Source organism: Cheilinus undulatus, linkage group 18 (genome assembly GCF_018320785.1).
Source record: "Cheilinus undulatus linkage group 18, ASM1832078v1, whole genome shotgun sequence".
NCBI classification, from domain to species: Eukaryota; Metazoa; Chordata; class Actinopteri; order Labriformes; family Labridae; genus Cheilinus; species Cheilinus undulatus.
Window position 1 is genome coordinate 8,826,144 of NC_054882.1, and position 102,636 is coordinate 8,928,779.

At 38.5% G+C, this 102,636-nt stretch overlaps 2 protein-coding genes, 2 non-coding genes and 13 pseudogenes across 8 annotated transcripts; 10 read left to right on the forward strand and 7 right to left on the reverse strand.

Moving 5' to 3' along the window:
- The first annotated feature begins 31,655 nt into the window (after window positions 1-31,655).
- Window positions 31,656-75,788, forward strand: exoc3l4 (exocyst complex component 3-like 4). Of its 3 annotated transcripts, none has more exons than XM_041812959.1 (14): window positions 31,656-31,883; window positions 34,408-34,662; window positions 38,120-38,257; window positions 39,333-39,575; window positions 41,487-42,105; window positions 44,240-44,357; window positions 45,619-45,744; window positions 46,870-46,970; window positions 50,849-50,947; window positions 56,351-56,474; window positions 58,121-58,243; window positions 58,917-59,069; window positions 70,697-70,818; window positions 74,226-75,788. In XM_041812959.1, the coding sequence occupies exons 2-14, from the start codon at window positions 34,431-34,433 to the stop codon at window positions 74,443-74,445; spliced, it is 2,418 nt and encodes an 805-aa protein (XP_041668893.1). In that variant the 5' UTR covers window positions 31,656-31,883; window positions 34,408-34,430; the 3' UTR covers window positions 74,446-75,788. The 3 variants fall into 3 exon arrangements, with proteins under 3 accessions (XP_041668893.1, XP_041668894.1, XP_041668895.1); XM_041812960.1 differs by having other exon boundaries at window positions 70,700-70,818; XM_041812961.1 differs by having other exon boundaries at window positions 38,170-38,257.
- LOC121526812 lies at window positions 60,217-60,422 on the reverse strand. Its single transcript, XR_005993343.1, has one exon. It is a non-coding gene; the product is annotated as a small nucleolar RNA U3 (small nucleolar RNA).
- Window positions 61,393-61,599, forward strand: LOC121526815. Its single transcript, XR_005993344.1, has one exon. It is a non-coding gene; the product is annotated as a small nucleolar RNA U3 (small nucleolar RNA).
- LOC121526804 lies at window positions 62,914-63,117 on the reverse strand (annotated as a pseudogene).
- On the forward strand, window positions 64,733-64,936 carry LOC121526849 (annotated as a pseudogene).
- LOC121526814 lies at window positions 65,368-65,571 on the reverse strand (annotated as a pseudogene).
- Window positions 67,186-67,389, forward strand: LOC121526837 (annotated as a pseudogene).
- On the reverse strand, window positions 69,062-69,263 carry LOC121526826 (annotated as a pseudogene).
- On the forward strand, window positions 73,023-73,224 carry LOC121526806 (annotated as a pseudogene).
- LOC121526808 lies at window positions 73,820-74,023 on the reverse strand (annotated as a pseudogene).
- A 3,618-nt stretch (window positions 75,789-79,406) lies between the features above and the next one.
- LOC121526811 lies at window positions 79,407-79,610 on the forward strand (annotated as a pseudogene).
- A 734-nt stretch (window positions 79,611-80,344) lies between these two features.
- On the reverse strand, window positions 80,345-80,548 carry LOC121526803 (annotated as a pseudogene).
- Window positions 80,549-81,505: 957 nt separating this feature from the next.
- On the forward strand, window positions 81,506-81,705 carry LOC121526813 (annotated as a pseudogene).
- Window positions 81,706-82,733: 1,028 nt separating this feature from the next.
- On the reverse strand, window positions 82,734-82,932 carry LOC121526807 (annotated as a pseudogene).
- Window positions 82,933-86,073: 3,141 nt separating this feature from the next.
- LOC121526805 lies at window positions 86,074-86,273 on the forward strand (annotated as a pseudogene).
- Window positions 86,274-88,442: 2,169 nt separating this feature from the next.
- On the forward strand, window positions 88,443-88,644 carry LOC121526810 (annotated as a pseudogene).
- A 1,128-nt stretch (window positions 88,645-89,772) lies between these two features.
- Window positions 89,773-102,291, forward strand: LOC121526467 (tumor necrosis factor alpha-induced protein 2-like). 3 transcript variants are annotated; one of them, XM_041813078.1, is made up of 12 exons: window positions 89,773-89,861; window positions 91,960-92,202; window positions 93,610-94,261; window positions 95,893-96,004; window positions 96,955-97,077; window positions 97,527-97,621; window positions 97,710-97,802; window positions 97,916-98,042; window positions 98,469-98,591; window positions 99,943-100,098; window positions 100,228-100,349; window positions 101,651-102,291. In XM_041813078.1, the coding sequence occupies exons 1-12, from the start codon at window positions 89,819-89,821 to the stop codon at window positions 101,796-101,798; spliced, it is 2,037 nt and encodes a 678-aa protein (XP_041669012.1). In that variant the 5' UTR covers window positions 89,773-89,818; the 3' UTR covers window positions 101,799-102,291. The 3 variants fall into 3 exon arrangements, with proteins under 3 accessions (XP_041669012.1, XP_041669013.1, XP_041669011.1); XM_041813079.1 differs by lacking the exon at window positions 89,773-89,861 and adding an exon at window positions 91,109-91,213; XM_041813077.1 differs by lacking the exon at window positions 89,773-89,861 and adding an exon at window positions 91,291-91,423.
- The last annotated feature ends 345 nt before the right edge of the window (window positions 102,292-102,636 follow it).

The window sequence follows — 102,636 nt, forward strand, 5'->3', positions numbered from 1 at the left end:
CTTCAGTTCCAATTTATTTGGCTCGCTGCTTCACTGTCTGCTGTCTCTAACGCCCCAAAACCAAAGCAGAAATCCCAAGACCGCATTGATTTGGTGTTTCTCCGTTTCAAGGAGATGACTTTCCAGTTTCATCTCCTTTTCTTCTTCGCCGCTTTTCGTTTGGGACAACAGCACCACAGACTTGTGGTTTAGTCTGTTTCACCAAGGGCAATGTGAATGCGAACGAAACCATAGGACAGTGCAACAATGTTACAAATTCAGTTCCAAACCGAACCAAGTCCCCCGAACTCTCAGGTGTGAAAACGACCTCAGTGCTTCCATTAATGTCAGTGAAAGTTCAAAACTCTTCAGTAGAGCGTTGGTGACTTTTACACCAGCACCATGAGCCCAAGCAACCGTTGATACCGCTCTGTGATTTGACGTTGTCTTCCCATCATGGCTGAGTTGCTGTTGCTCCTGAATTCTTCTACTTTCTAATAATATCACTTACAGTTGACTGTGGAATATCCAGCATGGGTGAAATTTCACAAACTGTCTAATTGCAAAGGTGGCATCCATCATAGGACCACGCTTTAAGTCACTGAGCTCTTCAGAATGACCCATTTAGAATAGCAAATGTTTACAAATGGAGACTGCATGGCTAGGTGCTTGATTTGAAACACCTGTGGCAACAGGTCTGATTGAAACACCTGGATTCAGTAATCAGCACCTTTGTCCATCTAGTGTAGGTTGCATAAGAGAGGCTTGAACAGTTATATACTCACAATAAATAGCATCAAAATGGGTTTTCAAATTCTAAAATCTATAAAGATTATTTTTTCTGCTCATGTAAAAGTGTTTGGTGTGAACACTGGATTGGAAATGGACATAGTCGTAGGTTTCTCGTACCTCTGCTGTCACTCAAACTGCTCCACTCTCCACAACGATGAGACTTCTGGACCATCTCTAATTTATCTTCCTCTATTTTTCCTCTGCTAAATTCTAAAGAAATACATGGACAAGAAATGTGAAAATCATCAAGGTGAATTCTGACCTCACAAAGTGATCAGGTTTACACTTCAAATGAATATCAAACAGTTTAAAGTTGGCACAGACTTCCTCGAATTGCAGCGAAGAGGTGTTTTTGTCTGCTGAGTTCATGGTTTTCATAAGTGGGACACCTCAGAGCGATTTTAATCGTGCTTCTTACAGGAAGAGAAATGGAGGCTGAGGTCAGGTGGATTTCACAACTGAGAGTTCAGGTAACGTACTGTGAAACAGGGATATTGTTGCCATGGTTACATGAATGTTAATATCACCCCTTTGGTCCTGGAGAGGAGCAGTTTAACTGTTGAATTAAACTTTAATGTACAGTTTCTAAAAGACTTACTCTCAGAGGTCATGTCATGAAAGAGGACCTAATTACATTTAAATGATTTCTGCAGTTTAAAACAATGAGGGGACTGATCAATTATTTAGAAACTAGGATCAGGAGAAGTGAAATACTTTGTTTTGTGCATGCATAATCTATTAAAATATTGATCTTACAGCAACAGTTCAACCGTCTCTGTCTGCTTCTCATCTTCCTCACTTTTTCGAATCTAAACTAAGTGGTGATAAATCCGACCAAGTACCCAGCAGATAAGCTTATTATACATAATTACACAAGCAGTTTGTCATTCAGCTCTGGTGCACAGTTCAGTGAAGAGCGTCTCTTCATTTGTTTGGGAATAATGCTCCTCTCAAACATGCTGCACGGCGCAGGGTTACTCTAGTAACCTTTTCTATGAATAGTAAATGTCACCGTAATCAATTTTAGATGGGGCGGCTCTGCAGGTGGAGCCTGGGGCTGGTTGGGAGGAGGAAGAGAGGTGGATGTGAGCTACTGCTGCTGCTCCTGAGGAGAGCGTGCGTTCGCCTACTGTAGATGGTTTTATAAAGGAATCGTGAGGAAAAGCTAACCTGGGACTTAAAGAGAGAAAATATCTGCAGCATGAGAAGCCCTAAGAAGAGGGAGTATGAATATGTAAGACAGCGAATAAGAAGAATGCTGCAAATGTAAAAGTAGATACTCATGTGATGTCTGCAGAAACCTCATAGTCAGTACATATACATGCACTGTAAGTGAAGCTACGGTTATGTAAAGCTCAATTAAATCAATTTCATTTCATTTTCCTTGTGCCAGTACACTCTGGGGAGAATCCATTAACTGATGGAAGCATGTTGGACTCCACTGCTGTAGGTGGTCATACCTCCTTACTGCTAGTTACTATTGGGCATTCTTCAGTTTGATCTAGAGGGAATTAACGTGGTGCCTCAGTCAGACCAATCACTGCAGTTCTAAAGAAACACATAGGTGACAAGGCCTGTCCACATATTTCACTGGGCCCCTGATAAACCAAAAGAATGGGCCCTCTGGTCATGATTTACTGATAGTATCAGTGTATGTGTGCTGGATCAGTAGCAGTGATGCCAGTCTTGATGCCACTTGTGCAATTTTCTGCCCATTTTTGCCACTTCAAATCCACATTTTCAGTTTTAGCTCCTATTCACCAATTTTTATGCTGCCAGGCTGAACCCATTTTTGTCTCTATCCTCCAGTTGTTGCTTCTTTTAACCAATTTTTGCCACCATTAATGCCTTTTCACCACTTTTTTTTTTTTTTTGCCTATTTTTGCCTCTGTTGACCAACTTTTGCCACTTATATTTGACCCCCTTCTCTCCAAGTTTCATTACTTTAAATCTTTTTTGTCACTTGTAACACTATTCACTACTTTTTCAGCCAGTTTTTGCCTCTGTTAACCAGTTGTTGCCCCTGTAAAACCATTTAACCACTTTTCTGGCTGTTTTTACTACTTTCAACTAATTTGTGCCACTGTTAACTCACTTTGCCTCTTTTAAATCCTATTCCCACAGCTTTTCTGCCTATTTTTGTCACTTTAAACCAATTTTTTTGCCACTTCAAACACATTTTGCCAATATTAAATCTTATTTCACCACTTCTTCCCTATTTTTTGCTACTTTTTAACCCATTTCAACCTCCTTTTCTGCCTATTTTGTCACTTTAACCCATTTTTTTTTTACTTTAAACTCATTTTCCCACTTTTAAATCATATTGCACCACTTTTTTCCCCATTTTGCAACTCTTCACCCATTTTTTGCTTCTTTTTATCCATTTGCCTCTTATGATTCCTATTCCACCACATTTCCTACCCATTTTTTGCCACTTTGAAGTTTTAACTCATTTCAGTTCTGGTTTAAGAAAAGGTGTTACGTTTTTGAAGGGTATATACTAGGACATAAATTTTAAAAAACACAGATATTTGTTGCTTTGATGAGAGTGGTTACCATTAAAATACATATATATATACATACATAGCTTAACTTTACACTGGACGGTCATTTTCCTGACCTCCAGAACCCCCACCCCCTTTATGAGCAGCCTTGTTGGTGACAGAAACCAGCAGGGAGTAAGCAGTATACAGTTTTATTTTAAGTGAAAAGTGCCATCTTTTAATAATCAAACCTGGACAACTGAAGTATAGCTGAGGGATTAGATTGATAGAAATGTTCATAGCTGTAACGTTGCATTAATAAAGCAACAAGATGAAGACATGTTGTTTCAGCAGCTACCACGTACTGTACATCCCAGAGCCAACAAGCTTTCAGTTTGTGACTATACAATCTGGACCATGCTAACAGGTATTACATCTTCAGCCATTCTCTCCAACTGTTGATAGTTAAAGGGGAGGGGTCAGTCCTCCGTTTACTCTGTGGTGCTGAGGATTTTACCTCACAGTGCTGTGAGAGCCCAGCTGAGTGTAAAATAAATAATGAAAATAAATTATAGACAAGTAAAAGTAGCGACCAGTGCATGCCCAGTGTAACGGAGTAGAAGTATAGTTTTTTCATCACAAGTGTAACAGAGTAAGAGTAAAAGTACTCTGCACAAAAACTAGTCTCAAAGATAGGATTTTTTTAAAAACTACTCAAGTACATGTAACGGAGTAAACGTAATGCGTTACTACCCACCTTTGGCAATATGACCCCTTTAGGTAGTCAAAACTTGGCCTTTATCTAGTAAGCTGCTTAACAGTTGTATGTTGAAGTGTTAAAACATGGACAAACTTTATATGTTAAGAAATTTCTTACATTCTAGTTGACGTGTTTAAGGGGACATCAGAAAGCAGTCACTTTAGCAATGCATGGCATTTATGCTGTCGGACTTTTGGGTCAAAGCCTGATGTTGAACTGTGGATCATGTGCAGAATAGCAGATTGGGACCACGTGAAGAGTAAACCCATCTCCAGAAGCATTTGTAACACTGATGTGTTAGTCAGTGCAGATTTGGTCAGAGTTACACAATTATTTAACTTGTGAACATAAACTAACACTGAAATTAAGATTTTCTACCCATGCTCCTCATCTTTCCTGAACCTAAAATCCCTCTGAATGCAGAGCCAAAAGCGCTGAAGCTACACTTGAACATCCCCCCTCTGCTGCTCTAACCTGTCTCTGTAAGTAAAGAGAACATCCAGGTAAAGGGTGAGACGACATTTACAATCCTCTCGGTTTGATGTCTCACTTTGCTCTAGAGTAAATACCACCTAATTGAAATGGAATTGATCCATGTTTTGCTCGCTGGCACGCTCCAATCCTCAGAGATCTAGCGGGTCACAGAGAGTATCTCTGGTCCTCTCAGGCTGAGCAGAGTCTCTGCTTCGTCCACAGAGATGATGATGCTGCATGCATTATTTAGAGTCTATCCAGCTCCCAGTGTCATAGCATTTTAATCTGCAATCATCCCCCCTCTTCAGGGCTTAAGTTACCTTTCCCCCTGTGATACTGTCAGGCAGGGTTGAAACGAGGACAGAGATGTATTATAAAAAAAACTCTTGATACTGTTTTGCTTTTATCTTTATCAGTTCATTCCCCAAAGAGACCAACAATGAATTCATGCCTCATGGAAGTATTTGTAGCTTACTGAAAAATGCCTTGAAGAGATTGGTTAAAGCAAAAGACGCGTTAAGTGTTTTACCCAAGGGTTAATTGAGGTTATTTTTTAAACCTGGGCCCTTCTTAATTGATTTTTGGGCCTACACAACTGAGAAAAATAGGTTGCAAAATCCTTTGTAGTTAGTCCAAAGGATCACCTGCAAAATGGGCTGCAATGGCTCGGGGCAGCTGGGCCTTTTCAGTATGCATCCTGTAAAAATGATTGTTTTTTTAAACTCATAACTTGCTTGAGGCTGTTATAGCTGCAAAAGGGACCAACTCCATATGTCCATAGGTACTGTACATGTATTTGGATGCCATGTCCAGTCCCTTATGGTATAATGGTTTGGTGTCCGAATTCTATTGCTAGAATAATCACTGAAGACAGAAGTGAGTCCCATGGACAAATCTCATATGGGTAATCATAAGTTTGAACTGCAGAAGGGCAATAAATCTGAGTCATTCTGTTTTGGTTTGTCATGCTTTGGCTGTTCACGAAGCTGTGGTCCTCAGCCGGTCGGGCCTCAGGATCAACCACCACCTCCTTTATGAGAAACTGTAAACCAAATTTTAGGAAATTTCCCACCACTTAATTTTTTTTTCATGAAAATGTTCCAGGCTGGGCCTTGAGTAGAACTAAATATATTTTGGTCCCAAAAGACAGGATAAAAGGACATAAATACAGACGCTCTGTGAAGACCTGAATGCATTTTGCTCCATTTCCAATGGTAACCCAGAGGTGTCAAGTAACTAAGTACAAATACTTTGTTACCTTACTTAAGTAAAAATTTTGGGTATCTATACTTTATTGGAGTAATTATTTTTCAGCCTACTTTTTACTTCTCCTTAATTTTCAAGCAATTATCTGTACTTTCTACTTCTTATATTTTAAAAATAGCCTTGTTACTCCTATTTCATTTCAGCTTGTTTTCATTCTGGCTTGTCATTGTTAAAAAAAAACATGACTAAAGAACCCCAAAAACCTATCCAGATAAATCACGCCATCCAGATAGAGTGAATTTGATTGTGGTTGGATGAGAAGTATAAACATAATACCATTCTGACACCCTATTGGTTTGTATGCGAAACATCGCACCTGTGCACGACACAAATCACGTCACACTCCAGCAAGGAAATAGCAGACGTATGTAGCCGACTGTTAAGATGTCCATGGCAGAGACTCAAGAGAACTCGAGCGAAATATCCCAACCAAGCACCAGTGAGGAGGTTGGTAGTACACATATATGGTTCTTGAATGTATTTGCATTGTACTAAAATGTGTTCATTTTCAATGGGCATAAATGAAACAGGTGCATCCCAAATTTTTCAACATTAATATTTTAATATAACATCATAGTCATTATGGCCTTTATAAAAATGTTTTTTGAGGAGGTGGGGTAGTGCACTATGTGGCGTGGTGTAAAATTTTGTCCTTAATGTCATTTTTCCCCCTTTCATTACTTTTACTTTTATACTTTAAGTAGTTTTGAAACCAGTACTTTTACACTTTAACTTGAGTAAAAAGCTTGAGTTGATACTTCAACTTCTACAGAAGTCTCTTTAAACCCTAGTATCCATACTTCTACCTGAGTAATGAATGTGAATACTTTTGACACCTCTGTGGTAACCTGTACAGTTTGGTTGTTTTCTGGAGATTTACAGAAATGGAATCTCAGCTTTAATATCCCACGAGATAAATAAGTTGAGATCTATATGTCACCTAAGACCTAATAAATAAAAAATTAGTAAAATAGGACAAATGGATGTATGCTAACTTATGGCCTCTATGCCATAGATATTGTGCGATAACTTATTTTTTCCAGTCCCACATTACTGACCCACTTAAATACAGAACTCCGACCCACCTTTGGGCCCTGACCCCCCACTTGAGAACTAGTGATTAGAATAAATCATAACAGAAGTGTGATGAATCTTGAAATATTTTCTTCCCTAATCCTCCCGGCAACAAGGTGACCTGACATTTCATGAGGAAAATCGTTATTTCAGTTGTTTCTGTGGGTTCTGCGTTCCTCTGGGAGTTTGATGATATACAGTATCGCAGCGTGACCCGCTGCTTCTGATGCTTCCTCATTTATCACATGGTCTCTAAGGGAAACTATCTAAACCTGCTCTGGAAGGGATTTGTTTGGCTGAATGGTGCAAATTGTTGCAGAAATAATGAGTGTAGAGAGAAATTCTAAAGGACTGACAACTGATGTGACATTTACAGCTGATGCTGCTTAAAGTTTGATATTTCCCCTTTTTTCAGCTCTGACATATTTACAGAAAACATCATCAATATGTTTTCTCTTTACACTGCATGACAGGAAAAATTCAAGTAAGCAGCTAAATGCATGCCGGAGTGCAGAATACATCACCAACACCAGCCATTTCACTGCTCTAAGGTGCTTTTAGCAGAGGAGTACATCGAGGACGAGTGAACATAATATACCTGAAATTACAGGCTGCAGATGGAAGGTAAATATGTCTCTTCTCTTTCCTTCAGATGGCTTATGGGGATTTTTATCAACAGAGGGACTTCGAGCATATGTGGATGACAGATTTTAATTCAGAGCAGCAGGGACTCTTCTTCTCCTCCACATTCACAGTGTGAGCCGAGCAGATGCAAAGCTTGACACAGAAATGTGACCACCGTGTTTTAAGTAGAGCCTAGACGGTGTCTTTTAAAGAAAATCTGGATTTGACTTTTTATGTGTAGAAGACCTGAGCACAGACTATGATTTCACACAGCAGAGACCTACAAACTGCTTTTCTTAAATAGCTGAGATAGCAGCAGAGGAAGAATTTCTCCTGTATACATAAATGAGGCACGGCTGATGAATCCTAATGACTTTTGTTGATCCCTAGACTTTTTATCCTGCAAAACTACTGTAAGAAACTGTAGAACGTATTGTTGTTATTAACAAAAACTTGGGCTGTTGTTGAAACCATCTACTACATACTAAAGTCAGATGCAGTATGCAGTACTGTATACCATATACTGTACACTGTGTTTAGCTGTAGTATTTAACATAATGGCCAATCAGTCATGTTTTTGCAGAATGCTAGGCCTATCTTAATCTTCCAAAGCACATGGATTGGCCTTATTCAGACCTGCCTGGAGGCCTGAATATGGCCACACCATTAAGGATTTTTGTGGGTAGTAAATAATACTACTGTCAAATGTTTAAATTTGTGGTTTTCAACTGGTCGAGTCTTGGGACCAACTATCAACTCCTCAAAGAGAATTGCAACACAAATTTTAGATATTTTTCATCAGTCAGATTTATTTCGAACAAAATTGTCAAGCTTGGACCTCAAACAGATGAGACCAAACAAAGAAACAGGACAAAACAAGCATGTTTTTAGTGTTTCAAAGACAAATTAGCACCATTATTTTGCAGACACACATCTGCGACCCACTAGAAAGGGCTTCGAGACCCGCTTTTGGGTCCTGACCCTCCAGTTAAGAACCACTGGTTTAAATTATTCGTACACAATTTCAGTAAACCAGGGGTGTCCAAACTATGGCCTGGGGGCCAAATGCACCCACAGGCCACTTTTGTATAGACCACGTTAGAACATAAGCTTTTGCTTGATTGTACACTACTAAATTATTTCAGCACAAGGCAGTTCTACCATGCTAATTCTGTAAACAAACATTTTGACAAAAAGAAGTTAAGGTTGTATTTTTTTTTTTATTTGTGACCAAACACTGTAAATGGTAAACATATTGGCAAACAAAATAAAACCGATATCATGATTTATAATGCCCTAATTTACCACAGCAGATAGCAGCACCAATAATGTTCCAGGTGTGTAGTCAGTGGTAGCCAGGGCCCTCTGAAATGTGATTGGCCTCCCCAAAAATCTTTAAATTTATTGGCTATTTGTTACTCAATCACTCAGAAGAATATATAAAGCTATATTAGATTGGTTTTACCAACTTTCATATCCTCAAGGTGTGGTATTTGAAAGTTGCCCCACTGTTCTAATAATTTTCTGTGTGTGGCCCTCAGTGGAAAAAGTTTGGAGACCCGTGCAGTGAAGCAGTGAACTCTACTATAAAGAGTATATTTTACATGCAATACTTGTTTTTACCAGTAACAATTGCAAAACAAAATAACTTAATAAAATCTACCCAAACATATAAGGTATGTGTTTCAAGTTTTGCACCATAGACTGTAGAAAGAATTGGACAACGCCTGTGTGACATCAGCTGTTTGATGACAAAAGTTGGACTCAAACAGCTTTTGAAGCCAATCAGTGGCAGCCTCCATATTGAAATCGCGGTCTCAACTGAACTTCGGATCAACCTAACAGCCCTCCCACTAAGCTCGACTTCCTGTCAGCTAGCTAGCTAGCATTCTAGTTAACAGAAACGTAGCTTCTGTCTGTCAAGCTATCTGTCAGTCAAATGAGACGCACCAATCAGTGCACAGTGAGGTTTTTCCTAAATATAATCTAAATTATTGTGGTACAAAAAAATTCACCTTCGTACAGTGAGCGCACATGAAGACATTTGCTCATGAGACACATTTAGTTTTTTGAACCAGGTTGTAAAACAGTTTATTTCTATTGTAAAAAACGTTTTTGTGTTCAGGCGGGACTTCTGGTGTTCCTGCAGCCAGCCTCAAGTGGACACTCACGGTATTGCAATTTTTTTGCACTTCCCCATTTGCTTCATTTTTCAGGACCGGAGGTTGCCGTTTGGATCAACCTAACAGCAGACAAGAGTCCGCCCACTGAACTCAACTCCCTGTCACCGAAGCAAGCACTAAAGTCAGCCTTCTGCCTGTCAAGCTGTCTGTCGAACAAATGAGACACACCAATCAGTGCGCAGTGAGATTTTTCCTAAATATTAAAAGTCCCATTAACACTTAAATTAAAATGCCCATTTTTGCATCAGAAATAAACACATTTGAAGTGTAGTCAGAGAACCAGATTTGGTATGAATAGTTAATGTTATTGATTCACATGGTGTGGGGGGTCACTTTAGGCCAAAACACAGACTTAAGACCCACCTCATTTCCACCTCTTTACCTGCTACTTTACTGACTGAAAGTTAGTTTGAGATATTTTCAATAAGTCAGCTGCAGAAAAGGTTGAGAGACTGAACGTGACCTGATCATATCATAACGATGTGATTCAGGTAATTAAAAAGGCTTTGCTACACAAACAGATCCTCTCCTTCTTAATCTTGACATCACATTAAAATGCAAATCAGTCTCATTAGCATGAATCCTTAAGCCCATGTAAACACAGAGGTAAAGAATGAATAGATTAAGTCTAACCTATAATAACCTCCTGTGGAGCCTACATTTCCTCCCCTGGTGGTGTCCATATGCTGGCAGAGCTGTCAAGGTGTGTTACTGAGCTCACAGAGTCACGTGAACACAGCAGGTGTACTTGACCTGCAGTCTTTAAGAGAGCTCTGGGTCCTAAGACAGACAAAAGAACAGTCAAGTATTGTTTTTACCAGTGTGTTTCAACTGCTCTTTTTCTTGGGAGACTTTCTGAACACTTAACCTTTTCTGTCTTTTTTTCTGTTACACTGGCTTTTTAAAATGTTAAATTTTCACTCCTTGAAGCTGCTCAGTGTGATTTCAGCCCCCCACTGTGGGCTCAGCTGAAGAAAATTATTCTCTAATGCTCTGCTCAGCCATCTCAACACCAGCTTAAGGGATAAAAGGAGCAGTATTCTCAATCTCAGGTGTCTTCTTTTTACCCGAGCACCTGTTTCTTTTGGCCTGTGGTATGAAATCTTATTTTAATTTTAACGGTTCATTCAGAAAGTATTCAGAGTATTTCGAGGCTTCCATTAAGCCACTCTGCCATAAAACCCAGATCAGTGGGAGCTGCAGTGATGGGTGTCCTTCTAGTAAATGGTGGATTGCTCCCTCCAGGTGGAGGGTTAGTCTTTGCCCCAAGTGAAGGAGTTCAAGTATCTCGGGGTCTTGTTCTTGATTGAGGGTAGGATGGACCGTTTGATTGACAGGCGGATTGGTGCTGCATCAGCAGTTTTCAAAGGTGCTGTACTGTATTGTTGTGATCAAGAGGGAGCTGAGCCGAAAGGCTAAACTTTCTATTTACTAGTCGATCGATGTCCCAACCCTCACCTTTGGTCATGAACTCTGAGTAATGACCAAAAGAAGAGGATTGCAAGTTCAAGCAGGACAAGTAAGCATGGTCTATGACATTGATTTCCAAACTGGGGAAAGATCTTAGGGGGGGCACAAGGCTTTGACTACTCTGAAGCTGCCATGAATAGATTTGCAAATATTGTCTAAAGCCATGATAAAGCAGTTATGAAGTAGTTTATACAAAGGTCTTTTTTTAAGAAAAGCATGCATAGATCTTTTTTAGGATTTATCAGTGAAACAGTTAAAATCTGTCGATTTTTGGTGGTAGTGTGTCACTTTTTCTTCTCTCTTGGGTCCTGGGGGGGTCCGCTTTTCTTAGGTACATATGGGGGGAGGGATCCAAGGAAAAATGGTTGGGAAACACTAGCCTAGGGTACCATCAGTGTGGGTAGCAGGGTCGCCTTGAGCCCCTGGTCATGCTGTTGGTGTCCCAAGGGCCCAAAAACCACCGGCAATCACCAGGAGTGAAAAGACCGGGGCAAAAGAGATGCCATCGAGCTTGACCTTGGCTGCCCTTCCTTTCCTTCCCAACCCTGGGTTGTGGCTCTTTAGGCACAGTGATGAATTCTTACTACCCTGCATGCCTAAAACTTGTGCACATGACAGTAAATATATGGTCTGAATGATGAAAAATTCTGTTGCTAACTACCCAAGGTGATCATATTATCTGACTAATGAGGCACATCCCAATTGGAAAGCCTCAAAATGAAGACTGAAAGCTGTTAAATCAACATGTTAATGGACCGATATCTTATATAGAGATGAATCCTGTCCTCATACCTTTGGCCATGCAAAATAGCTACATAGACACAGTTGTCAGCAGAATGATAAAAACCCTGAGTAAAATATTTATTAACATAAAAATAGAAGCAATAAATAAGCCATAGAGAGCGATTGAGTGCATGTGTGGAGGTTTTTCTAATGCAGTCCTCGTACAATCAAGGAGTTTTTGTCTTCGTGTATTTCAGAGAAAGAGCGAGCGGGCGAGTCTGACAGTCCGTCTCACAGCTGGGATACTCGGTCCTCAGGAGTGGGGCGATCAAGCCACGGGGGCGCTGGTTATTTTGGGAACCACAGAGGAGAAAGCGCTTATTTTTTCGCTGCCATCCGAACCCTTCTCCTCTCCTCCCCCGGCCTCCCACCGTCTGACAGCTCCCTCTGTTCATTTGCACAATCTCAATTAGCCTTCAGCAGGGAGAATAAAGGAAGTGGTCAGACAAAAATCCTCCAAAAGGGTCTATTCAGCGCAGACGAGGGGAGCGTGAGCACGGGGATAAAAATACATCTGAGAGTGAATGTGTGTTTGATGTTTGAATGCAGCAGCTTCAACCTCTAAACAGGGAAAAAGGTCTTTGTAAGCAGACCTGTGATGTCAAACACCACTTTCATAAAGAAAAGAAACAGGATCTATGTCTATTTATACCACAATACATCTGTGATGCATTTATTGTTACGGACAGGACAAATGGAACTTTAAAGGCAGCAGATCTAACAGGTACATGGAGGTGAAAGAGCCACCGTCCCTTGCTGATTTCACCTATTAAAAGGTAAGAAAAGCCAGGTTAAAGATGGAGTTTCATTATCACTGCTGTGACATTGGGAGAGTCGAGCAAATTGGGGTGAGACACTGCTTGAATGTGACACCTGATGTTCTTAATCTTATCCTGTAATTAATCAGTATTGATATTGGCTGTCAGACCTTTAAATGTGACCAATTCTACCAATGTGGGAACAGAAAGATCCAGCAACAGCTGAAGTTTAGAGAGCGACTTTCTTGTATTTTGACTTCTGGCCTTCATCAGGATCATTAAGAAGCACACTAAAACCTATGTATGACTAACAAACAAAGCATAAATTGATTCTTGTTGATAATATTCTTGTCCATTTGGCTGGGAGACGTGCGCAACTCACAGGAAAAACAGCCAAGATTTGTGTATCAGGTGTGTGAGAAGCAACGTTCACCCAGGTGGACTGAAAGCCCTGACTTGTTGCCGAAATGAAAATTAAGCCGTGATGCAACTGGGATGCAGGTGCCACACACCCACTCTGCAAAGACTATTTGGATGCACTCCAACTAGGTAATCTGCTCTGTGCCCGTGCATGATCTACTTTCTAACCCCAGTTTGTTTGTCCAGTGTGAGTGCTCCGTCTCCATGCTCAAGCACTGCACACTAGGGCTGTCACTAGTTATCTACAGTCCCATTTGAATTTCATTTATTATTTTTTTAACAGATTTCGAATATGTGAATATTTATGCCCAGTTTTTATTAATATGTATGTAAAACATCCAGTTGCATAAATCACCGTGTAGTTAAACATTTGTCCATTGAGGACCCTCAATATTACGTCACAGATTGCAATGAAGAAATAATGATCTAAAAGCAAAAGCAGTTAATGTTAGTGTGGAGGCTAAGCCAATGTTTGCAGCCCCTGAGGTACTTCACCGGGATTTATCTAATTGATGCGCTGATAAACTTTACCGCATCTGATGAAGAAAGTCGATAGAGACAAAAGCTTGTGTTGCAATAATCTGTGCATTTATTGCTCCAAGACTTCCTTGTGCTGATATAAGCAACTGTAATCCCACATTCATCCAACATGAATAAACAATTCACCATACCGGCTTCAGCGGTCAATAACCATTTTACTTCCAGGGCGGAACACCTACCCGGACAAAGATTGGTTCCTATTTATAAAGTAGCGCTTATGGGCTCCTACAGATAATTTTCATGTACTTATGTAGTGCAAATACAGTCATCTGCACCATTTAGAGCCATTTAACAGGTATTTTGGTACTGATGGTCAACTTTAAAACAAACAAACAGGTTAGAATTTAAATGTCAAACAAAAATAAATTAAATCGTGCCTCTTATGGCGGTGATGACATCATGTTTAAATGAACAAAACATTTAAAAAACGTTGGTACTATCTTGTCCCGACATGCTTTTACCTCAAAACACAAGGTGACCCACGTTTTCTGAATCGAGAGCAGAGCGTTTTTGTTCACTATCGTCCCAGCTGTGGAAAAAACCATCCCCGCCCTGACAGAGGTAACGGCAGGTCAGCTGGGACCGTTTTCCACCGCAACAGTGGGTTGCTTTCAGTGGGCGTTGCGGTTTTACTCTCGTACATCAGCATCTCTTGATGTAGTGAAGTCTCACTTGCCAAATCACCACCAGCGTGTGCACCACCCTGGCGATACACATCCTCAAACATCCCCAATGGCGGCCATTGCGATGCCTCTATTTTGAGTGTGCAAACTTTATTGTTCATTATGTCACGTGTCATGTGACGCAACATTTGGTTTCTACACCTTACATATGGGTGAATTAGAGGCCAAGGAGAGACTCGAGAACGGTTATAAACAGCAAAAATATTTTAAAAAACATGCTCAAATATTACTTCAGCTTTCAAATATTAATGAGTTTTTAAATATTCAAATTATATTCGAACCCCGAAATGTGTTCCTATAGCCTTTCTGCACACTTCCTTGGCCCTTGCACTTAAGCATGTGCACAGATATGCAGCATAGACGTGATGCTGTGCATCAATATGCTGCCTTGCATAAAAGAGTAATCTAGGAGTGTTAGAGGGCCATATCTGACCAAAACAGCCCAAAATACAGACCTAGCGAAGACATTCAGGCATAGCTAAGGTGGCCACACACTAGATGATTTTCAAATCCTCCAATTCATTGAAAGATGATTTTTAAAAACCAGGGAGACCACAGATATAAGGCCAGTTTCAAACACTTCTTCCCCTTACAATCCTCTGAATACTCACACTAGAGAGCTGGCCAGACTGTAGCACCACACCTGCTGTCTGCAGTAATGATCTCACAGAGATGATCCCACAGATATGAGATCTTAAACAAACTGGCATGGATGTAGCTGTGGCGGTGGTTTTGTCAGAGCAGGGCTGCTTTTCTCTGTCAAAAAGGGAGCCGGGAACTGCACTGGTGGCTTTTCTTGTTTTGTTTTTTTTGCTCATTTACATGTCAAACGTGACTGCAGAAGAAAAACAAACATAGAGGACGGTTGAAGTCCTTGGCTTGCTGTCTGTTGCAGTAAAGATAAGAAATAAAGAAAAGAATATGAGTGAAATCCTGGCTAAGTTGTGGTTGTGTTCATGTTTATCTATAAAAGTGCATAATACCTGGTTGGTGATGCTATCTGGTCTGCTTACACTCATTGGTTGGTATTTTAAAAATGACCAACTTTGCGTTTTAAGGCTCCGAATTTTTCACAATCATCTTCTAGCATCGATGTTATAGCGCGTGTCGCCAACAAAAACACTAAATCTAATTTCTAAAGTTGCAAAATGCAAGATTATAGAGCTGAAATGCAGCCTTTTGTAACACGATTTTAACATGAACACTTCACCCTGAAACTACAACATCAACGCTTATAATTCTTATCTAGACTGTTTCACAACTCCATCCTTGTTCACAAGGAATCTAAATCTTTCTTGATTTTTTCCTCGTTCTCACCTGCCAAAATAAAGGAACTAAATATTAAACTTCCTCAAGATAATTTCTGCTTCCCTGTTCCTTGCTGGCTAGTTTCCACTGATGCTGTTGCTTCGTCACACATGCTTCTGAACATTGTCAGGGTGAGCTACACGTGTGCACTAAGTTTCCTCCCCAGATTTATCCAGGCTTTTCCTGGCCAGTGGGACTGCATTCAAATGCAGTATCACTCAGAGAAAATAAAAGAAATCACATCCAAATAAGGGTGTAAACAAGAGCAAGGCAAATGGTAGCAATCAACAGTTTATCTCAGCTCCTTTCCTCTAATAATCCCCCTGCCTCTCATGTGATAAACAACCAAACACTAGTTATTGTTGAGCACTGGAGTGACTGACAACTTGCTAATGTGTTACATAATGCATCGTCTATCCCTCGTGTTTCCAAAGGAGTCTGTTTTTCACTGACAACACTTTCTGCTGCAACACGGGAGCAACGCGTGACAAAGAAGAAGCTCCCATTAAGCTTCATTTACTCTCTGAAAAAAGAGAGAGCCAAGTTAAAACGTAGAGGGGGGGTAGGTTGCCTGAGAAGAAGATAGAGGTTGATGTTTTTGTGATCAGGGCATTAGTAGCCATCTGTGACCTTGCTCTGTGGAGAAATCCCACAGCTCGGATTCTCTGGGGGTTTCTGTGAGTGTGATGGTGTGGGTTTTTTATGTTTGTGTTAGTTTGTTGGGGGTTTGGCTTCACTGTGATTCCACAAAGTCGTTTTGACAGCACGCAAGCTCCACAGGAACTGTTTTTCTGTCCTTTACCCTTTACGCTGAGTTCTTTTATTGACATTTTAGCCTGAAGACAGGAAGCCAAGCTAACAATATTTACAGATTTTTGTTAACATTAAGTGAAATCGGAACCAAGAACCTAACCTGATTTATACCTCTATGTCAAATCTATGCTGTAGCTACACTGTTGTGAGAGATACATGCTGGAGAAGTGGTTAGGGGCACAAAAGTGCATTATGAATGTGATGATCCGAAGATCGTGCTTTTAGTGTTGGACCCAATATGCAGAACCGGACACAGTTGAAGCAGTTAAAAAGATTTAATGAGGGGAAACAGACAGTGGAGGGAGGGGGGAATCCAAGGTCCAGGGTGTGAGGGGAATCCACGGAGATGTGAGGGCTGCAGGCATGAGGCTTTGAGGGGAGAGGCCGGTGAGTGAATCCAGGGAGAGAGTGAGGTAGCATGGCGGAGATTGGGCTAGCACTGGCGGCTCGTGGAGGCACTGGAAAAAGCGAAGGGAGAGCAGGATTAGTCACAGGTAACACACGGAGTAGACATCTCTGGTAAATGACTCGAAGTCACAACAAAGCACTAAGAGTTGGCTGATACCACATGAGATGTGGGAATGATCTGGCGCCGGTGAAGACACAGAGCAGCGTTTAAGAGCCGGTGGTGATTGCAGTGATGAGACTCAGGTGTGCAGGTGCTAAGAGAGGCAGTGCAGGGGAAGGTGCTCAAACTTTGTGAAGAGAGAACAGAAAACTCCATGCAGGAAATAGTCGCAAAGGAAGTTGTCAAAATTAAAGTCAAAACTGCAAATCACCACAATGAAGCCATTTTAATGGGTTAAATAGGTGCCTGGGGAATAAAAATGTCTAAAAACTCTTAAAAACAAGCTAGTTTTATCCTGTTTCTTTGTGTTGTTACACAGTTTGCACTTTCTCTGCCCGAAAACAGGGGATCGCCCCCTCTGGGTGGGGAGTAAGTCTTTGCCTCAGGTGAAGGAGTTCAGGTATCTTGGGGTCTTGTTCATGAGTGAGGGTAAAAGGGAGCATGAGATTGGAAGGCAGATTGGCACAGCGCTGGAGGTGTTATGATGGACCGTCATGGTGAAGAGGGAGCTGAGCCAAGAGGCGGAGCTCTCAATTTACTAGTCAGTCTACCTCCAAACCCTCACATATGGTCATGAACTCTGGGTAATGACAGAAAGAATGAGATCGTGGATACAAGTGGCTGAAATGAGTTTCCTTCAGAGGGTGGCTGGGCTCAGCCTTACCTCCAGTTTCCACATACAGCGACCACGCTGCAGTCCGCCAGGGAATCGCACTGCGGAGCACATCACTCCCTCTCTGTCTATCAGAGCATTTCCACAGCCAGAGCTCCAGACCGGCAGCGACGCCTGGACCGACACTTCGCTCAGCTTCATTTGAGTTACGCTGCAGGTCTATTTTCAGCACCGACTGCTGCCAAACCACGTCAATACCCGTCGATCAGAAGGCTCCAGAAGAGGAGGTCATATATCCGGGTCTTTTAAAAATACAAAACAATGCATGGACTCCCGATTGTAAATCATCACAATATCAACATTATTTCTCATCCAGCAGTGAGAGCAAAGGGTCACCTAGAGGTTAGTGGGTCACAGAGCTACAATGGCGCCATAGATGAGGAAAAATTTTTACTTTTGGGGATATTTAGCTAAGGAGTTTTTCATAAAACCCCAGATCCTTTAAGCGAACATTAACCTTTTAACTTTCTAATGTACTCACCCAATGGCAGAAGCAATAATTTAAGGACTTATACCAGAAAGGATGATAAATTATGCCTAAAAGGTAAAATAGTCTGCTGTTGACATACTATTCCTGCGTTAACTCGCAGTTATCCCATGATCTCTGCCTGCTGATCAGGGCTGTGTGCCGTGGCACAGCGCTCTAGACTCGCTTTCAGTGGATGAGGTCGCTTGCCTTCAAACCAAACCTGCAGCGCTTCGGTGCGCGGCGCAGTAGCCCTATTTGGAAATTGCAGGTTAGAGATAGGGTAAGGAGTTCAGACATCCGGAGGGAGCTAGGAGTAGCGCCGCTGCTCCTTCGCATCGAAAGGAGCCAGTTCAGGTGGTTCTGATAGTGTCACTGGGGAAAGGGACATCTAGATGGACTTGCTTAGTCTGCTACCCCAGTGACCTGGACCCCGATAAGTGGAAGAAGATGGATGGATGGATGGACGGATGGACCTTCAAAGAAAATATGTTTTGTTGAAAAACATGTGGAGTGTCTTTTTTTTGGTAGAATTTTAGATTTTTTTATGGACAGATATAATATGCATCAATAAACTGGACATAGTGTCACTGGGGAAAGGGACATCTAGATGGACTTGGTTAGTCTGCTATCGTAACCTCTGACCCTCTCTGACTGTGCTTGTTTATTAGTGCCACTTTTTATGATTTAGATGCTTGTTGCAGTGAGGCTGATCTCTTCATACAAGGGTCAAAGTTCCCTTAAAATAACTGCAAAATGGCTCAGTTTTTGAAAAACCACTAGCTACAGTGGCTCGTAAGCAAAAGCGTAAATGTAAAGCACTGGTCGCAATGCAAGTGTAAGATTTTTAAATCATCTTGCAACACCTGTTGCTACAAGGGCTTTTATAACAATTAAGGGTTAAAACCAGGGTTGGAAGTAAACCTTTTTGCCTCCCAGCCTCTTTGGCGGGAAGGCAGATTCTGGAAATGTATGATCACTGAATCGCTTAGGCAGATGGAGGGGAAAATTTCGCACTTGTTCAGCCTCTGAGAGAGAGAGACATGGAGGTGGAAGTGCACTTCTGATATTTTCAGATGCCTCAAGTAGATTTGACAAATTTCATTTTTCATCTGTGTCCATTTATCTCACAATAGATTGCACACAGTATATCTGACTGTTTCCCCATGCTACCCAGCAGACCAATCACAGAGCTTGGGTTCTGTGCTGATTTGAGGAGGTGCATGCTCAGTACTTGTACCGGCTTTTGCATATGCTCAGATTTATGTGAAACAATGTAATGGCAGTTTTAGGAATCCCTCTTATGTCCCTTATTCTGGAACTTTTCTCTTTATTTTTTGTACTTTTACTTTCTATTAAACACTACATTCTCTTCATGTGTAGTACATTTCTATTCCTGCAGCATGAAAAGATGGAAGCCATTTCAGGTGTAAAAAGCATTTACATAAGAAAGAAAGTTCAGTCTCTCTCTCTGTAACCCATCTTTCTGTCATAAATCCGGTGCCTTAAGTTCACCACACTCTGAATATTCACGCTCCTATAAGCCTTTCTCTGTTTTCATCTCCAGCCTTCGCTGTTTTCACTCTCTCTGTCAGCCTCCCTTTCTCTGCAGCTCACATCATGTATCTGTCTTCCTTTTTTGTCCCATTCTTATTCTTCTTTCCCCAAAACTTATCTTCTAAAAACCGTCTCTGACAGCACATATATGAAACCTCACCTCACCCGTTATGTTGTCTTTGCTCAGCGCTCCCCTGAGCTGAGAAGACTGAGAACAGTCTGAGTCACAGAGTTAAAATCCATCTAGAAAGGTAAAGAGAGAGGAAGAGGAGAGAACTATCAGTCAGCTTCCAGGCTGCTTGTGTACTCGATGCTTTCTCTCCATCTGCCTGTTGACTTTCCTCTCTTTTTGCTCTTTTATGGTTTATTTTGCTCTGTTGTGGTTCCAAAATGGTTTCTATTTAAACAAATCTCACTCAAACATAAGGCAAACACTTACATTTTGATTTTTTGTGTTAGCTTGAGTTGACTAAATTATCCTAATGTATAATGTTACATATCCTGGAGATTACAGAAAACTCCCTAAATATGCCTGTTGTCTAACAGAATTTTCTCATAAGCAGAGGCTGTAGAAAATATTGGACAAAGCTGGAGTGACACCAGACTTTTAGTCACTGAGGGGACCTAAATCCATGCCCTGGTGGCTGCCACATTAACACTCTGTCTCAAATTTTATTTGGTCACCCTAGAAACGACATTAAGGTGGAGCTAAGGCAGGACTGATGCCTCCTCAGGTTGATGAGTGACAAGAACTGATTTCATGCAATACATACAGGTGCATCTCAAAAAATTAGAACATCATGAAAAAGTTCAATATTTTTTGTCACTCTTTTCTGAAAGTGAAAACCTTATATTATATTATATAGACTTGTTACACATAGAGTGACTCTGGGACCTTGAAGAATGGGAGGCACAGAATCCATGTTACTTGAAGTCCAGTGTGAAGTTTCCACAGTCAGTGATGATTTGGGCTGCCATGGCATCTGCTGGTGTTGGTCCACTGTGTTTTTCTGAAGTCCACAGTCAACGCAGCCATCTACCAGGACATTTTAGAGCACTTCATACTTCCTTCTGCTGACAAGCTTTATGGAGATGCTGATTTCATTTTCCAGCAGGACTCGGCACCTGCCCACACTGCCAAAGATACCAAAAGCTACTTCAATGACCATGGTGTTAGTGTGATTGATTGGCCAGCAAACTGGCCTGACCTGAACCCCATACAGAATCTATGGGATATTGTCAAGAGGAAGATGAGAGACACCAGACCCAACAATGCAGATGACCTGAAGGCCGCTATCAAAGCAACCTGGGTTTCCATTACACCTGAGCAGTGCCACAGGCTGATCACCTTCATGCCATGCCGCATTGATGCAGTAATTCATGTGAAAGGAGGCCCAACCAAGTATTGAAGGCATAGACCTGAACATACTTTTCAGCAGCCTATCATTTCTGTTTAAAATATCCTTTTTTTTTATTGATCTTATGTAATATTCTAATTTTCTTAGACACTGAATTTTGGGTTTTCTGATCTGTAAGCCATAATCATCAACATTTCAAGAAATAAAGGCTTGAAATATTTCACTCTATGTGTAATGAGTCTATATAATATATGGGTTTCACTTTCAGAAAAGAGTGACAAAAAATATTTATCTTTTTCATGATATTCTAATTTTTTGAGATGCACCTGTATACTTGCTGTTGACTACATATTTGCAGACTCTAACAGCTGCCATGAATCCCCTGCATTGGTTTGCAGACACAGTATGCAACAAAGGACATAGACAACAGAGGCTAAAAGTTTAAAGACAAAGCTACCAACAAGTCCACAGTTCACTACAGCTTTCAGATGTATTGAAACAAACATATCTGGGGTCTGGCTGCAGACAGCAGCTCTCAGACACCCCTCTTGCAGACTACTACTGTGAGACGCACCACTGTCTATATAAAAGTGACATAATTTGCTGGTGTTGACATATTTCCTGTTTAAGAAGCAGTTTTGGACAATGGCTCCATTAGCTTTAGCAATGTGGCAAAAGCAAACGTATGTAGCTACATTAGCAGTCATTACTATGTAAGCCAACAAAGAATCATGTAGCTGAAGCTAATGTAGCGTAAGCTATGTAAATAACATAGCTACATTTGCCTGAGCAATGTTTGCTAAAGCTATGTAAGCTAAATTTGAGTGTTTTCATGGAAAATGTGATTCCATGTTATAAAGTTTTCAAATTTTAACTTTTGCTGAAGTTTAGACCTATTTTAGATCTCAAATGCCCCCCTCACAGACCGATACTGTGAGATATGTCCATCTGAAGTGCCATAATTTGCTGGTACAATGTGTTTCTAGTTTAAGATTTAAAAAGATCAACTTTATCCAGAATTAAAGTCTGGTAGTTATACTCATGAAATAACCACATTGCTGACATTACAGACTGAGCAACATTTCATAAATAAAATACAGAAAAAGATCAGGAGTCTAATCTGGGAATGCCTGAAAGGTGGCTCTCTTTAGCTAAAGCTAACATAGCTATACTAGCTCAGGAGTTAATGTTACTTTAAAAGCCAATGTAGCTAAGTTAGCTTTAGCAATGTGAACTTAAGCAAATGTAGCTAAAGCCAGTCAAGCTACTTAAGCTACATAGATAACAGTGCAACATAGCTTATGTAGCTAACATTAGCTTTGCAGCTTCAGTCATATAGATATCCATGAACTTTGGGAGTTTTATTTTGAGCTATTTAGCAACATTAGCTATGTAGCTAAATAACAGGAGCTACATGAGAATGTTTTTATGGAGAATGAGCGGACTGTTACTGTACTTGGCTTTATTGAACATTTAGTAATCAGGTTTTGCAGGTCAGCTTTTGGTATTCTGACCTAACCAAAGTTTATTCCCATTTTATTTTTAAAGTTGTAGCATGTAGTCCAGTTCTGACAGATCTGGCGTCTCCCACTAACAGTCTGGGAGAGGAGGCATCTGTGAGCTACGAACTGCTGCTAGACCCCTTTTGAAAGTTTTTGAGTGCATTTGCATCCTGACAGCAGTGGTCTACAGTGTTAGCGTCTGAGAGGGGCAGTCTGCATAGTATAGTATTAGTTTTTAGTTTAAATGCCTTCACAATGTCCTTCACAATGACTACATGAACAAGCTATAGACAGCTATAGTCACCAGTCAACATGGTCACTAATTAAACTGATACACCAGGAGCAGTCCATCCATACATGGAGGAATTGTGGTAGAAACAAAGTGCTGATGGTGTAACATAACAGCATAATAACAGAAATGGCTTGGGTTTCTAATGCCTACTTTGCAGTTAAGATGTATAGTTTCAGAATGTTTGCAGCTACACCGAGTCAATAGGCAGGCTTTGAATTTTGTGTTTTCATTGAAACATACTCTCATCTGGGAAACATTTTAGCGTGCATGACTGCGGTGCATTACAGCCTGGAGTCAGTCACTGTGACAGAAAAATAAAAGGATGAACAGAGTCTGCTGCAGAAACAATGACAGACACTCTGACAGCTCGAACAGAAATGAAATTCACCCGGGGCAGGTTGATGGGAAGGGTTTTGGGGTGTTTATTGTCATGTTATTCTCAGAAAAAAACAATGGTGGTAGGCAGCCAAAGAACATCACCGTCAGAACAAACAAAACTGATTTATAGATGCATGATCTCCCTTTAAAAAAGACTAACTGAGGTGAAAATGCGTCACTCAGGAAGATTGGACAGGTATGCAGATGAGGGAGAAAAGATCCTGAGGAAATATCACTATAATTGCATGTCAAAGTTGTGCTGCATTAAATCGAAATGCATGCAAAAAAAGCTGCTCCTGTGTCACGGACACGGTGCAGAAGAGTTCATGTGATTATCCTCGTTTACAAAGAGCAGAGTTCAAACCACAGCGTGCAGCTCTGCAGGATGATTCCTCACCCAGAGCTCTGACTTGATTGACAGGAAGAAAACCTTCAATCCGACTGGGTCACCTGAAAACCGGATGGCTGCATCTCATTTCCATATGTCATTTTCCAGAATATTGTATTCCTGCCAAATAAAATGTCTGTGTTATGTCAGCGTCTGAGCCACGTTAGCACTGAGCCATCACTGTCAGAGCATTCAAATATCAGCATGGAGATGTTTCTTTACTCTGGGGCTGCTCATGGTTAGAAGGTGACAGAACGTGGGTGGTATATGTTATGTATGTGTTTACGTGTTTGTGTAAGAGTCTAGCACCAAAGAGACGCCTCAGAAAGCTGCAGAATCTAACCTGGCCCTATATGAGTTATGTATAATGAAAACAATATTCATGTAGTTTATGTCTACATAAACTATACATATACATTTGCTGAGGCTTAGGCTGGACTGTTACATATTTTAAAACCATCACGGGTGGTTGCATTATTAATAATCAATTATATAATTAGTGCATATTTCCATTTATATATACCATTCACATCCTCAATTCCCTCTGCATTTAGATATATTCTAAAATCCAGAATTAAAAAAAAAGGATGATGGTTGGATGTATTAGTGCCCATGGCATGGGTAACTTGCACATCTGTGAAGGCACCAGTACTGATGACCAGTACAGATGACATCTTTGTCAGGGATGGCCCTGCTTACAGCGCATTCAGAAAATATTCAGGAAGTTTTCAGACCCCGCCTTCACTTTTTAAATTTTTTTTCCATTTCTCTAGATCTTTGCTGAGATATTCCTACACCTTGATTGGAGTCCACCTGTGGTAAATTAACCTGATTGGACATGATTTGGAAAGGCCTACACCTTTCTATAGAAGGCCTCACAGCTGAAAATGCAAATCAGAGCAAAAACTAAGCCAAGAGGTCAAATGAACTACCTGCAGAGCTCAGAGACAGGATTGTTGACAGGCACAGATCTCTGTAAAGCTACAACAAATTCTGCTGCACTCAAGGTTCCCAAGAGCACGGTGGCCTCCATAATTCTCAAATGGAAGAAGTTTGGCACGTTCAGGACTCTTCCAAGAGCTGGTCACCTGGCCTAACTGAAAAACCGGGGGAGAAGGGCCTTAGAAAGAGAGGAGACCAAGAACCTGAGGGTCACTCTGACTGAGCTTCAGAGATCCTGTGTGGAGATGAGACAAAGTTCCAGAAGGACAACCATCACTGCACTTATCTGGGCTCATGGCAGAGAGAGGCTGGATGGAAGCTTCTCCTCAGTGCAAAACACATGAAAGTCTGCTTGGCTTTACGTGGAGCTTTTGCGAAATTTGCTGCAAAATCAGGCATTCATTTGGGCCCTTTAAGGCCTTTAAGCTGCCGGTCTTTGTTGCTCCACTGCGTCTTCTAGCTAGTTACTTTACTACTGCAGGTAACCTTTCTTCTTTGTGTGTTTTTGTGTTTTATCTTCATTTTTCTACTGTGGGAGGAGCTGAAAGGGTAGTTTCCATCTTTGTAATCAGTCACTTTACCCTAAATGGATACTGGTCTGATCCTCCTTTAGCTTTAATGTGCCAACTTTCTGTTTGTGTTGGTAAAGATAGTCTTTATTGTTAGCATAGTGACAGGTTGTTTCAGAAAAAGAATCAGTGACTCATGAGCTCGAAACAGCTCCGACAAGACGGCCAGATTGATTGACACATCAGAAATATCTTTGTTGTCTTCAGACACAGGCTGCATTGTTTATTTTTATGGCGTGTCAGAACGTTATAGGCGTTCTTGTAAAAAAGTGTAGAATCATTATCTTGATAGTTGAGAAACTTGAGATTATCTGTGACACTTAAGATGTTTTTTTTTTTAGGATTGGGCGTTTCCCTGAACAAACAGAGACGTCTGTCCTCAGTAGTCTGTCCCAGAACTATCTGGTTAGGTTTAGAAAAAAACAAGTAATACCTTATGTCAATAAACCCTCACAGCCATGTGATTAAATCCAGAGGATGTTTTGTACCACTTGTGCTGTGCTTTCATTCAGTCTGAGCATGCACCCTAGCGTACTCGCTCTGTTTCTGGACTACAGTGGAGCAGAGTGTGTCCCAGAGTGGCTGAAGGTTAGTGTATTTTCTGGCAGATCCACTTCCAGGTTGAAACCAGTCGTTTTTCTCATTTTTTCATTTTGATCACAAAAATGGAAAAACAACTTTTTTAAAAAGGGGTCCAATTGTTGTTGTTTTTTTTCAGTTCCGTCATTTTGTTTTCTTCATTTAATGAAATACTTGAGGAAAAGGAAATCATGAGACCCATTCAGAAAGTGAGCATTTCAAAATGAAATTGTTGTCCATGCCATCCATGTTTGTCTGTATGATAATAGTCCAAATTGCTCTATATTGTTTAAGTACTTTTTTCTCATGACAGAGCAGGCCTTTTATGGCATGCATTTCAAAATAAAAGCCTCCATTTCAAAACAAGAGCCATCCATTGTGTTTTACAATATGCTCATAATAATGATAATATAGATATTTTAATGGAGGCTTTTATTTTGAAATGCTCACCTTTCTGAGTTGGTAACCTGATTTCCTGTTCCTCAAGTATCTCTATTAAATGCAGATAAAAACTAAAAACAAACAAAAAAAAACAACTTTTTTTTTTTTGACCAAAATGACAAAAAACAGAGAAAATGCCTAATTTTCCATTATCTGTCAAAAAAGAAAAAAACAGAATGACATGTTTTTTTTTCTGATTTTTTTAGTCTGGTTTGTACCAGGAAATGGATCTGCCAGAAAATACACTGTCAGCTGAGCAGCTCGTCTCATCTTGTAAATGTCTAGTGGGGCCACATCATAATGTTGATACATCACGTCAAGTAACCATGGTTATGTTTTAATTTTCTTCATTGTTCTAAGTATTTCCTGTTTTATTTTGAAGTCACTTACCCTTTTCTCTGTCTTCCAGGTCCTGCAAACATGTTGCCTGATTGTAAACCTCGTTCTAGTGTTTGTCTGCTCTCTTGTGTTGATTCCTGTCTGTAGTTTGACCCAACCGTCTGCTTACTTCTCTGGATTTGTCTGCAATGTTTCTGCCTTTATCTGTACTGACGTTTTAGACTGCGTTAAACCAAGTGTCTTTTGTAACACCCTTGAGGAGCCAGAGAGTGAATCCATAGCGTCTGTGTCATTGTGTCATGTTATAACACCACCTAGAACAGAGTCTGGTGCCAAATTTGGTTTTAATTATTCCCCTTCCACAGTTGTTGTAGAGGAAACCAAATGTAAATTAATTGAAAGATTAGAGATTGATTACATTTTAATCCTGCTCTCTGAATAAAAGAAAGCAGATTTAATATCAGAGAGAGGCCGGGGATAAAAGTCTGTAATTTCCTCCTTTCCTCCTGATAATACCACAACACAAAGGACAACGTCTGATAATCTCAAGCACTTTTACTCAGTTTGTCGATAGTAGAGCTGTCGGTTTAATTGAACGTTTAACGTGGTCTACACTCATCGGCCCTGGGGTCACATACACACACATGCACACCTCTTACAACAAAGCTTTCCTTTCACTCTGTAAAACTAATCTGAAGTCTGAGCCACTAAGAGCTGAAGCAGCATGTTGGAAATCCCAGGACTTTTGGAAAAAACAGTCCTACGGTATCATCATCAGAAGGAGGAAGCAGATGGTAAAGATGATAAATCTGCCTCAATACCTCACATGCAGAACAACCAAAACAGAAGTCCAGAGAGGTGTCACATGGTTATTATTGGTGTACATGTCAGGATCTACCTGAAAGTCAGGCTCGCCCTGATCTGCTGCTGTTGTCTCTCTGTAGCTGGGAGGAAAACTTCTGGAAAAATAAGCATTAAATTCTGGTGTCTTTACACAACAAAGACTAAAAGATACTAGATCAGTTACAAAGAGGTAGAGTATAATCTTAGAAAAAATGGTCAAATCTACCAAACAAATCTCACAAATACAACCACATTTCTAAAAAAGTTAAAGCACTGTGTAAATGCAAATCTCATAAACCAACAGAATATTTACAATACATCATAAACAAGCTGTTGACAATGTGACTTTTTACTACTAACATTAGCTTGTTTGAATTTTTCAAAAAATCTCAAAAAAGTAGGGAGAGGGCAACAAAAGGCTGGAAAAGTAAGTGGGGCTAGTTAAAAACAGCTTGAGGAGCATATTGCAACTAATTAGGTTACATGACTGTTGGTAAAATGACTGGGTGTAAAAGGAGTGTTTTAGAGAGGCAGGGTCTCTCAAAAGGAAAGATGGGCAGAAGTTAACCAATCTGTAAAAACTATGTCTAAAAGTTGTGGAACAATTTCAGAAAAATGTTCCTCAGTGTGAAAATGTACAGACTTTGAATAACCCACCGTCTGCAGTCCAAAATATCATCAAAAGATTAAAAAAATCTGGAGAAATCTCTGTGCAAGGGTCAAGGCAAAAGGTCGATTTTGGAAGCTCTTGCTCTTCAGGCGCTCGGGTGGTACAGCGTTAAAAACAGGCTTGATTCTGTCCTGGAAATCACTTATTTTGATTCGACACAATGATAAACATGGCCCCGTCTCTGCTTTTTTGAGAAGTGTTGCTGCCATCAAATTCAAACTGAAATAAAATGGTAACATGTCTCAGTTTATACATCTGATATGTTGTTTATGTTCTTTTGTGAAGGAAATATGAGAGCTGCAAATTGCGTTCTGTTTTTATTTACATTTTACACAGCGTCCCAGCTTTTATGGAATCAGGGTTGTAGATAGTGTTGCTTTCCTCCCATTGACTTCTGTGCCAGGGAAACCCTGCTTTTGTAAATCTATCATTGAAAGTACCGCAGGTGGAGCAGCATATCAGATCAGCAATCCACGTGTGGAAATCCCCGGTGTTATATTTGGTCTTGGTTTATTTCTGTTTGAGGAAGAAGGAGACACGATGAGAGAATGGATGGATGAAACAGGATTCGATGGGTCATTCTATTAGCTGCTGCTGACACTAAGAGCTCAGTAACCCTTTCATTGCCATGTCTCAATAATCCTCTCACTGTACGTCACAGACACAAGCATGAACTCTCCATCCAGCCGGCTCACACACACAGACACACAGACATTTACATGAGGGAGTGTTTGGTCATGATGCTGCTCATCCTGGGCAGAGATTATTGATCTGTTTTATCGTCTTTCTCAACTTCTCGGGTAAAACAAAAGTTTCTGAAATCTGAACTCAGATCTTTACATTTATGTCCACATATTTACAATGAAAATAAATAAGATACTCTTTGTTTATTCGAAATGTTAGGAAGGACACCTCACATCTCAACCACTGCACAAGAATCACTTTTGGATCATCACCAAGCACAAATACGTCACACAGCACCCCCTAGTGGACGTGGACGGCATGAGATTATTCCTGAATACTGAACCCAAAAGTAGAGTTAGAGGGGTTATCAAGAACTGGAAGTATGGAAGCCCACCTCTGCCACTAAAAAAAAAAATAAAGATCTAAAATCCAAGTTATTACTTAAACAAAAAGATAGATATTTAATATCTAAAGCTAAAAATAATGAGAGTCGTGATTTAGAGAAAAGAATTTAGATTTTTTTCATGTCATAATTATGATGAACTACTTTATTGTTCTGACTTTTTTTTCCTCTTTTTTAACCATTTATTTCATAATTTTGACTTATATCTCATAATTTCATTTTCATCTCACATGTGACTTCTTGTCCCACAATTAAAACTCTTACATTCATTCTCATGACTTTATTTTATCATTAGACCTTGTACTTAATCATCTTTTGTTTGTTTGTTTGTTTGTTTTGTTTTGTTTTTGTCTTTATATTTACCTGGTTGACTTTTAAATGTCATAATTTTGACATTTTATCTGTAGTTTAAATTTTTGTCCCAAATAAGACTTTTATGTTTTTATTGCATGATTATGACTTTTTTTTAATCTCATCATTTCTCTTTGTGTTTTAGAATCATGACATTTTTCCTCATAATTGTTTTGATTTTTAATCTTACAAATTGATTTTATATCTTATATTTTGACAATTTATCCCATAATTCTGACTTTTAGTTTTAACTTTTCATTTTGTAGTTATGACTTACTTTCTCATGATTTGGACTTTTTCTGTTATTGTTTAAATTTTTCCCCAGATCAAGACTTTTCATGTCATGGCTTTGACTTTTTCTTGTAGGATTTTGAATTTCTATCTCACTGATGCATTTTTCATTTCCTAATTATGCAAGTTTTTTTAATTATCTCATGTTTTGGCAGTTCATTCCATAGTTATAATTTTTATGTTAAAGTTTGAACATTTTACTTATGTTCTCATAATGTTCTTTATATCTCATAACTTTGTTTTTTTTTTATTTCATTGTCTGAGATGTTCTCCTTATCATGTCATTTGTATCTCATAATTTTGACTTTTTTCCCTTTTTTGGCCAAAATAAAGATTTAACATAATTTTGACTTTTTATCTAATTGTGTTGCTTTTAATTACATTAAAAAAAAATTCTAATTTATGTATTTATAATTTCGACTTTTTATTTTAAGATTTTACTTTACATTTTATTATTTTGGCAGTTTATCTCATAATAATTAATGTTAATATTTTAACTATTTATTTAATAACTGAATTACTTAATTCTGCGTTTTCATCTCATAATTAAAAATTTTTTTAAATTGTTTTACTTTCGATCCCATAATTATGACGTTTAACCTCTTAATTTTGACTTTTGTCCTCTCATTATTTTGACCTTTATTTTAAGGTTTCAGTGATTATCCCACAACTTTTACATTTTATGTTATAACTGTGACTTTTTAATCTCATTATTTAGACTTTTTATCTTAAAATAGGACTTCATATCTCACTGTTTAGAAAACTATTATTGATTGATGGATTAATTGATTGATAGCTTTATTTCAATCATGTAAATAACTAAAGAAAAAAAAAAACAAGTGAACATTAAGAAGAAAAACAAAACAAAACAATGCAGTAACTTGCATCTGCAAATTCCTGAGCATCTCAGTTTATATGAGCAAAAATGAGAACAAAGAACTAAAAATGTATAATCCTACCCCCATATAAAATATACATTTTTACTTTTTAAAACTTTTTATTTAATAATTATCATTATTTTCCCATAAGTGCGTCCTTTTCTACCTCATATCAATTTGGCTCTTTATCTCATTATTATGAGTTTCCATGCTATAATGGCCACTTTTGTCTTACATGTATGACTTGAATTATTAGAGTTTATCTCATAATTACTCGTTAGAACGTCATAAATCTGAGATTTAATTTTAAATCATGATTTTAACTTCTTATATTAAGATTTTGACTCAGTATCTCATAACTTCGATCTCGAATGTTTATTTTTATTTTTAATTACTAAACTGTCATATTTTTCTTTTTTAAGTGGTGGCCTTCCCTTTAAAACATCGAAAATAATTTATATGACAACCGAATAATAATAATAATAATAATAATAATGGGAAAAAAAAACTTCAGACCAAAAAATCTATATAAAATCTTTAATGTTTAAGCAAGAGGTGTCTATGGAAACCTCTGGCTTTAACAACTTTATAAAGTTACTCATTAAAGACACGTGCGATCATAAACCAATGATATGAAGTTGTAAGCTCTGAGATATCAGTACTCTTGATATCGAATTCGCAGATTCAGCTTGAAAACTGACTTGTAGTGTAGAGTAGAGTACTTTGACTTTTTAGCACAGCTTGAGTAAATGCTCTGTTTACGTCTCTCACCACTGCCAAAAATCCCCATGTATAAATTCATGAGTGACGAATCTGGAGTTTCCCCGGAACACTGAATGCAGCGTATTTGCATATTTTATCGACACATTCCGTCTAGGTCAGAAAATAAGCTACCTGTAAATGTAGCATTTACAGGAAGACTTCCATGGTAACATCCCTGTTAAACTAACCTGCAGTGAAAATGGCTCATTGAAAGTATGCCACCTGTGTGTGCCACTCTTCCCTCAGTTTAATCATTAACTCATCCTTTCTGGTCTGAGGTTACGCTAATCTCTGCAGGACACGGAGGAAGGGGAGCTTGGACTTTTCCTCCTGCAAGCTCAGGACAGCCTTACTGGACATTACCAACCAAGCAAACATTAATCCTATTATTCTTCTCAGGCTCAGAACTTGGCTCTAGCTTCTTAAATTCCCCTTCACTTGCTCAGGTAGAGAAAGTAAAAGCATGTAAAGAGGAGGCGATAAAACGACGGAAAGAAGGAAGGAGAGCTGGCAGAGGACTCTGTACCTGAGCTGTGCAGGTAAGGACACTCTCTCTCTCTCTCCAGTCGTGTAATATGAGACTCTGACTCTTTGCTGTAAAGTTTGTAGGCTTTTCGTTGTTCTAATTTTTGTTTGTACAAAGTTTAAGTCATAGTTTTGTCATCTTTCTGGCAGTTAGGAGAAAAATGGCTTTCTAGCTGGGTTTTTCAGCACCTAATAGACTGGCTGGTGTTTATTAGAAGGTCAAGCTCTGCTATCAGCACACTGAAGACTTTCTTACCAGTTAATCCTGATCAGATTCAGATTATTTAACGTTTTCAACTGATGGCATGCCCTTACATGCCTGCATGGCATATTCAATATTTTATAATGTAGTTTAAAAGACTTGAATCGAGTTGTTTTTTCTTTGGAGGTCAAATATGAGCTTAAATGGGAATATATTGATATTTAATATGTTAACTATGAGATTGATTTACTTTGTATTTGATCATATTTACATAACCATACTTTTTCTTTTAATCCAGACATAGAAAAAGTCAAACTGTATCTATAATTTTTATGGTACATGTGCGGCCTTTGCAAATTATGATAATTCAACAGGACTGATGCCACCTTTCAAGGGATTAAGGTGACAGTAAGGCAGGGGTTCCCCAACTTTTCAGCCCATGACCTCCCAGAATAATAGTAGTAATAGTATAATAGAATAATAGTTCATGAACTACTCTCAAAATTCCCAGTCACTCTGTATTGCTTATTTCAATCACTTTTCTTAAGTTACTTAGAAATTATAAGACATTAATTGTGCATATACGAAGCCCTAAATGCCAATGTCAGTAACAGTTAAATCAGTTCATTGGTTAGGACATTGGACAGGACATCAGGACATTGCAAGAAACTAGGCAGTAAATAGATTTCTGACATGCTATTATTTTATTATAATGTTAAATATAAATGCTTATATTCAAAGTAACCGTATGGCCTCACCAACTCTCCTCTTCAAATTTACATTACGTGGCAAAAATGATTGAATCTGATCATGTTCGGATGTTAGGACCTTAAATATTCAGGAAATACTTTAATATATTCACTTTATAACAACTACTGTTTTCTTTATTCATTAAACATGTTATTTTTGGTCTTTTTTTGTTACAAATGCTTTACACCAGTGCAGGATAATTCTGTACTTCCTTGCAGTTTTCCTTAAGTCAGCATAAAACATTGACTTTTATAACCTCTAAACACCTGACACAGGTGTGGTTAATTCTACTCTTTGCTTGCAAAGTGTGTTGAAAAGGAAACAACAAGTAATTCCTGTAATCATGGTTTGCTTGTTTACTTTAAACTGTTGCTGAAAAGAGAAAAATCTTTCTGTTGCTGATTTAGAAAGTGAAAGTAGCGAGGCCACCGGTCTTCATAGCAGTCAGACAGGGTTGGTGATAAATATTGACAGTCAGGATAAAATCTAGGGCACTCTCATGTCTCTGATTGTGCTAGACTATGGGGCGGTTTTCCCCTCAGGCAAATAGCATTAGAAACACTCAACAGAAACTGAAGACTGCATATTAATAATCCTGGAAACTTCAAATTACAGTAGATTTACAAAATGCATTTCACTTATAAAACTAAATTCATTATGCATGATCTTAACAGATCCTTTTTATATTTTTATTTTCTAAAGTAGACCTAATAGACCATTGTACTGTACCAGGATAGTTTACAAATAGATCTTTTGTCAAGAACAAGTGTATAGGCCTATTATGTTAAGATTTTGTCAATGAAAACAATTAAAATTTTTCCAGGTGGGTCTCTGAAGGGCTTAATTTTTATAAGATACAGGTAAAGGGGGTCCTCCCAAAACTTTGGGAACCACTGATTTAAAACACACATGAAAAATAAACATTAACTCACTTCTTTCAGTAGTTTATGTGCATGCATGAAGATTAAGGTTTAATTTGATATACACTTTTTTAATGGGGCCTTGTTTTAAGACATATGCTTCTTTGACTGTAATTTCTGAGGCAAAACAGCAAACTATTAAGTTAAATCTAAACTAGCAACACAAAAATGATAAAGTATTAAGTTTATATTAAAGAAGAAATACTGAGTTTCCAATAATTATGTTGTTATATTACATCTCAGCTTAAAATTGCAGTGATTATTTCTTCTAACTTTATTCCTGTTAATTCATGTGTTTGTTCTTTTTCTAATTTGGCTGTAATACTCTATTATAATATAACATCTTGTATCTCCAGTACATGGCCTAAGAGGAAAGACCAAGGGGAAAGAAAGACATCCCCATTGGATGATGAAACCCTTCTCCCAAGTTAAAACTGTTTTAACATGTTTTCACCATTTTACCTTTCCTTCCCCTCTATGCTGACAAGAACAGCACAGTAGGCTGTCATGTTATCTGTAAACAGAACTGCCCCTCCTGTCTCTGCTGGCTCTCACCGCTGAAACCAAAAACACACCTGAGCCCTCATCTCACATTCACTCTTCAGAAGAGAGGAGGACAAGCAGACATTTCCTGTTTTGAGATTTTTATTTGTTCTGTCATCACAGCTGGTGTTTTTTAACTGGATGAGATGTCAGAAATGATGGAGAAACCGGCAGAAAACCCAGAAGAGGACAGAGCGTCCCTAAAGAGCAACGGGAATACGCCGAGGGACGGAGTTGTGAAGGAGACGCTAGGTGTGCTTAAGACGTTCAGGAGGAGCATACGGAAAGCGGCAGAGAAAAGTCCACTAGGGTCGAAGCTCGCACCAAAAACAGACACGGATGATAGTGAGTCGGGGTCACCGCCACCGCTGTCACCCAGTGAGTATGTTTTTGGCTTTTCATGAAAATTGCTCTGGCTTAATAAAGCCTCTCAAGGTCAGAAGAAAGAGAAAGCTGAGGTCAACTGAAGAGGAAGTCATTTGGGTTGAAAATGAAGCTCGGAGTGTAGTTCCTCCTATGACCACTAGGGGATGGCTCCAAAAGTGAGTCAACCCCCAGTAGGTCTTATTCTAAAATGTCAGTTTTTATTGCAAATGTACACAGGTTTACAGCCTGCTAGAAAAACAAAAAAATATAGCTCAGAGTGCAGTTCCTCCAATGACCACTAGAGGCTGGTTCTAAAAGGGAGTAAACCTCCATTAAGTCTCATTCTAAAAAGTCAATTTTTATAGCAAATTTACACAGTTTTACAGCCTGGTAGAAAAACAAAAACAAAAAAAAACTCTAGTCTCCACAGTTAATTTATCCATTTATGGTTGACATGTAATCTTTTTCATAGTGGGGTCTCTTGGGAGATTACGCCGTGTCTGTCATCAGGCACACCATCTCCAAAAGCTCCAATCACCAACATTTTTTTGCAGAACCAAAAATGGTTCTCACCAAAAGTGATGTTTGAGGAGAATGAGGCAGTAGCTAGTTGTGGCGTTTTGTTGTACTGTTAGCTGATAGCATTGGTTGCCTCCAGTGTAGCAGTTAGCTCAGATGTAGCTACAGCACAGAGACAGTTTTATCAAAACTGACCACATTTCTTTGTTAAATTAAAGAGACACACTGTTTTAACTCTTTGCTGTTAGCAATTAGCTTGGATGTAGCTGTAGGTAAGCAGTTTAAACAGACCTCGACCACATTTCTTTCTTTGTTAAGACAAGATTAAAGGGCCACACCAAGCTCTTAGCAGAGGACATGGTTTTGTACCTCTACCTATAGGTTTTGGCATGAATTTCAGCTACCGATAAGCTCTGCTGTTCAAAAACTACAGCAGGGCTAGCCTGTATAGCTGAGGTTATCTCTGAGCTACACTTACTACCTTATTTTGTCTTCTCACTCTGATTGGCCTATCATGAATGTGAGAGACAGATCATTCATCCAATCATCTTCTGAGTATTTTTAACTGTTCTGCCTTTCCCAAATCCTTTCCTGTGTGGGTATCTTGGTGTTTTATATTCCAGATTTTTAGGGTAAAATACCTTGTAAAATGGTCCCATCTGCAGAAGTGTAGCCTAGCTTTAGTATGGAAGCTCTGATTAGTTCAAGGCATGAAGCTACACATAATTAATCGGAATGTTTTAGTTTTTTGCATCCCTAGCTGTCTGCTTGACGTCAACACTTGCCAACATAGCCACAAATTAGTCTATCAACATTGGTTTGTTGATGCCTTATTGGATTATTTTATGCAAATATTTGTCAAAAATGTGGAATGCGATGCGTCTAATTGAGAGGCTGTGCAAGAATTTTTTGGATGAAGTTTAGGTGCATGTTTCCCAATATGCTTGAGTCTTCTCATATAGCCCCGGAAAACCAACATGGAGCTCAAAATGTGAAATTCAAGGCTTCAAAAAGACAATCAACAAACCAGTTTCTGATCTAACAGTGACTATGTCCATTTATGCTCGCTAATATCAAGACAGCATATATTTTCTGAACTCCCACATCCAGGGTGTGTATTCTCAGCATCTGTCTGTTTGGATGTTAGACTTGGATATTTAATGTTTAACCAAAATAGAAGCCAATATAAGACTAAAAATCTCTCAAATCACCATCTAAAACTACCTTGTCCAGCTCTTTTGTAATGTGTGATGGCCTACATTTCCCAGGATTCCCCTAACCACCCACCATGTATGACCTTGTTCAACTCCAGTGTAGGTGGCTCTGTGTGTGTAGGCAGAAAGAGCAACAGTGTGGGAATATTTTTCAGAAAGAGACACAGAGATGTTTCTTAGAGTTTAAGCTTAAATGCAAACCACCATTAAACTGAACAAAAACAAAGTATGTTTGCTGACATGGTTGCACAAATGAACCTGTGTCTCCTCAACAAAAGACTGCATTTAGGTATTTGTTTAACCAAGGTGCTAAAATGCAATAATGGCTGTTTTAAAGCATGTAAAGTATTTAAGAAAGTAAATGGCTGAAAGAAGATTTGCTTAATTTTGTACAAACATTGTAATGGATTTGTCTGGTAATATTCTAACTGGCTGGTTATGCTTAAAAGATTCAAAGAAAACTCTGAGAGAGGGCTAGGAGATCACAACAAGAAAATGCATAATATAAGACAGCAAAAGGGAAGAATTAACACAACTTTTCTTCAATTTAAATGTAACTGTAAATGTAAATGTACTTTATTTATATAGCCCTTTACTACACCCCACAGGTGACCAAAGTGCTTTGGTGTTTGTATATTGACCTGGGAATTTCCAACAAAAGTTGGTTGGATGACCTCAAAGCCCTACCATATTCCCGAACGGTTAAAATCTCAGATAAATAGGATGGAGCAATGCCATTCAGAGCTTTAAAAACAAATGTTAAAAGTTTAAAATCAATTCTAAAATGGACTGGAAGCCAATGAAGGGAAAAGAGAATTGGAGTAATGTGCTCTCGTCTGGTTGTGTTTGTTAAAAGACGTGCAGCTGCATTTTGCACAAGTTAAAGGCAACTGATTGAGGATTGGGGGATTCCAACACAAAGTGCATTGCAGTAGTCCAGCCTGGAACTTACTAAGGAATGGAAAGCTTTCTCAAGATCATGGCGGCTTAAAAAACCTGGAGACAAAAACTAGACTGTATGTGGATCTAGATTGTTCTTTTCAGAAGCTGTGAACGAAGTCCAAGAGTACAAAACTCACAATCAATCTCTAAGTGATACCGGCTGATGGGCTAATCATCACACAGACCTCAGTGTAATCTAAAGACCTTTTAAGGGGTTGCAGCTTCCATGAAAACATGTAAAAAGACTCCTGAACCCTGCCAGTGCGGTTGTATACTTCTGGAATGATTTCAGTGCTGCAGTTTCATCAGACAATATAAATGAAGGTCAAAAAAGAGCTGTAAATAAACTCCTGTATACAATTTAAACTCTGTGTGGGAGTCTTCTAGCCTATTTCTCCATCTCCTACACACCTCTCTTTTGTTCTATTTTGTACATATGGCATACTTTAAAAGTGAAGTTTAGTCCTTCATATTTATTTAAATAATTCTTTAAGACAGCAGAAATGAAAGCATACAGGTTTTAAACTTTCACTTCTTCTCTCTGGAGCTGAGCCAGACTAATGTCGATTTTCATCAAGGGGTAATTATAACATTCCTCGTTTGGTTTAAGGTCAATTTAAAGGCAAAACGCTGCCAAGTCATGCGTGCTTGCACCAACACAGTTTCAGTATCAGCTTTGAGAAAATGAAACTGTATCAGCATTTTTTAGACAAAACGAGATGTGATTGTGAAAGGAGGCCTTATGGTGACAGTTCAGCCAGTTTTTCAGCCCTCTCTCTCTGCGTCTCCGTCAGGTCTGAGCACCGGCTCTCCTGTGACCTCTCCTCTGATCTCTCCTCTGAAGAGCATAGGGGGCTTTTTCCAGAAAAAAGAGGACGAAGAGGGTGACAATATTTCTCTGAAAAGCAAAGGCCTGTCCCGCTCCAAAACAGGTAAAGTGATCATCATACTGTATAGAAGATCATACAAGACATTACATTACATATTTTTTAAAACTGACTTTACTTTGTACAAATATGTTTTCACTTTGACATTAAAGAGGGTTTTTTTGTTATTTGTTTTTTCAAAAAGTCAAATTATATTAACCATTACTGGTTTATAAAATCAACAAAAGGGGGTAAATACTTTTTATAGGCACATATTAGGCATGTATTTGATAATGAATATGTATTTAAATGCTCCTCATATTATAAATATTCTGTTGTTGTGTCTGTAAGCACTTTGAATTGCTTTCTGTATGACTGATGCTCTATAAATCAACCTTGCTTGCTTTGCCTCGCTTTATCTTGCCTAAAAACAGGGGTTGGTCCATGGTCAGAGGTCACATGAGACCTTAGTTAAAATATGATTGGCCTCTCCAGGTGCCACAGAAGTCTTACATTGTCAGAAACAGGACTTTTCAACTATTTAGTCTGCTTTTATATTGTTTGGTTTCGCAGCAGCACCATGATGATGCTCTGCCTTGGCTGCACCTTTGTACATTCGACCTTACTTCATAACTGTTAAATATATTCATGTTGTTTCACAGTGCTTTATGGCGTTTGCAGAAAGACAAGGAACAAGGTGTGATTATATAATGGGAGCTCCACATACACACAGGGCTGTTCTCCCCCATGTAACGCCTCTGCTTTAACCTCTAATCCAAGCACAGAGGTGGGATCACTTCGTCCCCTCTGTACGCCTCCATGACATTCGTAACGAAAGCTAAATGTCATAGGGGCGTAAATACGGTGTGTTGAACTGAAGAGGACATGTGTTGTAACAGGCTGCTAGAAGCTTAGCAGTAGATACACGATGATCTAAGGTCAGTAAACATGTAAAAGTTAGTCTGGTTGTGAGTGTTAAAGCTCTATCCACTGTAACTCTGGTCAGACTTGGGCAAAGAAACCTTTGTTCAACTTTTTGAGGGTTATTAAAAGTCCTGGAATCAAAGGAAGACAAGCTGTCCTGTTTATTTTCTCTTATTCCGATCTGTTTTATCATAAACACTGTCTTTCCCATCTTCAGATCCAAACATGACCAAATTGGGCGACTCTCTCATCAAAACAGGAGCGTCGATCCGCAGGAGCCTAAGGATAGGCTCTAAGAAGGACAAAGACAAAGCCTGCAGACAGGAGTTGCTGGGCCCTGCTACTAAAGGCACAGTGGAGGAAAAGATGGAGGAAAAAGAGGAGGAGGAGGAGGAGGAAGGGTGTGAAGAAATGGAGGAGACCTATACACTACAAGAGTTACCACACACACCACTGTCAGGTACGACCTCCTCATATGACTTTAACGTGAGTCACAAAGGTTGGATTAGCTGATGTTTCCTGCTCTAGTGCCAAAATTAACCCGGCTGTTTTTATGTATTTACTGTTCATTTCTAGTCAGTACACAACAATAAATAGTTTTCACACTGCACTTTCTGCTTTGTTTTAGTCACTTGAGGGCAGAAGCAACAAACTGTAAACATTTGACACTGTAACTGTGTCTGGCTTTAGTTCAGTGGTTCCCAAACTTCTTCTGTCAGGCCGCCTAACCCTCAATGTTAGTATCAACATGTAAAATACGTTTTAGTATGTTTTTTATTTTAGAATTTACCTCAACATAAAACCTCAAATTGAAATAAGATTAACCATATTTTTAACAAGTTTTAAACATGTGACTCTCTGAAGATGAATAATTTCCTGAAAGTAAAAACTCAGTGAACATCTTTTAAGATTTATACTCCCAGTCCTGAAGTATTTTCAGTGACTGGCGTGGGCTTATTTGGTGTCTTGGGTGCGGCTATGAGACTGCAATTCCCAGTAAATTTTCAATGTCCAGCTTTGATATTTTTTTTTTGTCCAGATTGAGGCAACGGCAGTAAAAACCTCTCTCACACTGGTAGGATGTGTGGCCAGGGCTCTCCTGCATAGCATTGGGTACTCCAATACAAAATGCAGAGCATGTCTTGGACTTGAAAAACAACTGCATGGTTGAATCTGATGTGACACCAGTGAAATGCACCTCTTAGCCTTGCCTTGCCATGAGACCCCTTAGGGGGGCACCAGAGATCTCGGGGGGGCATGAGACTCTGTCTGCACTGAGGTTGTATAAAATTAGATAAACAGAAATTTTGTTGTAACACAGATAATTAATACAATGGTTGTTGGGTAAAGGATTTGTGTTTAGGGCTACTTTGTTTGGAATTACACATAAAAATAATTAAGATTTATGTTAATTTTGGCAACAAAGTATCACTTTTTCTTTTTTTTGTGGTGGTCCTGGGGGGGGGGGGCTCAAGTTTCCTTAGATACAAGTGGGTGGGTGGGGGGGTGTAGGGGGGGGGCTCAAAGGAAAAAGGTTGGGAACTATTGCTCTAAGTTACTGGAAAAGACTGATGTTGACCTTCAATCAGAATTGGACTTTGGTTTTGTGCTGCTTTAAATTTTAAGTTTAATTCAATGCAAATCAATGAGTTTGAAGCAGTTGGTGGTTTTTCTCACTTTAAACAGCTGCTGAAACATCATGCCAGCAGTGAGCACGAGCCATAAAACTGAGACAAGCTCAAAGATGAGAAGGGCACAGATAAAGGGGATTTAATTCAGTACATTTATAAATAACACTTCAGCATTTTTTCCAAACTACCCACATATTTTTTTCTGATTAAAATTTAACCATTGGCCTTAAATTTTTCTTTTATTTTTAGTTGCTTATATATGTGTTCATGTAGCTAAACTTTGAAATAATGTAAAGTTGTGCAGTATATGTTTGCAAACTCTTTCTAAAGCCTTAAATGAGCTGCCATTCTTGTAGCTGTGAGTTTTAAACAGAACTTTTTCTCACAATGTCCCCTAACATGTTCTTGTTTCTCTGTCGGTACATTCAACTTTGGTCTTTATCGTCTTTTGTTTTGGCAACAAAAGCAAAGATCAAAATCTCATCCCTGGTGTGAATTCCTGTCTGTAGAGTGAAACCACAGCCTCATTTTGAAGTTTTGAACTGACACATACAAAACATTTCTTTTAAATCAAAGAATTTAAAAGATAGTTTTCCTGCTTTTTTGAGATTTATTGAGATTTACTAGTCTGTTTATAAACTTAGAGACCGTAAAACACCCCCCTTGCCTCTTCTCCTTTAATTCTCTGATATTGTGCTAAAATCTTGAAGATATTAATCATCTTCTGTGTGTTTTCTTAGTGATGCAGATCAGTAAGCTGATAGAGATGGAGGTGTTGGAGGAGGCTCACCTGAACCTGCTCGCTCTGCGGCTGGAGTTCCATAAGGAGGAGGAACGCTGCAGCGAGGACTCCCCCATGGAGCTGGCCAAGAAAGAGAAAGACCTGAACCTGCTCTACGCAGACTTGAGGAATAAGATGAACACCATTGTGCGTGACTCCAACTCCCTCCCCTCCAGAAACAAAGAACTGCTGGTTTTTGTGGCCAGGATCATCCAAGAAGAGGAGCGGAGAGCCGAGGAACCCGGCGGGCTACCGGACAGCTGGATGGAGGCCTGGAGAGAGGCGGTGTGCGAGGGCGTGCAGGTGAAGGTGGATAATGTTCACCTGGAGCAGCGGGAGCAGAACGTCTCCTGGTTGGCGCTTCACCTGGGTCTGCTGGGAAAGGCCATCGTGGATGATTTGGAGAACGTGAAGAAGCAGCTGAGGTGGTCGTACCCGCCCAGCTTTAAAGTTTTCAGCACCTATGTGGAGAGTTACCACCGGGTCGTCGGGCAGCATCTGAAGAAGCTGGAGCAGCAGACGACGGAGCAGAAGGATCTGTACGCCCTGCTGGAATGGATCATCAACCGCTATAAAAGGTGTGTAAACAAAAATATGAGCGAAGAGGGAAAACTATATGAGTGTCATAAGAGAGAATTGATTCTATAGTTGTTTACATCAAATCCCATGCACAAAACAAACCAAAGAATCTGCTTTTCCGTTAGTTTGTACAAACTATGTACAGTCAAAATCCACTAGTGTCAAAAAATGTCAAAACAAATATAGATGAGTTACAGTGTTTTGCTGGGGAATGCTCCTTTATTAAAAGAGCAGACACTATTTAGCAGAAACCTCTGCTGCTGGTGGAAAAAATGCATGATTGCAAAAAAAACTGTAGTTCCTTAAGTGTCCACTAGAGGCTGGCAGCAAAAGCAAAGGAATTGCTATTAGGTCTCATACTAAAAGGCCCATTTTTACAGCATGAATTAATAAATAAATAAACAAATGCATGAATAAATGTTTACAATAAACTTTCCCTTCATACATGATGCGCTTTTGGAAGCTAGGCTATAGCGCACCACAAATGGGTATAGCTGCTCCGTGTTTTTAAATGAGTTTAAAGTGAAAATGGGCCAAAGAAGAATGTTGGCTCAATTGTACGCTAAATTAAAATTCTTTTGTAGCGTATCATTTTTCACCCAGAAAGCCTCTGTGTTTGCAATGCAAGCTCCGGCTATCAGCTACATACTCTATTTTTCCTCAGTTTATCTGAACAGCTGATTGGGTCTGCAGGCTTTGTTAGAGGAAATGAGAAGTTACTAAGCTAAAATAACACTGAAGTGACCAATTTTGATAATGATATGCCGTTTAATGTGGATACGAGGGGTTATTTTTTATGTCCCAGAGTACACAGAGGAACTTCTTCCAAGGGAGGCTCAGCAGAGAGAAAGAAAGGGAGAGAAAGTTTAATGGGGACTGATTGGCTTTCCTGGTGGTGTAGGTAGTGTTACACTCAAGACCACACTATCCAAGACCAAGACTTGCCCAAGACCAGAGTGCACCAAGACCAAGACTTTTGAGGGTCGAGACTGAGTCAAGACTGAGACCGAGACAAGCAAAAACAAGGCAAGATCAAGACCATAAAAAAACCCATGATAAGGTTGAACAGTTAAAGAGCATTCTCTCTTTAATTTTTGTTTTCTTGATAATAAATTTGGCAGATAAAAAAGGTGTCTGCAACTCTTTCAAAACACACCATGCAAAAATCTCAAATCTAAATAAATTTGTTCAACTAACTTCTTGTAAAAAAGAATAAATCCTTGTATGTATTTGAAAGCCACTGACAAGTCCAGAATTATTATTTTAAAATTAGATGTTTATCTAGATTTGTCAGGAGAATGAGGGATCTGGCTAGATTACCAGCTGTTTATATTTTTAATTTCTTTCTTTTAGCGACTTATTTCAGTGTCAAATCAGAGCTTTTTTCTCTGTTATGTATCAAAAAATTGTTACACATTTAAAAATTATAGGATAAACAGTAGGAAAGAAAGACAAATGACAGCTGCAATAACAGTGGGCCGTTGTCATCCTGGCTACATGCCTTGACTGCTGTGGGGCAATGTTTACACCCTAAACCAGGAAAAACATGTCTGAACACAACTCTAGCAGAAAAGGTATGCCTAGAGACGGTGCAGACGGACACTTTTAAAGGACACCAAACTCCACCACAGCACCACAGTGAGCATGAGTGAAGGGGGAAGCATCATTTCTGAAAGTATTTGTTGAATCAGGCCATGCCAAAATAAAAAACTGTGCTCGGAAACAACATTTGCACGACAAAAATAAACAGCTGATCTGATTTTTTTTTTAAGGCACAACACCCAAGGGAATAACTCAAATCAGGTCATGCCCGCATTTCTCACAGATTATGCAAAGTAGCATCCAAAAAAACTTCTTAACACACATCAACTCAGGAAAATATGCTAAAACTTGGGGATTGTTTCTTGGTTAAGTTACACAACTTCTGACTTCGTATTTGCAGACTAGTTAAAAAAACTTTTCCCAAACAGCCTCATGAAGCATCACACAGCTCAGGTGTTATTGCAGAGCTTGGTGCCAGGTTGGTTCCTTAAACCTGCTATGAAGCAACTGTATCAAACACACAGGCTGACATTCTTTCACACCAACAGTGCCTGATGTGTTCATTCATGTCTCTTATCTCGCCTCCAACAGCGAGAAGGTCATGGGAAGTCTCTCCCTGCAGCCTGACATGAAGGATGAGAGCACGGATCTGCAGCTGGAGGAAGACTTCCTAAAGCATCTAAAAGAAAAATACTGCTGCAGAGTGAAGGTGAGAGCATGCAGGGATCAAATTTGGTCAAGTGGAAGGTTTCTTTAAGTCTGCAGATAATAGAACTGTTGCCTTTGTGTAGAACCACTTTGTTCCCCTAAAGTTAGACCAGTTAAAGAGTTTAAGCAGCTGTGTCTGTAGCACCAAATACACCTCCAAATAGATGGTTTGCAGCGTGAGAACCCATATTTATGTGTAGTATATTGTTTGTTGGCGGCCTCTAGTGGCTGTAGTAATTATGATGGGAGAAAAAATGGAAGTCATGTTATTGCAGTGGCTCCCAAACTTTTTCTGCCGAGCCCCCCTTTGGCAACACATCAGCATATGAAAATATGTCAGCGTAGGACAAACACACTGTCAGTCCCAATTTTTGATTACAAATTCCCATATCTGTTTTTAGAATATATCACAACATAAAACCTCTATAGAGAGGTCCTTTGTAGAAATAACAATGATTGCAATATGACAGATAGATTTCCATATTTGTCTTAAAATTTCTACTTTCATATCATCTTTCCTTTGGATAAGAAGGTTGGTTTTCCCAAGATAACTACAATTCTTCAAAAATTAGCAAATTTCCATGCTGTCTCTGGAAAGACGCATTGGTTTTGTCCTGTCTCTTTGTTCAATTATGTTGTGTTCCATTTTGGGTCCAAACTTCAGCATTTTTCAATAAATACGTTTGAGTGGTTTGAAATATTTTAAAATTTGGGGTGTGGTTTCCCTTGAGGAGTCCTGATGCTCGACCAGTTGAGAACCGCTATATTAGACCAATGGTTCCCAAAGTGGGGGTCAGGACCCCCAGGGAGGTCGTGAGACATTGAAGGGGGGTTGTAGGATGCTTTCCAAAAATCAAACAGAAAATTCATATGATTTAAGACCACAAATTTGATCTATTATTTTTTTAAGTATTGTTAAAATGAGTTCAAGTTAAAATAAAAATAGTTTTGCTTTAATGCAAGTAAAGTACCTAAAATGCAAGTTTTGTACATGGGGCCTTTATTCCCCTCAAGGGAAGATGGGGGTCCCTGATCTCTGATGCCATTATTTTGAGGGTCATGGCTTATAAAGAATGATAGATGGTGATTGTTGATGGGTTTTGAGGTTGTCTCTAATGTTACCATAAATTAAATCCCTTAGCAGCTGATTTTAACTATTGAGATTAACATAAAGGAAAAACAAATACAGTTTTATTTCTCTGAAGAGATTTTGCCTTCTTTTTCTAATGTTAAAGTTTTTACACACTGTGTTTTTAATGTAGGAGGACATGAGATCTTCACTGGAGCGACTCATTGACCTGGAGCATGAAGAAGTTTGGAGCAACAGAAAAAATCCAAAAAAGGAGGAGTACTATCTCAACTCTCAGATTGACATGGACATCTGGATGGTACGACACTGTACTGCCTCAGACATAATCGTACACTGACACGGTGCTTTACTTTTTTATGGTTATGAAGGATAGGATATTATTTAATGCCTTCAGAGGGTTGAAATCAAATATCTTCAAAGTAACACCTTCAAACCTTTGCTTTTATTTGATACTAATTTCAGAAGTAATCTTCAAACTTATATTATAACACCATTAAAGCACATTGAAAAACATGCATATGCCTCTAAGGCAAGGGTCATCAGCTACATTTGTACAAGGGCCAGTTTTTACTTGGAAAACACTGAAGGGGCTGGACTTCCCATAAACTTAATTTAACTTGGCCTGATTAGCATACAGTTGTTTATTTATTTATTTATTTATTCTTTTCCTACATAAATGTAAATCATTTCTTGCCTTTGGGGGTGAGATCAGTGCCAATCGCCAAAACTGCAGCTGCCACTAGGGGGCGATTGCAATTTTTTTGTCTATATATGGTATTTCTGGGGCTATCATGTTGTCATCGCTGGGTTTGATGCTAAAATGCTGTGTTGTGATTAGTGGGGACAACAGTCAGGAAACCTATCTTTGGTGGTTCTCTGGCAGGAAAAACTGATCTCTCATAGTGCCTAAAGTGGAAAGCTGACATTGAAAATCTTCTGAGGGCCGGATGGGAAGCTGTGGTGGGCCTGATGTGGCCGCCAGACGATGATCACTGCTTCAAGGCATAACAATTAATACCTAATCAAAAATATAAAGTACAAGGCAGATAGACAGAGGAGAAGAAAGTTATACAACAACAACTACTATTTGTAAACTTTGGTAGTAGATTTTTAAAACTGTCATTTTAATAAAGTGGACTTCTAGGTTAGTGTTATACCATTTTTAAGTGGTTAATCAGGTCTGAGTTTATGTTTCTTTCTCTACATTTTGCAAGATTCTGTTGTTAGTTCTGTTTGTGTTTACATTTGTGTTTTGAAAACTAGTTAACCTCTTAAAAAACTAAAAAAATTCAATCTTAAAATCTTTTTTAAATTATCTTGTTGCATTGTAGCTTTCTGCCACATGATGGCAGCAGAGAGCTTTAACATAGCATCACCCTGACTATGGCCTTTTTCCATGCTGTTTTTTATTTTCTCTTTTCAGAAAGTGAAAGGAAATGTTGTGCACTCCAGAGTGATTGATGCTCAGCTGGAAAAGAAAGTGATCTCCGCCTGCCTTGAAGAGTTAAAACAGTTTCCTAAGAGGTCTGTGAATACAAAGACACAAAAACTTAATGTGACATGTTTACTTCTTTCAATCTGAAGTACACAAGGAGGAAAGTCAAGTACAGAGTGTCAGTGATCAAAGCATTTTTATTACTATTATCTCAAAGCAGTAAAGTGTCTGACAGCCAGCAGTTTCCACATAAAAATCCAAAAGATAATAAACAATGAGCACAATAGCGAGCTCACATTGACTTATTTAAAGTTAATTTAGTATTTAAAAGTGAGTGGAAGTAGTGCTTTGGGGGGCGTCATAAAGGAAGACTTTTACTTCTTGTTCCATCAGGACAAAGCAGCAATAGAAACAGAAACAATTGACTGGGTGTTTTTCCTCCTTAGAATAGAAACAAGTTTGAAGCCTCACAGCCTCAACAGGAACCTCATGATACAAATGTGCTTGTTTGAATAAGTATTTCTGAGTGTCATGAATTAATAGACTCATTTTTTAAAGACATTTGCACAAAGCCACATAACTGTAATTATAAAAAAAAGTTTGTTGTTCTGTTGCTTCAATCAAAACCGAGACATCAAAAAAAGCTATACAGTATATGGTGGTGTTTTTGAAGAAGGTTGTGCCCTTTCCAAACACCGTTTGCTTGCCCAGACATGACAGTGAAACAGTCTGTCTGGAGTTTCAGGTTAAGAAATTGACTAATCACCAAATCTGGTATAAAGTGATGTCAGTAGCAGATTTTTATCTGGTGTTTCTGATCAATTCAGAGCTGGATACTAATGTTGTAAACTGAACTGCTAATTCAAAGAAACCTTTTTTTGGAGGTGGGGCAGAAAAGTCACCTAGACAGACTCTGATCTTTTTCATGGTCAAACATGAGAGAAAATATTGGCATTGTGGAAGTTTTAAAACACACAAAAATTATGGAAAAAACGTCAACATTGGTATTGGCAAATAGCTGAATTGTTATTTTGAACAATGTATTGGTTTTGAATATTAGTACAAAATTATTAACTCACATAGATTTATCATATACTCTGTGGTTTATTGTTATCAAGCCTCTTATAGTTCATTAGTTTGGTTTTGCTACATCATCAGTGAATAAGTAACCAAAGCATAAATATAGGACAGATAACAACAACAACCAGTGCAAGGCTTCCTACATTTCCTCATTTTTAAAGGGTTCTTTTTTCAAACCAAATAATCAATAGTAAGCTTTTTAATCAAATAAGCTATTATGTTTCCATCTTCATCTTACAATTCTATTTGATGTGAGGAAATTAGGGCTGTCCAGACGAATCGAGTTGACCACAATTAATCAAGTTCCACAATTAATGCACTAATTTTTTCATGTGATTAATTGCATGCTTTATTTTCACTCAATGCAGTTTGGTTAAGGCATTTCTGTGTCTTCCTGCAGCCACAGTGATGGAAAATAAGTCCGCCACTGCACTTTCATGTCTCATTTTACTTTAACAAATGTACAAACATCTCAGTGGACAAGTCATAGTCATCTGAGGTTTTCATCTGTATCTCAACAGGAAGGCAATTACCTCTATTTTAAAACAGTAGAAAACTGAAAAATAACACAAAACAGTTCCAAATGCAAAATGATAGAAGTTTAAAATGTGACAAAAAGGTTGTGATTAATCATGATTAATTGCAGATCAATCACAATTAAAATTTGTAACTTTTAGACAGCCCTAGAGGTAATAATAGGTTCAATGTCGTAACCCTGACAGAAGAAAATTTATATGATATGACACAAAACAGCACAATCCGATACAACAGTATGATACCATATGATGCAATATAATACAATGCAATATTACACAATACAGTATACAATATGATATGACATGATACGACACGATGAAATATGACATGATAGGATATAAAACAGTAGGGTAGGATACAGTGCATACGATATAATGACATGATACTGTACAGTAAATGATGCAGTAGGCTACATTGCCAGACCACATAGCATGATATGATATGATGTGGTACAATAAAATACGACACGGTACAATGTGACATAATATTACACAAAAATATATGACACAACCCAATATGATATGATACAATATGATATGATAGGATATGACTCAATACAATATCATACGATACAGCATGATAGGATATGATATGATACTATTAGGCTATCAAACAATTATAATTTCTGATAATAATCAGAATCGAAATTTCTATAGTTTTATGGTGATTGATCTTGTTTTTGTGGCATTTTAAAATTCCCCTATTTTCTTAAACTGTTTCGTTTCATTTGGGATTTTTTCTGCTCTCAAACTAAGGATCATTACCTTCCTGTGGCATAGAAACCAGGGTTTAGTTTGAAACTTCAAGTAGATCACAGAGTTTGACATAAAACTCAACCCTGGAAAAGGAACTTGTTACAGAATGGAAAGAAAGATAAGGGAACAGTAATAATAATAATAATAATAATAATAATAATAATAATAATAGTACATTTTATTTGTGAGCGCCTTTCTGACACCCAAGGTCACCTTACACACAACAGTACCAAGGTAAATGTTTGATATCACAAAGTGCAGATGCCTTCTGACTTAACCAGACTGAGCTGTCTAAGTTTTTTAAACTAAAATGAGACATTAAAGAGCAGAGGAGGACTGATTTTACATCACTGTGGCTGTGGGGAGATGCTTCAGTGGGTTAACAGACATGTGCTGAGAGGTACAATAAAGCATTCAGTAAAAAACAAATTACAGTACATTAGCCATGTACCTTAATCACATTAGGATTAATGCATTAATATTGACAGCCATAGATATAATACAGTACATACGGTATGACCCAACATGACAACATGATAAAATAAGATGATACAACACAATAAGACTCAGCACAATATTGCACGAGACAAAAACTAGATTAAACTCAACTCAACTTGACTAAACTTAAGTGAACTTCACTTAGCCTAACTTAGCTCAACTTAACTAAACTACAAACTTCATAGTCCTCTTAGGGAAATTTATGAGTCCATGTGCTGCACACATTCAGCTGCTATGATAGCATTTAATAAGAGCAATAGAAGCAAAAGTAGTCCACATGTTAGCACACAATCCACATGTACAAGGAGAAACACCAGTGAAAAATAACTAACATTATTACTCATACCCATATTACACAAGACTATTGAAGAGATAGTATTAATAAAATTAACTTTAAGACTTTTGCCTAGTCATGCACTTTAAGGAAGAAAATGCTGCCTACTCTTCAACAAAACTCATTTATTTTAAAAGCATCACGTTAGAGAGAAAAAAAGGGAGGAAGTAGGTGTGAGGGGGAACCCGCCCACAGAAAAACACCCCAAAACAAACTAAAAACAGGATCTGCATTAACCACCAGTTGAGAAATTTTCCTCTTGAGTAATGCCAGACTATTTCCTTTACTTGATGTATGACTAACTCTGTTTTTAACTGAATTACACCACACTGATATTTTGTTTTACATTAAGAATCATGTGAAGATCATGTGTGCAACCACCCCCATTTCACTAAATATACTTTATCTTAAACAAAAAAGAAAACATTAATATTGTTTACTTCCCTTAGAAACTTTGTATTTCTTCTGTGGCTGACAATATCAACAAAATAAAACTCAATAAACAACAAAAAAGTGATAAAACTATAACAGTCATGCATCTATTATCATATTTTCCAGGAATCTTTTTCCTGCTTTTGCATTAGGTTGAGCTGTGCAGTGTTCTTGCTATCTTTCCTGAAGATTGAAGCGTTTAAAGGGTAAAATCAACTCCACATGTTTGTGGAATGTTGTTATGAGGGGGAGTATTTTACCCTTGTCACTGTCTGACAGGCAACATTCATCTTTTACTTCTTCTAAAATTTAACTCCTCTCACCTCTGCAGGTTTGAAACTGAGTTCGGACGTCACTGCAGCACTCTCAGACCGCAGCCTCTTTGGACTGAGTATCAGATAACCTACATCAACAGCTTCACAGCTTTACAGTAAGTCACGTGACTTCCTGAAATACCCATAAGGCTCTGTGATAACTTGCCCTGCCAAAATGCATAGCACTTGTTTGCCTCCTGGGGGAACTCTGTCACCAGTGTCATTTAGGGAACATCTGTTACAGGTTTAAAACATTTACAACCCCTGAATATAAATATAGGACTAAGTTTTAGAGCTCCTTTAAAATGCTTTCTCTTTAGATGCATGCTAAGCTAACCAGAACTATAGGAAGAAATCTTTGCCTAGTTTCAAATGAAAGATGCAAATTGCAAAATAACAGTGCCCATTGTGTCACAGTGTATATTTGTCAAAATGATTGGCTCTGATTATGTCACAATGACAATCTCAATTCCAAAAAGTTGGGACGCTGTTTTAGAATGTCAACAAAAAAGGAATACAATGATTTGCAAATCCTATATTTTATTCACAGTGGAGCATGAAGAACGTATTAGACGTTAAAACTTAAAACTGAAACATTATAGCAGTTACTGAAAAATATAAGCTCATTATGACGTTGATGGCAGCAGCACATCTCAAAAAAGTAGGGACAGGCAACAAAAGGCTGAAAAAGTAAGTGGTGCTAATGAAAAACAGCTGGAGGAGAATTTTGCAACTACTTAAGTTAATTGGCAACAGATCAGAAACATTAGTGGGTACAAAAGGAGCATTTTAGAGAGGCAGTCTCTCAGAATTAAAGATGGTCAGAGGTTCACAAATCTGCAAAAAAATGGTTCAAAAATTGTGAAACAATTTCAGAAAAAAATGTTCTTACATGTCAAATTGCAAAGACTTTAAATATCCCATCATCTGCAGTACGAAAAATCAGGGACATGTGAAGATCCAGAAACGCCGCCATCTTATCTCATTTAAAATGGACTGAGACACAATGGAAAACTGTTCTGTGGTCAGTTGGATCAAAATTTGACATTCTTTTAGGAAACCACAAAAGCCGAGCCATGTAGACTGAAGAGGAGAGGAGAGGGGCCGTCCAATTTGTTATCAGCACACAGCTCAAAAGCCTGTATCTGTGAGAGTATAGGGGTTGCATTAGTGTCAATGGAGTGGGCAGCTTACACAGCTGGAAAGGAACTATCAATGCTGAAAAGTTGAAGCTAAAGAGCAACATACGCTACGTTAACGTCTTTGTCAGGGAAGGCCTTCCATAGTCAAGCAAGACAATGCTAAACCACATACCACATCCATCACAACAGCATGGCTTCACAATAGAAGACTCCAGGTGCTGAACTGGCCTACCTGCAGTCCAGACCTTTTCACCAATGGCAAAAAATTGGTGCATCATAAAATGAAAAAATGCAGCAAAGAAGACCCAGGACTGATAAGCAGCTAGAATCCCACATCAGACCAGAATGGGACAATGTATCTCCAAAAACTCCAGCCACTCCTCACTTCCTAGATGTTTACAGACTGTTGTTAAAAGAAAAGGGGAAGCTACACAATGGCAAACATGGCCCAGTCCCTACTTTTTTTGAGATCTGTTGCTGCCATCAAATTGTAAATGAGCAAATATTTTTCATGAAATAGTAAAATGTGTCAGTTATAATGTCTGATATGTTGTTTATTTTCTATTGTGATTAAATATGGGTTAATGAGAAATGCAAATCATTGCATACGGTTTTTATTAAATTTTACACAGCGCCCCACCTTTTTTGGAATTAGAGTTGTAAATGAGAATGTGATTCAGATCAAATAGAGGGCATGCTTTTTTTGCACGATTACATTTTACAAAAGCTTCAAGTGAAGGTTTACTAACTAGCTTTTTCAAGCAGTTTAAACTGTATCTTACTGCTTTGCCACAGTCTTAAAAATGGTTTTCATTCAGACCAGACTGCAGTTAAACAGTTTCTTCATTAAGCCAATGAAAGCAAAAATTTACAAAGAAAAAGTAGAGATTTCTGAGTGAATGCTGAGTTAATCAGAAAGTCCTGTAGAGTTTTTGTTTGGGTGATTCATCTGTCAGCTATGAAAGACTTTACTTGGGAATTCCCAACACATGCGAGCTGAGCTCACATGCAAAAAGTTAATGCAGAGCTGCATTCTCTCTCACAAGCTGGGAGTTGTTTGGGAGACAGCTTGTTTAATATGCGTGGCAGATAACAGACCCTCTTTAAAGAGGTCGCTCATGCCTCTGGGAGGCATCGTGAACAGACCGGCTTTAGAAGAGTACCAGGTCATGTGATTTCGGGGAACTTGGGCTGTTAGTGAAAACCCTGTAGAAGCCTGGTGAAGTCTCCCAGCTGTTTCCTTCCGTCACAAAACCAGATGTGGTTCATTGAACAAAGATTGGTTGTGGAGTGTGCGTTTATGGCTGCAGATTTGATGCCCGCATTTAGATCTTTGCAGGAGGAAACTCTGACGTCAAACCTTAAACTCTTCTAGGTTTTAGGGTTTAGGTCCAGAACAAAGAAGGAAAAAAATGAAACATTTTGGAATCAAGTGGGTAAAGTGTAAATCATCAAATTGATTAATGTGAATTCATAAAATTAGTTCGTGGATTTGTTGGCCAGTTTTGATTATATTCAGCTCATCTTGTGGCTTAGGTTTGATAGGCTCATTATGAGCTCCATTTTTCAAGATTTAAATCTGGCTAAGGGCCTTTTTTGCTCTTCCCTCCCTTCACTATTTCCTGTCATCATCCTCTGCCGCTATGTGATAACGATAAGATGTTACTATATTTATCTGAAGGGAAAAAGTTTGCCAGGGTACAAAGTAGGGCAGAGTGCACATAAAAATAAACTAACAAAGATAACATCTAAAACACACAGTGTCAAAAAAAACAGGTTGAAATCAAGGTCATAATCTGTTCATAACCGAAGTAATTTCTGAACGAAGGGCTAAAAGTATATGTGCAAGAAAGCACACACTCATGCCTACATGGCAATATATTTGAACTTAGAGAGTACGAGCAGAAGGTCTACTGGTCAAACATGTGCACAACTGTCATAAACAGAAGCCCTAAGATGACAAGTGTAAATACATTTCATCTTGTCATTTTCCTGCAATAATCCATTTACCCCTGAAAACTAGACATTTCCAACGGTTTTCTTAAGCTCTAACAATGTTACAGTATCATTTAGTAGATGATTTTGTCCAAAGGGGCATACGTATGAGAGGTAGACAGGTGTTTACGGTTCTAACAATCTTGCCTGGGGGCCCACAGATGTCCTGACAGAGATTTGACACTCGCGCTCCAGTGCTGAAAGTCAGCAGTGCAAACCACAGAGCTATCCAGATGATAACTAATTGACCGATTTATCTTATCTTGTGGTAACAAAGCCAGTTTTGTGGTACAAAAAATAATTGGCTGGCAATTTGAAAAAATGAGAGAGAAAACCTTGGGTTGATCAACGACCACGACATCCCCAGTGGATATGAGGTGAATAAGTCAAGCTCTAAAGAAAACAACTGAAGGTCACTTAGTTTCAAAGAAAAAACAAGCAAAAAATGTGTGGATGCATGTCTGTTTAGGGTTCTGTTGTTACTTATCATGCTGCTGTCTTGGCCAGGACTCCCTTGTAAAAGAGATTTTTGTATCTCAATGGGAATAAAATCCTGGTTAAATAAACTGTTGGGGGAAAATCCATTTTAAGTAAAAATGTTTGAGTGACAGAAGGGGCTTCATTTTTCCAGATTTATTTTTGCAAAGCCAGATCCATCTTGCAAAGCTTGTTTGAGAAGAACAAGACAGTAGCTGCAGGTGTGGTTTAGTTTGATTGCAAGCAGGTATACCATGGCTGCCACTGGTACTAGCTTGGATGTAGCTATAGCGGCAGTTTTACCAGAACTAGGCAGCATTTCTTTATTCACACGAAAACAAAGAACCACGGAGTTTGCCTGAAGAGATTTTTCTGATGTTCTTCTGACCAACTTTGGCATGAGTGATTCACCAACTGGCACCATTGTTGGTTAACTATGACAGCACCTGCCTGCCATTTTTATCATCCATCCATCCATCCATCCATCCATCCATCCATCCATCCATCCAATCCAGTCATCCATCCATCATCCTACCACCCATCTTCTTTGCTTTATCTAGGGCCAGGTCATGGTGGCAGCAGGTTAAGCAAGTCAACCCAGACATCTCTTTCCCCAGCAACACTTTAAAAATCCTTCATGGGGATCCTGAGGTATTTCCAGACCAGACAGGATATATAATCCCACCAGTGTATCCTGAGTCTCCCCCTGAGGTCTCCTAGCTGGACATGCCTCCAAAGGGAGGTGCCCAGAAGGCATCCAGATCAGAAGCCTAAACCACCTCCACTGGCTCATTTTGATGCATGTGGTCTTGTTGCCCTGATTGGTCTGTAAAGAATTTGATGGGCACAAAGTTTGTGCAATCGTCCAACAAGAATTTTTGGAAAAGTTCTGTCCCCCCAAACACTTTGTATTGGTTTTTGCCCCGTTGGACGTGAAATAAAATCAATGCAGTGGACATATGAATCAGTCTATCTTCATTTCAGTTTTGGGCTTTTACACCTTTATTCTGTCTCCAAGTCCAGCAACAGACATGGAGACAGCTGGAGAAATCCTAAAATTGAGAAAATGACTTAAATGACTGCAAGCCAGCATGGTGTAGCTGTTTTTCATGTGGCGTTAGACTCACTTTAGCTCCTTCTTTTTTTTCATTTTCTTGATTGATCAGGAGTTAGTTTGAGACAGTATTTTATATGAGGTAAACTGTATGCTGAAAGGCAATATCATAACATGAATGAACTGAAATTATCCATAAGAGTCTGGAGCTTTTGTGTTAAAACAGCTTAAAATACAGTAGCAATATAATAAAAAACATGACCTTAAAATGGAAATCTTTGTTTAGTTCCAAAGAATCCTTTTACTGGAAAGAGTTCTGCTGGGGAAAAGAACTGTTATTTTTTCATTGCTCCAGTTTTGGGTCCAAACTGCGTGGTCTAGTCTCTCTCCAACATTCCTGCAGGATGGAGAATAGGGCTGTTCTTGCAGGCTGTGAGAATATTTTTAATGTTTCCATCTGTAAAGCATTATGTAAAAAATGTTTTACAGATGGAAGTTTACCTTAGCTTACCTTTACTTTGTCAATATGCCTTGATTTAAAGAGAGGGCCTTCTCCAGAGGAATCCCTAAAATTTAAACCACCTAAAAAGTTTCACGATTTATCTCTTATGTTGATAAGATGGCCTTAAGTCATCCTACGTTCATAGCGAAAAAACTTTTTTAAAATTGGGAGAAATATAATTTTTATGAGGCATAATGAATACTCTAGGTAAGTAACTTTAAGAGAGATCTGCTGAGCATTTTCTCAGAGAGACATTTTTTTAAAGTCTTAGTGACATGATTAATCAATGTTAACTTTACCTTTTAACCTCAGTGACGTTTCTCACTTCCTCCTGTTGTTCCTCTTGCAGGCAGCACATGGAGGGTTACCAGGCTGCCTGTCCGCAGGAGGTTGAAGGGTTCAAAAGAGAAGTGAAGTGGCTGATTGTCAAGCTCACACAGGACCTGGAGGACCAGTTCAAAGAGGATGTCAAGGTACATAAAACACAGTAAATCAAATCGGGTTTATTTTGGGAAAGCATGCATTCCTGTTTTATCTTTTAAGCTCTCACGCAGAATGCAGCCACATTTCTTGTACAGTTTTTAAAATGAGGAACTAAAACAGGGATGCTCCTTTTTCTTGAATCAATCATCAAAAATGTTTTGATGCTTTCCACAAAATGTCCTGTTTCACTTCACTAAAGCAGTTTGCGCTATAGTGACTGATAGTCTGAAGCTCTGAAGGCCTTTCAATACGCATGCTCATGAAAGTTTCTAGAAAGTTGCAGGCACAGTGGCCCTGAAACCTTCCTGCGCTGTTTGTTTACACGCCCTTCACAGTGGGACGTTTCCTCTGTCTGACAGGGACAGGGGTTAGGGTGTAAGATGAGAAATACTTAGGGTAGACGAAGATTACCGACTAGCTCTATAGCTCAAAGCTAGGGTGTTGTTTATTTGTTCCTGTAACTGGATATATTCACAGTATAGATACAAGTAGAGGAGAACAATGGCAGCAAACACTGCAGTTTGATATGGCAACACAACTTTACTTTTCAAGCACTAATAACCCACAAAGCCATGCCTTGGCACTGCATCTTTCTCCTTGAATTATTTGTTCTCAAAGTCTGGGTCGGGACTCACAACTGAGATTTTTTGGGTTACCAAATGAGTTTTCAGAATATCTCTGCTACAGTTTAAAATGTAAGATTTATGACTTGATAAGCAATAACATATGGAAAATGAAGTTGTTGGGTCCGGATGGCTTGTACCTTGTTGGTCACCAGAAAAAAAGTTTGGGATACACACCCCTAAATGATGCTGATTGGTCCGGTCATTCTCTGACCAGGAAGGAGCATTTCAGCCTGATGGTTTATAAAATGGATCCACCTGGTGACAGACATGGAATCTAGCCAGTCCATCAGCTTTGTTAGGTTAGCGCTGAGGGTCAACTGGGGTGAAATATTCAGCTTTTAAGTAGGGGTCAACTGATAATCAGTCTGACTGTTAATCTGCACCAATATTTAGCATTATGCTGATCATTGGTTTCTGCATTTTATTCCACTGATAACTGACATGATTAATTAATTTAAGTCTGTTACTTTGGCTCTGCTGCATGTGTTTCTTCCCCATCTGGCTCAGTGGAGTCAAGTCTCAATGTGTTACTTTTACAAGGAAATACAGTGGTTATTTCTTAAGTTAAAATATTACAGTCCTCCACAATGAAATTCTAAAAACCCCACAGTCTTGTGCCTAGTTCCTATGATAACAAGTCTGTCCAGTTTCATTTGCTCTAAGCATGCTATCGGCTAATCGCTCCGCAAGCTGCTCTTGCAACCCTCCTCCACCCCAGCTCATCCTTTATTCTGCTTCTGACTATCCTCTCCCTGCCTTAGGCTTTCCTCATCAGCCTAGGAAGAGAAGGAGCGTGTGCTGTTCCTGCTAAATGCTTTCCACTTAGGCTCTTGGAAGTGCAGGGGGATCCCAGAACAGCCACACCACCAAACATAAATAACAGCAATAAGTGAAACTGCTAATTGTTACAGGGTCATAACATAATAAAGAAATATTTATTTATTTATTTATATTTAGCCACTAATCATGTGTGTTACTTGACAAAGGGACTGAAGTCTGTTTTTTTTCAGCCCTATCTGAGAAGAATGATGACCAGGAAGTGGCTCACCAATGACGAGGACTTTAAAGAGCTTTACAGTCGGACATATCAACTCTCTAAGCACTGCACTCTCATGAAGCCTCCACATGTCCAGGTAAGAAGGACTGGAAAAGTAATCACTGACTGTACCAGCTAATCCTTTCACTTATGGGAATTCCGACCTCTTAATGATGATTAATAACATGACACACAGTTGGACATGAGCCGATTAAATTCCCAGTCAGTGCCTGAAGATTTACTGGCATTTATTTATCCTGATTAGAGGAAAGCAGCATTCTACTCTATGAAATGAGACCTTTAACAAACCAGCTTAAAAAAACAGGGACTGTTAGGGTTGGCAGCAAGCAAATTAGGGAGGGAAAACGTTTCCAGATATCAGACAAAAAATAAACTTCAGTGATAAGGTTTTCAAAATATCCTCTATTAGCCTCTGAGGTGAAGGGGAGGAGGAAATCCGTATTCACCTTTCATTGACTCCTTTGGAAGTTTCAGTGACTCAGTCTGGGCTCCATTGTTTTAGTGCGGATGCTGTGACTGCCGAAGACATTAAAAGAGACAGTGGAGGGTGGGGGGTAAATCCTGGCAGCAGGGAAGAAATGAATAGGTGGAAGTAGAGGTGTTAGCTCAGATGACCTGGTGGCTGCTGGTCGTGTTAAGGATAAATAAAGACACCCTGACATTTCCCCTTTTTTCGAGGTTTATCCTGTTATTCTGCAACCTCACTCCTTCTGTAAGCATGTTTGTGTTTTTGTGTTTCCCGGTAACAGGAGTTTGCAAATCGATTGCACTTCCACGTGGTGAAGGAGTACATCGGCCAGCTGATGAAGACCAATTACTCCTGCAAGAACCGCAAACACGAGAGGGCAGCAACAAAGATCCGAGCGCAGTGGGAAAAACTCAAAGATCTGTTTGAAGACATGGTAAAAACTCCCCTAAATATAAACTTCTGCCTTTCTGCAGTAGTACTTAAACTTCGGTAATTTACACACAGTTAAAAACATACAACCATACAACTTTACTTCACTTTACTGAAATGCCAGGGGGTTACTGCAGTGCAGATTCTCTGTTTATATTTGATGCAATAAAACGAAGTAGCATGCTTTAGACTCGTGGACTCTTACACCACTATTGCCCATTGTCACATTTCAAACATCTTTGAGTTGTTTCTAGTTCCTCACACAGATGCTGTATTTCCTTTTTAAACTTCTCTAATGGTTTCTCTTAAAAGCGAAGTAAGATTGTCCAATATTTCACAAAGAAATCAGAGGTCAGAAAGAATACATTTTGAGAAATTTATACAGACAGTTTAAATTTTATACAGTATTTTCTTCTTTTCTCTGCAGGCCTGAGGAGGCCCAAGCAGAGGCCGTAGAAAGTATTCAAGGAAGTGTTGCCATCAGTTAATTGGACACTAAAGGACATTTTTAAAGTTAATCCACAGCAGCTGCCACACTGAAAACACTGTCCTAGACTAACTATTGGTTGGCCAAGGAAACAGGACAAAGGGGTGGCAAAAAGAAGACCCAAATCGATTTAAAAAGTTCACCTGAAGCAGATTGTAGATTTCCCTAACAACCAATCACATCCCATATTTCCTACATTTTAAAATCAACCAAATCATTTTAATGGGGATAAGAAATACTGGATTTTTGTAAGAAGGGTCCTTGTTTCCTTCTCGGTCTGGGCCTTTCTGTGTGGAGTTTGCATGCTCTCCCTGTGCACGCATGGGTTCTGTCTAGGTACTCCGGCTTCCTCCTGCTACCAAGGACAAGCGTCATTAGGTTAGTTGGGGACTCTAAATTTGTGAGTGTAAGTGGGCATGGTTGTCTGTCTTCAAAGACTTCATAAAATGTGGCCGTTCACACTTACGATGGAACTAAAAATATGAGGGAACAAAGAAATGGAGACAAATAAAAGCACCTTCTACACCTTTTGAAAGATTTTTTTTCAGAAACATCCCCAAATGACTGAAAATTGCTTCACAAGCCAGTTATGAATGCCATCCTACTACCTAAAATCACAAAGGGTTCAAGAAAAAGGAAAATTCTTAAATAAGAGATGCAAAAGTTCACTCAGATCATGTTTCCTCCATCAGAGCATCTCAGAGAAACTCTGAACAATCTTCAACAACAGAGAAGAAACAAAGTCTTCCAACAGTTTCTTGCTCCGAAGGAAACAGCTGAACTCTTCATCATGGACAACAAGACCAAACTCCTTAGAAACACATTTCTCAAGTCAGCAACTAAAGAAATGATCCCTGAAAGTATAGTCTTGGTTTGTTCTGGATGTTTCTCAGGCTCTTATGTCTGGAGATGACAACTTTTACTCATGGTTGACTCCTCAGTTTACTTCATTAAAACACTTCTCTTGCAACCTTAAATGAATTAGCATGCTCCAACTACGACTCAGAGAGATCCATCATGCACGCAGATCTGGCAGCAACTGGAACCAAAGACACTTCACTTAAGTCACTTCTCATCTGGGAACGGCATGAAACGACAAAAGCCGTTTTAAAATTTCTTCACTCAACTGGACTGTTCTCTAGAGTTTGATGCGCTGAATAACCAGCTCTAGAGTCCTGTGGAAGGCAGCAATACGCCTTAGCTGTGTCTAGTCTGCCGGAAATCAAAAGAAGAAGAAGAAGAAGAAGAACCTTAAATGAATTAACCCTTACTTTAATGCCAACATAAGAACCTGGATTTTTGTTGAGAGGAGTCTTTACTCCATTAACAGAAAGGTTATAATGGACAAAGTTCATGGAATAAACCTGAGTCATGTATGACGTCTGCAGTCATGTAGTGAGCGGCAGAGTGATGTCTAACAGTGGACATGTGATGGAAAAAGACAACCAGAAAACAAATGAATAATACATTTGTTTAGTTTAGACTTAGGGTTTTCCTCTCGTCCTTAATAATTTCCATTTGAATTTGCATGATAGTAGATCAACTTGAGCTCAATTCAGATCAAATGCATCCCTCCTACATAAATGAGCACTAAACATTCACCAGTGTACCTTAACATTAGAAACAAAAGGTGTTTCAGGGAAGTTTATCCGTAAATTTCAAACCATTAGAATTACTGAAAGTGCATGAGCAAAACAGTCTGTGTGGACAGTACTCTCTGGCCAAAGTAAAATGTTCATTTCTTTCTGATGAAAGGAGTTTGAGAAGCTCAGGAGAAGTCAACCATGAGTAAAAGTTGTCTTCTCCAGACATTAGAGCCTGAGAAACATCCAGAACAAACCAAACTATACTTTCAGGGGGTCATTTCTTTAGTTGCTGATTTGAGAAATGTGTTTCTAAAGAATTTGGTCTTGCTGTCCATGATGAAGAGTTTTGATGTTTCCTTAAGAGCAGGAAGCTAGTTGAAGACTTTGCTTGTTCTCCACTGTTGAAGATGGTTTAGAGTTTCTCTGAGATGCTCTGATGGATGAAACATGATCTGAGTGGATGTTATTTTTGTTGTAAAGAATTGGCCTTAATTTCTCTTAACTTCAGCCATCTAAACTGTCTTTTTTTCCAATATAAAAAGACCATGTGTCTCTTTGTATCATAAAAGGACACATTACAAATTAAAAAAGCTTATCATAGAGGTTAAAGAAACCAATAATTGCCTTAGAGAGTAGATATTTAAAATCTTTACTGACACTTCAGACAGAGAAGGGAACATCTAACAAAGCCTCATTAGTAAAAATCACCTGTGCCAGTAAATTTTAACAAGGTGACAAACAAGGAGGTTTGTGGCCTTGTAACAAGTTTTAAATTCGCCAAAAATATTTTCCTGCGCCCCCAACAGAAAAAAATGTATAGAAAATAGATGGATGGAAAATAATTTTCCTCTCAAAATAGGCAAACCAGCATGACTTCGGTCAAACAGCCTTGAGATATGGGCTGCAAATAGCCTTGTGGTTAGGTCACACCACAGTATGTGGGCTGCATGGGATCAAGTCTGGCCTGTCTGGCTTTTTGGCTACATTCATGCAGCAGGCCTCAATGCACAATTCTGATCTTTTCTCAGATCTTTTTTTTTTTTTCTTTTTTTTGGCTGTTCACACTGGAGTTGACTTCCAACAGATTAGATACTGTACGTATCTGATTTAGAACCACATATGTAAGTGGACAAAATCTGATTTGAAAAAGTGAGACTCAATGTAACTTGTGCTGTTTACACTGTCAGAAAAAAATCGGATTCAGTTCACTTTTAACAGCAGTGTGAACGTAGCCTTTCACTGAATGTCATTCCCCACTCCCTCATCTATGTTTCCAGTGCTGTACGATGTCCTATTTCTCTCCAACACAGACTGAAAAGTGCCAAGGAAACTTTAAAAAAGGAAAATCACTGTAAAAATTTTTGTTCTAGACAGAATCCCAAACAAGCAATAAGGACCCCTTTGTTTTTAATATAAGGTGTCCACTCAGATCCTGTTTCCTCCATCAGGGTCAGAGATAAAGCAGAAAAAGAAATCACACTTCTTAGTCAAACTCCCAAATGATTTTATCCCTGGGCTTTCAAAGGGTTCATAATCATGGGTAACACCTTATCAGCAGAAAATGGTACTTGTATGCTTTCTGTGATAAGAAATCAGAGTTTTCTCTGTTATGGATAAGAATAGTTGAAACCAAGTAAGAGCAGATCAAGTAGTTGTTTCATTATACAACCAAAACAGGGCTTTAGAGCTCTTCAATTAACAAAACAGGCTATCAACACTTGTTATTCAAAAAGATTGATGTAGTTATTTTTTTTTTTTTTTTACAAAAACTGTTGCCCACTCAGATCATGTTTCCTCCATCAGAGTCTCTGAGAAATTCTGGACAATCTTCAACAGTGGAGAAGAAATAAAGTCCTCCACCAGTTTCCTGCTCTGAAGGAAACATATGAACTCTTCATCATGGACAGCGAGACCAAACTCTTTAGAAACACATTTCTCAAGTCAACAACTAAAGAAATGATCCCTGAAAGTATAGTCTTGGTTTGTTCAGGAGGTTTTTCAGGATCTTCTGTCTGGAGATGACAGCTTTTACTCATGGTTGATTCCTCAGTTTACTTCATGAAGACACACCATCAACCTTCTGTGAATAAATTTGAACTTTGATTGAATATGAAAACCTCAATACTGATAAAAAAAAAAAAAGGCTGAACTCCATAAACAGAAAAGTTGTCATGGAAAAACCACTAAATAAACCAGATTCATGCAATGATACCTTACAGCTGGCATGTGATGGAAAGAGGCAACCAAAGAACAAGTGAATAATAAAATTGTTTACTCATAGGTTTGTCTTCATTATTAATAATTTCCATTTGAACTTGCTTGAGATTCAGCTTACTTGGAAAATCAGCAGGATAAGGAAAATCTTGTGGCTGTTTTGAATAAAAACTCCAAAAAAATAACAAATGGGAATACTCCATGAGAATTTACTTTAAAAAAGGATGGTTTTAAAGATTTAGATATAAGCTCCATTCTGATCAGACACACCACCCTACGACAGGGGTCATCAAGTACATTTAAACAAGGGCCAGATTTAGTTTTAGCAGAAACTCTGGGGGCCAGACTTTCAAATAAACAAAAATTTGATTTTAAACTGTTGCCACTTCTCACACATTTGCCGCTCTTTTACCCCTTTTTCGCAACTTTCTTGTTATTTCTTGCCCCTGTGTGCTACTCATTAAAACCTTAACACGACTGTGCCAGGCTATTTCTGCTATATGTTTGACACTTTTTGCCCCTTTTTGATACTTCAGTCCAATTTTCGCCACTCTTGAACCCTTTTTAAACCACTTTTCCTGCATGTTTTATCCCCTTTGTGCCACTCTTTTATCAATTTTTGCCACTTTCCTTGTGTTTTTGGCACTTTTTAACCTATTTTCATGACTTTTTTCGCTTTTTTTTTTGCTAATTTTAACCCATCTTTGAGACTTCTTTCCCCTTTTTTTCCTGTTATACCAATTTTTTGCCACATTTTAACCTCTTTTTACTACCTTTCCTTCCATTTTTTGTCCTTTTGTGCCACACTACAACCCATTTTGCCACTTATCACTCATTTTACCACTCTCTAACCCCATTCACCACTTTATCTGTCAACTTGAACCCTTTTAAAAAATATTTACTAATAATAGCTGACAAGTAAATTTCCATAAAGAACAATCAAATGTTAAGTCATTCTAAAACTATTTCAATATTAATCATCTTTGGGGCAGATTTAACAACTGAAGACATTCAAATCCAACATCTTCTTTTACTCCTTTTCTGAATTTAATAATCCTCCAGGGGCTGGACAGGAAGCTTTTGGGGGCCTAATGTGGCCCCCGGGCCGCCAGTTGATAATTAGTGCCCTACAATAAGTGACCACTAAACATGTATCAGTTTACCTCACAAAAGCTGCTTTTCTGAAGCTTATCTGTAAATTTGAAATAATTGAAAATAATGTAAGGTCATGAGCAAAACATTTTGTTGAAACAGTGAATTTTGGCCAAAGTAAACCGTTCATTTGTCTCTGATGAAGACGTTTGAGAAGTTAAGAAGCCGACCATGAGTAAAATTCCTCCTCTCCAGACATGAGATCCTGAGAAACATCCAGAACAAACCAAGACTATACTTTCAGGGATCATTTCTTTAGTTGTTGACTTGAGAAATGTGTTTCTAAAGAGTTTGGTCTCACTGTCCATGATGAAGAGTTAAGATGCTTCCTTCAGAGCAGGAAACTGGTGGAGGACTTTGTTTCTTCTCCACTGTTGAAGATTGTTCAGAGTTTATCAGAGACTCTGATGGAGGAAACATGATCTGAGTGGACAGAATTGTCCGTTTAAAAAAATGATTGTCAATAGTTTTTACAAGTTTTTCTGTGTAACATTAAAAGTATGTTATACTGTTAGAAGACTAACAGATTATTGTTTGTTCAGAAAGGTCAAAAAGAACAAGTCATTGCCCACAAGAGTAGAAAAGGCAAGGCATCATCCTCTGCATACTCACTCTAGGCAGAGAGGGATAACTAGACAACTAACAAGCCCTCATTAGTAAAACCACCTGTGCAGGTGACCCCATTATAAGGTGTCAGATTTCACTCGATGCAAGCAGGGTTGTCGCCATTAGCAAGTTTTAAGTGTTATAAAAGGGATCCTCACTGATCCTCCAACAATGACAGAACTGGATGTATAGTAAAAAGAAATCAGATCACGCCTTGGAAAGAAATTTACGATAAAGTTTCACGTATATAAATGAAGTCCACTCAGATCATGTTTCCTCCATCAGAGTCTCCGAGAAACTCTGAACAATCTTCAACAGTGGAGAAGAAATAAAGTCCTCCACCAGTTTCCTGCTCTGAAGGAAACATCTGAACTCTTCATCATGGACAGCGAGACCAAACTCTTTAGAAACACATTTCTCAAGTCAACAACTAAAGAAATGATCCCTGAAAGTATAGTCTTGGTTTGTTCAGGAGGTTTTTCAGGATCTTCTGTCTGGAGATGACAGCTTTTACTCATGGTTGATTCCTCAGTTTACTTCATGAAGACACACCATCAACCTTCTGTGAATAAATTTGAACTTTGATTGAATATGAAAACCTCAATACTGATTAAAAAAAAAGGCTGAACTCCATAAACAGAAAAGTTGTCATGGAAAAACCACTAAATAAACCAGATTCATGCAATGATACCTTACAGCTGGCATGTGATGGAAAGAGGCAACCAAAGAACAAGTGAATAATAAAATTGTTTACTCATAGGTTTGTCTTCATTATTAATAATTTCCATTTGAACTTGCTTGAGATTCAGCTTACTTGGAAAATCAGCAGGATAAGGAAAATCTTGTGGCTGTTTTGAATAAAAACTCCAAAAAAATAACAAATGGGAATACTCCATGAGAATTTACTTTAAAAAAGGATGGTTTTAAAGATTTAGATATAAGCTCCATTCTGATCAGACACACCACCCTACGACAGGGGTCATCAAGTACATTTAAACAAGGGCCAGATTTAGTTTTAGCAGAAACTCTGGGGGCCAGACTTTCAAATAAACAAAAATTTGATTTTAAACTGTTGCCACTTCTCACACATTTGCCGCTCTTTTACCCCTTTTTCGCAACTTTCTTGTTATTTCTTGCCCCTGTGTGCTACTCATTAAAACCTTAACACGACTGTGCCAGGCTATTTCTGCTATATGTTTGACACTTTTTGCCCCTTTTTGATACTTCAGTCCAATTTTCGCCACTCTTGAACCCTTTTTAAACCACTTTTCCTGCATGTTTTATCCCCTTTGTGCCACTCTTTTATCAATTTTTGCCACTTTCCTTGTGTTTTTGGCACTTTTTAACCTATTTTCATGACTTTTTTCGCTTTTTTTTTTGCTAATTTTAACCCATCTTTGAGACTTCTTTCCCCTTTTTTTCCTGTTATACCAATTTTTTGCCACATTTTAACCTCTTTTTACCACCTTTCCTTCCATTTTTTGTCCTTTTGTGCCACACTACAACCCATTTTGCCACTTATCACTCATTTTTACCACTCTCTAACCCCCTTTCACCACTTTATCTGTCAACTTGAACCCTTTTAAAAAATATTTACTAATAATAGCTGACAAGTAAATTTCCATAAAGAACAATCAAATGTTAAGTCATTCTAAAACTATTTCAATATTAATCATCTTTGGGGCAGATTTAACAACTGAAGACATTCAAATCCAACATCTTCTTTTACTCCTTTTCTGAATTTAATAATCCTCCAGGGGCTGGACAGGAAGCTTTTGGGGGCCTAATGTGGCCCCCGGGCCGCCAGTTGATAATTAGTGCCCTACAATAAGTGACCACTAAACATGTATCAGTTTACCTCACAAAAGCTGCTTTTCTGAAGCTTATCTGTAAATTTGAAATAATTGAAAATAATGTAAGGTCATGAGCAAAACATTTTGTTGAAACAGTGAATTTTGGCCAAAGTAAACCGTTCATTTGTCTCTGATGAAGACGTTTGAGAAGTTAAGAAGCCGACCATGAGTAAAATTCCTCCTCTCCAGACATGAGATCCTGAGAAACATCCAGAACAAACCAAGACTATACTTTCAGGGATCATTTCTTTAGTTGTTGACTTGAGAAATGTGTTTCTAAAGAGTTTGGTCTCGCTGTCCATGATGAAGAGTTAAGATGCTTCCTTCAGAGCAGGAAACTGGTGGAGGACTTTGTTTCTTCTCCACTGTTGAAGATTGTTCAGAGTTTCTCAGAGACTCTGATGGAGGAAACATGATCTGAGTGGACAGAATTGTCTGTTTAAAAAAATGATTATTTCAATAGTTTTTACAAGTTTTTCTGTTTAACATTAAAAGTATGTTATACTGTTAGAAGACTAACAGATTATTGTTTGTTCAGAAAGGTCAAAAAGAACAAGTCATTGCCCACAAGAGTAGAAAAGGCAAGGCATCATCCTCTGCATACTCACTCTAGGCAGAGAGGGATAACTAGACAACTAACAAGCCCTCATTAGTAAAACCACCTGTGCAGGTGACCCCATTATAAGGTGTCAGATTTCACTCAATGCAAGCAGGGTTGTCGCCATTAGCAAGTTTTAAGTGTTATAAAAGGGATCCTCACTGATCCTCCAACAATGACAGAACTGGATGTATAGTAAAAAGAAATCAGATCACGCCTTGAAAAGAAATTTACGATAAAGTTTCACGTATATAAATGAAGTCCACTCAGATCATGTTTCGTCCACCATAGATGAAAAATATACAAACATTACTTAAGAAGTAAGGCAGACTGGTATAAAACCTCTCAAATGTGTTTATTCTCCAAAAAGACTATAATGAAAAATAACTAAACTTAAAACAAAAAGTAAGGTACATTATTTCTTTGTTGTAACAATGCTTCTTGGTAATAAATCTTACACCGTTGGAAAGCCTGTTTATTACCCTTTTAAATGGTGCCACATTTGTAAGGATCATGCATTTGTGGGATGAGCAGCAGAGCTGAGTATGTGAGTTGTGCCCATGAAAAATGTGCCAAATCTTCTCTGCCAATGCTAAACAGCTTATTTTGCTGTTGTTATTGACTCTTGTTTTGAGCTTCTGGTACCCCCAGTTGCTGCCAATCAGGTGCCTGATTGGCAGCACCTGTGAGCATCGGCCCTGCTACAGTGGTCAGTAGATGTCTGCTTCAAGAATAGGCATGCCCCGTTTGACTGATCTGGATTGGGCCCGTCGGTTGGGCAACTTCAAGCTGGTGTTCCGCAAAACTAAGTTGCTGCATTGTTTGGAGTGAACCCTAGTACCATCTCCAAACTGAAGGCTAAGTTCCATATAACAGGGAATATCAGAGACAGGCCGCGAAGTGGGCGTCCCAAGAAGACAACACCCCAAGAATACTGTTTTCTCACCTTGTCAGCAAGAACTCTATCCTCCAAGATGACAACACTCGCCCCCACAGAGCGGGGTTTATCAGAGACTACCTCAAGAATTTGGGAGTGGAGAGGATGGAGTGGCCTGCCAGCAGTCCTGACCTTAATCCCATTGAACACTTGTGGGATCAGCTTGGGTGTGCTGTTCGTGCTAGAGTGACTAACACAACCACGTTGGCTGACTTGCGACAAATGCTGGTTGAAGAATGGAATGCCATCCCACAGCAGTGTGTGACCAGGCTGGTGACCAGCATGAGGAGGAAGTGCCAGGCTGTTGTGGCTTTGTAGGGTTATTCCGCACACTATTGAGGCTCCTGTTTGTTAAATGAATACATTTTTAAATTGTCAATATGTCTTGTTTCTTCAAACTTCAATAATCTAATCCACCAAACAAGTCAATGGCAGAATAAGATGTTTGGCAGAAAAGATTTGGCACATTTACCAAGAAGCATTGTTACAACAAAGAAAAGAGATACAAAATAACAGACTACCTTACTTTTAGTTCTAAGTTTATATTTTAACAAATGACAACATCCACTCAGATCATGTTTCCTCCATCAGAGTCGGAGAAACTCTGAACAATCTTCAACAGTGGAGAACAAACAAAGTCTTCCACCAGCTTCTTGCTCTGAAGGAAACATATGAACTCTTCATCATGGACAGCGAGACCAAACTCTTTAGAAACACATTTCTCAAGTCAACAACTAAAGAAATGATCCCTGAAAGTATAGTCTTGGTTTGTTCTGGATGTTTCTCAGGTACTTCTGTCTGGAGACGGGAACTTTAACTCATGGTTGACTCTGAGCTTTAATTTTACATTGATGTTCTGCAAACAAACTGTTTTGGAGATATATAAGCACAATTTCATGGCTTTGAATTTGCAAGACAACTTCTTTAAAGATTTTCTTTTTGTATACATACTGTAGACAAAATTTTGAGGTTAATTTGCACTGACTGTATATTGGACAGAGTTTGAGTTGCATCACCTTTCCACTACTGAGGCAGTCTGTGTCAGGGAGTAATAAAAACATCATCTCAAATTCATTCAGTCAACCTGAAAAGAAAGTTCAGGACCTTAGATGGCTCTAAAGTCTCCTGACAAATAGTTCCTACAATCATACCAGTCAAACCCTTATTAATGCATGACTCCAAACTTTTTAGAACCAAAATGGACACCTTTAAAACAATTAAAGACATTTAAGTTAAAGACATTAACTATTCTGACCAAGGCTGTTTCTAATTGGTCACTAAATAGTTAATTTCTGCAGTGACAAAGGGCATTTAAGCATGGGGTGTGTACATGTGATTTCTGGTACTTCTGCAGCCACTGTGGTTTTGGGCACTTCTGCACTGCTGGGGCTGACCCCCTGGTTTCAGTTCCTTCCAACCGTTTAGGTGTCATTAAAGCAGTTCTTCTTCAAGCAGATGCCAGGACTTTATATGAAAATTGGAAACTGCATCTGACACTGGATCAAACCAGTCTAACTCATTTAGCAGGTACAAAGATGTTTGACTCTCAAATGTGAGTGAACGCTCCTGCATGTCCCATGATGCATCAGACACATGAGGTCTTTCAGCCTCAGTCAATACAACAGGTTTGACATATTCTTTGAGAATAGCTTAATTACACTCATCATGACCGAACAACCAACCTTCACATCAACGGTTGGTGTTGTTCCCCTTTAAATAAGTGTTATAAGGACGTTTCTGTTATATTTTTTGTTGCTATTATTACTAATAGCACTAAAAATAGGACTTTCATTACTTATGCTGCAGTTCTTGTGTTAAAAGAGCAGTAAGCCAAATTGTCAAACATGCATCATTAACAAACTTGTAGCCAGTCTATTATCTATGCTAAATTATTTCCTGAAACTGTTTCCTTGCCTCTTCATATCAGCCTAAAGTGGACTGTTCCATACTTATTTTTATTAAAATTGACTTTTTTTTTTGTTTTTTTTTTCATTTCTCCAGACAGTGAGATTGGTGAAAGTTGTGATAGCAGCATTATTCTTAAATTCCTGACATTTGAACAGTGGATTTCAAAATAAAAGAAGGCTAAATCCTCTTTTTTTAGGAATCTTGAGTGAAAATTTCTGTTTTTTAACTTAACAAAGAGTATTTAAACATTTAAAACATTGATTTTCATGCTATTTCTGTGTTTTTTTTAGCAGTCAACTCATGAATGGCTCCACGACGTAGGAGATGATCTGAGCAACATCCTCATGCAGAAAAACAAGTCAGACATTAAGAACCACCTGCAGCCTTTAGTGGAGCACTATCCAGACTTCAGGTGAGCATTTCGAACAGTAGGACAAATATTTGATTTATTTTTTTAACCTCACTGACATTCAAAATCTCTTTTCAAAAGTGTCTTGGCCAAGACAGGCAGCAGCACATGTGACAAAGTTACAAACAAGAAGCAGACATAGTACTAGATACATGCATTTGAAGACACAAGGTGAAAGATTTCAGCAGCAAATATTTACCAAAATTAACCACTTATGTACATTAACCAAAACATATGCAGCCAAGTGTGTCTGCCCCCGAGTTGTTAAGCATTCTCTTAACAGTATCTAATGAGAGCAGATCATTAAGGTTCCAGTATTTTTGCAGAGCATTCGAGGCAGAGGGAGCAGCAAACTTAAATGTCTCTTTTTTCCAAGTTCTGTTCTGACCTCTGGGACCGACAGCTACAAAAGATCCTGGGAACAAAGGTTATTAGTTCCTGATGTAGGTCAGAAGATATAAAGGTAGACTGAGAACATCCTTGCATACAAGAATATGTCAGTGTTTTAGTATACATGAAGACAAAAATGACCATCCAACATGTTCAATGAGAAGTGAGGGATTTAAAGTGATTGATGAACCTCAGCGCCACAATGTTTAGAGCGTGCATGTACAAACCATCACCACAACATGACAGTCTTTACACAGGCAGAGTTTGATTTTTAACTTTCAGGCTAATAATGTGAACGTCAGTGTTCAGTTTGACAGGAAATATCATTTTCCAGGAAACAGTGTATGAACCGTGATGACATGAAGAGCTCATGGTTATCCGAGGTTAAACAGAATGAGGACAGTGCAGTTTTTCTGTTTATCTATGGTGCTTTTCTTATAAATGGTCCACTTTGTGAAAATGAAAAGTAAGACTTTCTGCAACATGTCTCTGTGGTGAAATCGGTGGTTTTTGGTGAGTTAAAGAAGTGAAATAGAAGTCTGTGACACTGAAAAACATGAAGAAAAAAGTAAAAAAAATCCAACATCCTGATTTTTAATTTCTATTTGATGGCTTTCATACACATTTAGAAAATTAAAGATCCCCATTTGTGATTGCAGTGTTAAATAATAGTGCCGTCTTCTTTTTGGAAGATGTTATTGCTGAGCTAAAACTTACCTGTCTGAATCCAGAATACTGTAATCAGGTGGACATAGAAGCATGTTTTTGGCTGGACAAGGAAATACCAAACAAACGAGAGCAAAGGGAAGTGTAAACTATCTTCGGGTTATTCATTTACCCAAAACAACATGATAGTTAACTAACTTTTAATGTTTACCCAAAAACCAGGATACTAATGAGGTGAGTAATGAGGATGCTCCAGTCCAAACACAGACAGACACAAGCCAAGCAGGGGGGTTCTCAAACAAAACGTCACTTCATTGTTTGTCTAGAATAACAAAGTCGGAAATATTTACCCCCAAAACAGAAAAGTTATCATGGAAAAAGATCTGAATAAGCCAGAGTCATGTATGATGTCTGAAATCATGTGTAGTGAGCTGCAGAGTGATGCCTCACTGCAGACGTGATGGAAAAATGCAACCAAAAACAAGTGAATAATAAAGTTAAATCTTTGGATTTTCATGGTTAATAAATTAAATTTTGACTTGCATTATCTCTACCATTTGAGTTTTTAACAGGGATTTTTGTGAATAAAACATATATTTGACCAACTGTTGCAGTTCCACTCAGATCATGCCTAAAGTGAGTCAAAGAGCTGCTTCAGAGGGTTGTGAATATTCGCTTGGAAAAATAAACATGCACCAGCTTATGAGATGTGAGTTCATCCAAAGTGAAATGCAACAGCTGTTTTTGAGATGAAATGTGGAATCATTCTCTTGTGATGTGCTGCTGACCATCTTGTAATCAAAGCAAAACTACTGGCCAGTTTTATGTCATTAGCAGAAACCTGGGAGCTCCTTGTTTTGGCTTTAATTTCATACTCTTTTCATGCTTTTTAAAGTGGTGAAATGTTTAACTGCCACTAAATTATACTTAAGTGAAAATAAAATAACTGGCTTTAAAAATTACAGCTAAATACAGTACCTTGAGTTGATGTAGTTAGTTTCTTCTCATCCATGTAAACTACAATATTTAATTTAATGAGGTTAAGCGGTTAAACATTTTCGTAATTTGGGTTGTAACTTTTAATTAAAGACACCATGAGTAAAATTTGTGGTGCCCAGACAGAAGATCCTGAGAAACATCCAGAACAAATCAAGGCTATACTTTCAGGGATCATTTCTTTAGTTGCTGACTTGAGAAATGTGTTTCTAAAGAGTTTGGTCTCGCTGCCCATGATGAAGAGTTAAGATGCTTCCTTCAGAGCAGGAAACTGGTGGAAGATTGTTTGTTCTCCACTGTTGAAGATTGTTCAGAGTTTCTCAGAGACTCTGATGGAGGAAACATGGTCTGAGTGGACAATGTTTATCTGTTGTAGAAAAAAAAAGAACTAATGCACTTAGTCTACAAATAACAATCTATTTATATTTCTAATGCAAGACCTCTAAGACTTGTTTTGTTGTTTTGAAGAAAACATAATTAGTGGACATGAATGATCTCTGTTTAGCCTTAAATTTTAGGTTTCATTTTTGTTGATATGTAATAGGAATGTGTCAGTTTCTCAGAGACAATCTGACAGAGAAAACATTTAGGCTATTTCTATTGGCTTCAACATGAAGTTTTAGATTCAGAAAGTCAATTAAACTTAATGCACTTAAGTTAAAAGGTGAATTCAGCAAATTCTTCCCTAAAAACTTCAGAGAGAGATGAACATGTCTAACAAGGCCTCATCAGTAAAAAACACTCGTGCACGTGAAAAACTTCACTCAATGAAAGCAGATTTGTTACCAGAAAACCACACAGTTTAGAGAGCAGGAACTTGTTTTTCCCAAACAAAAGAGGGAAAAATACGGCAATACAAATTTGATGACTATATTCTACAGTAACTCCCAAAATGGAAGTTAATTAGCTTTTTAAATTATGACAAGGAAGTTGGTTTTATGAGTATGAAGTATGCACTCAGATCATGTTTCCCCCATTAGAGTCTCTAGGAAACTCTGAACAATCTTCAACAGTGGAGAACAAACAAAGTCTTCCACCAGTTTCCTGCTCTGAAGGAAACATCTGAACTCTTCATCATGGACAGCGAGACCAAACTCTTTAGAAACACATTTCTCAGGTCAACAACTAAAGAAATGATCCCTGAAAGTATAGTCTTGGTTTGTGCTAGATGTTTCTCAGGTTCTTCTGTCTGGAGATGGGAACTTTTACTCATGGTCAGATCCTGAACCCCCTGGAGACATTCCTACTACAATCAGACATATCAACCCCGTACTTTTAGTTGTATATACAGCAGTCTTTCCTCGGAGTCTGCATTAAATATCTGTTCATCTTTGTGTTTTCTTCCTCTCCTCCTGCAGTAAGAAGCACCTGGTGGCTGTTCTGTATTTCAGAGGCATGATGAGAGGCCGAGAGCACCAGCTGATCTTGCAGAGATTCTCAGAGCTGAAGAAGAAAGTGGACAGCCCTGCATGCAACAAGGACAGGGTTTTATTCAGTGACATGCAGGTCACTGTAAACACAGACTGTCTGTCTAATCTGCCTTTCTCCTGCCTCAACTTCCTGCTGCCTGTCAACTAGAGCAACGAGCTGAGAAGAACTTTTCAAGCTCAAGATTAAACTCACTGTTTGTCTCTGGTGGTTTGACACAATTCAACTGACTCGCAGACATCTAAACTTTATTTATCTTTACTTTTGCACTGGAGCTGCAAAGCTTAGTCGACTCATTGCAAGGCGGATAAAACTAAACAACACACTATTTTAGCATCAGCTGATGATTGTAGACATTTTTATGAGTAAAAAGCAACAAAAAACAAGCTCTAGCTTCTTGAGCAAGAGTTTGCTGTTGTTCATGAAGTAAATGCAGTCTCTTGGGGCTTTAGAGTTTGGTTTGGGATAACACTAGAGCTTTGAAAATGTCCACAGGTGCTTGTGTTTAAACCTGGTACGAGTCATTTTGACATTTAGGTTTAAGGATTATCCAGGTGCTATTCAAAATACCTTGCTAACAGCAATAACTCTCATGTAAAGTCTCCAAACCAACAACAGGGCTCGTAAAAACCATTTGAACGAACCAATGGACTTTTAATAGCCTCAAAAATGAATTGAAGCTTTTATCTCTTTCTCTCACTATGACAACCTGTAACATACTGGATGGAGATCGGTTATCAAGCAAGACAAGGAGTTTTCTCATAGGTAAGCATATGGTGTCAGTGTGGGGTCTTCTCTTAGGATATAATGACCAAAACATTTGTATATGTAAATATAGAGATATAACAGCTTATCTTTTAAATAGAGTTTAAATTATGTTGATATTGGCTTGTGTAAAACAGTTTTAGTTTAGTTTGTTGTCTTAAAGATGCATGAACTTGTTCCTCTTCTTTCAAAGCTTGAGTGTGTTGATTTTGGCGCCCCCTGTGGACAAAAGTGGTACAATTTCTTCTAAACTAATAATGACCTGTTCATGATTAAAGAGTAGCTAATGACTCAGGCCACTTTTTCAGATGAAAACCTATATGTACGATATTTACTGGTACTGTTGATCAGTTGGGGTCAAATCTTGACATTTTAGCATGAAATATTTAAATTGTATACTTTTTGTTTAAAATATGTACAGCATCTGCTCTCTGCAGGTTGAAACCGTCTACTGTCACTGAATATTTCTGATAAATGTCTCCTGGCTGATCTCATGCTTGGTGATGTATGTGGTGCCAACTTTTGTCACCACAGAGTTAACAGCTCCACTAATCAGAGATCTCTCTTTGACATTGTTGGGTTGTGGGTAATGTGGCGCTGTTGCCTGAGATTGTGAATAAACTGTATTTCTTAAAAGAAGTTAGATAATATACTTGCTTGTGTCTTCTGCATTGTCATCTGTCTTCATTTCCCCATTTAAACCGTCATTTTGTGGAAAAATGACCTCACTGGTGGTGGCAAAACTGGACCTCCTGTTTCTACAACGGTTATACTGTTATTGAAAATCTATCTGCCAAAGAACATCTAAAAGTAGGTGGCTGTTTCTGTAATTGCCTTGTATGGCACCTACCTGCTCAAGCAGTGCCAAGCATTCAGAATTTAGACATAATCAAGCTGGTTCCTCTTTCAATGAAAAAGGCACTTCATGAGGACTATTTACTATTACTATTGTTACTATTGCCATTTTTGTTAAATGAAAAAATGACATGATGACACCTCAGCACTACCAGCAATGTTTCACCAACCTTATCAATGCTTATTGTGCAGGGATTTCTTCCTTAGCTGACAGTGAGGGTCCCAAGGGCTTTGCCCTTCCACCTTCATGTGACGTGCAACTCATCTAATGGTTGCAGTGTCAGGAGTACTACCTGTACGTGGATCTTTCATTTGTAGGTGTTTACATGTGATTAGTTTAAGGGTGTTGGGGTGCAAACCCTGAACCCCAAGGCTCCGGAAGAAAGGGATGCCAACCCTCCTCCAGCTGCATTAGCAACGTTGCCAGGCAACCAGAGCAGTTGGCAGCAAGAAAGATGCACTCCTGAGTTAAATCTTGGACTTGTAGTGTTTTTCATAATTAAGTTGACAACATATGCTGAAACTTATGAGAGCAAAGAAGATGGTTGGTCCAGGAAACCTTTGAGAGGAAGAATGGGAAATTTCCATCAAGAAAAGACCCAAAAGGTGAAAAAGAAAACCTCAGTTTCAACTACAACTCCTGGCTAGCATAAAAGCTAACAATAACTGCTAGTAACTACCACGGAACACTGCCTGATCAACAGGAGACTACTGAATTCTACCAGATGAGATAGCATGGGGCACCGTGTATGAACACAGCTGCCCAGCGCTCTGTCACTACCAGCAAAACACAGCCCTACACTTACACCAGAATTGATGGTGTGCCCACGGAGTTTACATCTTTCCTGACGGAGACTCAAAGACTGAAAGAAGGAAGATGCGGAGCAGCACGATGCCTACAGCCAGTGGGGAGGAGGAAGAGACGGCATTGTGCGAGAGGGCGGAAGTGGGGCAAACGAGCTGGGCTGCAGGCTAGGCTAAGAGCGGCCCCACACGAACCTGTCATACCAAGCTTCTTTCTCTCAGGTGCCCACTCCCTCACCAGCAGGGTGGATGATGTGAGGAGGATTTCTAACCACCGCTTGAACGACTGTTTGCTGCTACAGAGTAGAATGCCAAATGTAATTTTGTTGTTTTTACAATGCAATGACAATAAACGACTATCTATCTATCTATCTATCTATCTATCTATCTATCCTAACCTTGGATGCTGCCATCGAATCTATGTCTGTAAATGTTGAGAGCATGCAAGTGTAGAGCAATCCACCTACCTCAATCGGTCCAACTCCATCAATCTGCTGACTGCGAGGCAGACATTTCCTGAAACAATCCCATATTTATGGAAAACTTTTTCAAAACGAAATGTAAATATAACGTTTTCGACTCTGTGTGGACAAGGCCTGAGATCAACTGCAGACTTTGACTCATACATGGGGGGATGGGTTTGCCAAGCGTGCAGACAAAAGCCAGAGTCTCTCTGTCCTTGGTTCTCTCAGTCTTACTATACTCTTGTGAGGCCTGGATGCTTACAAATGGCCAGAGGCACCAGCTGGACTTCTTCATAGAAACTTCTCTTTGCCACATTTTTGGATATCGTTGGCAAGGCTTGGTATTAAATGGGTTTAGCTGCTTGATACTGGAATGGCAGCCACACTTTCAAGGGCACCTGGCACGCTTTCCCAGGCCTAATCCAGCTCGAGGCATACTGGGTGTGCAGGTCCCATTGGGCTGGTCCAGACGCCGGGGTTGGTCTAGTGCGTCATGAAGGGGCCAGCTTGAAAGACACCTGGAGAGATGGGGCATGGGCCTGGCACAGGCCTGGACATTGGCCATCAGGAGGCCAGAGCAAGGTTGATGCACCAAAGTGCCGAACCAGCGTATGCTCCCATACCTGACCTGAATGCCTCATAATTCAGAAAGAAGACAGTTTAAAAGGCTTTTCTTGATAAGGGCTGTGAGAGATCCCAGAATGCTTTACAAGTAGTGAACAGTGTGACTTTCACAGCGTAAAGCAAGCGTTGAGGTTTTTGTTGTAAAGACTTATAAATTCAAAGCAAGAGATGAGCTGTCGTGGTGGGTAGAGCTGAGAAGTAGGTTTCTACTTGAGTTGGAAATGTCTGGTAGGGCCACAACGGGAGGGGATGGAGTCACACTTCATGCTTGGTTGATAGAACATACAGCTGATTACAGAGCGTATCCATGGTCCATCACAAGTAAGCAGCAGAAAACATAAATGAGATACAGCAACAGAACAGCAGTTTGCAGTGGCAGTTCATACTCTCATACATATCAGCTTTTATGTAATGTAATATTTCCATAGCAATAATAAACACTTCACTCCTGTAGCAGTCACAGCAGATCTGCCGTCAAGACACAGACTGTTACGGTTACTCTGGCTTCAGAAACTGCTGAAATATTTGAGGTAATAAAGTATTCCACTAATGATATACATAGGAATTACTTTTTTATTTATGTAAATATTCAGAATCAAAATTCCTACCGTTAAAAGTAAAGCCATGATCACTGATGTCTCCTCTAACACACATAAGCACCTCAAACTGACTAATGAAGAGTTTTATGTATTAAACTGTTTCCAGCAGGGTAAGGTCTCATTTCTGGGAAAGAAAATATTTCACAAACTAATCTGGATTAAGTTCAATGTCTAGGGGGGAAAAAAGAGATTGTGAAACCGTGTGGTGAGGGATTGAAATGGAAAGCAGATTTTAGAGTTAAAGTGTTTCATCTCAACAGAAATGTTTCGCAAAGGAATCAGACTTTTTATGTTGGACCTCAGTTTGAGTTTTAAGGGTCAAACACTTTAATGAAAGCTGTAAAACTCTGAAACTCTGCTGCTAAAGACATAAATGTGTCCTGTGTTCTTAAGCAAGGAACTGGAGCAAGCAAAGAACATGACACTTTTGTTATGAAACCTTTGTGTAATTTTCCATGCAAATACCCGACTCCATGTAACACTGAGCAAGCAAAGCTGTAGTTGATTTTCTTTGCACATTTTGTTTTTAATGTTCTTATTCTGTGATTGTAAGGCTGATATCAACTGTAAGAGCAAAGATTTTATTATCTCAGGATGGTTTAATCACAAGTTTAACTTTTAAATTTAAAAAACGATGATCCCTGAAAGTACAGTCTTAGTTTGTTCTGGAGGTTTCTCACCTTCTTATGTCTGGAGATGAGAACCTTTACTGATGGTGAACTCCCAAATGGCACTCTAACAATCAAAGACAAATGAACACCATAATTTAAGATCTATATACTTAAAAACTCTTGGTGATATTCTGTTGCAAATTGAACCCTGTGCAATGATTACTACACATTTCCAGTGTGTTAATTTGCAGCACATTGAGGTATAAAAAGGAAAAAGCGGAATATTTTGCCAATCTCAAGAAGAGTGTCTTACAAAGGTTCAGGAGTCAACCATGAGTAAGAGTCCTCCTCTCCATACATGAGATCCTGAGAAACCTCCAGAACAAACCAAGACTATACTTTCAGGGATCATTTCTTTAGTTGCTGACTTGAGAAATGTGTTTCTAAAGAGTTTGGTCTTGCTGTCCATGATGAAGAGTTCAGATGTTTCTTTCAGAGCAGGAAACTGGTGGAAGACTTTTTTTGTTTTCTGCTGTTGAAGATTGTTCAGAGTTTCTCAGAGGCTCTGATGGAGGAAACATGGTGTGAGTAGACATTTCGGGTTACAAAAGTAAACCTTACTTTAGTACCTTAATGTAGAACAAAACAGAGCCATTTTCTGGACATCAACCCATGTCTTTTGCATTTTTGAAATTGTTTGATTCATGGTGACATATATTTGCTCTGAGTGAGTGAGGTGTCTCACCTTGTTAAAGCTCGTCTGCACAGGTATTTAAATAGATGAGGCTTTGTTCTTTGTCTTCTTGTTCTTCTTATTTTCTGACGTGTAGACAGAAGATGATGAATTGTCTTTTCTCTCCTGGGCAGTAACTGGTTTCTTTGGCCTTCCTGCATAGAACACATTAAATGGTAATACTTCTCAATAGAAGGAGTCTGATGACATATTCCCATTATACAGAAACATAAATGCAATAAAAATATTTTGAAGGTTGGATGTAACGTCAGAGATAAAGCTGAAAAAGAAATCCCACTCCTTAGTCAAACTCCCAAAGGATTTTATCCCTTGGCTTTCAAAGGTTTCATAATTATGGGTAACATCTTTTATCAGCAAAAAACGATAACCGTATGCTTTCCATGATAAGAAATCAAAGTTTTCTCTGTTACGGATAAGAATAGCTGAAACCAAGTAAGATGAGATTAGATCAACTAGGAATTTTACTATACAACGAAAAAGGGGCTTTAGGGCTCCTTATTTAATAGAAGAAGCCACCAACACTTGTTATTTGTAGAGACTGATATGGTTTAGTCTTTTACTACAAAAAGATTGTCCACTCAGATCATGTTTCGTTCATCAGAGTCTCTGAGAAACTCTGAACAATCGTCAACAGTGGAGAAGAAACAAAGTCTTCCACCAGTTTCCTGCTCTGAAGGAAACATCTGAACTCTTCATCATGGACAGTGAGACCAAACTCTTTAGAAACACATTTCTCAAGTCAACAACTAAAGAAATGATCCCTGAAAGTATAGTCTTGGTTTGTTCTGGATGTTTCTCAGGATCTCATGTATGGAGAGGAGGACTTTTACTTATGGTCAGATCCTCTGTTACTTCTTTAGACACCATTTGTCCCAATAGACAGTTTTACCTCTACTTCTCACAAAAAATTTTACTTCAGAGGAGCGTGTTTCAATTGTTTTTAGGACCATAAAGTGAGTCATAGAGCTGTTTATAAAGGGTTGGGAATTTGCTGGGAAAAAGAGAGCTGTGCCAAAAAAGTCTATTAAGTGTAGAAGCCTAAAGTAGCTTCTGGAATGATGCCCTTTAAAACATGTTTGTCTTGTCCTCTTTGGTTCTCTGGTCAAAGATTTTGTTTCATTTAAGGTCCAGACTTGAACATTTATTTTAAACAGATTGAGTGGTAGAGAATGTTAGTGCATTTAGATAATGACCTTGAACTAATACATAGGTTCTCAAAGTGCGGCCCGCAAGCCAATGATGGCCCGCAGAAACATTTCTGGTGGCCTGCAATTGTTAAGACAGGAAGCAAGGCACACTGAGACTGACTGTTTGTTCTAAATAAGTTTTTACATATATTTTGAAATGGACGGCAGACAGGACTGTTATATCCCAAATTTGACTGTAGAGGACAGAAAACGCCAGGGATATTGTGTGCATTACAATGTTTCTCAAGGTTTTCTCAAGTTTTGTCAGGTTTAGCCTCATTTATTAATTAAAATGTGTTTATTGCACATTACTGGATGCAGACCAATAAATGTAAACTGTAGAGATGCAACCTGGTCATTAAAATGATTACAAAGGGGATTTTTTTGTTTTTTTCCTTTTTTTTTCCTTCATCAGCCCTCAGTCCAATGTTGGGTTTCTAAATTGGCCCTCAGCTATCAAAACTTCGAGAACACCTGAACTAATAGAACCATCAGTAAGAGTTCTCCTCTCCAGACATGAGAATCTGAGAAACATCCAGAACAAATCAAGACTATACTTTCAGGGATCATTTCTTTAGTTGCTGACTTGAGAAATGTGTTTCGAAAAGGTTTGGTCTGTCCATGATGAAGAGTTCAGATGTTTCCTACAGAGCAGGAAACCGGTGGAAGACTTTGTTTCTTCTCTGCTGTTGAAGATGGTTCTGAGTTTCTCAGAGACTCTGATGGAAGAAACATGATCTGAGTGAACTTATAGTGGTATATGTAAAAGACAGTTTTCTGTTCTAATTAAAACATCCTTAGCCACTCTTTTCCCTGGATTTCCCTGGAAATGTTGTTCATAGTTTGACAGGGAGAATCTCATGATTCAAAGATGATGTGCCACTAATCGCCCTTTTCTCATTATTTCACCATGAAGTATTTGAAACAGAAAGGTTAAAACATTACGAGCACTGTACATATGAGAATTCAGCAACCTCTGCCTGTGATCTGAGTAGACAACAGCATCTGCTGTAGAAAAAAACACTTATCAATGTGTGAAACTTAAAAAAATCTATTTGTTTTTAATAAATGTGCACCTGAAAGTCCTCTTTTTGGTCAAAAAAGTCAAACAGTGATCTCATTACTCAGTTGGAGCACTTCTTATTCATAACAAAGAAAAGTCTGATTTCTTAATGCAGGAAATATACAGTTTTCATATTCCACTGATAAAAGGTGTTAACCAGGATTTTGAAACCCCAGAGATAAAATCCTCAGGGAGTTTGACTTAGAAGTGGGATTTCTTTTTCAGCTTTATCTCTGACTCAGTTATAGATCCAACATTCCAAGTCTTTTTGTTTCATTTTTGTTATAATGTAATGGAGATGTGTCATCGGACTGCTCATGTTTAACAAGAAATAATTCCACTTAAAGTTGTTTATTCACAAAGGTCAAGAAACTCATTATTGCACAAGAGAGTAGAGGAAGACAAGTCTTCATCTTTTGTCTACTCCAGACAGAAAAAAGAACATTTAGGCACCCAACAGGGTCTCATCAGTAAAAACACCTGTGCAGGTGAACTAGAGCAAGGTGACAGAATTCACTTGTGCAGGCAGATTTGAGGCCAAGAAATCACAAAAACATTTTTGATGCAGAAAGTTAATCATCTTCCCAAAATAGAAGAAAGATGTATTTAGCAGAAAAACTGAGCTTCATTACAGGCTGTAATTGTTCCAAATGAGGAGATTGGTGGTTGTGGTAAGTTTGTACAGGAAAGTGTAACCTTTAAACCCAAGATGTCCACTCAGATCATGTTTCCGCCATCAGAGTCTCAGAAAAACTCTGAACAATCTTCAACAGTGGAGAAAAAGTCTTCCACCAGTTTCCTGCTCTGAAGGAAACATCACAACTCTTCATCATGGACAGCGAGACCAAACTCTTTAGAAACACATTTCTCAAGTCAACAACTAAAGAAATGATCCCTGAAAGAATAGTCTTGGTTTATTTTGGATGTTTCTCACCTTCTTGTGTCTGAAGATGACAACTTTAGCTCATGGTTGACTTTTGAAGTTCAACAACACTCCTCCTGCAATGAGAGAGAAATCCACATTTTACTTTGATCAGAAGACACAAACAAACTAACTTGGTGTTTCACTACAGTGATGTTAATGGTTTCAAATTCATAGATAAACTTCACTGAAGCAGCTTCTCGCACGATATTACAGTAAAACTGTTGAATGTTTAGTGGTGACTTTTTAGTTGTTCATCCATATGTGCAGCAGGTTAGTGAAACACTGTACCAAAAACATGAGGTACAAATAGTTTAAAGACCAGGATGTTGGTTAAACCACAGTCTGAGAAAGTACTGGGGCGGCTTACATTGACACATGTTTGCATTTGCACCTGCAGTATACGTGCACTTCCTATGTGAACTTGAGTTTATAATGCAAAAGTGATAATGCACAAGGTTTCAGAGGAACATGCAGTGTTTACAGTCAGGAAATGTATCTCACTTTTAGGCAGTATAACTGTGTTAAAAATGCTTCAATAGTTTTAAAATCACCAGACATTTCAAAAAAATATCACAGAATAAATCAGAGGGCCTTTATTAATAAAACTTGTACACGAAAACTCCAGCCTTTCACAGCATCCTGAAAAGCTGTTTACATTTCCAACCTCAGACCTGCTGCAGAAACTACAAATAAATTTGAACCAACTAGTTTCACTTCCTTTGAAATCAGCAAAATCTAAAGTGAGACAAGACTCAGATTTATTTTGTTCTACTTTGGCCATCGGCTCATGAACTTAAATCATTCCTTCAGTCACTCATACGGTGCAACAAATGAGTAATAAACGGAGCAAAATCTCCCAAATACTCTTCAAGATAATAAATCTGACAGGGGTACACTTTATCATCTGTGGTTTCAATAATTAGATTTTAGGTGAGCTACAAAACATAAAATGAGGATATATGGCAGAAACCACAAAAATAAAGATTAATAAATAGATAAAATACATAAGAAAAATGAAAAACTAAATAAATAATGAAAGAGAAAAAGAAAGAAATTAATTAATTACATATATTAAAAATACATAAAAAAAATTACAGAATATATATTTATATAATTTTTAAAAAACAGTGATAAAAGAAGCAAATGGATGCAAAGCACATTTTAAGAGTAACAGCAAACTCAAGTGTGGCTTTTAGTGTGGCAAACAGCACTTTTACAACCTGCTGACAAACACTGAGCTGTGTTATGTGCTAAAAACATTATGGGGCATATCCCTTCAAATTAAAATAAATTATTCTTGTTAAATAACAGGCCTTTAGCGAGGTGAATGCTTTAAAGAAGCCTGGAAACTGCTTGAAATTAAAAAAATTAAAAAACATGTTCTTCTCAAGAGTAAAGAAATAAACTAGCTGAGCTAATATGTATAGTTGTCAATATCAGCAGAAATTATCATATCTGCTGATATGGGTATTTAACTTCTTTAGCTAATGTCTACTGATGCAAGTATCATGCCAGTAAAATCCTGCATCCCTACTTAAATTCATTTTCAGGTACTTAAAAAGAAGATGTCAACGTTTTCAATTTTATGTGCAAACAAAAGAAATTCTGCCATGCATGCATTTTGGGTGGTCAGTCAAATTTCAAGGGTGGCCATGCCCACCCCTGGCCACCCCCTGGATATGCCCAGAATTCCCTTTTTGTTCCTTAAAGACCCTGTAAAGTGAAATCCAAAGTTTTTGTCTCAACACTCTAGAAATGTTGGAATATGGTTGCTGTAAACATGTGAAAACTCTGAGATCTACATGGACTGAATTCTGGATTTAAGCTGTTTCATCTCTTTCCTGGCTTGGTTTCATGTGGGCGGGGCCAAAATGTGGGCTCACAATGTCATGAGCCCACAGTGGAGAGTGACCCCGCCCCTCTAACACTACAATATTGTGGAAGGAAGCAGTCACCTGGAGCAGGGACTTCTGGTTCATTTTGTGTAAAGGAATTCAGTCTTGTACTCTTGTACCGCTCTATAATGTTCATGTTTCATTGCAAAATTATAGTTCTGCATGTTTTGTTTATTGGTTTATGTTTTTAGGGGAAAATATTTTTCCAAGTATGACACCATGAGTGAGGGGGTTAATGCTGCAGACTACGCATGTCCTGAGTGGGCGTGGCTTCAGCACATTCAACACCCATGCCCACACCATCCTGGAGCAGATTTTACTGCCTTATTTTTCGTGATTTGAAGCTTAAAGACCCTGTGAATCTGTATTTAGGTTTGTTGTATGATAGATCACCGTGTTATGAACCCCCAGGTCAAATTTCAGAAAAAGCATCTCCAAGTTTATAAAATTAAGCGTAAATTCCTTTGCACAAAATGAATGAGCTAAATTCAGGATAATTCAGGATACGCGTAGTCTGCAGCATTAACCCCCTCACTCATGGTGTCATACTTGGAAAAATATTTTCCCCTAAAAACATAAACCAATAAACAAAACATGCAGAACTATAACTTTGCAATGAAACATAAACATTATAGAGCGGTACAAGAGTACAAGACTGAATTCCTTTACACAAAATGAACCAGAAGTCCCTGCTCCAGGTGACTGCTTCCGTCCACAATATTGTAGTGTTAGAGGGGCGGGGTCATTCTCTACTGTGGGCTCATGACATCGTGAGTCCACATTTTGGCCCCGCCCACATGAAACCAAGCCAGGAAAGAGATGAAATGGCCTAAATCCAGAATTCAGTCTCATGTCTCAGAGTTTTCACATGTTTACAGCAACCATATTCCAACATTTCTAAAGTGTTAAGACTAAAACTTTGGATTTCACTTTACAGGCTCTTTAATTTTATAAACTCGGAGATGCTTTATGTGACTGAAATTTGACCTGGGAGTTCATTACACAGTAACCTATCATATGACAAACCTAAATACAGATTTATTTTTACTTTAAACGGTCTTTAAGCATCTCTAAAACAGGGAAAGATTTATTTCTATTGACTTCAACATGAAGTTTTTGATTCAGAAAGTCAATGAAAAGGTTGCAGGAGGTGTGAAGAAACTGTGGAGTCAACCATGAGTAGAAGTTGTTGTCTCCAGATATGAGAAGGTGAGAAACATCCAGAACAAACCAAGACTATTCTTTCAGGGATCATTTCTTTAGTTGTTGACTTGAGAAATGTGTTTTGAAAAGGTTTGGTCTCGCTGTCCATGATGAAGAGTTCAGATGTTTCCTTCAGAGCAGGAAACTGGTGGAGGACTTTGTTTGTTCTCCACTGTTGAAGATTGTTCAGAGTTTGAGACTCTGATGGAGGAAACATGATCTGAGTGGACTTAGGAATGTTTATCTAAAAGAAAATTGTTAGCATAAGCTGCACTTATAGTGCTTGTTTGCAGAAGCCATGCTTGGTTTTTGTGTTGTTTATTGAAGTAGGAGTAATCCTTATCCATGACAAATCCTGATCTCTAAATGCTAGAAATATATGGTTTTCATTTTCTGCAGATGAAATGTGTTAACCATGATTTTGAAACCTTTTCTCTTGGTAGGGGTGAAAAGAAGTGTAATTTCATGACTAAATCAGAGAGGATTATTTATCGGTTCACTCCTATTTCTACTTTGCTGAATGTGTGAGTGTTGCTTCTTTACTGTCTTCTCACAATCTGCTCTTTTCCATCATTACACAAAATCCTAAACCTACTTCCCCAAAGTTAATACCTGAAAAAATCCATATTTTTCAGTAATTGGTATATAGAGAAGAGGAATTAAACTGTTGTTTTGGAGAAAAATTGTACCTCTATTCACAGCATTATGATTACAAAAAAGAGAATTCCCCTACGTCTGACAGCAGCCACACTGCCTTATTTCCCCTAAAAGCTCACTTTTCAAAAAGCTATATGTTCATGTTATAACTTGCTCTAGTTCTGTTACTGGTGATGCAAGGCTGGGCAGCAACAGTTCAGATGCTTTCACTTTGCATTCGGCTCCCGGTTAACAGAAGTAATCGCCTGCCAGCAGAGTCAAAATAACCAAGACATCAGTTCTTGGGTCATACTAGAAAGAAAACCCTGGTGGAAAAATGTTGAAGTTTATAAAACATTCATAAAAACACAAACCCCCTGTAAATTCTCGGATACAAGCTTCTTTGCTTATAAATGCAGTTCATGATCCGCATGTAAACACGGCTTCACAAAGCTGCTAGCTTGCCTGATGGCTGTTCATGTCTCTGAGATCTTGGCGACTTTAAAAAAAAATTCTTGGTAGAAGAAAATTAAAAATGACCATCTTAGGCTTCCTCACTACAATCCAAACACCATCTGCTATTGAGTCTTATGTTTCAACCAAACTCAAAAACACAAGCACTATTACTCAGAAGGACAAAATGCTTGACAGTAATCAAGAAGCTAAACTAATGGTATGAAAAGTACTTTTAGAAATGGTTAAGAGAAAGAATACAGATTTAAAAAAAAAAAAAAGGTTTTTAGCAAGGATTAAAAAGTGGGCACAGCATCAGCTAATCTGAGGTCCTCTGTCAAAGCTTTGGGGCCTGATAGTCTAGATTAAAGACCCTGTAAAGTAAAAATAAATCTGTATTTAGGTTTGTCGTATGATAGATCACTGTGTTATGAACCCCCAGGTCAAATTTCAGTCACATAAAGCATCTCCAAGTTTATAAAGTTAAGCTTCAAATCATGAAAAATAAGGCAGTAAAATCTGCTCCAGGATGGTGTGGGCATGTCTGTTGAATGAGCTGAAGCCACACCCACTCAGGACACGCATAGTCTGCAGCATTAACCCCCTCACTCATGGTGTCATACTTGGAAAAATATTTTCCCCTAAAAACATAAACCAATAAACAAAACATGCAGAACTATAACTTTGCAATGAAACATGAACATTATAGAGCGGTACAAGAGTACAAGACTGAATTCCTTTGCACAAAATGAACCAGAAGTCCCTCTCCAGGTGACTGCTTCCGTCCACAATATTGTAGTGTTAGAGGGGCGGGGTCATTCTCTACTGTGGGCTCATGACATCGTGAGTCCACATTTTGGCCCCGCCCACAAAAAACCAAGCCAGGAAAGAGATGAAATGGCCTAAATCCAGAATTCAGTCTCATGTAGATCTCAGAGTTTTCACATGTTTACAGCAACCATATTCCAACATTTCTAAAGTGTTAAGACTAAAACTTTGGATTTCACTTTACAGGCTCTTTAATTTCATAAACTTGGAGATGCTTTATGTGACTGAAATTTGACCTGGGAGTTCATTACACAGTAACCTATCATATGACAAACCTAAATACAGATTTATTTTTACTTTAAACGGTCTTTAAGCATCTCTAAAACAGGGAAAGATTCATTTCTATTGACTTCAACATGAAGTTTTTGATTCAGAAAGTCAATGAAAAGGTTGCAGGAGGTGTGAAGAAACTGTGGAGTCAACCATGAGTAGAAGTTGTTGTCTCCAGATATGAGAAGGTGAGAAACATCCAGAACAAACCAAGACTATTCTTTCAGGGATCATTTCTTTAGTTGTTGACTTGAGAAATGTGTTTCTAAAGAGTTTGGTCTCGCTGTCCATGATGAAGAGTTCAGATGTTTCCTTCAGAGTAGGAAACTGGTGGAGGACTTTGTTTCTTCTCCACTGTTGAAGATTGTTCACAGTTTCTGAGACTCTGATGGAGGAAACATGATCTGAGTGGACTTAGGAATGTGTATCTAAAAGAAAATTGTTAGCATAAGATGCACTTATAGTGCTTGTTTGCAGAAGCCATATTTTTTAATTTCAAGCAGTTTCCAGGCTTCTTTAAAGCATTCACCTCGCTAAAGGCCTGTTATTTAACAAGAATAATTTATTTTAATTTGAAGGGATATGCCCCATAATGTTTTTAGCACATAACACAGCTCAGTGTTTGTCAGCAGGTTGTAAAAGTGCTGTTTGCCACACTCAAAAGGGAATATAATGCTTGGGTTTTTTTCTTGAGTTTGCTGTTACACTTAAAATGTGCTTTGCATCCATTTGCTTCTTTTATCATTGTTTTTCTTTAAATTATATATATATATATATATATTCTTTAATTTTTATTTATGTATTTTTAATTTATGTAATTAATTAATTTCTTTATTTTTCTGCCATATATCCTCATTTTATGTTTTGTAGCTCACCTAAAATCTAATTATTGAAACCACAGATGATAAAGTGTACCCCTGTCAGATTTATTATCTTGAAGAGTATTTGGGAGATTTTGCTCCGTTTATTACTCATTTGTTGCACCGCATGAGTGACTGAAGGAATGATTTAAGTTCATGAGCCGATGGCCAAAGTAGAACAAAATAAATCTGAGTCTTGTCTCACTTTAGATTTTGCTGATTTCAAAGGAAGTGAAACTAGTTGGTTCAAATTTATTTGTAGTTTCTGCAGCAGGTCTGAGGTTGGAAATGTAAACAGCTTTTCAGGATGCTGTGAAAGGTTGGAGTTTTCGTGTGCAAGTTTTATTAATAAAGGCCCTCTGATTTATTCTGTGATATTTTTTGAAATGTCTGGTGATTTTAAAACTATTGAAGCATTTTTAACACAGTTATACTGCCTAAAAGTGAGATACATTTCCTGACTGTAAACACTGCATGTTCCTCTGAAACCTTGTGCATTATCACTTTTGCATTATAAACTCAAGTTCACATAGGATGTGCACGTATACTGCAGGTGCAAATGCAAACGTGTCAATGTAAGCCGCCCCAGTACTTTCTCAGACTGTGGTTTAACCAACATCCTGGTCTTTAAACTATTTGTACCTCATGTTTTTGGTACAGTGTTTCACTAACCTGCTGCACATATGGATGAACATTTCCTCTGTGATTGTAGCTGCCTTTAGGAGGGATGTGTTCCAAGCTTCACGGCTGTTTTCCCTGCAGATCAGAAGGTAAGAGGAACAATTAACACTACCAGCAGAGTTAATGGATGTCAGGTGTTGCTCTAGATCATAAAGAAGATGATAATCATGGTTTATAGTTTTTAAGGCACAAACACAGATCAAATACAATACTTTGCAGATTAAATTTGTTGCATTTAAATGTTATGTGCACTAACATAACAGATCTGTGAAATAAATGAAAATGATGAGCGAACATATTTCTTCTACAAAAAGGAGCATGTTGTTTATCAGCTAAGTGTGTTATATCATTTACTTACAAGCATATTTTCAACTAAAATTGCATTTTCTGAGTTTTTTTTTAAATTTTGATTGTAATAATCGTAAATCAAAACGTGTAAATAATGGTAGTTTCACCAGACATATGTATATTTACTTAATTTTTAAAAAGTAAACAGTACTCAATCATTCGAAGTATTTTTTGTCATTGTACTCAAATTATTTGACACACTCATTCCTTAATCTGCATAGATTTTCCAGAATGCCTTTGGGCATTAGATACTTTTGCGCCATGAGTGAAGTTGCTGACTTAGTTAGTGAAGTGCTGCCTGTGAGGTGCAATCATAATGATAGTGAATTGTAAACCAAGTGTAAGATAAAGACTTATTGTGTTTTTGTTTTTTTTTTGGTTGTTACATAAGTAAGCCTACTTTGAGAGATATCAGTGTTCAAGGTTGAAGTATGTGGTAGAAAAAGTTTAACTTAAAAAGAATTTAAAAATCTAATCCAAGTATTCTGTGACTAAATATGAATCAAATGTGTAAAAATTGTCACTGGTGAAAGCAATCTGTAATGAAAGTTGTATTGAGAGATTGATCAATGGATGGAGGCATGAGGATAAAAGGTATCATCCAAAACCGGGAGCAGTAAGGTGCAGGCAGTCAAAAGTTTGCATCTAATGCCAGATGTTTCCTTAAAGTTCTAGGTGTATGAGGGCAGGGTAAGTGGTTGAAATCATGTTAAAATGAACATAACATTATGCAGTGACATATGCAAACACCATATCATTACTATCTTACATTAGGATTTCTATAAAACTGCTCTGCATGTTGATTTCTGACCTGTTGTTGAGTTAGAGAATAAGTTCATGGTTCATACCTATCTTTTACAAAATGTCATAACATTTAGTGAAATGCCAGTTGAGATTTTTTTCCCCCTCTTAACCGCATGTGAGAGTCCAACATTACCTCAGTACTAGTGTATCTAAAAAAAGTCCTGTGTGTTTCTTATGGACTTCCCCCATGTCCATGTGAAGAAGGAGACAGAGCAGGAGGAGCCTGCTGCTCCTTTATAAGACCCCCAGCTCACAGCAGCTGTAGCATAGCTGGGACTGTGAGATAAGGGTGAGTAAGAAGCTGCTGGGAGAAGATAGATTAAAAAATAACGTGCCAAGTGATTTCCATCTGACTGTTTAGACTATATATAAGTGTTCAGTTAGTCATTGAGTATCTTATTTCCCATGGCAATGTTTGTAAAATTTGTTGTCTGTACATGCTTAGATTTTGTAGCTATTTTCAACAGAATTTGTTTAACAGCTTTTATGGTGCGTCAAGGTAACGTAATTGTTAACTGTTTTAAAGTTTTATTTATTTAAACTGGCTGTACACTGCTTTTTATGGTTTAAGTTTTGTTATATAGACAGTTGTAGTGGTAGTAAGATAATAATGAATGGGGCTCTTATTTGGGTTTCTACTGAGAGTTATGTATAGGGTTTATTTGTAACAGGTTAAACACTATTTGGTTTTTATTTTGAAAATAAAACAGGAAGAGTGACATGCTAGAAGCAGTTAGTGTATTGTAAAGGCATTTTTTTAAACTTTTCTTAATTACAACTTGACACGACAGTCGTTTAAATTGCAATTACAAATTAAACAGAGCATAGTGCAGTGAAACATTAAAACATATGGGAGCAAGAGACGATTAGCTAAGCAAATATTAAATCTCTACTTCGATAAATATTTGATTTTCAGTCGCCCATGCAGCTAGCTCACAAAACCTGTTGACGTCGACAAGAAAGTTATGTCGTTCACCTTCTTTGTGTCTCGTTTCTTTGTCTTGTTTTGTGAAAACTTTTTTCTTTTTTTTTCAGAGGGTTGCTCACGCTGCTGGTCCAGTTTTATCTCACGGATAAGGATGCGGACCCGGTCAGAATCTGCGGGGACGGTCAGTCTCAGTGGGGGCTACCAGCCGGATCAAAACGGGAAAACTACCGGTGGAAAACGGTTTAAAATCCGAAATTTATGGGGAGGTCACAGATCCCAGGCTCAGGCTGATGTGAACACAACTGTGCCGGATGGACGCACCTCTCCCAAGGAAGATGAGCCGAAAATCGGTTAGTTCGTCCCTGGTTCATCCTTAAAAAACGGCAGCTTCTTGCTAGCAGACATCACAGACAGAACGTTAGCTAACTTAACCGTTAGTGAGGCAGTAGTACTGGTCGAATGGAACTGCACGGTGTGTCTGCCTTAACGGCTAACATGAGATGAAAAAATCATTGTGTAATTCATAAGAGTAAAAGTACGGCGATATTCTAGGGCTGGGCCATATGAACCATTCATCAAATCTCATTCAGCTGCTACACAATAGGGCTGTCTTTCTCACAGGTATTTTTTTTAAAGCTGTCAAAGGATTAAACTTTCATATCAGGATTTCTTTGTTCAATCGTGATTAATCGCATCCTTTTATCACTTCAAAATTCCACCCTTTAGCATTTAAAGCTCTTTTTTGTGTCATTTTGGATTTATTGTCTTAAACTGTGGGCAAGTGACTTCCTGTTTTGATACAGACCTGCTAACACAGGTAGACCAAGTCCTTTGCCGTGGAAAAAAATGAATTTGTCATGGATTGAAAAGGAGAAAACTTAAAAGTTTGATAACATGAGGTGAAGGTGGCCTTTGACTTGTCCACTGAGCTGTCTGTGATTTTTTTTTTTTTAGTGAAGTAGTGATGGATTTATTTTACATTAGTGTGTCTTCAGGGAGATGTCGGAGTGGCTTAGCCAAAGTGTGTTGAAAGGGACATTAAAGCATGAGATTAATTGTGATTTAGAAAATTAGTGCAGTGATTGTGGATTGTAATCATTTGTGATCAAGGCTTGACATAAATAACTGCCAACTACCCAAATGCAGGTGGATTTCAGCCATGGTAGGAAGTGCAGTAACTCCCATCAGTCACTTAGGCAGGTTGAATTTATAGGTGACACATCCTGAGGTCTACTCTAACAGGACTTGGCTCATAGCACCAGTGTTTGTGAACACTGTTGCAGTGGTAGATTCTTATTGCTACAGTGCACTTAAAGGGGGCAGTTTTTCCCAAAAATAAATGCAAAGTGCAAGATTTGTGACCACTTAATGTTAGACTACAACTTTGTTGGTCAATTGGTGTTTTCTCCAGGATGGAGATCACATATGAAGTTATTTCCAAAGAGAATATTTTGGCTGGTGAAAATTTTAGAGAGGCTAGTTACTTTGGAAAACCACTAGCTGCAATGGCTGTTGAGCAAATCAGTTAATGTTGAGCCCTGTTCATGATCAGTGCAATTAATACCAACAGCCCCATAGCATTTGTATGCACTAACTTACAAAAAAGTTCTGATTTTTATAATAAGACAATATCAGTTCATTTAATGTTATCACTTATATGATATGTTATTATTTTTTGGCACTTTGAATTTATGCATATGAGTAAGTTAAATGTATTTTTCTTATTATGAATAACATCAGTGTCTCTGCTTCCACAGTGGTCCCCACATTTGAGGCAATCCTAGGGGCAGAAGATATGCAAAACTTGCATGAGGCCAGTCAACAGCTGATAGTGAGAGAGGAGCGTCTGTTTGGGGGGATAATGGAGACCGATTCCCTTAAAAACCACAAAAAAGAAGAAGACAAGCTGGCTGAAGACTACACAAACCTGAAAGGCCTTGTCCTGAAGACCTTGAGACTATCTCTGAGCCCAGGAGAGGTCAGTGTGGAGGCCTTGACTTCTGCTGTGAAGGCCATAAACCAGGAGGTGGAGCAGAGCCAGCAGTGGAAAAAGAGAAATCAACAAACACCTGCTTGGAGGCAAGACGACTGGAAGAAGCTCCACGACTTGACACTTCGCAGCCTGGTTGAGGATCGCATGGACAACCCCATCACTCCTCCTGCTGATCAGGAGGGAAAGTCATCTTTCCAGGCAGATGTGAACAGCATGGGGAGGCAGCTGAAGGAGGACCTGCTGCTGGTGGTGAAAGTGGTGAAGAGATGCTACCCTCCTGAGGAGGACATCTGTAACTTCTACGCCAAGTTGTACCACCAGATGTTCAGCTCTAGACTTCGAAAAATTGCAGACTTTGGACTGGAGGACAAAGACTGCACCTTCCTTCTGCGCTGGGTGAATGAGTATTATCCAGAGTAAGTCATGGCATCAATGCTTTTTCAGCTTTTATTTTTTTTTAATATAACTTTATTTTTAGTTTTTAAGATGAAAGAATACAAAACAACTCTGTCACAAACAGATTTAAACAGGGAAAAAAGAAAATACAATTGAATGTCAAGCCACACAAATCTGTTAAGCTTACAAGCACATGATACACACAAGTTTTTCAGCGTAATAGTAGGAACACTACGAACTTAAGGGGACACAAGTGGATCAGCCCAAATTTTTCCATTATCAGCATTGTTTCAATTGAAAGATGTGTTTCAGAATTAGCATAGGTTATCACCACTTTGTGATAGGTATGTTTCCCATTTCTTCCAGAGAGCATCATATTTTTCTTTCTGCAGTCTTAGATAAAAGGTCAAACTTTCCATGCACTGGATATTTTGTACTATACCTGCCCACTGACTAATCGTGGGTGGATCCCTACAGAGCCAACGCCTTGTTACTGCCTTTTTGCTTGCTACCATAAATATTCTGAGGAGGTATCTGTCATTTCTAGAGAGTTTTGGGTCTATATTTCCTAAGTAAAAAAATAAACAGGTAAATTCAAAACTGAAGCAGAGGACCTTTCTAACAATAGTGTAAACATTTTCCAAAAAGGGTTTGAGAACAGGGCAGTGCCAGAATATATGTGAATGATCTGCCAAAGAATGACCACATTCTCTCCAACAGCTGAATTGGGCACTGGATTGTCTGGCTTTTTGTTTTGGTGTTATAAAGAATCTGATAAGGTTCTTCCATAAAAAATCCCATGACTGTGATGCTGTGGTGGTGATTTGTGTGTTGATCATATTTGTCCACTCCTCACAGGAAATAGCCACCCCCAGTTCCTTTTCCCATCTGGCTTTTAACTTTTATTTTTGAGTCCAGTTTGATCTGTGTTTGGCCATGATACCACACTGTTGGTCAAGGGTCAAGTCCTTTAACTCTGGTCTACTTCAGTACCTCAAAAACAAATGTTGCTGATATGTTTGTGTTACTGTATGGATTCTCAGAACACTGAGCTCATTTTTAGTGAATATTTGCATAAGACATTTTATTTTTAACTGACATAGGCAATTCCATCACTCACAATTTAAAGGGAGTGTGATTCAAAACAAGCCCTAAATGAGCATGCATGTTATTCTGAATATAGGCTCATATTTCCAGATCTGGCCATTTACCAGCCCTGATGTTCACAGTCTGTAGAGAATTAATCAGTTTGTGTTGTCTGAACATGACAAAATTGTTCCCAAAATTGTCATTGGATTTACCTCACCATCCCTGCTTTTATAGGATGAATTCTGAATTATGGACACTCTAAAATCTTTTGTATTGTTTTAGATGTATCTTGAGAAGGACATTACAGTTTCTAGTGCACTAAATCAGGCTTATTAGACTTCTATGTCTTGTTATATTTGCTTTTTGTGAGCCACTTGATAATCTTTAAATATTTATAAAATATAATTGGAACTAAATGCATCAGTTTACAATGGCTTTATGTTGAAAAACTGACATTTTTAGGTGTTGGTATAAAGCAGAGCTTAGGCCTATCCCTTTTCTCTAGCTATTTTTGGATTGTTACTGAGAGTTTTTATATTTTCTCTCTCTCTCTCTCTGTTAGAATCCTTCAAAAGCCAGAGCTGTCTTGTGAAATCAGCGCTGAGGTTTTGGGAAAGCTGCTGCCAAAGGAGTTACTGGAACCTCTGGAGGAACAATACTTGAGCAAACAGCAGGTAACAATAGCTAACATAATAAGAGCATTGTCTTAGATTTGGCAGATATTTAGCTTTTTTTTTCTTTGACTTTGATTTGGTTTTGTCGGACTTTCACCAACCAAATCAATGTCAGTTTTGTCATTTATTGGCCACCATAATAATCCAGCTGTTTCTCTGTCTATCAGAATGCTTACAGGTGTTCCAAGTGACAAACCTCCACAATTACATAACTGATTTTCATGACAATTGCTGAGTCTTTCAGTGAAAGAATCCTAGTCTTTTTTATGGCCTTTTTACTTAGTCTAAAGAATCAAATTAGGGCATATTTTCAAGATATAGACAAGAAATATGAAGGTCTAAACACTGAATTGCCATGGCATAAACAAAGTTAATTTTCTGCAAAGAATATTCCTGAATAACTTAAATGTTCTACTGGCTTTTCATCCTTGTCCAAAATGTCCCTCTGCCATAATGGTTTCAAGAAAAGCTAAATCATCAAAAGTTATGATTCTTATTTTTGTGATGTTTTTTAAAGAATGCAATATCTTAACTTTTGCAGCTTTAAAGTTTTTCTTTGTAGTTTTATTGTGGTACAACTATGGAAGTTCATCTTAATTATGCTTGTAACGCCTCTGTGGCAGGGACAGTCAAGGCATGAGGCATCATGCTATCAGGTTGTCTGTATGTGCTTCCATCTGGGCCATTCTTGAAAATGTGATAACTTCAAATTTTTCACAAATGTGCACCCCAATTAAAGATGAACTGATTAGATTTTGGAGGTCACAGGTCACTGTTATTTCCCATATTGTGGGCAGTGGCCTTGAACCTTATTGTAGCTTAAGCCACCAGTGTACTGCCACAGTCTGGTTGTTTTGTATCTCACAGCAGCATATAACCACAATATGGTATGTTTGGTCTTTATTAGTAGGTGTGTGTCATGAGTGACTGCAATATGTGTTTTTGTCCAGGATGAGCTGAAGACTTACATCGTCCGTGTCTTGGATGAAGCAGAGCAGAAATGGACAAAAGGAGAGGAGCCAACGATGGAGGACGGCTGCTTTGTCAGTCATGTAGCCTATGACATCATCCAGGTACAGGAGAAATACAGAAACATGACATTACAGCAGATTTAAGCAATATTTGAGTTAATGTAACAATCTGTAAATGATTTGACTTTCCAGTAAACATAGTGGAGCATTTTGCAGGTGTAAAGCAAGACGATTCATAAAATCTTTTAAAAGAGCAAAAATTGCTCTCTAATTGCTAGATTTGTTGTGATTTGCTTCTTTCCATGTTACTGAAATAGCCAGTGAAAGCTAACGTAGCTTCCTGAAAGCCTATGTTAGGACTGCATGCTTTCAGAGTATATTTTCAGTGCATCAGATAGTCTCAAAAGCTTGTTTAATAGATTTTACTCTTATAATATTGATGATAAAATCTGTAATTGGAACACTTAATAATGCAACTTATGTTGGTTGAACTATGTATTGCAGTACTTTACAATAAGCTGTCATTGATCTGTTTTTCCCTCTGTCTTCAGCTAATACATGGCATGATGTCTTCAGCTGAAAAGATAATGGGAGATGTGCACAAGGCCCAGATCATAACATGCCAGCTGAAGGATTTGATGCAGAGGTAACTTAATGGATTTTTTTATAAATAGTTTAATTTGGCTGAATTGTTTGAGTGAAATCTGCTTTAATTAAAATATAAATTTCTTCAGTTTCCAGATCTTCCACAACAACATCATGAAGCAAAACAAACCAAACAGCCGGCAGTTCATCAAGGCAAACCTCTGCTGCATCGAACAGTTCATGTAGGTCTCTTTTAATTTAGAATTATGGTGTAAAGATATTGTTTTTGGACCAGACTTAAAAGGTAATATCCTCTGTAAGCTAATGCAGTGCCTCTCTATATGTCCACCTGCAGGGAGCTTCTCAGTAAAAAGCGCCATCTGTTCCAGGAAGATGTGCGGACAAAGTGTTTGCAGGTTCTGGCTCACATGAAGGAATCTGCCCACACATATTTACTGAAGCCTGTGCATGATGTCCTGAAGGTGAGTTTATTCATAAAAGATGTAAATGATTTTTTTGTCTTACTTTGAATAAATCTTTAGATATGACTAAAGCCAACAATAAACACTTCTTCTTAAAAGTAGCTTGATATATCTTCCTTGGTACAACTCTTTGCTCCATGCAAAGAAGGACTTCCTTTTCTCATAAAATATGAAATGTGGGCAAAAAAATCCACAATTTCTATGACAGGTGTCACAGTAAGTTTAAAAAAAATAGCATAATATTAAAAAAGCATGTAAAATATTTGTTCTGTTTTGCTAGTATGTGGACTAACACAATGACACAGTATTTGGAATTAACCTACGTAAAGAAACATTTAGATTTTGACTCATTTTAGTCGCTAATTTGATACATACTGTAATTTGAAGTCCTGATGGTTTAATACATCATGTTTGTACCTCACACAGTCAAAGTACAGCCAGCTGGGAACCAGTGAGTGGTTGAAGAAGCCTGCTACGTTTGAGAAGCTGCTGGACAGCATTGAAAAGGAGCTTCAAGATCTACAGGGTTCTGTTCAGTCCTGTCATGAGGTAAAAAAAAGCATGAAATACACTGATTATTTTAACATGGATACTTCTTATGACATGTCAGATCTATGTCAAATATAAGTCGATCAGTGTGCTAAATTTTCTTTCATTAAGTGGGCTTTATTTTAAAGCTAAACCAGTGGGTCTCAACTGGTCAAGCCTCAGGACTCACCATGACCCCTGATAGAGAAATTGTGGGTTGGGGGTGCATGCATACATTTTTTTCTTTGTAAAAACATGTAAATTGAGTTTTTTTCTAAAGATCTCAGGAGATTAACAAATTATCATGGCAAAACCAGCCTTTTTATTCCTAAATAATAAGATACATAAGTCATGATCTCCAGAAACCAACCAAAATTTACATGTTACCACAACATAACAGTGTAAAATAAAATATATGGATGTATATCTGCTTTGGGCCTCTTTCATCATAGATGAAAATCACAACCCATTAGAAGCAGTTTTGGGCCCACTGGGTCTTGACCCATCAGCTGTGAACCACAGACCTAAACTTCATTCGGAGGAACATCAAAATGTTTGTTTGCTGTTACAGTAGAGATAAACTGAAGCAAGTTTGTACAGCCTGTGCACTGATTTTTTATTTGTGACAGAAGTTAATAAAGCTGGTATTCCAATTTTGGTGAGAGGCATTAGAAACTAGTAAACTTTGTAAATACCATAAAGTCAAGTGTAAAAATCGCACTTTTAGGATCTAGTTTTTTTTCTAATCAAAAAAAGTTGTCTGTGACTAATACACTAGGGTGACTTATTTACCAGTATAAAATCCTGATACGTGAACTGTCACAAGCGTTTTCAGCTTATCCACTGTGTATGGAAAGTGTTCACTTCATGGTACAGAGCATGCTGGAATACATAACGACTTACACGTAACTGACAGGGTTTTGCACCACTTTTTAACCGCTTTTCTCCTCCAAAAGGTCCCAATTGCGCATTTAGAGAAAACAGAGTATACTGTTAAGTAAACAAAACTTGTGGAGTGCAGGTTTGCGTGAAAACACTCCTCAGTAAGAAGAACAAGTGACAGGCAGTGAGCTGTGAGTCCATCTCATAACAATCACCACAGGATGAGAGTGCAGCTACCAGATATATAGCTAGTGAATGCATAAACTATGTACAGTGAAAAACTGCATAGAAACTCCATGTTGTGGACTTAACAAAATGGTAATCAGCACCTTATACTCCTATACTATAGAGGATTTATAGGTCCTAGTAAATTGACTTAAATATGTAAGATAGCTTCTATTACTCCACAAGGTCTTTTTCAGCATTGAATGGCATACTTTTTACAACTTTAACAGTATGTTTCTGATGGGTATGTTTGAATCAATTTCAGGCACTGATTGGTCAGCTGCACCGGGAAGTGACAGTGGAATATGTGAGGAGGCTCCTTAAAGGAAAAGTCAAACTAAAGGACAAGGAGCAGCAGCATAGTGCGTACCAGACAATCAAAGACAACACCGACAGTTTTCAAGATTTATTTGGAAAAATGGTGAGACAATAAATTAGATGTTTGTTAAAACAGTTACAACTGGATGAGTAAATATACCACTAAACTAAACACAAAGAACAGTGAAGAAGTGTAACAGGAAGTGTAAACCTCTGCTCTATATATTTACAGGGATCAAAGGAGGATTGGTTAAATGAAATACTGACCAAGATTGCAGAAGTGGTGAAACTCCAAGAACTCCCGTCCATTCAGATGGAAGTGGTATCGCTTGGAACCACATTTCCTGACCTCAGGTAAACTTCCCATTTAAATGATTCACCTTTTAAACATATTTCACACAGACATGCAGTGATGATATTTAGGTCTGACCACATGAGTCTAACAGACCTATTAAGGACAGAACGGCATCATGATATGAGTGGTTTACATTACATTTGGCTCAGTCCAAACAAGCCAACTCTAGAGAGAGCCAAGTCACAACAGGAAATGAAAGTATGCTCAGATGTTTCCCGGCAGCAGGATGACATGGGAGCTAAAAGCAGACACTGCTGCTCAGCTTACTCAGAGAGCTGCCAGAGCTGGCAAGAGAGCTGTAACCCTAAAACTACCAGATCAACTGCAGTAAAATAAAAAGATGGCATGAAAGTCAGACAACTTTGCTCTTCTCTTCTTCCTAAAGGCAACATATTTTAGAAAGTCCACATACTTTGGCCACATGTTTTATGTTGGTAGTCGATTTAGCAATACTAGGTAGAAGATTAGTTGTAAAAATCTGAATGTGGTGCTGGTTTAGCTCAGTTGTTAAGGCAGATAGCCTTTGTACAGATGCTAGAGGCCTCGTCCTTTTATTTGCAAGTTTGACTCATATTTAAGACCCTGTTTGATGCAGAAAAAGAACCACTGGATGGACTTGAACCAAGGCTGCACACAAACACGGGGCATCATGAACATTCACCATCATGATGATTTTAAACAGGAGAAGTCCATCAGTAATCTTACCATCAATTAATGGTGTGGCTTCTGCTAAATATGATTTGTATATTAAGGAAATAAGTGAGTTGAGTTGGTTCAGGCAGGCGACAGAGTCAAGCCTTCCATATAATTGGGATCAGCTGATCTTGCAAGCCCTCATCAGCTGACGGCCAGCTGATTCGCTCTAGGCACACCATTAGCTAACTGCCAATGCTGCCATATTTAAACTCAATCCTGGCTACACTTTGCCTCTCCCTCTGCAGGCCACTGTTTGCAACCCTCCTCCACCCCAGCTCCTCCTTATACTGCCTCTGACTTCAGTAGCATTCTGCTGTCACTGGTACCTGCTCTTTTCTGGGTTTATTCTCCTCCAGCCTCAGGCTTTCTTTGTTGGCACAGGAAGAGCAGAATGTGTGCTGTTTCTGCTTGATGCTCTACATGTAGGCTCACAGAAGGGCAGCCACACTGGCAAAATATAGATAATGATAATAAGTGCTAATTAAAACTGCTAATATAGAGAAATATTTTTAGATAGCATGTGTGTTTTCTCTGACTGAATTAATACTCACACAGGATAAAAATGTGGGTTTGTAATATTTTTTCTGTCTTCTTTCACCTGCAGTGAGAAACATGTTTCAGCCCTGCTCAAGCTCAAGACAAACATCTCAAGAGCGGAAAGGAAAATGGTCAAAGAAACTCTGACTGATAACCGAGCAGAAATCGACTCTGTCATCACTCGACCATTTTTCAATAAAATTCAGGTGAAATAAGAGCCATACACTCCCTGTTACATTCACTTCTCTCCAGTTGAACCTGTGTACAGGTTCTAAGATTGAACCTGTCCATTTGTTTGTATTAAGATTAGTAATTAGATGTGAATGATGAGCTGCATACTGGTACTTTCAGTTCATGCCATAGGATCCATTTGAGTTACTGTAAATGTATAAGCTATAGTCCACGTTGCAGGTCAACCCTGTGCTTTAGCTGCTTAAAGATCACATTAGGTGGTTTAGATGTGTAGCTTTTTAGTTGTCTTTTTGTGAGAATGTATGACCAGATCAATGTTTGTCAGTGATGTTCTCTGTGTAAGCTTTCATTTCTAATCAGTATTATAGTTTTTATTTTTTGTAATATTATATGCAATAATGAGAGATCTTCAGCTGTAATTGTACAGTTTTGTATTTTTATGTTATCTGATGTACAGATTGTTGTTAAGAGTATTATGTGTAACTTAAGTTTTTTTTAATAAATGAATCAAAATCCTTGGAATTTAATGGGGATCTTCTTAAAGTCACAAGTTTTATTTGACCTCACTTTTCTTCTACATCAGCTACAAAATTAAGCTTCATTCCCATCTTTGTTCAGCTTTCATCTTGAAGCCTGAAAAGAAAAGATGGTGATATCCCAAAGCAATCAGAATTTATTCTCTAATTGTGACAATATGGCCTGCTGGGGGCGCTACTTATGAGTATGTGTGCCAAATTTAATGGTAATCCATCCACGACTTCTTGCTGTATTTTAGTCTTATCCAAAGGAGTGACATGCCTGTCTAGGACAGCAATGCCCCTAGCATGGCTTCAAATAAAAACTTGGATTTTTTCCACTTGC

Excerpts from the sequence above, each read along its gene's own strand:
- exoc3l4 (XM_041812959.1), top strand. The coding sequence starts at position 34,431 with ATGTCAGAAATGATGGAGAAACCGGCAGAAAACCCAGAAGAGGACAGA. Across the intron at positions 34,663-38,119 it reads ACCGCCACCGCTGTCACCCA|GTCTGAGCACCGGCTCTCCT; the intron begins GTGAGTATGTTT and ends CGTCTCCGTCAG. Across the intron at positions 38,258-39,332 it reads CCTGTCCCGCTCCAAAACAG|ATCCAAACATGACCAAATTG; the intron begins GTAAAGTGATCA and ends TCCCATCTTCAG.
- LOC121526467 (XM_041813077.1), top strand. The coding sequence starts at position 91,330 with ATGGCAATGTTTGTAAAATTTGTTGTCTGTACATGCTTAGATTTTGTA. Across the intron at positions 94,262-95,892 it reads GTGAATGAGTATTATCCAGA|AATCCTTCAAAAGCCAGAGC; the intron begins GTAAGTCATGGC and ends TCTCTCTGTTAG. Across the intron at positions 97,078-97,526 it reads TAGCCTATGACATCATCCAG|CTAATACATGGCATGATGTC; the intron begins GTACAGGAGAAA and ends CTCTGTCTTCAG.